At 41.7% G+C, this 143706-nt stretch overlaps 11 protein-coding genes, 2 long non-coding RNA genes and 1 pseudogene across 16 annotated transcripts in view; 10 read left to right on the top strand and 4 right to left on the bottom strand.

Moving 5' to 3' along the window:
• Positions 1 to 18111, top strand: part of LOC109480529 (splicing factor 3B subunit 3) — a 49209-nt gene extending 31098 nt beyond the window's left edge. Inside the window, exons 26-28 of the mRNA XM_019782739.1 lie at positions 604 to 708; positions 11774 to 11869; positions 16929 to 18111. Coding sequence (XP_019638298.1) covers positions 604 to 708; positions 11774 to 11869; positions 16929 to 16973 — 246 coding nt within the window. The 3' untranslated portion in view covers positions 16974 to 18111. The remainder of the gene's footprint in view (positions 1 to 603; positions 709 to 11773; positions 11870 to 16928) is intronic.
• Positions 18112 to 24791: 6680 nt separating this feature from the next.
• Positions 24792 to 54285, top strand: LOC109480532 (SNF-related serine/threonine-protein kinase-like). Its single transcript, XM_019782743.1, has 5 exons — positions 24792 to 25778; positions 44548 to 44689; positions 46909 to 47115; positions 51906 to 52070; positions 52374 to 54285. The coding sequence occupies exons 1-5, from the start codon at positions 25181 to 25183 to the stop codon at positions 53755 to 53757; spliced, it is 2496 nt and encodes an 831-aa protein (XP_019638302.1). The 5' UTR covers positions 24792 to 25180; the 3' UTR covers positions 53758 to 54285.
• A 3383-nt stretch (positions 54286 to 57668) lies between these two features.
• LOC109480533 lies at positions 57669 to 59893 on the top strand. Its single transcript, XR_002140839.1, has 6 exons — positions 57669 to 57830; positions 58207 to 58294; positions 58728 to 58787; positions 59068 to 59151; positions 59425 to 59460; positions 59830 to 59893. It is a non-coding gene; the product is annotated as an uncharacterized LOC109480533 (long non-coding RNA).
• Positions 59894 to 60174: 281 nt separating this feature from the next.
• Positions 60175 to 61048, top strand: LOC109480534. Its single transcript, XR_002140840.1, has 3 exons — positions 60175 to 60229; positions 60475 to 60533; positions 61009 to 61048. It is a non-coding gene; the product is annotated as an uncharacterized LOC109480534 (long non-coding RNA).
• A 1607-nt stretch (positions 61049 to 62655) lies between these two features.
• LOC109480566 (deoxynucleoside triphosphate triphosphohydrolase SAMHD1-like) lies at positions 62656 to 70012 on the bottom strand. Its single transcript, XM_019782796.1, has 17 exons — positions 69803 to 70012; positions 69359 to 69425; positions 69150 to 69228; positions 68611 to 68771; positions 67944 to 68059; positions 67498 to 67568; positions 67056 to 67202; positions 66726 to 66773; positions 66377 to 66541; positions 66023 to 66114; positions 65856 to 65912; positions 65191 to 65389; positions 64658 to 64753; positions 64036 to 64140; positions 63660 to 63751; positions 63234 to 63285; positions 62656 to 62795 (listed from the first exon to the last, which is right to left on the bottom strand). Exons 1-17 carry the CDS (start codon positions 69981 to 69983, stop codon positions 62667 to 62669), a joined length of 1857 nt encoding a protein of 618 aa, XP_019638355.1. The 5' UTR covers positions 69984 to 70012; the 3' UTR covers positions 62656 to 62666.
• Positions 70013 to 70248: 236 nt separating this feature from the next.
• On the top strand, positions 70249 to 74398 carry LOC109480585 (solute carrier family 52, riboflavin transporter, member 3-B-like). The gene is made up of 3 exons (XM_019782818.1): positions 70249 to 70352; positions 72219 to 73495; positions 73976 to 74398. The coding sequence occupies exons 2-3, from the start codon at positions 72266 to 72268 to the stop codon at positions 74174 to 74176; spliced, it is 1431 nt and encodes a 476-aa protein (XP_019638377.1). The 5' UTR covers positions 70249 to 70352; positions 72219 to 72265; the 3' UTR covers positions 74177 to 74398.
• Positions 74399 to 76428: 2030 nt separating this feature from the next.
• LOC109480431 (C-type lectin domain family 4 member G-like) lies at positions 76429 to 78780 on the top strand. Its single transcript, XM_019782621.1, has 5 exons — positions 76429 to 76642; positions 77259 to 77404; positions 77554 to 77749; positions 78078 to 78464; positions 78770 to 78780. The coding sequence occupies exons 1-5, from the start codon at positions 76429 to 76431 to the stop codon at positions 78778 to 78780; spliced, it is 954 nt and encodes a 317-aa protein (XP_019638180.1).
• Positions 78781 to 80552: 1772 nt separating this feature from the next.
• On the top strand, positions 80553 to 103570 carry LOC109480484 (protein Spindly-A-like). Of its 4 annotated transcripts, XM_019782685.1 has the most exons (12): positions 80553 to 80651; positions 81510 to 81712; positions 82290 to 82460; positions 82792 to 82986; positions 83382 to 83531; positions 83739 to 83837; positions 84220 to 84330; positions 85470 to 85616; positions 86137 to 86246; positions 86387 to 86571; positions 86972 to 87634; positions 103515 to 103570. In XM_019782685.1, exons 2-11 carry the CDS (start codon positions 81539 to 81541, stop codon positions 87589 to 87591), a joined length of 1962 nt encoding a protein of 653 aa, XP_019638244.1. In that variant the 5' UTR covers positions 80553 to 80651; positions 81510 to 81538; the 3' UTR covers positions 87592 to 87634; positions 103515 to 103570. The 4 variants fall into 4 exon arrangements, with proteins under 4 accessions (XP_019638244.1, XP_019638242.1, XP_019638241.1 ...); XM_019782683.1 differs by lacking the exons at positions 83739 to 83837; positions 84220 to 84330; positions 85470 to 85616; ... (2 more) ...; positions 86972 to 87634; positions 103515 to 103570 and adding exons at positions 100068 to 100166; positions 100760 to 100870; positions 101194 to 101340; ... (1 more) ...; positions 102215 to 102399; positions 102844 to 103467; XM_019782682.1 differs by lacking the exons at positions 86387 to 86571; positions 86972 to 87634; positions 103515 to 103570 and adding exons at positions 102215 to 102399; positions 102844 to 103467.
• On the bottom strand, positions 92861 to 93730 carry LOC109480501 (delta-type opioid receptor-like). Its single transcript, XM_019782707.1, has one exon. The coding sequence runs from the start codon at positions 93728 to 93730 to the stop codon at positions 92861 to 92863; it is 870 nt and encodes a 289-aa protein (XP_019638266.1).
• A 1502-nt stretch (positions 103571 to 105072) lies between the features above and the next one.
• On the top strand, positions 105073 to 106224 carry LOC109480430 (adenosine receptor A2b-like). Its single transcript, XM_019782619.1, has one exon. It carries the CDS (start codon positions 105073 to 105075, stop codon positions 106222 to 106224), a length of 1152 nt encoding a protein of 383 aa, XP_019638178.1.
• A 2210-nt stretch (positions 106225 to 108434) lies between these two features.
• On the bottom strand, positions 108435 to 109316 carry LOC109480512 (delta-type opioid receptor-like). Its single transcript, XM_019782717.1, has one exon. It carries the CDS (start codon positions 109302 to 109304, stop codon positions 108435 to 108437), a length of 870 nt encoding a protein of 289 aa, XP_019638276.1. The 5' UTR covers positions 109305 to 109316.
• An 18869-nt stretch (positions 109317 to 128185) lies between these two features.
• LOC109480429 (Williams-Beuren syndrome chromosomal region 27 protein-like) lies at positions 128186 to 131204 on the top strand. The gene is made up of 5 exons (XM_019782618.1): positions 128186 to 128194; positions 128427 to 128561; positions 129926 to 130061; positions 130449 to 130541; positions 131011 to 131204. The coding sequence occupies exons 1-5, from the start codon at positions 128186 to 128188 to the stop codon at positions 131193 to 131195; spliced, it is 558 nt and encodes a 185-aa protein (XP_019638177.1). The 3' UTR covers positions 131196 to 131204.
• Positions 131205 to 133393: 2189 nt separating this feature from the next.
• Positions 133394 to 136789, top strand: LOC109480428 (transmembrane protein 91-like). Its single transcript, XM_019782617.1, has 5 exons — positions 133394 to 133417; positions 133521 to 133572; positions 134150 to 134187; positions 135396 to 135521; positions 136610 to 136789. Exons 1-5 carry the CDS (start codon positions 133394 to 133396, stop codon positions 136787 to 136789), a joined length of 420 nt encoding a protein of 139 aa, XP_019638176.1.
• A 4147-nt stretch (positions 136790 to 140936) lies between these two features.
• LOC109480427 overlaps positions 140937 to 143706 on the bottom strand; it is a 9727-nt pseudogene continuing 6957 nt past the window's right edge.

Here is a 143706-nt window from a genome sequence, read left to right as displayed (position 1 = left end):
ATGATATTACAATTATGCGAATATTGATGTAATTTGCATAATTAATGAGGAAATTCTATAAATCAGCTGCATTCCATGATAGGAAGTTCAAGCTTGTAACATATGTTATTAAGAACGAGAGAAACACAGGCAAATATTGATTATGCAAATGAAGACTTAATTTGCATAATTAATGAGAAAATGTTATAATTGCGTAGTGGTAACTGCCTGGAATTTCATACTTGGGGTGTTTGAGAATTAAGTAAAGGTGAACATATATAAACATAACTTATTCAAATAAGGACCACATTTGCATAATTTATGAGAAAATGGCATTCTTTAAGATTAGACTGTCTTTTGATGGAGAATATGATCAACAGACTGATATAATTCATGCAATTGAGGATCCTATTTGCATAATCAGGGTGATTAGTATATTTCTTATTCATAAAGGCTAACATCATTTGGCGAAGGTATGAGATCGTGGAACTCTAGTTTGAGGTATCCAAATATTTTACTCAGGTAATGTAAATGCTAAAGTCTTGTTTGGATGTAATAATGACTGCTTCGATGTTGTGGAGTTTCTGTGGTACGAGTTGCTTGTTTGTCTGTGTCTCACCTCAGGACCACGACTTCTTCCAACATCTGGAGATGCACATCCGCTCAGAACACCCTCCCCTGTGTGGGAGGGACCACCTGTCCTTCAGGTCATACTACTATCCTGTCAAGGTAAGGAAAATCATAAAATTGAAAAAATTCATAAAATTGATTGTGAAGTTGGCTGTGCGGTCAAATATTTTGTTGCTCATCGGTTGCAGCCTTATACAGCCTTAAGAGTTCCCTTGCAGGAGACTCAAATTGCTTCTGGCAAAATATATACATGAAGACTATTGATTTGAATGCTTCTTGGATTGCTTCTAACCTTTCACACACTGTTTCCTCTAGACGGATCAAAATTGGATTTCTTTGACCCTTAATTTTATAATTGGAATATGATACAAATGTAGGACAACAAGGCACATAAAACATCAGGAAATTTCCTGGTTGTGGAATTGGTTGAGCGGCCTGCTTTGCCACAGCCTTAAGAGAGTTCTCTTACCGAGAGACTCAAATTGCTTCTGGCAGAATATGAAAGACTTTGAGATAGTCTGGAGACAGGTAATACGTCAGCGTGTGTATCAGATGCAGGCATGGGGCTGCCCTCTTCATTCTCCCTGCCGGTTAGTCTCCGGTCTCCTGCAGTCTTCCCCATTTATCATCCCCCTCTCATCCATCTCACCGGACATGGGCTCTAATTGATTCATAATCCACCATCTGTCATACAATAGGCCGGAAATCACTGCATCCACCATATAAGTTATAACAAGAAATGGCAGCTCACAACAGCAATGTTTACGTACATGTATAACCAAGGCAGGGCTTGAAATTAAAGGTGGTCCAGTGGCCACTGACCACTAAAATTTAGGCTGGGACAACTAAAAAGACACTTTGGGACATTCTTGGGACAATAGACAAATCAACATCAGAATTCCAGCACACGTCCCTGCTTTTGGATAGGGAAAAATCCCCCTGAATTTCGATGTATTGTGCTGCCATATTGTTTTAACTGTTGCCCACGCCCACCACTGATCAAGTCCCGGGGACTTGATTAGTTGAGCAAAACTAAAATATTAGATTTTACCTGTCAGCACATATTTTGTAAATCAAAAATTCATTGCATATGACAAAAGAGAGTAAGGGACAGCACGGTTATATACTGCACTGATTTCACATTGGAATTCCACGGCACAGTGTTTTATACTGGCTGTGTGCCAAACTGAGAATGTCATCTGAGGGCATGCAAAATCCAGCCTCCAGGCAAATCACAGAACTGACTTTGTTTTAGTTCCAAACCTCCAAATGTCAGAAGATTATATGCATGGGCATGTCACAAGACATGAGTGGAATATGTTTAGAAGCTTCGAAGAGGAGGGTGTCCTTAGGCTATTACGAATGATACAGAGTCTCTCAACAGTGAAATTTTGTCACATGCAGTAAGTTAGTTGTTAGAATTTTATTTTAACATATTAATATAATGATAATTGTGAGGGACCAAAGCAACCTATCGGGATAGAACAGAAGAAGGGTCTTGACCCATATAAGATGCAGGGATTTGAAAATGTAAGGAAGAGACCACATACAATTTTTTTCTACACTAAATGTTTTAATTTATTACCAAGACCAAATTTTTTCTAGGCTACATGTACACGTTTTTGTCACTTTGGAGGGTCATACCAACATTTTTGGCCTGACCTCATTACACAAGTAAATACTATCAAAGTACCATTTCACTAGTTGCAAATAGCCATAATGCTCCCCAATTTGGCATGGCGGTCACAAATAATAGGGTGATGGCTCGATGTGCTAAACCTAAAGTGCATTAGATACATGACTTTGTGGAACCCTGCTTCTGGAAAAGTAAGAGGTGCACTGGAGTTCTTTTCAGTACGAGATGAATTCAGACTTCAGAGTAGAGAACATATTCCTAGTACCAGGCCTATGATCTAGAGCTTCTATAGGTACATGTAGATATGGCTGTGTTATACAGGTTTGCAGAGACGTTATCAAGTACTAAGTGCTGATAACGCAAGCATCACACACTGCAATCCATCCTACTTTATTACTACCAATCACAACATTTACCACGGGACCTGTGCACAAAACGGCGATAAAGACGTCAAACGGCCAGCTCCGAGGGCTGTGATTGGCCCAGGAGAACCGTATAAGGCAGCGCTGTACGTCAGGTTACCTATAAAACTGCGGCCAGGATTTCTGAGAACAGCTCGGACCCATTCATGTTGTTACAGGCACGAGAGGCAGGGAGAAGATTGAAATGATGTCAAATGTTTGACCCTGACGGTCAGATGGTTTGACATTGCTGTGTATAATCTCCAAGCAGATGTTGGAGTGTTTAAAGTTTTAAATTGAAACATGTAACTACCAAGTTACAGAATGATGAACTTTCATGATAGATGTTGGGTGGAGGATCTTAGCATTTTCTGACTTGCTGTTCTTCTCTACTCTAGTACAAGAAGTTTTCTGTCAGTGGCATTACATTTTTGCCTCACAGATATCAGTATGCTATGGGATTATAAGAGTTGATTCAACTTACATGTACTACTGCAACATTAAAAATTGGCCTGAAAACTGAGTTTGAAAATCCAGCTTTGAGTTTACTGCCCTGAAAGCTTTGGGTGTCTTTAAAATATCCTGGAAAATATGATACGGTCATAAATTTACCTGTAAGTAACGAGAACCTGTGTCTACGCAGTCTGGGAGTAGGAACACCAACTGGTATTTTATCACCCTACATGGAACAATGCACACTTCCCATATTGGCTTCTAGCAGGAGTGTAATATGGCTGAAGATAAATGGCCATGTTTATCTGATAGTGCTGGCAGCTGGGTGGAAGGCAGCAGGAGTTGTTTGGAAGCTTAGTGAGGAAACATCTCACAGCTGTACTCATTCTGAACCCATTATTGTGTTAACCTTCGCAGAAGGAAAACATATTGTTTTTGCTCAGTTTCTTCCTTCTCTTCTTCTTCTCCTGAAACACAAAAGGTCAACGACCTAGATCAAACGGCTGTCACCATGGTAACTGGTGCTGTAGCAGACAGCTTGTATGTGTTGGATTACATTTTGTAGCAGGACAGAAAAAATGGTGCCTTAGTTATGATCTAAGTGGTTGGGAAGGTTGAACAGATGACTTAACATACAGCATGTGATATGGCATTCAACAATACATTCTTTATTTTCGTTCTGTCACAACATCTTTGACTTTGGAAGACTCAGTGTTGCAAGTCAGTAATAACTACTGTAGCCCTCAGCAGCTTCCCTTATTCTGGCATCTTCTATTTCCCTTCGACCTCTGTCATCCTTCAAGTACCAAAAGAAACAGTCTGATCGCAAACTTTGCTTTCAGAAACGGAGGAAAATTGATGCATGCATAGATGTCATCTGTATAATCAAGTCTGTGGCCTCACTTGAAACAAAATGCTGGCATACTCAGCTGAGTGCATGCATGTATAATCACAGGTATTATCACAACCAGAGTGCCTACAAGTGGTACATATAGGTCTGAGGGGGTAGATCAAATCACAGTCTTTACATTGACTGCCCAATCATGTGTGCATACAGTTGTAAGTGCCACTGCTAATTCATATACATACAAAGCCCTCTCAGCAATACTAGAGGGTCTGCATGGGGGATTCTGGCCACGCTTTATGGTAGATTAAAGAAGTTTGGCAACTCTTATAATGGTAAATGCATCAAGGCTTAACGGTAAATCAAGTTTTCGTACCATATTTTCGTGGGCATACATGTAAAGCTACTACACTGAGTCTCATAGTATTCATTTACGATGAAGCACCTTTAAGTTAATAAACTGTCAACACTTGCCATCAAATACAAGCAATGGACCATTATGCCTCAAGCTTCATGGATCCCTCTGATGGTCTCTGAACCGATATGTGTTAGAGACATTTTAATACCTGGTCCATGTTCAATTTTGGCATGGTGACCACTGTCAGAGGCCACCAAATTTTTTTTTATCTGGCGAAAAAATAATGCCCGTGCTAATGTCATCCGTAAAAAGTACTCGCTAAAATGTTTATGAATTCGGGATACGGTAAATACGGCAAATACGGTAAGGTGCTATTTGGAAGTAAAATACTTCACGAAAAATTTTCCGGCAACAAATGTCAGTGAATTGAAGCAGCCGGCTATGGTTAAATAACAGTGAATTAAAAAAGCTTGCTACTGTAACACTTCACAGAAAAATGACACACAGACCCTCAAACTAGCCTGCGATATTTGTATGCAAGTCTTGGAGTGGAACAAAACGACATACTAACGCAAAGGATTTCAAAGATACAATGTACAGTAAGTGATGATTACACAGTCCAACTGTTGAGACGTAAAGTCTTGCACTTAACCCAAAACTGTGTAGGCAGACACTTAAACTTAAACACCCACACGCAACTTGTACATGAAAGCCAACTCCGCCGCTAGACAGCAGCCAAAGTATTGGTTTTGAAGACATCTGCCAAATCCCACCATTTTCCTGCATTTGTCCTGTCTCTCCAGAGCCTTTCATCCCTAAAACCTTACTGACTACAGCGTACACTCATGTTCTCAGTAAAGCTGCAGGGCTTTGATACAACTTCAGAGAGCTGCCAGTACACTTGTCAGTTAGAGACATCTAGGCATTTGTTTTTTAACCCAAGCCATGGACACGAAGCCATTAGGAGGATGAATAGCATTAATATCGTTAATTTGAGGAAAGGATGTTACTATGTTAATGCCTTAAATTTATTAGGCAGTAGAAGGTGTAAGTAACATAGAGACACTGTTAATGATTTGCATTACAAGTTGTAGATGATTTCAAGGGTTTACGTTGTATTCAGGTTATAACAGAAGTTAATCCTTCTCCCAGGTGCCTTTAGTAAGGCCATGTTATGATAATATGGATGACATCCTATGGGAACCACAAAACTGATATGAGTGCAAATGAAAAAAAGGTTGGCAAAAAACAATTGCCTTCCTTATTAAATCTACATGGTCATGAGGATTGCACAAATGACTAAACACACAGTGTATGGCATGGCAAATAATAGACTCTTCATTTTTCATTTTGTCACATTTTCCTCTTTTCCTTTCAAATTTATGTGGCATTCTACAGCATAAGTATTACCATTTTCTAATACATGTATTTTGTATTGCAATTCACGGTGTCTATTTGCTCGCAGGTGCTTTGTATGATTTACAGTATGTTCGAAAAACCGACCACTTTGACCTGAGTGTAAAAATACATTTTCAGATCATCTACATGTAAAGTGGAGTCAAGTGAAAGATCTGCGGTGGGCTTAAAAGGTCAATTTCAGATGGGATGCACAGATAGCAGTAACATACAGCCAGCCGTAGGGTTACGTTAGGCAACATTCCTCCCAGTGGAACCTGAATGGCTCGAGGCAGGAAGTCTTGGCACGGAGTCGTGCGTTGAAAACTGTCAGATAAGCGATTTGGCTCTGATAGAGGCTAAGTGTCTGTCCTCCTCGTGTTATTGTCAAAATAGAGGGGAGACGCTCGCGTAAACGGTGTGTCGCACTTGGTAGGAAGTGCGTCAGCCTGTGTGGGTTGACGTGCTTGAAAAAAGGTCACGGTGCCATCTGAGTGCGTTATTGCCCTGTCTAACTACATTTTGTACTTGTCTTACATCATGTCCCGCTGGCCATACCTCCCACCTTACAGCTGTGTTCACCCATTTCTCTCTATAGGTCATTTACCTTGCATGTACTGTACGTGTACGTCTACTGAATAGAATCTTTCAGCATTACTCGTTCAGAATCTTTTACCGTGCCATGTGCAGGGCTTGGAAATGCCACCTGCATAATGGTAATAGCGCAGGTAGAATTGGAGCTGTGCAGGTATTTCTGATGTCTACCTGCACTGGTCCATGTACTGGGTTATGAAGGTAAAGTTAGTGCAGGTAAAATTGGAACTGAGCAAGTATTTCTGATGTCTACCTGCACATGTTCAGAGTATGCAGGTGTCTTTGGATTTTTTGCCAGCTACATGTTTGTGTGACAGTGCTTTAATTAAGACCTGTGACAATCCATCTAGATGTACATGTATGCTACCCGTAAACCCTTTACGTTGAGCATCTTTCAACTAATTCTCACGTGGACCTCCATGCAACGATCAAGACTATTCACCGAATCATGCACACTTGTTACAGGGTCCATTCTTTAGTTACCACTATTCAAGCCTACTGGTAACTAGTGAAGCTCGATGATTTGAAGAAGAGCTGTGTATCACACGTGGCAGGATGTGTGGTTCGTGCGTTCCTTTGTACGCCCGGCTCAAAAATATGTCTCATACAAAATCCCACACAGAATCATGCCCACTTGTTAGGGTCTATTCTTCAGTCACCACCCTCTAAGCCTAATTAGTGAAGTCTGATGACTTGATTTTTAACCTCCTGGATTTGAAGAAGAGCTGGGTACTACACGTGACAGGATGTGCTGCTCATGCGTTCTTTTGTACCCAGTGCAAGTACCTGCTTGAGAGATGCTTACAGCTCATAAACTCAAAAGTAATCCCAGATTGAGTCTAAGATCGTGTACATGTACGTCACAGGTATCACTAAGTCTTGATTAAAATATCACAATATGGATGGATGACATGCACACGTGCATGAATTTTTGTCCGTTCCCAAGAAAAATGTTTTCAACCATGCTGTTGATCTTACAAAGCAGCTGCAAAATGAGCAAATATATGCCATCAATTGCAAAAAAATATAGTTATGGAAATGATACTACAAGTATAAATGTCAACTTTAAAAAAATCAAAAACGGAGAAGAAGAAAATGTAATGAAATGAAAATGAAAGAGAGTCTGTTATTACCGTACCATACTCTGTATGTTACGGTAGTCATTTTCTCAACCTTCATGCCCACGTAGATTTCAAAATGGAGCCAACCTTTTTTGGCAAACTTTTTTTTATTCGCTTGAATGTTCGCATCAGGTTTAGGGTTCCCAGAGGATGTCATCCATATACATTGTAATTACTGGTAGCTCAACATGGCCTTACTCGGACCCTATGTGACCGGACACTGGCAAAAAGAAAATACGACTAGGTTAATTCCTAGTGGGCGTAGTGTGAGCAGCCTGAAAGATTGAAAGAGGCACGTTTTCCATCTGGGTTGCGTCAGTCGGCGAGCTAATGTACCAGAAACGCGCCCAAAAGGACGCACGTGTACAGGCTGGAGGTGAGAGTGCGGGGAAATGAAGGGGCAGATTTAGCGGAAGAGGTTCTGTCAGTGTCAGTGAATCTTGTTCAAACCATTCTTTATCGGCCTGCAGAGAAATTCAAATCAGCCTGCAGGCCACTTTTCATTGAGGTCATTGCACTCACTGTCCAGTTAAGCTGTTGTTCCATGTCTTCCAAGGTTTAGATGTGCTTGCACACCTTTGCAGAGGAGGGAATTGTATGATTTAATTTAATAAGGTATTAGTAACCACTTTCTGAATACCTCCAGGTACTGTCCGCTTACTCCCACTTGGCATATGCCAGGTCACCTTCAGACTTGACTGTCCTACTGTATAATCTGCCAAAACCACCTGTCCTATCATCTGCCAAAATCACCTCCCACCCAATCAAAGCAATGAAAAACAGACACACACCTCAGCCACCCAAAATAATACTCCCGCACCCAGAAGTAATGAGCATTGAAGGGTAATGTGACAGCGTTACTCCCTCTTTCGCTGACAGAAACAAAAGAGGCTGAAGAGTAAGGAAGGAAGTGCCTTGTCAGTTGTCAGGCACATGTACCAACTGTGATTGAAGTTCTCCAGACCCTAACAATGTAACACTGTCTACACTGTTTAAAGTAGACCTAACCTAGCAGCATCACTGCCTATGTTTACACTTCATGAACCTAGATGTGAGAGACATTGCTTGTCTGTTACTGTAACCTAACAGGATGTGGCTTGTGAACTAAGTAACCAGTTTCAACAAGCCAGCTTTGGGGTGTTAACTGGCCCCAGTCCCAGACAGTTTTTTTATTACATGAACTGCCAAAGAAATTGAAACCGACACTGTCAAAATTCTCTGAAACACATTACATTAAATTTTAATTGACAGGGCATGGAATGGCAACCCTCAACCCAGTTCACCCTACCAGTATTTCCTATGTCTGACCTGTGTCATTCTGCCTGTCAATCTTCCTCCTCCCATGTGCTGTCAACCAGCTCTGCCCATACACAAACCCGCCCAAAACAATTTAAACATCTGTGACATGTCATGATTTTTTTTCTCTTTCTAACATGTAGTTATGTTTACCTTCTCGGAAGGAAAACAATTGTTTTTGCTAAGTTCCATCTTCTGCTCCAAACACGGTGATATACGTCACTGTATGGTCAATGACATAGAATACAATACCTCCATACTCGGACGTAATCATCTGATGACACGTAGCCCTTGCCAGGACAATACGATCTCTCGTTCCTCACGAGGCATTAGCGCTAGATTTGGGCGGCCATTAAAGGGCACGACTTCCTGTTAGGGTTTTATAGGGGAAGTATTCCCATCTATTATCACTGGTGCTCCGGGTGTTAGCAGGAAACCCCTGTCAGATCAGATATACAAAGATGGAATACTGATTGCCAGGAAAAGTGCAAAGGGGAGTGGTTTGTGGATGAATGGAAAGCTTTACTCTGACCAAGGAGCTTTTGTGATGAAAGCTCCTTGCTCTGACCAAAAGTGCTGCCTGATTGAAGGGACATGGCAGGAAATTACTGTAGATCTTATTTGCAGTGAGAGCTTGATGGCATCTTTAATGGTTCAGTTCTAGGCAGGCCTTGCACTGAGGCTAATTAAAATATCGGTGACACTTAACGATTTTTTTCACAGTGTAAGTTATGTTTAGCTGCAGTACCTTCGCAGAAAGAAAAGATACAGTAACTGTTTTTGCTAAGTTTCTTCTTCTTCTCCAAACACAATAAGGTCAGTGATATTACTTGGACCAGATGGCATTCACCGCACTCACACAGCAACAGTGAGGCTCTTTCCAATAAATAATTATGAAACTCTTTCTCTGATAGGTTTTCCCCCTCTTGTTCAGGTACAGGTTCAAATCTGTACCTAAACCTCTGTGCCTGACGGTAAATTTATGTATGCAGCCCTACAAATCAGTAACCCCTTTCATTGATCAGCCATAAATTGCCCATTCCCACAAGAATATTTCAACCTCTCCGAAACCTTTCACTGTCTTAGGGTATACATTTATACATGTGTAATAAAAGGTGGTGCGAGTTACCATTTAGAATGCTTTTACTGGCCTGAGTACTGAAAAGCCCTGGATTAGAGGCAGTCAATGATGGATAACCAGTTTGCCCTTTGCAATGACCTTCTGCTCTACAGCACTAAATCGTCCATTCTTCACACGAGCTTGCGTCAACTTTAAGATTCCGCCACCGTCTTAGAGCATAGGAGTGAAGATTGACAGTCCACGGCATAAATTTGTACTCTGAAACCTTAGCCTAAGGCCATACCTGGTCCAGTTTAATTTGTTGGTTCTCAGATTTTCGCAGAAAAAAGTGACAAGGTGAAAAAACTGGCATACAATCCACCTCATCCAATACTATTGTACAGTAGATACACCGATTTGTTGAAAATTATCACGCACAATTTTTTTAAGAAAGCAAAACTAGATTTTGAGCCCTGACAGTGGTAACATAATATTACCAAACATGCACAGTAAGGTGGACGCTGGACGGTTGCATGCCGCCATGTTTGAGGCAGAATTGATTCTGATGGGGTACGTCATTTAGGTCCAATGGGCCTCGTAAAACAGTGATCAGGGTGGACATACTGATTTAGATTGCCATTCCTTATAGATGAGACGCTGCATGTCCGTAGTAAAGAGTGAATCAGTGCTGAAGCTGAGGCACTCCGGTAGCAGAGATTGGTCGTCACACGCAGCAAGATGTTTTAGGTCACAGTGATTTTTTTTCCTTGCAAGGGACAACAGCAGCAGAATACTTAAATTTTTGTAGTAATCAAATCCTGGATAGTGAAGTACCTACATGTACATGTAGGCCTCGGAAAAAAATGTTGTGTGTACGATTTCAGTCCTGAGAAAAGTAGGGTCACTAGGTAGGGATTCTTTTTTTGGGGGGGCTTCTTCCTGTTTTTCGATTTAAGCTGAAGTGATCCAACAAATACTGTTTTGTAACAAATAAATATACATGTAAAACTGAATTGCCTGACAGGACCAGGGCTGTTTCCAGGACCTAGGCTAGGGTTGGTGAGTGTTTGCTAGCTATAGGGTCGGTCAATCACAACCTGACTCTTCCCCACACACACAGACACACACACACACGTACACACACAGACACACACACACACACGTACACACACACACACACACACACACACACACATACATGTACACACACTCATACACATGTGTACACCCACACATGGGTTCAGTAAAACTACGGGTTCAGTAAACCTACTCAATTCAAACGCTTCAAATGAAATTTGCTTGTACTTTGTGCCATAATCTTGACACAGCGTCCCGACGCACGTACATGACATTTTGCACAGCGGTCTTTTGTCCGTACCACTGGTTGCTCCGTGGCGCTAAGTTGTGAAGCAGACAGCGCGGCACCACGCCACAGATTACATTACCGCCGTGTCAGGCCCCGTGTCTCAGCAGGCTTGCACGCCACACTCCAGCGGTCAGCTTTATCGGCCAGGCTGTATAGCCCTAAGCACGTCGGTATTGATCGAGTGCAGTTTGGTTACATACGGGAGGCCACACTGACTTGATTGTGTGGAAGACATCAGCGCGCGCATCAAATCTTGCATACAGCTGTGGATTTGTCTGTCCAGATGAAGTAGGTTGATGGTGCATGGGTGGAGGGATTGACAGGCAATTAGTGACAGGCGGTCAAAGAGTCAGGAAGTTGGATGTACTGCAGAGTGGGTTGACAGCACATGGGTGGGGGAAGAAAGACAGATAAACTGACAGGAAGTCAAAAAGTCAGACACAGAAAATGGGGTGAACGTGAATGTCCCAAAAGTCCAGTGTCTCAGATTTCTTCCACAAGGACCTCATCCACTACCGGGTCTGGTAGCAGATCGTGGGGAGCAAATGAAACTGGCCGAAACTCTGGCTAAGTGTTTTATAATGAGTTGTGAAGAAGTGCCTCCCATATTGACCTGCATGTCTTCTCTGTGTTGCTGCAGAACGTGATAGATGGGGACCTGTGTGAACAGTTTAACTCCATGGAACCCAGCAAACAGAAAAGTGTGGCCGAGGAGCTGGACAGAACACCTGCAGAGGTAAGTTATTTATCTGTTAATTATTTGTTTATCAATGTTTATCTGTTTATTATTTGTTTATCAATGTAGGGGATACAAACAGAATAAGACTGATTTCCCAGCCATGACCCATAAACAATTTACCTTTATTTAATCATGTCAGCCATCACTTAAAATACCAAAAGTCATGACAACCTGCCAACACCTTTCAGGAATTACAGTATTCTGCCTGCAGTGGACACTAACCCGGTAACATAAAGGGTAGAGGTTGATCGGGTGGTATTGGGGATGAATCTGAGCACAAATTACATTTTCCTGGGTCATGCCGTTCAAAGGATGCCACGATGCACTCCTCACTGTAACCCACAAAAATCAATATGACCCAAATCTGCACTCTGGCTTCTGACGGATGCTGAAAAATGCTCCCAACTTTTCAATGTGACCTACAACAGTACAAGACAGTCGACGGTTGCTTGCACATCGCTCCAGCTTCATGCGCAGTTGCATCCGGAAAATACCAGAACGCTGCTTTCGCAGTGTTAATTTGGGCACTGCAAGTGCGTCAGAAAAGTGCAAGTCTGGCATCGCCTCAGAATGCGAATGAGAATTGGGACGACTTGTGAGCACTACTGGTAATGGGCTGCAAATTGGCAAAGGCAGCGAGGCCAAATTCCCAGTGCATTTACTTCTCTAACTTAATTAAGACTTCTTGAACACGTTCCCAGTTATTATTTTTACATTTTGCAAAGCTTTCAGACTTCTTGGAAGCATCAACTTGGGTTTCCATGAAGTTATGGAAACAACGTAAGAGATTGCATAACACACTTAAAATGCCATCTAAAGTTTTCAAATATTGTCTTGAACTATCGTCTGCGCATCATTCTAATGCAACTTTGACCAAACATCCGAGGAACACTGAAATAAAAATCTGGGTTTTTGCAGAACGCAGGCACAGTACGTTCTGCCAACGTGCTGTGCATGTAATCAAGAAACAACAGTTAACCTGTATCTAATGTGTGGTCAGGTATAGACCCAAAAGGCAATATATAAGAGGAAGTACATGTGACATGTTGTTCCCTGTGGACAGTGAACATTATTGACAGGGCAGACGGTTAACCAATGGCTCGGAACAAACCCCAAATTCAATTTGTGTGGAACTCAGTCAGCAGCTATACATCCAGGCACTTCATTGTTGAGAATTCTCCAGGTTTGCGCTTCCAGAGAGTCGGTAATGAAGAATGATGGTCCGCAAAATATCTCAGGAAGAAAGTTCTGGACATCAGAAAAAATGTGAATGATGCATGTACAGTAACTGAACACTATATCAGATTCTGTATCTGTATCTGTATAGCCGGTATAACCGCCCTTCAGTGTAACACACCAACTACTAGTATATAATACTTAGGTCATTAAGATCTATATCTACATGTACTATCGTATATGTATCTGATGTTAAATGGTTGGTACTTGCAACATAATAGGCAATATTAGCTTTTGAGTCTATTATGTAACAGGCTCTGGGAAATAAATGATCATTCAACCAAATTGCTTAGATGTAATGTGTTAGATTGATGTAATATTATAGTGTAAAATGAATTAAGCCTATAATTTGTGGATCTTCACTGAAAGTAATTTTTGTCTCCTACTTGTTGTGAAAAGGATAATGTCACACTTCAATTCTAGTCTCCTTCATGAGAAAATCTAACATCCTAATAAAATTTATAGATATTTATGAACCTTGAATCACACCCTTCGAAAAAGATAGATGGACATTGTTCCAGTGTGTGATGATCCAAATACATTGTACTACAGTACAGAGTTAGTGACTCACTTCAAATCACCAGTGTAGCAGATTCCTACCAAACAAATTGTTCTTCTTCTTCCTTTAAAAGCCCACATTCATTATGCTGAAAAGTGAATATTCTGGCTGTAAATTTCTGTTCCACATTTGCCCAGTATTGGCATAATAATAAAGTGGTTTATTGTCAACTTGACTGAAATTGTCCACAGTTTGCAGCCACATGAGTGGCTGAATTGATATAAGGACATTACAATGATATACAAGTAGTAGACGTTCAGAATTACAACTCACACAGATACACTTTAAAATGCACACTAAAATAACGCATTAAAATAACAGTATTGATGATGTAAAATAACATAGTATTAGATCTTGTTTAAAATTGAAAAGTGCTTAAAATTTGGGTCGATTAAAAGTCAATATCAAATTCAATATTGCACGTAATACATTCATGTGGAGCGAGTAGTTTAGCAATCTACCGTCGGTTTGAAGAATACAAAAATGACAAAAGCGGTACTACAGTCCAGAGTTAGTGACTCATTTCAAATCACCAGTGTAGCAGATTCCTAGCAAACAAATTGTTCTTCTTCTTCCTTTAAAAGCCGACATTCGTTATGCTAAAAAGTGAATATTCTAGTTTGAAATTTCTGTTCCACATTTGCCCATCAAGTAATGTATTGGCAAAACACCGTCGGTTTGAAGAATACAAAAATGACAAAACGGGTATGTATGTTTAGTCGGAGGCGTGTTGACAGGAAAATGGATGAGAACCTTTGCCGCGACACTCTGGTTAATGTAAGCATAATAATGCCCGGGATGTAGCCGTCGTGCAGGGGGAAATGTCAGCTAATGCCAGCGAGATGATTTGCCAACGAAGGAAGACCTGGTGTCGTGCCGGCTTTCTTCATCCGACTGAATAGTAACGGATGTAAGAGCCTGGCCACAAATGCATCCAAATTAAAGCCCTATTGTTATTAGCAATTCCCCTACGTGAGGACCGACTCGTGGCATGGCTAAAAAAAGGAGAAAACGCGAAACCGGTTTTCAGTTACCACAGTGACTGTCGTTAGTGTGCCTTTTGTCCAGACCAATTTAGGATACGATGTAATTCGTCTGGCTACTTTGCGGGTTACAGCATAAAATCGTCAATTTCCCTTTGAAAGCCTACCTTTACCAAAAAAAAACACATGAAATTAAACAAAAGGTAACGTCCTTCATGAAGGTAATAGATTCTATTTCAGGGCTTGAAATCCAACCTGCATATGCAGGTTAGTGCGGGTAAACTTAGTATTTCTGGTCCATGTACTTGGTTTATTATACAAACGTGTAGGTGTATGACAACGCTTTTATTTGCTGCATTGACTGTTACCTAGCATTAAGTATGAAAGAAATAATGGCCATGCTTGCTGAACAGTTTTTAGTATGATCCATGCCTCCTAAATTCTGAGTGGTGCTGGTAAAATTTGTCTGGTGCAGGTAATTTTAGTGTTATTTGCACCAGTGCAGGTACATGTACATGTACATGTATGCAGAAAAAAAAGGATTTGGAGTCCTGTTAACTTCATTACAGTAGATAGATAGATAGATAGATAGATAATGGTTTATTTGTTCATACATACATACATGTACATAAACTAACATGTCAAACACATCTCACAGCCCATAGGCTGAATTGGGGTATTAACATTTACAAAACGAGGCTCAGGTTTTAAAAAGCTAGAATATCGCAATTTAAGACATAAAGGTAACAAGTCGTCATATCATTATATTAAAATAGAACTTAGAAATAAATCTCACATATTAAAAACAACTCTCAATACAAATGTAAAATGAAGGTAACTATAAAGGACATGTAAACTCTAGCAAAAACGGTAAAATAACAATGATGGAGTGAGGAAGGCATCGTCAGTCATGTAGAAGCGTCAGGCCACATCAGACCTGATACATTGCTGACAGCCTCATGCCAGCAGGTTATTGATGACACAGAGACTTCAGACTCCGTTTGTATCGATTATTTCATTCCGCACGATTAGAGCCAAAATTATTCCACAAACGAAGATGAATTATTGGATTTTATATACAGCACAATATTGTTTTTTATAGATGCGACTTAACATGTTAAGTATACAGATATGAAATGTACAAGAATTTTACATTCAAGTTGCCCAATGTACAAGTTATGGCATCACGTGGCCAGACCTTAGCGAAAATTGTAGACAGAAAATGGTTACTGGTACATGTATGATACTTGGCTGGTGTATGGGATACCACCCAAAGAATAAAGGATTCATCTTGGAGCTTGTTTCTGTACGGTTTAAGTTTGAAATAATGATGCAAATGTTGTGGGAATGTATATGTCAATATCACACATGTTGCCTTAATAAAATTTGATATTCAGAATAATTCCAGTAGTGTGTGACAGCTTGATAATTTCGGGTGCCTTTGAGCACATTTCATAAAAAGAGACTATCCTGGAGCAGTAATACCCACAGTACAATTGGCAATCATAAAGCTCAATAATCTTGCTCCAAATATGGTCAAGAAGCTTCTTAAGCACATTAAGTACCAGATAATCTGTGAGGAAGCCCATCAAAAAGAGGATGAACGCTCGTGAGGCACACCCCTGAGCGTTACAGTCCTGGTTTGAATGGAGAGTTATTTATACTCACCACATGAAACAGACCAGCGGAGCTTAGCGCAGGAGACAGGAAATTAAAACCATTCTATTTATTGTGGCAGGGATTTGGATGCAGAGGATGGGAACCAATTGCCGGATAAGGAATGGTCGTCATGGGAGGAATGACATGAAAGCAAGGCTCTAGCCTGCACCCGCTTTTTTCAGCTCCTGTCAATTGCAGGAACTTTGTGACATGTAATGCCAGTGAAGGAAAAGTTTTTAAACCAATCCTTGATGGACAAAATTGACAAAAAACCTAGGGTAAAAAAACATCCAAAAGACCACCAACAATCACTCTCAACCCCATGATTTGCACGAAACATAGTCAATTTTAATCTGTACCTTTGAAGAGCATGTCCACACAATGTCACTAATTCACACTCACTGTCCAGTTTAGCGTCTGTTGTTCCCCGTCTTGAGGCTTGATGGCAGCCCGCCAGTTGCCTAAGAGTCTATCCTGTGGGTTGGCATTATACAATGTACATGTACATGTAGCAACGAATCATTTTACCGTTAAACATTTTCTTATTTGGTAAGAATAGCAATGTTTCAGTGTTTGCTTGACAGCAATCTGACCTTAACATGTCTGCTTTGTGTTTCAGGTGTCCAAGAAGCTGGAAGACATCAGGACAAGATACGCCTTCTGATTCATCTGTATTCTGAGGGACCCACATGTTAGAGATGCTGTGACTTTGTACATTCTTTGTTAGAGGAATCTGAAGTTGAGATTGAGGGAATTTTTTACAACTCTTAAGTTATAGTGAAAACTAAGAGAAACACATGAATGTACCATACTACATGTAGTACTAGCTTGTTTACATCTCATAATTAAAATTGAACTTTAGCCCTCCTTTCTGCTAATAGTGAACTTGTCTTGACTTTGTTGAAAGGTAGTAAGCAACTTAAGTTGGTATTGTTTGAATTCTTAAACAGACTATGTTTTGTATATGGGAACAGTCTCTGCTGAGAAATAGGCATAACAGATAGAAATGTATATGAATATTGTGGTGTTAATGCATACCCAATATTTCATTTCTATGACATACCAAGACCATTATAGACATAACTAACTGTTATTTTGACTACATATATGTATTCCAACCAGGCTGCAACAGCCATCCAACCCAAAAAATTATCCACTTTGGTAATTTGTAATTTCAAACCACTTCAATGCAACAATCATTTTGACAAATTTGTGTACAATTTATGTTCATAAATCTATTAGTAATCTGTTAGTTTTATCTTAAAAGGGATAAAAGTCAGCTTATAAACATTTGGTATGTTAAAGTAATGCTACAGACTTCAACATGTAAGTAGAGATTGCAGTGTTTTGAAGAGTTGCTGTGGACAGTGACTATGAACATGAATTTTTTATCTATCCATAATCTCCATTAGAGAATAAGGGAGAAAGGGAGAAAATGTCTTAACATTCCTTTTGAATACACCTACCTGACTGCCTGCATAATACCTGTTGTTTTGTCGTAGCAAGTAGAATTTACTCTCTAGATGTAGATGTTAAAAACTGTACAAAGTGTTGTAAGGTGTTATAAAGAAGCTTGATATTATACATTACTAATAAGAAGCAAAAGTAAAGTACAAAAAAAGTTGAAGGTCTTAAACCTGATGTAGTGATATGTATTTTTTTTCATGCTATAGTGAATTTTTAAGACTCGGAAGCTAGACTGGTAACCAGACCCTCAAAATTCACCCCTCAAAATTCAACCTTTCTCAGGGGGTGCTGGACATGATGATGTTACATGGATGTCAAACAAAATTGAGATGACAGAAAAAAAACATCACCAGTGAATAAAGAGACTCTTTTTCCACAACCAAGTGTCTTATTCAGCCAATGTTTCGGTGACGGTCTGTCTCATTCCTCATGGCAAATCTGACTGCATCTATACCAGTGACACCTGTGCTGCAGTGCAATGTGAACCAGTCAGAATTGCCCGGAGGATGGTGACAGACGATCACCGAAACGTCGGCTGAATAAAAGACTTGGTTGTGTAAAAAGAGTCTCTTTACTCACTGACTTACCAACCTGATGAAACTATTTACGGATATACATCACCAGGTTAGTGACATTTAATACAGATTCTGAAGCCCAAGAAGATGGTTCCTAGGCTACATGATTGTTACCAGAATCGTGACAACTGTTCATTCACTGATGGGAAGCCATACATGTACTTACGCAGAGCTTTTGTGGCAATGACATTTTTCTACTGCTTTGTGTTTGTGATAGAAGTGTACATTTCAAGTTAGATTTTGTAAAAGGAGTATATACATGCAATATACCAGGTACGTGACCTGAATCTAATGTGTCCTTGTGTGAATTTTACTCTTCTCTAGCTGGGTAGATACATATTACATGGTACATATTTATCTATACATCTTTCACTTCAGTGTGAAATATTGATATGCTTATTAAGATATTAAAATTAAAATGGCATATTAAAATGCTGGGAGATGAGCACACCATGGTGGCCAATATTTGAAAAGATATTGTATCAAAGAAAACATGACGACATCCACGACCGTAAATTCATTTTGCATACATTATTCAGTCATAGGCACTGTGCAATCTGGCAGTATTTGAAAAGTTTTCAACAATACTGATGCCTTTTATTGCGTGCAACTGGGTGATATTTTATTTCGTTTTGTACCTGAATCTATTATCTGTCAGAAAGTAACACCGTCCTCCCGACGCTTCTTTAAAACGTGGAGACACAATCACACATAAAATCTGCTAGAGGCCCCAAACTTCTGTCACTTCTTTGTGAGAGCATTAGAGCTACATGTATCTACCACTCATAAATCATGATCATACCATCTCTTCCAAACCAGACAAAACATGAACTTCTTTCAAGCAACAGTACAAATGTAGTTTATGTCTTTCTCTGACACTCAAAAACGACTTGAGAGAAAGTTGGACGGCACCTACACAAAGCTGCTAGGTGCTACATGAAAATCGTCTGCAAGGAAGATCCCACAAAGGATCTGCTGTATGGGTAATCTCCAAGCATATCTTTTGTGGCTCGGCAAAGGCACTGAATCAAATTGGCCAGGCTGTAACCATTTGCCAAATGGTAACTGTCTGGCAAATGGATACAGCCTGGCCAATTTGATACTGTCTTTGCAGCCACTAAAAGATTTGCTTGGAGATTACTGTATGGGGACTTACTCCCCAAATCGCAAGTCACTCACGGAAGGAAGTTTTGATGGCAATTCATGCAGGAACAAGGGGGATACAAGTACACATGTATTATCAGTGATGTTCTCTGCTGGGCTCCAAAACATTGGCATGCAAGTGTAGGCAGACCTTGCACAACCTACTGTACATGAACCAACTGTGTGAGGACGCATGTACACCAGAAGATCTAGACCTGCCGATCGCCATGGATAATAGAGAGGGCTGGAGGAACAGGGTCATGAACATCCGTGAAACTCTCATGTCTAGATGATGATGATACACATGTATCATGTCCAGAACACCAGATGGAAGTGGCAGTACCTAGGAAAGCTGCCAGAGGGCCCAAAATAATTTCCAATTTTTGTAACAACCAACCAACACACTACAATGTAAATATGAAACCAATCCTTCCAGCCAGTTATGATCTTGATGACAGACACATACTTACACACACATACAACATACACACACTCTATTGTACACACACACACACACACACACACACATACAATGTACACACATACATACACACACATACATTTGTACAATGTACACACAGACTGATAAAAATATATCCTCCATTTTTCACGGAGGTAATCACACCTCCTAAGAACAATCAGTCTTAACCAAATCTACCTCTATCCTGCATCTTAGGAACGTGACACTTCTTAAACCCTTTTGGGAAATAAGACTCTAAAAATAGTCATCCCAGGGATGATACTGCCAAAGACACCCATACATTATCTGTTGTTATATTAGCTTAGTGTTCCTGGGAGGCATGTGTTACATCAGCATGACAATTTCATAACTACGTTTATTAGTAGTCCCTATATATCAGAGAATATTTCATGTACTACAGAGATATAAGATAACGAAGTCATGCATCAATATTTGTCATACTCAAAATGATGAACTGTCAAATTGGAGTTCCACGACCTCATACCTTTGCCAACTAATGTAGGACTGACGATAGACACTGCTTGGATACTGCCTTGCTACCGTAGGATCTGTTCGGAGATTATATATAGTCGGGAGATGTCTGTTATTTACTAACAGATATAGTAATCTCAGCAAGCCAAAAAAACGGCATCTCTAGATCTCGTCGATATATTTGTGCATTCATGACCTGTAGGCTGTACTTATAGCGCAGTGTTGGAGCATAACTTGATGTACAATAATATGAATTCATTCATACGTTTATTCATTCATACATTCATTCAGCCGCATTTATACATTCAATAATCTGCAACCCAGCCGGTAACGCACCATGCACATCACAACATCGTAGTTTTGCTCCATGAATGTTGATATACAGTGAAATCGTAACGGTGTTGTTTAAACGTATTATGTAATATGTGACTAGAATACTGACTTTGAAAATCCTGAGGGTTTCAAGTCCTACGATCGCTTTGGGCGCCTTTAACGAAAAGGCTGTCTCTTTCTTTGATCCCTGTCGGCGGTTAGTTCCGTCAGACCCTGCTTGCTTGAAAGGGCGACCTGTACGACCTACGAGCTGGCGAATACACGAAGCCCTGATTTCCACCGTTTTGAACCGTACAATGTCGCCCACGACTGCTACCAAATCATGAGCAGTCAGTCTGAGTTACTCACGTTTCATTCATTTTTACCAAGAACTCATGACTATGGAGTATTCGCACAACGTACCAAGGACGTCATGCTACAGAATAATTATAGGGAGAACATGGAAAGGATTCCTGATCCCTGAAACATTAGCTGTTGCAAAATTTATTAATGAATGAAATAAAGGGTAATATTGCATTCTTGACATCTTCCATACAGCCCGCAGTGTAAAATACTGATCAAGAAACATGAATGGGCCGGGTGGTGAGTTACGATCAGTCGTACGATTATAGAGGCGTACACAGAGCTGTACGTAAACGTATTACATCGTCGTATGTCGCGGTCTACGGACAGAGTGTACTACAATATTTAGTGACATCGGAAATGCTTGCCGATGCTTCTGTTGGCTAAGAAACATGTTTCTAACATGTATTCGACCTAATACAAGCATAAGCAAATCTGACGCCTTGCCCGATCCGGAGTCTGCAATGGCCTCCTGTAACCACTGGCTGCCACATGGTGGCGTAGTGGATACTGCCTTGCCAATTTGATACTGTCTTTAATACAGCCACCCAAAGATCTGCTTGGACATTACATTCGAAACTGAAATGCATGCCAGCCAAGCTGTCTCCAGGACCCGCCTACCTATGTTTATTTGTGACGAAGGGACAAATATTTCAGTTTCGATCGTCAATAAAAGAAAAGATTCTGAAAATGTTTGACGTAACGTTTTAGATGTTTTTGCAGGTAGATGTCAGAATAAAAATGTTATGGCCTTCCCAGGCTAGGATCGGTGGGTTTTCCCTGAGGGTGGGTCGAGTAACCAAAAATTTGACAATTTCAACATAAAATTTTGTTTCCTACGCCCGGTTTATGCCTAATGTCAAACGTCTAGGTATGGACACGTGCGGGTGTATTCACGTGTACGTGAGGTCCTTGGTCACAGGAGTCACGCACTAGGAGATGACACAACTTCATGTACGTCAATGAAACGCTAGAATACCATCAGCAGGTTAGGCACTACTAGGTACCGGTCTTCAGTCGTGTTTATTCAGTGCAGATTTGGAAACTGATTTGAAGGCATACCATGCAATTTCAGATTCGATTTTCTGGCCATTCTTTTATTGTAGTAAATTTGATCAGCCCTATCCCATAGCATACTGATATCTGTGAGGCAAATATGCTGTGTCGCTGAATGTCACGTACAGGCTGCACCATTTTGATGAACTGCGTTTTCCTTACCACAAAACGCACCAGGTGTTGCCTCCATCGCCTCCATCGCCCATTCCATGCCATTGAATTTCCCCAGGCCTGTTTCCCCGTGCCTTAGAATTCCCTTGCGACAATACTCCCGTGTGGAAACAGATAACAGAGTGAATGGGAACAGGTGTCGCCAGACGAGAATAGCTCCAGTACAATCATTTGACTCATTTACTCGGCCAAGGCCTTTTTCATGAATGGAACTGAGAATTATTATTGTGAGCGTTTCAGTTCTGGGTACAAATCGGTTTTGAAAAGCTGTAGCACACTTGGATTGTTTTTGATAGCAGCTGTTGTTGCGTCTGTCTAGCCTTGCTGAAATTCCGAGAAGTCAGATGAAAGAAAGTATGGGGTGAAATGTATGTTGTATCCATGCTCAGACACGGTTCTGGATATTCCACGCGTATCCAGAACCGTCCCTGGGGTAACTACGGTTCTTGGATACGCGAAGACTATCCTGAGCCTAACCTGGTTTATCCATTAAACGTTCATGCAGCTAGACACGTTCTGGATACGATAGCACATGATATTTCACTAGCTCGAAGTTTGTAAGCTTTTTGCAAGTATTAGTGTTTGGATGTTTCGTATCAATAGGGTTACCAACCTGTCGACGTTAAAATCACTATACAAATGTATATGAAAGATCAGGTTTTAGACAATAGCTTCAGCGCACGAGGTACATATACAAGAGACTGTTCGTGTCTTTTCCTTTTACTAGATGTTGAGACAGTGGCCGCTTTACCTCTGCACAGGTTGTCGGAGAGGATACAAAATCAAGTAGAGGACTATCAGCAACCCTAAGGATGGTCTGAAATGTGCGCAGTGTGACTCATCTCGCCTTGTGGACAAAGAAGGCAAAGATTCAACTAGCCGGGATGCCGATGATCTGGGCTTCCCTAACATTGATCCACTGCTTTTATTGATCAGAGCTAGCGAGCAGCTGTCAATATTTCCCGCACACACCCTCCTTTAGGGGATTGGAGAACTCGATATATAGATAAGCGTTTGACAAAGGCACGCCATTACGGACTTATGCCTACAAAACTCCAAACAGATATCTTCCCTTTGCAAAGTCGTGCCGGCCGGCCAAGACTACATGTACAGAGGTCTGTTGCATGGCATTACAAAGCGTGTTCCATTCTAAAACGTGACTCGGAATATTAAATGTTAGAACAAGGGCATCCTCCACCAGTAGATAGATTCAAACAGTTAGATGTGCAAAGGTTAGGTGTGACATTCAGTGTAATATAAGCAGCTCCTGTCGCGCTGTGTGCCAGCTACGAAACTGGAGTGTTGTGCTGAAGGGCGGTGTGTCTACCGGCGTAAGATACATGTTGTACCACAGATTGGCAGCGATGGTTTTGTTTCACACGGGAATATCTACTTCAGGCTCGGAGATAACCGAACATGATCGGCTGCCACGTGAAGTCCCAGCGGTATCTAATCTCCAGTTCAGCCATGGCAGAAATTGACCTCTTGCAAATAACCTGTCAACCTAGGCGTGATTTTTCTGACATGCAAGTGAGAAGGTTATGGCCTGATTCTGTCGTGTTGTCAAGTGGGTCTGCATGCATTTTTCGCCAGGCGATCAGTCACAAATTCGAATCAGGAAGACACCACACTCCTCTGACTGAGCAAAGAATCTGTATCTGTATAGCCGGTATAACCGCCTTTCGGCGTAACACGCCAGCTTTGCAGGCACGCGGCGCGGCGGCAGCTGGCTACATTACACCGATCGACTTGTTACACCTAACCCTTGAACATCTAACTCTAGACATATTTATAGTTTGGTAAAGTAGAAGACGAGGTACATTTTCTGTAGATTGTCCTTGTATGATAGAGTAACTTTTTCTTGATTTTGTGTCAAGTAAAGTTTCCCATTTTTGGTGCATCCATAGAGAAATTTATATTCCTTGCAGCTTTCGATAAACCAACTCTACTATTCATACAACCACCTACATTTATACAATTACTACTAGTATACTAAGAGGCGAAAGTCGACAGCACGCGTACATACTATGCGTTTATGCATTGTATATGATTGTGAACATGCAACCTATATGGTTATAAGCCCAGTGGTGCAACAACTTGTGTAGAATTAAGGGCTTCATTCATTCATTTGTCACCGTTAGTTGTTATCTAAAAATTATTTGCGACACTAGCTCAATTCCACATAGTACGTTATGTGTTGTTCTGAATTCATAGCCAGTGGAACTGCGCACTGCTAGTTTTTCCACCCAAAGGAGCAGTTCCATCCGGCTTTATTCCATTGATATTCTTCCGCACATTGACATATTTATTGGGACCGCCCCCTTTTACAGGTGTATTGCCTTTGTGACATTTAAATCATTGGCCAATCAGCGACGATCTCTTTGATGTCGTCAACCAATCAGATGACTCATTACATTCCCCAACATTCAAAATAGGTGCGCAGATCGAGTTGCGCAATAGTTGACCCAGAAAAATGTTGCAAATGGCGGCGTTGTGGCAACTCAGGGAAGACGTCCATCTCCGAGGGAGGACCGCTCCTCTATTTCTGCTAGTTACGGTTCAGAACTGACGCAGAATTCTTCACCATGTACCGCGGTACGCTTGTACCGAAGAAAATGGCACCTATCGGGACTTGACTTGTGAGAGTTTGCCAGAAAGCGAGCCGTCTTTTTTCGAGCGGCTGCGAGGATTCGTTTACGCTGGTGACGAGCTGCCAACACCGCTTCAACCTGACCACAGCTCCACTGTTTACTTTGACGTTTCTGGCAGATAAAGACGACATTTAGGGACGTTCCATCCAGGGTAAACTACAGAACTGGACACTACAGCACCATGTCTTCATACCGTTCAAATTTCAGGGCTGTGGACAGCCAGATAGCCGGGCTGTACGACCTGCAGGAAACGCTGGGCCGGGGCCACTTTGCGGTGGTGAAACTAGCTCGTCACGTCTTCACCGGCGAGAAAGTCGCTGTCAAAGTCATCGACAAGACCAAGATCGACGAGGTTTCCCGGGCCCACTTGTTCCAGGAGGTTCGCTGCATGAAGCTGGTGCAGCACCCGAACGTAGTGCGGCTGTACGAAGTCATCGACACCCAAACCAAACTGTACCTGATCCTGGAGCTGGGTGACGGAGGCGACATGTACGACTACATCATGAAACACGACAACGGACTTGACGAAGAGCAAGCCAAGCTGTACTTCTCTCAGATTCTCAGCGCCATCTCCTACTGCCACCGCCGCCACGTCGTCCACAGGGACCTCAAGCCCGAGAACGTCGTGTTTTTCCAGAAACAGGGCCTGGTGAAGGTGACAGACTTCGGCTTCAGCAACTGTTTCCGTCCGGGGGAGATGTTGGATACTTCTTGCGGGTCCCTGGCTTACTCCGCCCCCGAGATCTTGCTTGGAGACGCCTACGACGCACCCGCTGTTGGTAAGTTGTCATAATAAGGACCCTGGCCATGACATAATTTCGTCGTACGTTTGTCGTACAACACGAAGGGATTCTAGGACTAGTTGTGCGTTTGTCGTAAAAAAAAATCATCAGTTGTCCTGTCACCAAAAAATATCCCCATCCTTTTAATTCTGCCACATCCTGCATCGAACTAAATGTCTTAAAATAAAAATAATACAATGGCCTTCGACGGAGTTAATTTAATAATTGCACATTGTATTATTGTTCTAACAAACTGTCATCAGCCTTTTGGTGATTTTTACTTCCCGTGGGGACATGAATCCCCAGTGAAATCAATGACGCATCATGACAACAGGAAAATTGTAAAAAAATCCTTTTAACTAAAGTTGTAGACTCATTCCAAGGGTTAGGTATAGTAGAGGTACAAGTTTGCCTTTTCAACAGAGCAGACCGCATATGTTTTCACGGACAAACATCATTTATTTGTTGGTTCAAAAATAAAAGCAAAGGCATAATTATTATATAGCCAAAGTGTATCACAAAATCCCTAGATTTTACATTTTACAAATACATTTTTACAAGGCGTATAGTATGACTCTACATTATTCTACATTTGTTAATTCCTAAAAATAGTACAGTACTTAGTATCCTTCTTCTTCTTGAGTACTCTCTAACCACCCCTACTGGGGTATCACTGAGTATCCATACTTACAGAGCATATACTGGAACTGTAAGGAACTTCCAATCCACTGGCTGTATGTGGAAATTTATGCATGCAGAACAAATGTTAATCGATACAACACTACCAGGTACATGGATTTTCTAAAGCACTGCTCAGTCAATTGTACAGACCGCAATATTTTATTGATATAGCCCATCTGGTAAATTCATACATATATATTACACACACATATATACATGCCTGCAAGGTTTAAGTTCAAGGCTGTGACGGTGTTCCTTTCAGTGGCCGGTTTCTTTGCAAATGAAGGTGTAATTTATTACACCTTTTGTGTATTGTGGTTTGCTGAAGTACACCTTGCTGACTATAGTAATTGTCCCCAGCATTGTGTACAATATTTGCACACCTTGCTTTTGTGGCAGCCGAGCTTTAATTGCAGGACCGGTCCTGTCAAGCCTCTCTGTACAATTCAAAAGCATCCACGGTAAGGCACCATATCTCACTAGACTGTGATCGCTAAGTGGCTACATAGCAACCAGAATTGGATTTTTGGCAACCCCTGATTTTACAATTGGAATATAATATAATAAATATGCAAGATGGAAAGCTCTCAGTATCTCTAAAGCACCACCAACTCAGTTGGATGGTTCTCGGAATCGGATTCTTTGGGAAAAAATCTGAAGCAACAGGGCAGACAAAAAACAGGCCTAGGCATCCTACTAAAACTATATATATATATATATATATATATATAGAACATATCCGTTGAGTGGTCTGTCAAATATTTGGTTCCTCGGTTTCTAGTGGATACATGTGTGGGGCATAAAACTAGTGAAAAGCATCTACTTACTAGTTACTTGTTAATGAATCACAACGCGGAATTCCAGAAGTGGCAGCACTCCAAGCCATTCAGTGCAGAGGCACTGTCATACATACATGTGTAATTCATCACTTGTAGCAGTTGGCACACTCTCTCAATACATAAAATCAGCACAAGGCAAAGAACAAATGGCTAGAATATAGATGCCGTTACGATCTCCTTGGGTTTATGGGTGCGAAGTCAACTGGCAACCTGCCCTATTCAAGAAGAGAAGATTCAATATTAAAGTAAAATACAAAATTATGGACCATTACATCAAATTCATGTATCTGAAATGGTAAAAAAAGGAATTTCATAATAATTGTTTTGTCAGGATATACCGGCAGTACTAGTATGCAACACTGTTTCTGAAAACATTAAAATAAAATTCTTAGCAGACTTCAATTTCGTATATCCCGATGTATACTTATACATGTAAGGTTATAATGTATAATAATATACCAACACTTAAGTAACAGCTTGGTCAGGGTTGGACAAGTCCCATTGCCCACTTGCCCAGGGCAAGTAAAAGTACTGTTCGGGAAAGTAAATATCCCCCTGTACTTGCCCGATTGGGCAAGTAATTTTTTTGGATGCAAAGTATAGCCCCTGCAGTATTTCGACCAAGTTTCAAACAATTTTGATAAATCAAGCATCCAACAATATAATTATAAACTCTATTATAATAAAATAATTTCCTTTCTGCTAGTAAAATACATAGAAATGCTTCATATTTTGGGCAAGTGAAAAGTTGGTTCGGGCAAGTGGAAATGACCAGGCACTTGCCCGATACGGCAAGTGGATTTTTGAAAACTTGTCCAACCCTGTTGGTAGAACCACGTTCTACTAGTAGTACTGTGCCCCCCACCCCCAACCCCCACTCCGGAAAACTGTTGGACTGTTCCAAAATCATATCCCACCAGAGAGCACTTTCATATGTCAATTGGATAATAGTTGAAAAACATGACTCTCAAATCTTATCCCATACATATTTCATGAGGTTTTGTGGGACATTGATTGTATTATAGCCAGGAAGCCGAGCCAATCTCTGTCTGACAAAACCACTGACTTTGTTCTTGTCATTTTGAGCCTCTATTCATATTAAATATCATTGGACGTATATGAATCAAATTATTTAGCTGCTGGAGTTCGTGATACACCATTCATGCATTTTCCTTTCATGTCGTAGTAAGTAGTCATGTAACTGTTATAATTGGCAATCTCTTCATGAAGCACCCAAAGCGATTTCAGGGCTGTAAAACTGGATTTTCAAAGTCAATATTCCAGTTATATTTGTGATGAAAGTTGATTTGACACTCCTGTAGCATATTGATATCTATGAGGCAAAAATGTGATGTCACTGATGGCAAATGATTGCTTGCAAATAGGCTGGTGTAATTTAAGGACTCTTCACATAGCTTGTTGTGGGGCTATTTCAAATGCCTCAAGTATGAAATGATGATAAAAATATGGTAAAGAAATGGCTTTAAATTTCGATATCAGACAGATTTCTTCATCCAGGATATTTTTTTTTCTAATTTTGCCTCCCTGAATTTGCATTGGGTACCTTTAAAGGAAGATCCAAAGTGAAATAAAAACAGAAATTGTCAGTAATATTTTAGTCTTTTGATGTGACAGTTCTATGCTTGAATCGGTGGCATTTAAATTTCAACCATTACGTAATACCTGGAACAAATCCAATGTGTTCTGCACAAGTGGATGGAAAAATATGTCAGGTGAACAAGCAATTACAAAATAGAGGCAAAGCAATTGAAATAGACAGTCTGGACGTGCATGATTGATACATGTGTAGATCTAGACATGGCGACTGTCTGGCCCAGGATTGTAGGAGTGTATAACATAATCTTCAAGCAGATTTTTTGATGGCTGCAACATACTTTACAGTATCAAAATTCAAATTGGCAAGACATTATCAAATACATGTAGGACAAGGAAGTATCCATTTGCTAGCAGAGAGTGACATCGGGTCAAAAAAAAGAAAGCAGGAAATGTAAAAAATAAGCCAAAGCCTAAGTCTCTGATTGTAGAGTATGTATAATAGGCCATTATCCCGAGGGATAGGACTGGTGGAGTATTGTTATTATATTCATTCACTGGTAAGAAATACTGTACTGACTGAGAACATGCCCTCAAGATAGGGAAGCTTAGGCTTGTAATTAAATTACATGTAGATCCCAAATCCTTTTTCTTATTCACCATATTCCATCTATGTGTATACTATACATGGATGGCATATGTATCTTAAATTACAACGATGTGAATTATGATCATATTTGGCCATCATAAAATAATGGCAGGTTGGTATTTCTTTCAATCATATGGGAAAATTAATATCCTGAACTGTTCCCAAGAGACTGTCTACTGTTCTAGAATAATCAGTTGGCCTAGGAAAAGAAATGTTGTGTTTCTGGTTACCCACCTGACCCTTGCCAAAAAAAATATTGATAAGGTATCATGAAAATTACCATTCTATAAAATGATGATAGTGCAATGTACATGTGTTATACATGTATGTCCAACCCTACTGAAAAATGCCTACATGTATATAGATCGTAACCTTACATATTGGATGTGCATGTACAGATGTGTACATGGTAACCTGTGTAAGTATTGGCATCAGGTGGAGAGTTGGTTTTAATGGGTTTGATCTTTGCAACTTTGAGAAGTCCGGAAGTTAGGAAGGTCTGAAAACATGTCATGCATGTCACGATTATTCCCCCCAGGCAATTGCCATGCCCTACCCAGAAATATAGATAACGATCTGCAAGCTTTGGTAGCCTAAACTCAAGTTACTAATTTTCCACAAGAGGTACCTACCACCCAAAATTTGTGACCCCAGATCACGAGAGTATCAAGATCCACTGCAGTACCATAACAAGCCGCCAGGGCTGGAAAATCTAATTATTTCCAGAACTCAAGACCTACCTACATGTACCTACCAAATATGAACACAATTCCAAAACAGCAAGTAAGCTTTTTCGAGTTATCATGTTTACAGACATACAAACACACTGACAGACAGATACACACACAAATGCCACTGAAAACATAACCTTTTTGGTGGAGGTAGTGAGGGTTATCTGGTAAAGGTTAGACTTAGAGTACTTATCTAGTAACTAAATAAACAGTGTACATACAACAATGAGCTTTACCTGAAAATGTGTACTCTTACTAGTATTAGGCATAGCCAAGCCATTTTGATTTACCATAATTCATAGGGAAAGGTTTATTCCCTAATTATCACAAGATGGCCTCATTTCGGATAATTTGACTTCCTGAATTTAGTGTAAAAACTGTAATGCATAGCTGGTTATACTGAATTTCGTAAAAAAAGCGTTGTCATGTAGGCGCGCGTAAAATTATTTATTATTATTCTGGTAGCTCTGTGCACTGATTGTCAAATGTCTATCACACGCCTGGAGTTTGTAGCTGTGCTGATTAATTATAGTGTCTATGTTCATTAAACACATCCGTGTCCCCAGGGCAGAATCATCAAGCTTCCGGTATGTTTATAATTATAGCACCTCTGGCAGATAACAGGTAGATGGTATAGGTAGATGGAGCACTTTTACTAGTTTTAGTGCTGGAAATCCCATACCTACCTACCTACCTAGTCCCATGACCGACACTGGTCTTCGGGGGGACAAGGCAGACTTTGCAGCAGGAAATCCCATGGCCACCTGCATATGCAAGTGAAATTGGAGCTGTGCAAATGGTCCATGTATATATACAAATGTAGGTGTATGTGGAGTTTTATTTGCTGCATTGACTGTTACGTAGTATGAAGTGTGAAAGAAATAATGGCAATGGTTTCTGAACAGTTTTTAGTGTGATCCATACTTCCTTGAGAGGTACAGGTAAAATTTGCCTGGTGCCAGTAATTACCTCCATGAAGAATGGAGGTATTGTTTTTGGTCTGACTGTCTGCGTGTCTGTGTTTCAGCGTACTTGGACTTAACATACATAGTAAGGTTGTAATTGTAATTATGCTAATTGCAACCTTTTTTTCCATTATCAATGAGACAAATAAAAACCAACATTTACAAAAGCTGTGAACATTTCTGTCAACACATATTATGATTCAATATAAAAGCTATGTCTCAAACTTCTTGTTTTCAATGTTACCTGCACCAATGTATGTATTATTATGAGTCCTACAGTTATGACTTAGTCCTGTGACATTAATTGAAACATGCATGTTCTATACCCACTTAAGCTAAGGTTGTTAGCATAATCCAGGTGTTTGACTGTGAGAACTGAGGCCAGGGGGCAGAGTAAAAATAGAAACAAGCCGTGTGTCTGTTTACACTTCTGCATTGACGTCAGTAAGCAGAAGGCAAATTCCTCTAACCAGTCTAAGTAGTTACGGGTGTTCCTGTTCTGGAACCTGCCATGTTTTTTTTTGGGGGGGGGGGCACAATGAATTTTCCTGTGTAGATTTAAGTTAAAACTTTTATAAAAGTCCTTCTTGCACCAGTTGGTACATAGGGCATCACTCATTGCCAGTTTGATAGCCCTTTATTTTTTAGCCACATATGTTGTGCCATCACTACAGCAGGGGACTTGTCCACTGGTACTTGTTAGCAGTGTGTGTTTAACTTAATAACTAGCATATTCTTTCCCAAATGGCATTATGCTGAAGGCCAATTAAGCAAGTATCTAGCCTGAGTGTCAACCTTTTTAGCTTTCGTCAGTACCCCACGATCCGCTACTGGCCAGTTACCAAGGCTACCAAGCATTTAGAAAGCAACTACATGTATGTATTATAATACCATTTTTAAAGTATTTGGTATGACTCGGCCTGGGACCTCACAAATTTTTGCAGGTGGGTCTCAGTGGAGTGTGGTTTTTGGTATGCCCTGTATTTACCCTGTATAATATATATTATATCTGGACTGTCACTTACTGTTGACAGTACTGGGTCAGGAAAGGTCCACACCCCACAGAGATCACAGAAAAACAACATTCCATCAAATCTAGCAACACAACACCTTGCTTGCTCCTTACTACGTCAGGCTACCTCTAACTGCTACCCAAGGGAACAAATTTCCATATAGAGTCATAACATGCATCTGCAAGATTACAATGTAATATACCAATCATGACTGTCAGTCACAATTAACGATTCAACCAATGAGAGAACGGCAATTAGCTGTTTGACGAACGAGAGGGTTGCGGCAGTCCGATCATTTTTATGTTTTTCATTTTGCAGTTCTGCATTTCTGTGGTACAAATCTATATGTGGACAGTCACTGCACTAGTTATACTATTACAATTAAATGCAGGTCTCCACAAAAACAATGAAATAAAACTGCAGCAAATGTTTCAACATTTACAGTAACTAAACAGTAAATTAAAGTAAATTAAATTGACTGAGCATGCACGTACTGTAACCCTGGTTTACAGATTGGAAACTTGGAAGTTGGAAGGAATTCGAAATACTAACTAAGTATACATAAATTGTCATAAAACTGACAGCAACATTAATTCATGTCCAGAAAGTGGCTCTTATCCTACATGACTTGCTGGCATCGACACAGGAAAAAAAGCAGTCTTGTCTTATCTGTTGATATCCTGCAGTGTGTCTGGCTACAGTTGGCCCTGGGCCTAGATTCTACCAAGTCTAGATCTGTAATGTTTGTGCCAGTGTTACAAATTTGAACAGTGTTTGCCTACACTTGGCCAAGTATGCATAGATATGTCTGCACAATCTTATATACCAGGGTTAAGTGTATATGTTTGCATGTGTGCAGTTAAGTATATGTATGTCTGCATGCGTATAGTGTGTTTATTCCTGTGTGTATGTCATATGTGTATCTATTGGAGACACATATGACATACACACAGGAATAAACACACTATACGCATGCAGACATACATACACTTAACTGCACACATGACTGTCTGTGTGTATTTGTATTCCTGTGTGTGTGTGTGTATGTGTATTCCTATGTGTTTGTGTATGTGTATTGCTGTGTGTGTGTGTATGTGTGTCATAGTATTTGTATGTGGTTGTGTGTAATGTATGTGTGCCTCTATGTCTATACATATCGTGTGTATTCTGTAAAAAAATTGACATAACCAATTTTTTCAGTTCTTCTGTCCCAATTACATGTACATGTGTGGATCTTTAACAAAAACTAGATTATGAATCATGTATGATGTATGATACATATTTTCATGTTCTCAGACTCATAGAGATAGCCACCGATCGATACTTAACGTAATCCTTGTTAGAGTATCGGGTCCCCAACAAGTAATTGATTTGGGTTATTTTTAGACTTTAGTGTATCGGTCGCTGCAGGAAATTTCTTTGGAAAATATATACTCTAAGTGCGTCGTGACCCAAATGCATAAATGTTTTGAATCGACCCAGAAGAGATGACTCAGGTTTATAGGAAGATGTCCCATGGTTCACACATATGATATTGATAACAAGAAATATGAGATTTCAAACCTCTAGATAGGAGGTATGTAATGCGTAATGTTCATATTATTAACAACTGCTTCAGACAATTTCAGATATCACAAAGACGGGTGATATTCCCAGAGATAATAACAATGGCCCGAAGCCTTGAGTAAAGCTCTCTATTGTATCTCTAGTGCACAGAATGGAGGTTATCTTCTTTATCAGAAATATGCAGTACAAAAATCCAGTCATTAAGCTTGTCAAGATAATCTAGCCATAGTGGGGAGAGCGTTATTGGGCCGTAGAAAATCGTTAAGAGAGGACGGTTGGCTTTGCAGGATTGGAAGTTGATGAAAAGGCAACTGCTTGAAGAGTAATGGAGCAGAGAGGGTGATTTTGCTGGAGCTGCAGTTTCAGGAGTAGAGACTGTAGCACTAATTTATTAGATCAGCCTGAAGTTCAATAACTACATTTTTGTAGCTCAGGCTGAGGGGGAGGGGGTCAGATGTGTGTTTGGAAATTTCAGAATATTCTTCAACACATATTCTCCAATATCCTGTACATTTTTAAGACGAGTTGAGAATAGAATGGAATGACATCTTGGAGGTTGTTTCTGCACTGTTTTAAATACCCAAAGTATGAAATACCAATAATATGAAATTGTGCTAATGTCTGTCAGTATGTGTCAATATTATACAGATTGCCTTATTGCCAGTTGTGCTTTCCTGAAATTGCATTGGATGCCTTTAATACTAGTAAGTTTTCAGAAAATGTACATGTAGTCAGGACCCCAACTTTAACAATGATCGGCCTGTCTTCACGATACAGAGGTTAGAAAAATGTTGTGGCCTATGGCTAGATGTCACTGAGATTATCACTACATCAGAGAATTTCTTCCAACAAACAATCCAAGTCAGAGATTGTGTCATCCTGCTTGTCAATCCCTCCTACACCCACTTGCTGTCAACCTACTCTGTCTGGACAAACAGACGGACAAACAGACACACAAACTCACAGCTCAGCCTGCAAAACAATATCTATGTATGCATAAGAAAGGAAAACAATATTGATATGATATTAGTACTTGGTACTAATGCAAAATCAATATTTAGAGAAAGATTGTGTGCTGGACCAAAGCCAGCCATAACTACACTTGATGGCAGCACATTGTGGAGTAGCTTATATCTGAGATGATCGGATTTAGATGGAAACATGCCCGGCAAAGCTGCCAATAAAGCGAGCCGTAAGTGATTGAAGGGAGAGTGGGATTATGGGAAGGGCGAAGGTTAAGGCCGTCAAGAAAGACCATCCCACAGCAGCTTCTATGTACCAGATTACAAATTTGTAAATGCAGTTTAATTGTTAATGTTAGCACACTGAAGTAGAATTGGCTACCAAATCTTGACTGGTTACAGGGTTAGGCTCAGACAGTACTACATGTAGTACTAATAGTAGGAGAGGGTTAAAGTGAATGAGTCCCAAATGAAATAGTGTTCTTAATTCAGCTGTAATAAAAGTGTTTGATGCTTAAAGCTTAAATCAGTTTCAGGAGCCATTTTAATTAAAGTATTACTAGACATTGTATATTTAAATCCTTTGTTGTCTGATCAACAATGTACATTGTACCTATATAAGTTATACACTTAACCAATCTACAATTGTAATGTAGATAGTGTAGAGTTATTGTGATTCCAAATCAGCCCAGTCTCTGCTGATTTTCCGCTGTCACGTTCACTGCCACATGCATCTTTAAGCCTGATTTTTATGACGGATGGCTGCTGCTATTTTTAGCAGAAAATGCGCGTCTGGCGAATCCTGATACGGGGAGGGTTTAGCACAGGTTCAAAGCTGTCATGCTGTGGACCATAGTGGATTAACATCCTGCTGGATTCTGTGAGGGTCTGCAGGGGGGATCCTTTTAACTGTAACTAAGGCCATGTTCATTTGATTATATGTGACATCTACGCACACATGAATTTTCATCCGATTCCAAAAAAATAAAGTTTTCAACTGCAGTTGCTTCAAGGGATGTAATTTTTACCATGCTGCAAGCATTGAATTACTCATGCTGACGTCGTAACGGTCGTATACCAGCTCAGCCGAAGACAGATTAGACATTTGTCAAGTGTGACATTCGCAGGCACGTGTGGGTACAGTGTTGGGTGCATCGCTGACGCACATTAGGCCATGTCTGACTGTCAGGGTCAGGCGTTAGCACCCAGCTCCCATACTCACCAGTGCTTTAATGTTGCCTCGGCTCGAGTGTTGTTGCGTTTTTGGACTCAATTTGGGGGAAATCGATTAAATGTATGCATATCTCTCCCCGTGAAGGGCGCGTAATGATGATGAAGACTGTATAAAAGCTACCGTAAGTTCACTTAATTTTGAAGGGGTTGCATTTTCGTGGTAAATCCCAAGGGAAAAGGAGGGTTTTGCAGTATTCTAAACTTGTGGTTGAAACATGAGTCTAGTTTATTTTCCTCCAAATTTTCTCCTAAAACGCAAACCATTTCAGTGCTTGATGGACATGTTATCATCATTTATTCGTCAAAGACCCTGCTTACTAAACAGAAAGAAAGTCAAGTGGCGATTGTTGCCTTTGCATCCTGCACTAGCCGACTTTGTCACCGATATCGGCGTTGATTTACGTCCGGAATGTTTGTGTTTTAACCCTTTGTTGACCGAGGACCACATGCGCAGCCGGACAAAATGTAACAAAGCACCTGTTACTTCAGAACTATAAATGGCCGGGGTTCAAAGGCCGCTGGGTCCCAGCTTGCCCTTTGTGGTCATTTACACGGCATGGGCTTACGTTACCCCACGCTTAGAGGGAAAAGAAACAGCGAACAATCATTCCAACACCCGTTTGATAACGCCATACTCTGGCATTGTGGCAGAACATTGTTGGGTGTTTGATAGTTGAGTTCAGTCACGAAGGTGCCTTGGGCGCATGCCTAACAAGTGATCCTTGGATGTGCTTAAAAGCTTAGTGGTCCTTGAAGTTATACATGTATATACACTGGGTTTGGTTGTACAGTAGTTGGACCTAGGAAAAAAATGTTGTGTTTCCTGTTTCCCGACCGACCCTAGAAAACTCTGCTGACTCTAGTCTTAGACTTTTTTTGCGAGTGGAAAGTTTTTTTTGTTGAAAGTTTAGCTAATGAAGAAAGGCAGTAAGGTTTGGAATTAGATTTTGCTGATATGACTATTTTATGTTGTGCATAAATTATAATGACTATTCACCTTCAAATTTATGTGCACCAAAATACATGTACCTATTCCCAATAAGTTGATAACAAATTTCAAGTCCTGTATTAATAACACGGTACAGTTACTACAGTCAATGTTTTCCATAATGATTATCATCAATATGCAAGAAAGTAGGAAGTTGGCTGACTTTTTCACTTGGATGACCCAGTTAGGGTGTTTGGATAGTGTAAGTGACCCCTGGGGGGCCTAAATTGGGAGGGAGTGGCTAGACATTAGACCTAAAGTAGGCCTGCCACTGTCACACAATAACCTAGTAGGGGAGTATCAATATATTTAGGGCTCGAAATTTATTTTTGGAAATAGGTGAAATGGCACACCCAATCATTCTTGATGGAATTGGCCAGTTTGCCCAAACTAATGTATCTACATATTTTCATCATTTTTTCAAGCTGGAATTAGAATTGGACAAAGATGAAATTGTTGCCACTATGGAATATTTGATGTGGGCGAGGCTTTGCCAGCAGTGATTAGATTGATAAGAGCTAGGAGAAGTGCAAAGGTCAAGGATATAAACTCTTATCTCTGAGTCCTTTCAAGGCAAGGTTTTTGAACTGGCTACAATGTACATGTATGTATATAATATATTAGACTAGAGATCTACACCAAGTGATCTGGAAAGTACCAAATGCTTTAGTTGTGCCAAAAGAAGCGAGAAATTGTCAAAGGCCTGTATCAGAAGAGTCAAAGATCTGGACAGGAAGTCACTGTGAGAAAACATGCCTCCTGGGGCAAAACATGACTGACAGGCGTGTGACAGCTCTGAATCAGTCTGATGTATTGGCTGACCCCACCTAAGGTAGCTGCATTCTCCACATTCTCTCCATGCCTAAAGAAGAGACTCTTCTTGTCATGAGTTTGATTCATGTTAAAATTGTACGTAATTCAAGGATACCAGGCCTAGGTTTTTCTTTGGATATAAATGTTTACATAACCCTACTTCAGTAGCTGGCAATCCCCTGGCATATACGTTTTTTTTCCTGACTTGATTATAGTAGCCAAGACAAACACTACAGTGTGACTACACAATAATTTGCGGTTACAAGCAAAAGTTCGTGGTCTGAGAAATTGGACATGTTTGCGGACCTATATGTTTATGGTGGCGGCAGGTGCAGGAAAAAGAAAGTTGAGAAAAAAATTTTGAATCACAGTACTCTTGGTGAGCCACGGATAATAGTTTGAACACGTAGGTAAGAGAATTTCATTTAGGAAAGTAGCAGAACTACTGAAACGTTGGCGGGTGAATAAATGACACACATCTAACTTGCACTTAGTGAGGATGACTCCATGTAACCTGCAGAACTCTGCACGTGAGCCTAATACCCATGAATATTTGTTATACGGAACTTACAGGAGATAACTGGAGAATATTCATGTGCACTGTATAATGTAGTCTAGTTATCTTGGAGGGCCCCTCTTATTATTCAGTTAGCAGCTAATGCATTCGAGAGAAATATGGACTGTCTGGCCAAGTGTAAACTGTAAGATAAAATTGTTAAAGTCCTTCCTGCACTGTGTGGTGCATAGGGGAATCCTCGTAGTTGAATTTGACATCAACGTTGTACCTAATGAAAGTACGCATCATTAGAAATATCAGCCGCCAACTTTGTACCTAATGCTAGTGTGCATTGTCAGAAATACTTCACCCCCCAAAAAATCACAGTAGCTAACATTGTACGGAATGCTAGTGTGCATTGCTAGAAGGCTCCCCCCAAAAAATATCACAGCTACCAAAGCCTGTATGGGATAACAGTTTAATTACTCAATTATCTACACCAAGTTTTGCAGCAGTCAACCTTTCAGAGATAACCCAACGACGGGAAGAGTTATCGGCGGAGTTTTAAGGTTAATGTGAATGTGATGAGTTGCAGGAGGGAGGTATGACGTCAAGCGCCTTAACAGCGCGTCTCTGCATACAGTCTGTCATCTATAACACGGCACTAGCGGGGGTAGAATCTGTAACCAAACGATGAGCTCACTTTTCTCTGGTGGAATATCAATGAGCACTGACACTATACCAGGCTGTTGCTATAAGATATAGGAATTGGAGATGGCAGACTTCACCCCCTTACAATGCAATCTTTTAATTGACAGAGACAAATTTAACAGCATTTAGGATGTACATGTAAAGCAATCCTGTCTTGTCACCTGAATTGTACATTATGTATAAACTGACATACATGTACATGTTTGTAAGGAAATTCACACTGACAGACAGACAGACATTGATGAGTCCACATTATCAGTCTATATGGAGACAGGGCAAATGAGATGGCAGACTTCACCCCCTTACTGAGCAATCCTTTCAGTGTTCAGATGCAGGAAAAAGAAAGTTGGCAAATTATTTGTTCACGGCAACAATAAGTTTGTGGTACAAAAGTGACAGAGAAAACTGTGAATGCAAAAGTACCACAAAAAATCATTTACACTAAATTTTATAGTATTGTAGTCAATAATAAGTCAACATTATTAGGCTATAGATATAAGGAAACAGCAATCTTTCAAGGAGCCGGTCTTGCTCAATAATAAAAATATTTTCCTGTTGCCATCTTCATACAAATGTTACTTTATTGTTAGCCTGCATAGTTGATGACTGAATATAATTGATTTTCAGCTATGAATTATTTAGCCTGTGGTACTGTTCATGTACATATCTATCCATGTGTATTATTGTGTAATGAATGTATGTACATTAAGACAGATATTATCCTATTTTGAAATGACAGTGATCATTACGATCCATCGATGATGATTTCTATAAAATATAACAGCTTGGAATATATTTCTAGCTTAGTACCCCTTTTTATTTATCTATTTTTAAAAACTAAAACACTTCACGTGAGACCTTCGGATGTCATAATGATTTAGCAGCCTTTCATATATTTTGTTTATAGTAATATTTCATCTTAGCTACCCACTGGCAGGTGTTTCTAAAATGAAATAAAAAAAGATAGAAAGAAATGAATAAAATGTATGATAATATAACGCATACAGTCACAGTGTACATGTTGATGTAATTTTGGCTCATTTGCATTTCTCACATGTCAGAGACACATTTTAGAGTGAACAAGGAAAATCGTAGATTTTGTACCTCCGGGTATTGAAATGTGTGTTGCAGAATGTTGGGTGCATGTTGGGACTGTTCTTTAAATTAGTGAATTCGCGCGAATACCATTTTTTCGGAAAGTTTCGAAATGTTTGTAATTGGCTAAATGATCTGTGAAATCACTAATCCCCCTAGCCGACTGGAGCCCAAAAATAGAAAGGACAGGGGGCATCCCGTGGCGAATCTGGCTGCCCGACCCTCAGCGACCAGCGATAATGTAAACAAACACCCGCTCCGGGCGCCAGCCGCCAATCGTCCGGTGCGCGTGTCCCCTTCTAACATGTAAGTAAGGCCATGTTGATTTGATTATATGGATGGCATCCTCTGGGAACCCCAAAACTGATGCGCGCGTGCGAATAGTAAAATCTGAGCTTTTTATTGTATACTTTTATATGTTGTTTGTTATATACATGTAGTTGATGGTGTTGAATTTTATGTGTTAGATTTAGCCTTCCTGGTTGTGTTAACACAGGTCAGTATTTTCATCTGCAGCCTATAACATGTACCCACGAACGGGCCGCCACGAGCTTATGCCACAAGGAACTCGTAATGAAACTCAGAATGACAACCGGAGCCGTTAAATGGAATCAGACGTTAAAAATAAGGGACTGTACGATATTTACCGGGCCGGTAAAAATTTTTTTCCATGGCCCTCCCCCCGGCTCAAAAAAAATTCCATGGCCCTCCCCCGGCTTAAAATTTTTTTCAATGGCCCTCCCCCCACCCCAAAAAATTTTTCGGTGGCCCTCCCCCCCATTTTTCCAGTCCATGTCTCTTTCTCCCTCCGTAAATTCCCGAATGAAGTACGCATCCCGATTAAAGTACGCACCCCCGATTTGGGGCTGGTGGGAGACAAATATTCCCGTCTGAAACGTAAAATGGAAAAACTCGAATAAGTACGCACCCCTTCTACGCACGGCCGGTACCACAGTGAACATGTAGTATGTATGTCTTAAAGACAGTTCGTCGTTCCAAACAAATTTAAAATTGTTAAAAACTAGATTTATTCCGTGTACTTCGTGATTGTATGGTAACGTAGCGGGAAACGTTCCATGTTCGGTCTTGTTTTCACCGCCGGCCGCAGCCGACTTGCAAGACGTCACCACCGCATCGAAAGGTAAGGCAAGTGCGGCGAAACGCACAGATTTGGATCCAGCTTTGGAGTGTTAATGATCAAGCAAGTAATGGTCAATAAAGATTTGTGAAAAAAAGACAATATTTCAATATTGATTTTATCGGTAACGGGGGGGTAAGTTGAATGTTGATGCACAAGTACGTAGTCTTAATTTTTTTTAATACGAAATGCGCCGAACACTTCTTTAATAGCGCCGCCCGATCGACCCATGGAGAGCAACAATCATACAGGCGGAGAACTGGGCGGAGTATTTGGGTGTAGAGGTGCTACCGAATTTAAAATTTGACACCGAAACCAATTAACACAACAACAAAAGGACTACTGGGATCAATGGGACTTGCGATTCCGAACAGGAGAAAGTGACAAGTTTGACTGCGTTTCAAGTAATCTCTCGTTATGTGATAGATGTTTTTGTCACAAAATCTAAGGAATAAACACGTAACAGTTATTAATTTGTACTCCGTAAAACTTATAAGTTCCTTCTCGGGGTCCATGTTCTGGAAAGCTGTCCTCAGCGCTGCGCATGCCACGGCCCTCTCTGTGATCTTCAGCTGTAGGTATACTTTGCCTGTCGGCGCGCCAAACACCCCACCCACCGGCCGGGCGGTAAGATTTCATCAAAGACTACACTTTAAGTTAACTCCGCCCCTATCATTGTAGCTTGCCGAACAGTCGAGTAGGAGTACATCTATATATCTAGCTGGAATTTTCACGTCGTACTGGCTAATGTAGCCCGCTACAAAGTAATTTCCTGTGGCATTCATCAAGATTTAAAATATTTGTGATACGAAGTGAAACATGGTTAACAATTTCTGAACCTTTGAAACGACATAGGCATAATCTTTGTTGAAGATTCCTGAGTTGAACTCAAGCCGGAAGTGTATTGGAAATGATGACCATCAGTCGAGGCACAACTGTTATGTTATCACATGTTACGTTACGACGATCAAGAACGTTCACGGCTTGCGGACCATTTCAAATATTACCACTCATAAACCCTACAATTGTATGTGTACTTACGGGAGATAATATTTTTGCCGGGGTTCCACCGCTAGTGACCAACATTTTCTTACCGTGGGTGACTTGACTTCTTCTTTTACCGCAACTTGGTGTCAATATCGACGATAGTCACAGGAAATATGTTTATTTATTGAAGTTTAACTTTATTTCCACAATATTCTCGTCAATATTCTTATCTAAACATGCTATAGACGATCGATGTTCCATGCTCCCCGTGCCGGTGTTCCGCTATATTCCTGGGTCGTCCACGGATTTGTCGGCGGAAAACTCAAATAAAGTACGCACGGCGACTTTGGCGACGGCCCGCGACACTTCTGGGATTTTGAAAAATGTAAAAAGTGCGTACTATATTCGGGAATTTACGGCGTATTTCTTGTAATTCGGTACTACGTGACGCCATATTTTAAAAAAGTTTTTCGGTGGCCCTCCCCCCCAGGCCGATTTTTTTTTCGATGGCCCTCCCCCCGGCTCAAAATTTTTTTCCATGGCCCTCCCCCCAGGCCAAAAAATTTTTCAATGGCCCTCCCCTCCAGTGCACCAGCCCTCCCCCCCCGGAAAATATCGTACAGTCCCTAACTGCTGAAGTACCTCCCCGCATGTGCAAGTCATCCTTATTGTCACTTCCTCCATTTTCCGCCGATTCTTCGTATAAATTGGGGAAGTAAAGGTCTGAATCCGCGGTATTTGTAAGTTAGAAGTCGTAATATACGCCGAAAACAACCAACACAAAGGTTGCGCAACAGTACGTTGACCCCTGACCCATTGGCTAACCAGGAAGTGCCGATTACGTGTCCTGTGAACGCGTACTAAAGTATCCCCCCAGCGGGTCCCACCAGGCACGATAATGAGACGTTGATTGACGGCACATGTGGTTCACATCTGAACAGTTTCAAAGAAAGAATTTATCGACAATGCTGACACCCCTCTGTGTGAAAGGTCAGATCAGTGGTCGCGACCTCAATCGTCCTTATACATGCAAAGGTCAAAAGCTGAGGCCCACTTTCACACTGAAAGGGGTGTCCATCGGCGGTCTAAACGCATCATTTTGACGCACTAAAACACACATACTAAAAAACCAAAACAACGTGCACCATCTACAGCCCAACAGCAAAACGTATACCAAGTCCCAGACATATCCGTCCACCCAAACGCGAGAAACGGGTGCGAACGCAATTTTCGTCTTCCCTCACAAAACCTCCGCGCTCGGGATATACATCCCTACCCGGAGGTAATAACAGTGTTTCCCAGCCATTCCCATCAAGAAAAAAATCACATTTTTACCATGTTGTTAATGTCCTTCATGTATATAGTTTCAGTGTACATTCATTGAGTGCTTGCTTCACTTTGATGTGTCCAGTAAATGGAAGCCAAGAAAAATGTCCTGAATATCAATGTTGCCTTTGAAGAAGCAGGGCCCTTCAGATGCCTGCCGAATGAGAAATTTCGGATTAAAGACCTAGGAACCTTTCAAAAAAGCTACTGGTATACGATGAGAATTTGAGAGTGTTTGCTGGCAGATGAAAATGATGACCTTGCAATGTGAAGTCTATCTTGTATATCTTACTTATTTCTTTTCCAGACTGTAAGTCATGTATTCATGGTTGTCATTTTCTTTGACAGCTTTAACAGTTGACTTGTCATTCCACAATCTTGAAGTACAGTGAAGTGTTATTTTTTCCAGACAATAAATTATCTATTCATGGGTATTAAAATAATATTTATCTCTCAGCTTTACAGGGATTGTCATTCCAAAATTTCACCATACAGTAGAGGTTTAGAATGGTTTTACTAGAATATTATTTCTTCCAGACAGTATATCAATGTCTATTCATCGGGATGTTTTGAATATGTTTTCTTTTGCAACTTTCATGTTATCTATTATTATTATAGCTAAAAATAATCAATTCATGGTTCGTCTGTGAAGGTTACTAGACATGCAGGTAATGAGATACACAAGGAATTGTTACTCATTTACTCACTGTATTTTTATGTTTGCAGTTTTTGTGGACTTCTGTACTGCGAATTTATCATTACCACAAACAAATAATATAATTAATTGGCCAACTTTCTTTTTGCTGCACCTGCTGCCACCGTGAACATATAGTTCTGTGAACATGTCCCATTTTTCTTAGTTTTCTTAGACTTTTGTTTTGGTACCGCAAACATAAAGTGAATTACAGCAGTGTCTCAGAGAGTTGTCATTCCACAATCTCAGCGTACAATATTATAAGTTAATGTTAATGGTTTGCCCGCCGGTTTGTTCATGATGTATTGGCTGTTCTTCCCTGCAGATGTTTGGAGCCTGGGCGTGATCCTGTACATGCTGGTTTGCGGGGAGGCGCCGTTTAACGAAGCCAACGACAGCGAGACTCTCACCATGATCATGGACTGCAAGTACACTGTGCGCGCTCATGTCTCCGAGGAGTGCAAAAAGTAAGCACTAGTAAGATTTCTACAGTGTGTTTGTTACATCTTTGGTAGTGCCCAAAACTCACCATTGGAGTAGTATCAACACACAACGGGGAAAAGTTTTAAGAAACAAGTCATTTGGATAAACATCAACGTAGATATACTTTCCCCGTTGTTGTACTCAAAGGCATCCAATGCAATGTCAGGACTGCAAAACAAAATATTCTTGATAAGGAAAAGCTGTCTGAACTGTGCTAGAAAATGGCATGCCATATCCTAGCACAGTTTCGTCACCATTTTATATCAGAGTAAAGCGTTTGAAATAGCCTGGACCAAACACGCTACATGAGGTGTCTCTCTATTTTCTGGGTACCACCTGTACACAGCTAAAACCAGTCTATAATACAAAACAAGGAACCGTTTGCTGTCAGGGACATCACATTTTTGCCTCACAGATATCAGTATGCTACATCTTGTACGGAATAGGGTTGATTCAACTAGCTACATTGCATTAGCATTGGCAATGGCAATGGCAATGGTTTCTGAACAGTTTTTAGTATGATCCATTTTTCTTCGGAGTGGTGCAGGTAAAATTTGTCTGGCACAGGTAATTTTCAATATTACCTGCAACAGTGCAGGTATGCAGAAAAAAGGATTTCGAGCTCTGTATATAAATCTTCCACTGGTCTTGTTCAATATATATGGAACGACCTATTATCCCTCTCTTTGAAGTGACATTTCAAGCTTTTACCCCGTAGCAGTTATTCAGAACCTGATTGAGGCTCTTCCGTAGTCTCAAGAATTGATATTAGTGGTCACGTTGTGAAAAACAAGGCAGGAGATTGCCCTGAATAGATACACGGGGAAATCAACTCTGAAATTAGGACACAGCTCTATTCAATAAGCGTCAGGAAATTGCCCTCAATTATTTTCTAGGAATCACGTCTTTGCGTCTAACTCCATGTATAATACTCAGGAGGTGTTAGGGCCTAGAAAAAAAATGTTGTGTTTCTCATTTCCCGACTGATCCTAGGAAAAAACCTCCCGACTGTACTAGTAGCCTTTGTTGTATGTGGGAGTTGACTGCAGGCAAGTCACTAAAATTTTTTATCTGATGCCGTTCCAAACCCTCTAAAATGTCAACAAGCGTTTTTAGAAGCAAAATTTTATTGAGTGAATCGGGTGAAATATTTGTCCATTCCCAACAAGCAAATGGAGGGACGGGTCCTGGAGACAGCCCTGGTCCTGACGCAATTCAGTTGTACATTCAGTTTGCTTTCAAATGTATTTAGTTATATCGTTTTAGCCAAAATCTAGAAAAAAAGAAAATAAGTAAGTAATTTAAAACAGAGAAAGTAGAGCTCTAGAGAATCCCTAGTAGTAGTAGTACCCATCTTTTCAGGACAACACAACATTTTTTCCAAGGCCTCGAGGCCATATACAGAAGAGCATTAGTGGGTGAACTTAAGGGCTCAGTCTTGTTCAAGGGTTGCATGTAGATATGCATGGTGATGTGACTTTGAGTTGGAAGAGTGATGAAAGGACTTCTTCCCTGGGGCACTCCTGGCACTGGAGCGGAATGATTTAGAATAACTTCCACACCAATTGTGCATTGTGTAACTGAAAACGTCAATGACCTCCAACTCTCAGAGAAAGGATATTGACACTGAAGCCAGGCTTTCGCATCAAGCTTAAGGGTATTCACTTTTTTTACGCTCTTGCACTTTCTGAAAGGGTATGACAGTAAGTGATAGCAATGAACGTGGTTTGTGAATTTCAATTCCAGATGTTGGCATAAATCTGAATTTTTGTGATCACTTCTTATCTATAGGAATACCACAAGACAAGGACATTCTATATCAAATTTCATTAATGCTATATTTCACCCGAATTACTGAAGAAAATTTGCTCATAAAAATGTGTGAAGTGACGTCTCAGACTTGAGAGGGTAAATTCAAATTGAAAATTTTTGCATTTTTATATACTATATAGCCTTACCAGGAATTGATTAAAACAAGGCTTGCGTCAGCGGGGTTTTGCTAGGGTCGGTTGGGAAACCAGAATTTCAACAGCCTGGCTAAACCGCGTTCCTGGTGGCCGCTGGTCCCGAAGGTGGGGGTCATTACCCTCAACCCGAGAGAGCTTATGTAACACAGGCTACACCTTAGTGCAGCTAACAAAAAAAGTCTTGTTTGTCCTCAGCCTGAAGTCACCTGCTATATCTTTTTTGTTTCCCTGTCCAGCCTGATCGCCCGGATGCTGATCCGTGACCCTGCGCGGCGCGCCACGCTGGAGCAGATCGAGAACCACCCGTGGCTGCAGAACGGAAACCTGCCCCCCTTCATGGTCCCTCCCATGATCCACCGCAGGGACATCCCCGAGGAGGACAGCAGACAGATCATGCAGAGTATGGCCAGCGGCAAGATCGCGGAACTGGACGCCATTAAAGAGTGAGTCCACACTTTTTGTTTGCCATTTAGACTTGACCATACCAGTGTTTTAGCTAGCCTAGATTTTGTCATTAAGTTCTGGCAAGTGACGGAAAGAGGGACACTGGCTGCTGGCCCATACTGAGTATGGCCAGCGGCAAGATTGCAGAGCTCGACGCCATCAAAGAGTGAGTTCACGCTTTTCTTTTGCCATTAGGCTAGGCCATACCAGTGTTGTAGCCAGCCTAGATTTTGTCAAATGACAGAAAAACCGACACAGGCTAGAATAATGCTGGGTCATACTGAGTATGGCCAGCGGCAAGATCGCAGAACTGGATGCCATCAAAGAGTGAGTCCACACTTTTCTTTCAATGCCATTAGGCCATACAAGACATGTTTTAGCCAGTCTAGATTTTGTCAAATGACAGAAAGACGGACACAGGCTAGAATAATGCTGGGCCATACAACGGCAAGATAGCAGAACTGGACACCATCAAAGAGTGAGTAACTGTTGATACTTTCTTTTGCCATTAGCCTAGGCCATACCAGTGTTTTAGCCAACCTAGATTTTGTCATTAAATTCTGTCAAATGGCAGAAAGATGGATGCTGGCTGGACAAAAACTGATGTGGATCTTATCAAGGGTGTCAAATTTATGCAGTTTTATACTTTTCTATATTTGAAATTTAGAATACAGTTCAGTTTTATTGGAATACTTAGCAGTTTTAGTCATATAACAAGGAAAGTTGTTTAATGGCCCCATAAACATGAAGTTGTTAAGCATACGGTATACACATAAAATTGCTAATTATATGAATGGATAATCTTTATGGTGCTTCAATTTTCAGCTCAAGTTTGAACTGTACTTTATTTAGCGCATGTGCTTTGGGTACTGTATACCACAAGCGGAATCATTCGTCAAACACTTTGTGCATGCATAAGAAATATTATTAGCATTAGAAGTGTCTTGGTAACAAAGTTGATGTCTGATGCATCTTCGTCCACTTAAGTGGAATCAAAATGAGATTAGTATTGGGATCTAGCATCGTACTGTGCTGGTACAAAGTCAGATCCATGCAAAATTGGCTGAAAAACGAATATCAGAAAGCTTACAAATGAGTTACCAAAGAAAATTTCCATGCCACAAGGACACAGTCTGTATTCAGGCCCTATCTTCCCCCACACTGACACACATATCTTACGGGCGATCGAAGCACAGTGCGTGGTATCATTATCGCACATACGGCAGGATAGGAGCAACATTAGACCTCGTCCCTGGTAACTAACTGCCCCCTGCGTCCCACTAATGTTTGACAATGACATCTCCGATACATCAGGGACTGACCTCTGCCGCTATATTTATGTCTGATTGACGGGACTGTCACATGTAGTATGATAGGTTAGGGGAGGGCGGCACGAATCAAAGCCGTCCGTCCGCATTATGGCATGTTCCTCAGATGTAGGTGACTGACTTCCGCACCTTTGAAGCCGACGTACATTTTGTACATTCCTCGAAAGCCACGTCTGTGAATTCTTCTAGAAGATTGTCTGTTCAGAGCTCTATGATGCATTCCATAATGCTAAGTTTCCATTAAGTATATTTTGAAATACATTTTGGAAGAAAAAAGATGTGCTGCAGCATTAAACTGAAAAGCTTGAAGAAATGGTTACTGTAAAATTCCAATGGAAACAGAGATGTAGAGAGGAGCATTCATGTCGATGATCATCAAGCTGCCATTAAATGTCTTTCTGCTTATCAGGTTTACTATCATTTCTGACAATTCAGGGCTCAAAATAATGGGTACATAATATTATACATTTTAGTGCAGGTAAACTTGGAGCTGTGCACCAGGTATTTCTGGTGTTTACCTTAGCGTAGATATACAGAAAAAAAAAGTATTTTGAGCCCTGTTTATGCAGGGTTCCTATGCCAAGCCCCTCCCCTGCCATCAAGCCATCAAAAAGTACCATGTTAGTGGAACTTCTTGGGTACAGGACTATTAGGGGAGCCCTGGTATAAACTTAGATGGATGGGATGGCATCCACCCATCCAGACTGATGTTAGGTAACTAGTTTTGGAGTGAAACTGAAATGACAGTCGTTATAAGACTCTGACAGAGTGAGGGGCCTGGTGTATTGATTGCTCCTGTTGCTGTGTAGATAAGGACCATCAATCATCCCCCGGGCTGTCTTACCCTGCTGTCCTTTTGCTGGGTGCTTTTGTCTTGGGAATAATTCTGCACAATTTAGTCTTGCCATCCACAGTCTTGGGATTGGTGAAGAAATGGAAAAATGTTCTAGCCATGCAGCCTGACCTTTTTTTTCCATCATCTCAGACTAAATGTTTGACGTTATGTCAAATCGTATTGATTGCCACAATCCTTGGGGGTCCAGGGGGAACTACCCACCCTCCGGGAAATTTTGAAATCTTGACCCTACCCTCTGAAATGCTATTTCCTACATTTACTTTAGTTAGTTGAATGCTATCTCTTTCCATATCTTTACACGCCAGTTTTTGCCTGTCAAAGATGATGGATCGAAAATTATTTTACCTATTGCTGAGCATCAAAATTCTGTCAACTGATGGATGCTGGCTATAACCTTGCCATCTCAATACTCAAGACAACAGTTTCTCAAGCAAATGGATGTTGAAAACTGCCAGATGTAACATCCATAACAATCACATATATATATATAATTTTTGCCCCACAGATATCAGTATGCTATGGGATAGGATTCGTTTAACTTAGTATGTTTAAATTTGAAAGAATGACAAGAAAAATGACCCCAAAATTGCATTGGATGCCTTAAAAGATACACTGGTTGTTAAATTATATAAAAAAAAGAACCTTCTCATACAGTCTCTTTCCAACCCGATGAAATTATTCACAGCTGAACTGTGTCTGCTTTCACCTGTTTGGAAGCAGTTCAGAAATGCCAAGGGGCCAATTTGTGGTTTGGGGCTTGTTTGTGAGAAGTGGATTTCAAGTATTCTTGCGGAATGATTTTTGTTGGAGGGGGTTCGAGGGCAAATGAAGTGGTCTGAAGAGAGTCACGTTTTTTACAACGTGGCTGCTTGCTGCCTCCATTTTCTTCAACAGTGTGTAAAAGTAGCCAGGAATTCGAAGTCAACAACCCTAATGTTGGCCACCTAAAGCCCACCTTGCCACCTTTTTGATTGTGAAAACAGCAGTCCTAGTCACCCAACGTGATGGAAATGTACAATGTAGCATACTGGTATGTTAGTTACACAAAATGGCAGCTACACTGCTTGAACAATACAGGACAGGTTGGTGCTTTGCCTGAAGTGCCCCATTTTTAAGGACTTGAAACAATTTGAATGATGAAAGGCCCTCACGTTTTCTGCCATGTGTTCAGCCAACAGGCTTCTGAAGCCGAGTTGGTCAGCTGGTATAATCGGCATTCGGCATAATTACACACTGGTTTTGCAACAGTGGTTGGGTCAAGTGTCTTACGCAAGTCACGATCAATAGCAGGACAAAGAAAGTTTCTACTACTGAGCAAACCTGAGCTGCTTAATTGGATCAGCTTTCTCCACACACACACAGACAAAAAGAAACATACTGTATTCAAAGGCCAGCTGGTGCAAGTAAGGAACAACCTTGAATCATGCAGCCCATAGCCAGTGGTGAGTGGATGGTATTGGGGGTTTGGGTGTTGGCTCAGATTTTCTTTCCATCTACTACTGGAACATTAAGAACTGACGTCAGATATTATTATTATGATGTCATTGCCTTCTGATCTTACACTCCCTTCTGCTGCAGTAATACATTTTTGTACTAGGGGGCATTGCAGTTCATGTTTTCAGAGCTATTGGTAGGCTAAACATGCATTCTATTCAGTAAGTCAGTTACTGACAGTTTTTTTTCTTGTATCTTAAGTGTTGTTCTTAGACGTACGGTGCAACAGCCTTTACGCAATGATTGGAAAATTTAGCTTGCATCAGATACCTGCACCAGCCCCACTCAGTGCCTCAAAAGCAATTAGTGACGGGCTAAATATATCTACCGTATCATAAAGCGGCTCTGGTGACGGCAGTGTTCAATTTTCTCCCCATAGAGGGGGTTGACGGTCAATCCGCTGGGAGAGCCTTTGACGTCAGTGCACTACGCTGTCAAAAATGCCTTTGATACCCTGGGACCAGGGATAACAACTTGAAAGTCAATGGAAGTCGGATAAAAAGCTCCTAACTTAAAGGGATGGAAGGAACTTTTGCTGGAGGAAGAAGATAGAATTTCACAGCGCACTGCTATAGTGATGGGATATTGACGAGTAGGATTTCCTCCAGGCTAGTCCCTGTATGCCCTTTAGTGTGAGCTTTACAGGTATTGTAATTGTATGGCAGGACTTGAAATGCCTCTAGAATACAGGCTAGTGCAGGTGAAAAATTGGAGTTGTGTATATCCATAACCTGCACCAGTACTGGTATATGAAATCTGATTCAATATATGTTTTCTATGCTCAGGTTATTACCATGACCATGAATTATTAAAATATAATACAGAATTGAAGAGGTTTCTAAACAGTCTAAACATGCAATAGTTTGACTTTCTGAGAGACTCTCAAAAGATCTGACTGCAGGTAGTGTACAATGTATGAATTGCCCAGTGCAGGTAACATTACTACAACATCATCATGTTACATGTACCTGTACCTGAGTACAGAAAAAACAATTTCAAGCCCTGAGCATATGTCAATCCTATAATTCTGCATTGATCCTAGCCTGCTGGTATATTGCGTAGTTGTCATCCCTTTTCTTCCATCACTCAAAATTGCCTGTTTTGCCCCCAGGTCTGTGGATCATGATAAATACGACCACATCACGGCCACGTACTACCTGCTGGCGGAGCGGAAGCTGCGGAGAAACCTGGTGCCAGACAACCCCCGGGTCAGCCTGGTGCGGCAGAACTCAGCCCCCAGCGACAACCCCAGAAAACCTTTCATCGTGGCCAAAAGGTACTGCCACTTACCTGTCAGTTATTTGTCAGTTGTGGAAATGACACCATCGTGGAATAATAATTTCTTATGGCTTCTTGTCATCGATAATATGTGAGAATCCTTCTGGAGTATGTTACCCTGTTTGCTATGAATTAGGAAAAATGTTTCTGATTTTAGTCCCAAAACAAAAGAAGTCTGTTAGTTGGTATATTGATATACAATATCACACAGGTGTTAAGTCACTGAGAATCCTTGAAAAGTGATCATCTTAACACAATCTCTGACACATGTAATCTTGACCATATCTTTCCTTCCCTCCAGACCAATGCATGCTGATCCCGAGGACAGTGATCACGTGGCCAAGTCGGCCATGGTTCCCGGGCGCCAGTCCCCGAGCCGCAGCCGGTCTCCGTCCCCCTCCAGCAGCGCCACCAGAATAGCCAGCGAGGCCATCAACATCCCCAGCCGGCACAAGCCGCCGCTGCAGGGCCGGGACCACCTGACCATCTCCCCGCGCCGGGGCCGCAGCGTGGTGCTGGAGGGGGTGGAGGTCCTGCAGGAGGAGGAGGAGGAGCACAACCTCCGCTTCTCCGACGTGAACAGCGACGACGACGATTACGATGATGACGACGAAAGCAGCAAGCACAGCGGCAGTAACGATTCCGAGGAGGACTTCCGAAGGCACCTTGAGAAGATGTCGGGAGGTGGCACGCTGTCTACGGGCGTGAGGATGAGAAAGGTTCCGTTGAACCGACGTATTCAGAACAGACGCAGCACGCCCTTGACTCTGAACGAGATACACGAGGAGGGAGAGGAGATTGAGTCGGATGATGATTCTGTTCACCGGACATCTCCGCGGATCCTGCGTAACCGCATGTCCATAGCGACGCCAGAGTCCCTGAGAAAAAAGTTCTCGTCCTTACAGCATCGTAAGGCCCTGCGGAACAAGGCTTCGAACTGCAGCAGCACGGACACGAGCGATGATGACACAGACTCACGCCTAAGACGGGACAGCGGAGGCAGTCTGTCGCAACATTGGCGGCGAAGAGACAGTGATGATGATCCTCGCGGGGGAGGTGGCGGGAGTGGCGGTACCGGTCCCAGCCGGAACAACAACGGTGAGGGTTTCCATGGCGCCAACGGCACCAGTAGTAACGGGTGGAACAACCAGAACTATGGTTCGTCCAACGGTGGGGGTACGGACCCCAACTGTAACAGTACAGGTCTCAACAATGCCAACAATCTCCGTTCCAGTAACATTAGCATTGCCAGCAGCAAGAGCCAGCACAGAAAGAACAGTAACGAGCTACGGGACAGCCTGAAAAACAGTAACCTTAGCATAAGTAGCCACAGTTCATCCAATAGTAAGTACGCCATAGACCCGAGTAACCACACTCCCAGCGAGTCGGACACCCAGAGTGTGGACAGCCAAAAGGTGCAGTGGTCCAAGCCGGACGTTTTAGACACGCAGAACAACTTCGCCAACATCGTGGACACGTCGGACATGGTACTGACGGAGAACGAGATCAATGCGAAGATGAACCGCAGCGTGGTCCTGACCGCCGCTCGGCCGGGCGTGTTGAACTCTGTGCGCACGACGGCCATGAAACGAGCAATATCGCGGGGCAAGCTGGACCGGGCGGTGATGGTGAGAAACGACCCCAAGGCCAGCCATCTTCACAGCAGCTGTTGCCGTTTAGTTTGACAATTTCGTTCGTTTAAACACAAGGATGTGGCTATAAACTGGTCATAGTTCCCTACTGTTATGATTGTATCATAAAGCTTGTCGTACATAATTGTAGTCTGCGCCACTGAATACTTTTTATCCAAGTCGCGATTGCTCAAGATGGTATAACTCTATATAACAGGAAAATTGAATTAACTTTGCTATAACTTCAAAGATTGGCATAAAAGACTTCATCAACATGACACCAGTGCCAATAAGGGTACTGTGGTGTACACCAATACTGTATGTAATAAGTGTTTGTAAATGGATAATGTAGCATAACGAAGCTAAAAGACTGTAAAAAGAAAGATAATGATCACAATAGACTTTGTACAGCAAGAGCCGTAGTCCAGTCCTATCCTATGTGTCTAGGGAATAAAGCAGACAGTTAAATTTGTTTGCATAAAAAACTGACAGTTGCATAAAATTCAAATCCACTTTTCGTGTTAGGGGGAAATAGTCTCATTCACAAATTTCACATCAGAAAAGCTTTATTCTGTCCAGTTGCGAAATGACCCAAATTGTATCATAATGATGAAAAGGAAGACTCTTTTTAGCCATTCAGATGCGTCATGTACTTTGTAGCTCTGAGTTGCATAAACTGCACTTTAATCACAGCCCTTCCAGTACTTTACACATATCAAAACAACTATTGTTAATGAGTCGAGTTGTAGGAGATGTAAAATTGGCAATATACAATATAAAACTGAATATTACCTCCATCCTTGACAGCCATATGTATACCCAGTACCAGACAGTTTTGTCTAGAAAACGATTTGGTTAATAGTACGTAAACCACCACATCATTGATGGTGATACCAAATACGGTAGTTACGAACTTATGTACAGGTATATACTACACACTGGTCTTCATTAAGAACATTTAGTAGATTGTCTTTCTCCACGAATCGATGTAGATATTAGGATGTGGAGTGAAGACTTTTACCTGTGCCAACGTCCTCACTACTGTAAGTGTAGTGATCTAGTTACATGTACAGTCACAAAGAAAGATGCAGCTGTGCTGAAGTGATGTACATGTCATGTAAATAACCTGTGTTCCCCAGTGGTCTGCGCTGCATAGATATGGTCGTGTAGCATTCACCTTGATAGCGATGTAAACCAGTTTGTTAGTTTGCCATCTGGTAAGGCCCCTGTTTCACCGAGCGATCGTTGAGGGACTGAAATTGGATTTCTGTGACCCATAATTGGAATGTAAGAATTATTACACCGCACAATGCTTAGGACAACAAAAAACACAAAATGTGACAAAAACTGTTGTTCAGGTATGAAATTCATTGAGCGATCTGTCAAATTTTGGGTTACTCAGTGGTTGCACAACGGTCTCACAATGGTTGCACAACGGTCTCACTATGGTTGCACAGCTGTCGCAGACTCTATATATAAGGTGATGTAAGATAGTGTATAGATACAGTGTGAAATGCCCTATATCAAACTGAATATACATAAGTCAGATATATGTTGTAAATGTTTTTATTAACAGCAGGACCATTCTAAGAAAGTTTATAAGAAAAATCAGGGATGGCATCAAAACAAAGTGTTAGATACATTGTACTTTTAGAGTCAATTTTTTTGTTGTTGGTTGGTTTGATTGCTAATTGACTGCCAGCTATGTTGTGTAAGGAATAGAAAAAAAAGCTTTATCAAGTAGTAACGAAAGTAATAGAAACTGTATCCTTGAAGTTGGAAGATCTTTAAACCTGTCTTTACATACAGAGATGAAAAATTTTGGACCTATAAATCTGTTGATATTAATATGAAGCCAGTATATTTCTGAAAGACATCAAAACTTAACGTAGACATCCTTTTACTTAAAACACAGTACTGCAATGAATGCCTTTGACTACCTCGGTTACTTAGGGAGTTAGGTATTCATTTGTTAAAGTTTCATGTTTGGAAGTATCTAAATTTTATTTTCATTTTAACTTGACATGCAGTTTTAATGATAATAAGGGTAATGTCACTGATGTACGTGTCTACCTCAAAGTAAACAAAAACAAGCACGCATTTAGAGCTCGAAACGGGGGAAACAGCCCCCTTGCTTCGCAGTAAGGTATTCTAGGTTCGAGGGACGTCAGATTAAACTTGCCAAACTGTTGCCAGTGTTGAGTGTTGTGAAGTTGTAACTTGACGTGTGCAATTTGTAGTGGTTGTACAGGGTTCGTTGTGAAGAACAGTGCTGTTGTACATGAATTCTCGTGCCTGTGGTGTAAAATACGGGTGTGTAAGGAAGAGGATAGAACTGCCAGTGTAATTTTGCAGAAATTTTTGTCAAAATGTAGTACATAGTCAAAGAGGTATCAACATATGTCTCAGCTTACAATGTGCTTCGCTGTTTCAAGACGATACTGTATATTATAACACATTATAACAACATAACTTTCCTTATAATTCATCGTTTTAATTTCCAGAAAAATGCATTGAAATGCTTCAGTTTCACAATCATCTTATGAAATAGTAACGTAAGTTTGTTGATATAATTTTTTAAACGAGCTTTCAAACAGAGCACAATTCCAGTGGCCCTCTGTTGAGGTTTTAGAATAGTTAAGATGCACCAAACCACAATAAGTTGCTTCACATTTTGTCTCGAACCTGAAAAAACACACCTGTTTCTAACATTAGTCCATGAAACTAAGACTTCTTCAGTCTGTATCTACGGAAAGAAAAGCAACAAAAAGAGTCTTTTCTGTTTCAATAATTTTTTTGACACAGACTATCTTGTGACAATGTGTTGGTACAGTTATAACTGGAATTTTAGGTACAGCAACTGTATGGAATCCGATGTATTGGCAGCTGTATGGGTGGTACTATGACCTTGCTGTGTTTGTATTACTGGCAACCACGTAAATGACTCGAGCAATGTTTGTGCCATAGCATTTGTTAGTGTTAAGACAGAACCTGTAAATTTTTCACTGCATTTCCACGAGTATTGCTGCATTTGTACATAATAGCACCACACATGCTTGCATTGTTGTGTGTTTGCATCACATATACTTGTATTTTGGATATACATATCTTTGTACAGTCTGTATAGGGATCATCGACATATATGGGTATATGATAATTGTACAGTGAGATATTGTGTACTGCACTATCAGACACTTGTATTCAGTTTATTATTATGACATGTCTGTGAAGATGAATAAGATGCACATGTGCTGTGTCAGAAATTGGACTTGTTTGTGTTTTTTTTCTGGGTGTTTTTTCTTGTTTTTTAAGGTGACTCAGGGAAATGCATACATTTATACTAAATACCGTATGGTAGTTACCAACTGCAGTTGCAAACTTCAAATGCTGGTCCTACCAAGGGTTTAATTGCTTAGCTACTAAACAAAGCCGAGAAAGAGTTGTCCTAAACATATGAAAGTAAGTATATATTATGTAAATTAAGGATGACACAAAAAGCAAATTTTTGGTCATTCCATTACAAAGTAAGCTGAATAAACATTGCAAATAAGAGCCATTCAGGAAGTGGAGGTGCCAAAATATTGCCTTAGAAGAGTGTTAAAAAGCTAGAAACACAGCTGTCGGCCAAGTTTATTTATACATTCTCGTAGTGCCACCACAAATTCAGTGCACCTCCTGTCATAAATGAGGTAATAGCACAGACATGTTGAAAAGTGCAACCACATGAATATTTTTTCTACATAAAAATTTCAATTTTTTTGCTGAAAAAATTATTAACGTTACATTTGTATCATTTCACCAGGCCTTTCTTTATGTCCTGACATAACCTCCTTGGTATAACTATAAAGAAGTACATGTGTAAGTAAAATGTGGTTTGCAACTCGGTCACCCCCAGTTTGGGTACAACAATGGTACATCCCGTACATCAGGGTCAAAGGTGACCACTCACAGCCCGTCATGCACTTTGCTGGAGGACCAAGTTTGGAGAAGACACCGACACCTCCGTTCCTGCAAAGATGTCGCGTAAATCCACTGCCATCCTGTCTCCAGCCGACTTGTATCCCACCTAGGATGAAGAAATCACCAACTAGAATGTATATTGTGAACGCTGACGGGGTAATTTTCAGGTAATCTCCTTTTTTTCTTGCAGATAGCCCAAAAGTTTCGCGAAGCCACATGGCCTATAAGTCGACCATGCTTGGGCAAACTTATCCTTTCAAGTTTTAACCATATTTCTGGATCAACTTCGGCCCAGCAAGCCTCTATAATTTCTTACAGATCTGTATAAACTGGTTTGTGCATTTTTCGATGATGTACTTTCAACCAATTTTACATAAAATAATGTTGAAAAAGCGCCAAACGTTGTAGTCACCCCCCCCCCCACATCTTATTTTCCTCCGAAGAAAAGGCGTCCTTTTTTTATTTGTGACAGACACTCAACCCTTATTATGTAGCAAACATTTGTGCAGGTAAAGCTATATGTTTTTTTCATGACTGTTACAGGGAATACTTCACAAACTGCGCTGCGCTACTCTACCCACGTGGTATGTAGAGATGGGACCCCAAAGTGCAACGTGACTGATTTGAGCAGGTCAGTTGGACCACACAAGTTTATCTACTTTGAACCTTTAGGTCTTTCAAAGATTCAAAACCGCATGTTCTTTTCCTAGAGGCAAGCATATAGAAATTTGTAGGCAAAAGATCAATTCTGGTAATGATAGTAAGTGAAACAAATTAAAGAAACAAGTTGGGCAACAAGTTGAGAATGAAATAAGTGTCTGTAAGTGTAACTATGCATGAATCACAAGAGAAAAGTACAGATGTGCATTTCTGTATGTTCTCCTGACTCTTGGAACTGATGACAACACACAGACCTGTACTGACTTATCAGTGACAGACAAAAGGCGAAGCTGATCCAAGAGAAATGTCAACTTTCTGTATTGTAGAATGAAATGTAATCTGTTGGAAGGTATGAGCAAGAATATAAATTTTATTCAACGTATCATATTTTCATAATCACACAGACGAGGGCCATTCAGTCCATGCTGTTGCGGTAAAACTCCCTGTGCAGAAATTTTCATAAGGTTGGTACTTGTGTAGGTTTCACTTACAACAACTTCAGGGTTCGAAAAAAGTATTTCAGTAGTGTAAAACTGTTGGCTGGATACATGTGATATACAAATACAACTGTTGCCTATGATGAATTCCCATTGACAAGCATATGTCAGAATTTCTTTGCTGACACATACTGTCTGAGGTACACTGCTTAAAATAGTATACTACTAGTATACTACAGTAAAGATGCATTCCAATGTTGGCAAACACTTGAATGTGTTAATGCTTTTGTTTTTCTACCTTGACCAGGTCTGTGCAGGGAATGCCAGCTTCAGACAGCATGCAGACGACTAACTCTGCACCTCAAGAAAAAAATCACAACACGAACTACTGGTAAGTAAGGCACACATGGTAGGTCCCATAGTTTTCTGTATTCTACAGTTTAGGCGACACACTTTATCGGTGTGGCCTTGGTACAATTACTAGTATTACTCTTGTTGCGCAGTTTGAGTTAGTGGCTTGAGCGATGATGACAAAACGTGATGATTGTCCATGATTGATAAATTGCTATGTTTTAATTTCTGAGCTCAGCCAAGTGAAATATTCCAAATTCAAATGCAAGACTGTAAGGCATTTTCTCATTATTCAATCTTGCCCCTACCTTAGTGACCCATGATGTGTGGACCCACCAGAATGATCTTGGTAAGTTGCTTCTTTGTTCAGTACTGTGTATGTTCAAAGTTGGGAGCAAGAGCAAATGATGGAATGTTTCTAGCATCAGAATAACAGCTCCAATTTTGGGTGCAGCAGCTTTAAGGTGCACATGCACCCAGTATTACGAGCCCTTTACAGTAACTGAAATTAGTTTATTCACTGAGCAAATTTGTTGAAAGAGAATGTGGTGCTATTCTTGCCAAGTTTGAGCTATGATGAGGATATATAGTCTCGTTCGTATGACATTCTCTGATTACAACTTATCTCATCTCTGAGCTCATCTGGTGTCTTTATGCTGACCCTTACAATACCAAAACTAAGCACATGTTTAGACCTGTGTTTTCTTTCTTACTCCAGGGGAGGAGGCAGATCGGGCGTTGTGTGTGTGTGGACAGTTGTGGTGGTAGGTGGTTCTTTTCATTCTTCTCACATTTTATGTGTCACAAGTTTTTGTTAGGGTTGGTCGGGAAACTGGAAACACAGCATTTTTTTTCCGTTGTTTGAATTGTTTGTGTAGAATTGTTTGTGTACTTCCACAATGATGCCACACATAACCCCAGCTCGCTTAGAGTTCAACAAGAACGGTGAAGAAAACTTGTTCTCTCACGACTGTCTTCTGAGTGGAAGTCAAAGGATCTTAGAATTGTTCTTATCATCCTGTGAATGAAAATTAATTGAATTTCATTTTTTTTTTTACATGCAGACTTGCAACACAATGGAGAACCAACTATACAGAAGACCAACCTTCAGTGAACTGGTGAGTGTTGTTAAGTTTTCAGAACACAGTATTTTTTTTAAACCTGTACCCTGCTGCCTTAATGTCGTAAATATAGTCTCCACAATGATGCCACACATAACCCCAGCTCGCTTAGAGTTCAACACGAACGGTGAAGAAAACTTGTTCTCTCACGACTGTCTTCTGAGTGGAAGTTAAACCTCTGATGAAGGTCTTTGAGAATTTATTCAGTGAGAAAATTATTAATCTTATTTTTCAATTTACAGGCTTGATACTTGACGGAGTGATCCCAGTGATGAAGCCCAACAATCGACATACTCCAATGGTAAGTGTTGTATTTTCAGAAAGTTTCAGGGTTCGAAGTACCCAACTCTCACCCCCAGTGACACTTACTGGAGATGCCAATTTGCCTGACGCAAAAGTTACACTACAGCCTCTGAAATAAACTGTGTCCCGCCACAGCCAGCATATGTGAGTGATACCATATCGGGTGGCCTGTTGTCTAAAATAGGGAACCGGTGCTATAGGCAACCTGAATATTGATGGGTAACCTAGCTTTTGACTTGCCTCCCTGTTGCTGCCTATTGGGCAACCTGAGGAAAGAAAGTATTTCAAACCCAGAATTTTTCAGTTTTCCACGATGATGTAACTCATAACCCAGCTCGCTTCGAGTTCCAAAGGAACAGTGAAGAAACATTGTTCTCACGACTGTCATCTGAGTGGAATGAATGAATTTTAAAGTTTTTTTTTGTCAAAAATTGTGTTCCTATTTTGTTGACTGTTCTTCTGGACTTTTCCAGGTGGTGTCTCAGAGTCCAGCTCCATTGCTACTGCATAATGTAAGTATATTAGGCCATGTTGATTTGATTATATGGATGACATCCGCACGCGCATGAATTTTCGGCCGTTTCCAAAAAAAAAAATACAATCAACAGTTGCAAAATGAGCAAATATATACCGTAAGATACAAAAAAAATATTTGAAAATGATAACATTGTCGTAGAATGCCAAAATTAAATGAAAAAGACGAAAATGTGAAGAAATGGATTTGGAGTATAGATTATTCGCCATACCATACTGTGTCATTTGTTCAACCTTCATGACCACGTAGATTTCATAATGAAGACAACTTTTTTTTTTGCAAAACTTTTTTTTTATTCGCACGCGCGCATCAGTTTTTGGGGTCCCCAGAGGATGTCATCCATATAATCAAATCAACATGGCCTTATGTTAAGGCCATGATACCATATTTGGTCCGAAACATGACTTGAATGCAGTAAACCAATGTTTAAACTGTCCTGTTTGCAATGATGAGGTCCTTACCGCCCCAGTCTGATAAAACATGACTGATTGGTCACACTGAGCACACAGGACATTTACCATGAATAGTCAATGCAATGTTGTGTGCTTACCTACAAGTCAGTGGGAGGGGTGTCAACTGTTGTATTCTGATACAGCAAAATGTAGACAAAACTGGTGTATCTGGCATTGTTAATTTTTCTTGTTACTCTTTTCAGGAGAGTCACACTCAAGAAAACGTTCTGGACAAGTTGCAGAAAAGGAGTGATTTTAATGGAAGATCACAATGCAAGTGTGAAGACAGGAATGAAGCTAGATGATCATCAACAATAAAATGAATTGATATAAAATCAGATATGCTTCTGTGTGTTTATTTTCTGAATCATTGAGAAGGATTTCATTGGAGACATGTGATGGCTTCAGTACATGTAGAAACTACAGTATTCAGCTGGGTTATAAAATTGTCTTCTTAGCTTCATTGAACACAATAAGTGCTCTTTAATACTCTAACAATTGTAAAATCTGGAAACTATTTTGGCATTTTAATACTAGTACATATCCATAAATATCAGCACAGTGCAACATCCTTTGTTGCTTCAGCATTAGTATTACGTAGTTTTGCACATTTAGGACCTAGCTAATCAAGCAGGTTTGAAAATCAAATGATAGTGTATTTAATTCAAAGTTCATACAATTTCATTGCATGGTAGTACCACGACATAGTGTATGCCACCCACATAACTCAAATCGTCAAACATAAAAGGGAAGAATTGTAACATAAATCTTGCATATGGTCAAAACTTACGATCAGCCAAAATACATGTGCATGTAACAAGCGGCTTTTTTTGCCTTGTTAACGTTTCAGCAATCCTCAACTGTCCATGCTGATAAGTACATGTAATAGCAAAGCTTTGAAAGCAAGCTTTGGCACCATTAATGTCTAACACAGCATCTAATGTACTGTGCCTGGGTGAAACGCATAAAATACTTCATCAGAGCTTTACATGTATGGTTGAATACAGTTCTCAAAAGTTGAGTCGGAAAAGAAATTGAAACAGAAAAGATTCAATGTTAACGAAAGATCTAACAACAACCATAAGAAATCTCTGGGTTTTGCGCAGGTGCAGTACATTCAGCCAATATGCGGTCTGACACCAGACTACAGTGACAGTCTGCTCCTGACGGAGTCGTGTTGTCCCGGAGGCTGGACCAATCGCGAGGTGCCGGCCTCGTCTTCCTTCTCATCCTTCTTCAGTGGAGTCAGCTCTGGTGCTGATGCCTTTCCACCCTGTAACAATGAAGGGGACAAGTACATGTATAAGAAGTAGCAAGAAAGTTCCTACCCTTTGGCCAAAGCCATTACCAATAGTAAAAAAAAAGTCTCTAGGACATAAAAAAGTTTTATTGTTTCCTTACCTTACATTCCACCTGACAGCATTAATGAAATAGAGTAAATGTTAAAATTTGGCAACAAAGATAGTTCATTATAGCTCAAAGTTTCTAGTACTCTGGACATTTAACTTGATAGATCAGAAAGGGTGACAGGGAGCAAAGTATAATGAAATATTAAAATGATTGTCCAGAAAATAATCAGGCAGCAGCTTATTTGTGGTACAAGTTTTATTTTTCGCTGTGATGTCTTTCAGTATAATATAACAGCACTGCCAATATGTGTTAACACTAGTCTGTAATTCTATTACCAGGAAAATAAATACATGTACAGTACCTTGGGTTTCTTCAGTCTGTCCTGTCTGTCAGCACACCACTGTATGAAACACCTGTGAGAAACAGAACAAGCACACAACAATCATTCAATTCAAGCTGTGACATGGGAGACACCTACACTTGCAATTACAGCTATTGCTAGACAGGGCTCTTGCCAGCAACTGTTTTTCTATCAATTACAGGAACTTTATGACGTGTGACCGAAAGAAAAAGAAAATTTAAACCAATCTGTCAACCTTGATGGACAAAATTGACAAAAATCTGTCCCCGGACCCCCCTATATGGCAACCACTCTGCCCCCAGGTCCAATCATGAGCCTGGGCTGTTGGAAAAAAAATGAGCTGACTACAGCGCTGGCGTTTCAATGAAAAATCTTTGTACACAATAAACATTGAACAGAGTAACATTTTAGTACTAGACTAAGTACCTTTCCGCAATATCGATACTTCGCTGGTCTCTCTTCTTGCAGTACACTCGTATATGCTGCTCTGCAAAGGTTTCAGGCAGCATCTGGGAGACCTGGTAGTGGAGAAAAATAATAACAAATACATTGGTGAGTCCTAATTCTGATCGCCCAAGAACATTTTCAGGATGGTGCTGACGGGTGCTGAAAATAGTTTGCAAATTACATTATTCATGTGTATGTTAACGGAAATGATAAGCTTGCAGTACAGAAGTGGCCACAAAAACCTTGAACATAAAAGTACCGAGAAAAAAATAAGGAATTACGAAAGATAAATAAATAAACAAGTTGTCCCTCGAATCCCCCCTAAAGAAAGACTTGAAGTTAAAGTTTTGCTGACCTCTTCCTTCCTGACCCTGCAGGCGTTGTCCATCTTACTCTTGTCGTAGAACCTGACGTGGTCAATCGGGTTCTTATCACCCATTCCATAATCCATGTCTACTACCTGCAGGGGGAGGGGGGCAAAATGGGTTCACTGTACAGATATTCAAGCAATCAAATACAATAAGTGGGGTCATGGTTCCAATAGACCTGATTACCTTTCAGGGATTGCAAGAACTGCTTACAAATGTACATCACATCAAGATGGTTAAATACAATTTAAACCTTCTTGGTCACATGGGTAAGAACTGCTTAGGTCACATTTCTAATAAAATGCCATTCTAGAACCAAGAAGTTGAACACGGCTTTCGCTTGCAGTGTCCCTCCTGGCAGATCACTGTAATGGTCTGCATTCTGCTCTCAGATACCAGAATCGGCTATCTGGTGAGATTGGGTGGAAGGAAACGGGACAGCCATTCTTCAGTAAGTTTAAGCTTTACACTCATTGTATGGTCCCAGGTCAGGAACTTGCACAAATCACAGTTACAGAGATGAACCTGTAAATACTAACTGTACATAGCATCTGTCTTCTGTCACGACCAGAGGGAGAGAATGTAGCAGAGAACGGGTTGCCTACTCACACTGACAGCGATGTCCCCAGGACTGAGCTGAGGGGCTCCCAGCTCCTCCTCTGTCAGAGATGTCACTATCTCCTCTGACCAGGACGGAGCTTCATCCTACACACATCACAATTATGCCAAAATTAGGAAACAAGTTTGAAATGCAATTTCCAACACAAGAAATTGGACATACCCAAATTTAGTACATGTATCATGTGTATTACGTGACTGTAAACCCTGCATCAATTCAGTTCTAAAAAGGCTGCAATTGCACAGGTAATGTTTGACCAATAAACCATTTGTTATTATTGAATGAATGAAGACCTTTATTGTACACACATACCCGCTGGGTTAAGTACTGGTCACATGAAAAGGATGGTATACAGATAACGTTACATATATAGATCTACATCATCAAGTACCTACAATTAAGTAAATTTGGTTTCTTCTCATTTCTTAGTAATGGTAAAAAGTTAAGAACAGGCATGTTTCAATATTGAAGGTTACATGGCCTAATGGTATTGAAGGACTGAAAATCCCCTAGACTTGCTAACCTGTGAAATGAGGCAGCCTTGTTGCGGCCGTGTCTGCCCCACACAGCGGTACAGTCGGCGGCTCTCCACGTCCCTGAGAATACTCCTAGCCTCCTCCAGCTCAGGCTCCCGCGAGTACAGCACCTGCTGGAAGATGTGGTCAGTCAGCTGGGTGTAGGCGTGCATGTCATCCGGGGTCTCCGACAGCTTCACTTCAGCACTGGGAGGGTACAAAATAGACAAAACAAGAAAGCTGATTAATTGATTTAACTATACAATACACGTGGGACACAGGCAGCTGTTGCTGGTGTTGTGTCCCACAAATAGAAACAAATACAGGACAATTAATTCTCATTTTCACTTGAGTTAAGTGAGGAAAGTCATGTAAAGTGCTTTTCCCAAGGGCACAAGATTGATGACATGTCAGGACTCGAACCCGGGACCTCTTGGTTCTGAGTTGAGTACTCTGAGCAAGCTGAGGTCCCAAATCTCCAGGTAATGTTCTCAGCAACTGCTGACAATTTCAGTCAACACATAAACAACAGTAATGCTACAAAATTTTTAAATATGAGTGATATCACAATCATAATACACGATACAGGCTGCAACCCCTGGAAACATACAAACATGCACAAACAACTTAAAACTGTAAAATTTCATTTCAAAAAGAAAAAAAATCAACCTACCCCTCCTTGCCAGGTATTCTTATGTACTTGTCTGCTTTGAGTAGAGCTTCTACAATCCTGAAAAAAAAAAATACATACTGATATGTTTCAAATCATCCAGGGACATTGTGACAGGGACAGCAGCAGCAGAATAATCAAAACCTGGATAGTGAGTGAGTTTGACTTACATGATCTCCACACACTTGTTAGCCTTGTGCTGATAGGCTCTGCGATGGAGGCTGCTCCGAGTGTGGAACATGTCGTACAGGTTACTACATTCCTGCAACACATGGATTTCACATCAGGTACAAAAGAACAGAGATTTCAGACTGTGTACTTAACAGTCAGTGCAATTTTGCCTGCAATAGTCTACCTGGTAACTTGCATATATGATAGATGGTAGAATTTCAAGCCCTGTTTTGGATGGAAACAATAATTTAACAGTCCTATACAGGGCTCAAAATCTCCACATGCAGCAGGAGAATCTGAGAACCAACAATTTAAATTGTTACAGCCTAAGTCCTGCTGTATTTCCTACATACCTTGTCCCTGGTGCAGATCTGCCGGCGCCCTTCCACACTGATGACCCGGGCGAACTTCATGAAGCGCATGTGGTCAAACTTGTTGGAGATGCCCAGGTGGTGGCAGTCCCGCGCAAAGTAGTCCCACTTGTCCACGTCAATACCATTCCTCTTGTTGGCTACAACCTTTCAGGAAACATGACACATCCAGGTTAAGGAATACACTCAAATTTTAATGGCTTCTTTAACCTATCAACTTAAATCAGTGTTAACGTTAAATTAAGATAACCCTAAATTAGGATTAGCGTAACCCTAAATTAGGGTTATGGTAACCCTAAATTTCTCGTAAAGTATTAATCATTATCTTTACCTCATACAGGAAACTCTTTTCTTGGTCTCTGCCTTTGTATGGCCATGCCTGAAAAGAGAAACAAACAAACATGAAGAACCATCAGAAAAGCAAGAGGAAATCTAAGCTCATTCCTTAAGATATAATTTATAAAACAACAGATTGTAACAACTATGAGGCTCATTCACACCTGAGTCAAATATGTGTAAAGTGCCTTTGCCAAGAACACTACGATGGGGCCTGCCAGAGATTCGAACTCAGAACCTTTGGACTCTGAGTCAACAACCATGAGACCACCTTGCCACCTTTTAAATGTTACATTTTAAGGAACGCAGCACTATGTAGACTGACCTGGTCCCTGGCCACGGCCAGCGGCCCTGCGATCTGTTCCTTGATGAAGAGGAGGTCCCTCTCCCCGACGTTGTACTCCAGAAACACGTTCTTCAGGTCATTCTGCTCAATCATGTGGTCAAACATCTGCACAGACGCATGCTCGTGCTGGGGAAATATTATACATGTATTACAGATTAATTACAATTGATACAAACACTGAGTAAAGAGACTCTTTTTACACAGCCAGGTCTTTCATTCCGCCTGAGGAAGGTGACAGACGGTCACCGAAACGTTGGCTGAATAAAAGACTTGGTTGTGTAAAAAAAGTCTCTATACTCAGTCTCTTACCATCCTGATGAAACTATTCACGGATGTGATACAAACACTGTTATCAAACATGTACCTTCTTTAATGAAAAAACAAAAACAAACAAACAAACAAACAAACAAAACAAACAAACCTTCCATTTGAAGCCCGGTCTGGCCAAAGGGATGAACTGTCCGTCAAAGAAATGAGAAAATGGTCCATGCCCTGGTCAAACACAACATACAGTTTATTCAGAATGCTACCTTTTGCTACCGTGAACATAGAGTAAGTTACAGTGATACTATTACATGTACTAGTAACTAATGGCCACACAATTTGAGCACTGTGGGGTCGGTGGCGCAACGGTTAGAGGGTTGAACTCGGAACCAATAGGTCCCAGGTTCAATACTCACTGTGGCCTGAGCCGCCCGACGTGTGCCCTTGGGAAAGGTGTGACACCCACCGAGCCTCTAACTGTGTGCCAAAAACACACTACGGATTTGGTGTGCCAATGTGCCAACATCTGCACATTTGCCACCGAGAGCCATTAGATTTTTTTTTTCAAAGGCCACACAATACGGTTGAAGGTTTTTGCCTTACCCAAGTCATGACAGAGCCCTGCTATCTCCACACACAGCATGTCCACATCACTGATGCCCAGCTCAGGCTGCCGCTTCCTCAGGGTCTTCACCAGACATCCAGCCAAGTGACACACACTGCAGGGGGGAACACAAACATTCAGGCTCCTTCAACTTCTTATGTAAACTTAAGGAAATGTTGCAGCGGTCTACCCAGGATTTTATTCTAGTGTAATGGTAATGCAACGCAGTGTTCTAGCTTTTTTTTTTCAGTGTTCTAATTTATTTTTGCATACATGTATCAGGCCATTCACTCACTATACGGTCTAGTATCATTTAAGACCACCCGCTAATTTTAAAATTACGCTAAATTTGCGATTGAAACAATTCTGTATTGTAGCTCAAGTCACACAAGGAAAGCATATCTCCAGTGTCAAGAATTCATGGTTGGTAGGTTTCAAAATATATGGTATGTAGTGCAACTGTTAGCCTGGGTTCCAGACCCATAGCACACTGGACACAAAATACTAGTATCTCAGGCTCACTGAGATACTTTGTGTCCAGTGTGCTATGGGTTTGGAACCCAGGCTCAGTATGCAACTGTACAAAATAAAATAAAGGCGTAAACATATACTAGTACTGTATCACAGACAAACCACTAAACATCCACTTCGAATGACACTTCTTACCCCAGGCAGTGCTCAAATCTGTTATGAGAGGCACCAGGGAAGACCCAGTAACATGCTCCCAGCTGCTTGATGAATCTCAGTCTCTGGAACTGTGGCGTGTCAATGATCTTGATACAGAGCGGGTGCATCTCTATGTGGCCGTGGATTGGATCATTGAAAATCTGGAATAGAGAGATATGGAGACTTCAGTTTACATACATATGTGCAAATAGTTGGATATAGATACATAATAATCTAGTTACACTGGTGATTATCTCTGCAGTGTAGGTTTTGTTTTCACTGTGTCTGTTTGTTTGTTTCTGCATGTTAGAAATACTGAGCACACTGACAGCACAAGGTCAAAGGTCCCAGAAAAGGTTATTTCACTTCCTGTTTTCCTGCTATCTGTTGCCTTATGAGAGCCAGAGGGAAAATGCATGGCAGAACTAGCAAGAAATTCAAAACAGCTCTGAATATTTTAGGAGGTAGGTACAAGGTCTCAACTTCTTGTTTTATACAATTTTTTTTTCACTTTTTCTTTATTTTTCTTGTTTTAATACCTTGCAGTTCTCCAGTGAGACTGGAACGAGTTTGAACCGGTCTAGCAGCTTCATCAGCAGTAGTCTTTTTCCCATTGTTCTGAAACAACAACAATGATGGCAATTAACACACCTGTACAATAAGGATCACGAGTGATTGCCAATACATGGAAATTACCTGAATATCATTTGCATACAAAGTCTGAAAGAGGCTAAAGTACAGTGCTCACCTGAACCCCATTTTCTCCAGTCTCTCTTCGGTAAGTTCTGGCAATACAGCTCCACATATCTCCTCACCTGTACAAGTCACATGCATATGGTTGGTTGGAAAGAAGAAAATTAATGCATTCACCCATACATAACATGATAATAATAATCTTTCAAACTATGCCGGACTTTGGATCCCTCCCTTTAGAGTTTGAATTTTCTATGAGCTTTGTTCCTGTTGTTTGTGAACTTTGAACTTGTCTACTCTTTTTTTCTTGGCTCCTTGGTCTGATGCTCCTTGGTCAGTTACAATTTTACATCTGTAACCTCTATTCTATGAATAATAGACAAAGAAAAGATTAAATACAATACAGAAACATACTATTGAACTCTTCTATGGTTAGCTCATGGGGGTTAAAAAGCAAGATATATTTGACAAGTTTTACAAAGTCGCTGTCAGAACCTACGTTTGAAGACCTCGACTGTATCGCCACTCTGTCCGTTTTCGGTGAGAAAGTTGCAGACGTCGTTCACAGTCCACTCTCTGAAGTCCTCCGGAGACCATCTGGGATGTTTTGCGGCGCCGTTTGCGCCAGAAAACGCCTCATTTTTAACGGCGTCCGCAAACTTTCGCTTTCTGGCCGCCATTTTGGAGAGACTTGTGAAAAAAGACTATACCACTACCGAAATAGGGGTGTAGTAAAAGTTTTTTTACACATATACTAGAGTATTATAAGGAAGAAATAAACGTCAATACTTTTAACACTGAAACAATAGAACCATATAAGTTGAATACTTGGCAAAGTTGTATCCACTAAAGACATGTCATGCATTTTTATTTTATTAACAAATCTCCCTATATTTGAATGATGATGTAAGCCATTACGTCACATGTCAAAGGTTACACGCCCAAGGTGACGACCACACGTTGGTGTCTTTCCGGCAAAGAAGGAAGGAGATAAAACGTTTTTGCCGTTTTCTTCCGTATTTTCTGAGACAACACAGTCACGTTTCTCAGTAAGTATGATAGTTTTTTATATCAGAAATGCGCCACACTTGGTTTTTGAGGAACGCTCTTGCGAATTTTATGTAACGTCCTTTTGTGAAAAATAATACGTAGAGGCCGGGCGGCATGAAAATACTTGATCCGTGTATAGCACATGGTCGTTCGGTCACAGATTGCTTTCTGCTTGTTGCTCCTACGATCAGGCGAAAGTATGTGTTCAGACGAAAAGGACACTTAAAAAGGCACTTCATCTTTCATAGCCGTGACAGATATCCATGATTACATCAGATATCTTGACTGTGTGTACTATAAAACTAGATCGATCAAATTAAATTGGCAAACCTTAAGATCCGTACCGACCCCAGTTTGAGTACGAAACAAGTGTTTTTTTATAGCTCGACGATTTCCCAACTCGAAACAAAATGATGTTGCAAAGGTCACCTTGAGGTCTTTGTTTTTGGGTTTACTAAAGTTTAGGTAGGTAGACCGTAAAATTTGGATCATCAACTAACTAATTAATTACTACGCATAAAGTTTTACATTCATACATTCAAGTATAAGATTGTTTTCAGTTTTCCTTTTTTTTTTTTCTTCACATGACGTTATATATTAAAGCGAGTGGAATAAACTGTCAACCCCAAAGACCTTTTTAAGGCTGGGTTGACAGCCACCCTGCCTTAACCGCACACTACCCCTCCCCCCTTCAGTTATACCCCATTTAGGGGTTATTCAAGGGTAACTTAGCTTAGAAGAACTGAAGAATTGCAAAGCAAAGTGAAAATTATATAAATGCAATGAGAGCGGCAACAATGATGGAAAATATCACAGGTTGAAGTGTTTGTTTGTTGCAAAGTGTTTATTTTGCAAAGTGACCTACATCCATTCTGCCCTTTGATATTTAGTAATTACAGTACAAGATGTTTATCAGAAAGGTCCAGTAGATTTGGACCATTGACCAGAGGGTCAGCCGTGTGTTGTTTGATAAACGTGACTGCTGCCAGTAGCTACGCAAACTCAAGAGATGACCTTTAGTAGATATACAAATACTAGTATGTGAGTACTGGCACGTGCAACGTACTTGTATTTGGGTGGTATCAAAATGGTACAGCTTGAATTGAATTGTATCAGAATGGTCCAGTATGTGTGAAGAAAACTAATACACATGTAACTTAAAATATACATTTAAAAAAGCAAAGGCATTATGTACGTAGCAAGCAGTTTCTTCTTCTTCCAAATTTTTGTAGGAAAATGTACAATGCCATGGCACTCCTGGTTTGTTTGTCTTTTTACAGTTTTGCCCCCAGGCAAACCTATAGCTAAGTGTGTCACAAGACAGGTGTGGACCTACATGTGATCTCAGGTTGTCAGGTGGCAGGACATGTGTTCATCTGGGTCAACAAAGGGTCAGCCTTTGTTCATATGTACATATGTAATCCGCTTGTCTGGAGAAGCAAGTTAACTGTCCAGTATTCTGCATAGGAAGTGGAGGAACTAGGTCTAGGTAGGTAGGTATAGGGAGTATATATATATATACCTGTATATGCAGGTTAGTGCAGGTATTTCTGATATCTACCTTCCAACTAACCTGCACTGGTCCATGTACTGGGTATATGCGCAGTTTTATGCAAGTAAAATTGGAGCTGTGCAGGTATTTCCAATTTGCATGCACCTACACCTAAAAGTATTAGCCTACACTGGTCCATGGACTGGGTTTAAATTTTATCTGTATAGATATTGACTGTTAGGAACAATTTGTCTGGCCAATTGTAACTTCAATACATGTATCTAGAAAGAACTGATGACAAACAACTTCTTCAAATTAATTGGTTTTATGCGAATGTTTATTTTAATGGCATTTTCCTTGTATTTCCCAATAGGTGCCTGCCTTGTTCAAGCCCTGGAGGAAGATTGACAAACACCAAACATGCCCAAACAAGAAGAACCAACTGAAGACACCGCCATGGTAGAGAAAGCCAGGATCAGTGTTCCTGTGTACCTGATCGTGTGTCTGTTCGGTGTCGGGTCCTGGATCGCGATCAACGGCCTGTGGGTGGAGCTGCCAATCATAGTCCAGCACGCCCCCGAGGGGTGGAGCTTGCCGTCTTACCTGGCGGTCATCATCCAGTTGGCCAACGTCGGACCAATCGCGGTCACCCTGGCCAGCGTGTTCGCTCCCAGGAGAGTCAGCCCGAAGGCCGTCATCTACGCCATCGTCACCTTGGGAACGATATCATGCATGCTGCTACCGTTCTTCTGGAAGCACACAAGCTTCGTGGGCGGGGCGGACCACAGCACCGCGCTGCTGACCCTCACGTTCCTGCTGGCGTTCGTGGACTGCACGTCGTCCGTCACCTTCCTGCCCTTCATGGCGCTCTTCTCCGGTCCGTACCTCACCTCGTTCTTCATCGGGGAGGGAATGAGCGGCCTCCTCCCCAGCCTGGTCGCGCTGGGCCAGGGGGTGGGGGGCAACCCGGAGTGTCGCAACGTCTCCTACGTCAACTCCACCGTCGTGAACGGAACCGTGAGGAACGTCACCGAGTATCACAACGTCTACGTCACCAAGGACCCCAACTTCCCCGTGGAGGATTTCTTCTGGTTCCTCTTCACCATGATGCTGGTGTGCGGGATCGCGTTCGTCATGCTCAACTACCTTCCCGCGGCGAGGAGGGAGCACGTCCGGACGACCGAGGCCGCGGCGTACAAGGCCGTCCCCGACGGCGAGAACAGTTACAGCCCCTGTAGCGACTGTGTCGAGATGTCCGCCAAAACGGACAGCTCTTCCAACACTCCTACCTCGAGTGAGAGGGACGTAGACGTTCTGATAAGGAAGAAGAAAGGGCTGTCACGAGGAGGCTACATCTACCTGCTGTGTGTCCAGGCTTGGGTGAACGCCCTCAGTAACGGCGTCCTCCCCTCCATCCAGTCCTACTCCTGCCTCCCGTACGGAAACACCGCCTACCACCTGGCCGTGACCCTGGCCAACATGGCCAACCCGCTGGCCTGTTTCATCTCCTTCTTCCTCCCCACCACGTCCTTCCTGCTGGTGGGGGTGCTGTCGCTGGCCGGAACAGCCGTGGGGGCGTACATCCTGGCACTCGCGGCCATGAGCCCCTACCCTGTACTGCTGGGGACGGACGGAGGCGTGTTCTTGGTGGTAAGTTCTGTCAGCAGATTCTAATTAAACTTAACTTACTTATTAAAGTACTTTACTTTGATCAAGCTCCCATTCAAACCAAACTTGAAAGCATGCACCACATCCCACTCTGTCCTCCATCAGAGACCGGATTTCCCCTACTTCTGCTAGGCTGGTGTCTGTTCTGAGGTTGTCTATGTAGTTAATCTTGTAAGTAAGTTTGCATGGTGACTTAATACCAGATGTGTACTTTTGTGGGCCTCTGAATAAAACAAACAAACCACTACATGGGCCCCAAAACCTAATCATTTTGAGGTCAGATCCTTTAAGTCTTCTATGTATGTTAATTCTTTTATACCCACGTGACGTCGTCTGTCTGGTACGTAGTGTATGTTTAGTTATAGACCTTACGAAAGCTGCTGTACTTTTGTTGTGTTGACGAAATGAAGTTCTGTCTATATATTTGACGTTTTGTTTCCCTGTTTCCTCCCTTCTACTCAGGTCTTTGCGTGGATCTCCGTCGTGGGGCTGTTCTCCTACGTGAAGGTGACGATCGGGTCCATTTTCCGCGAGGAGGGACAGAGGGCGCTGCTGTACTGTGGGGCAGTCATGCAGGCCGGCTCGTGTGTCGGCGCCATCGTCACCTTCCTGTTCGTCAACGTGTTTCCCATGTTCCAACAGAACGACCCCTGTGACCTTTGACACACCCATGTTCCAACAGAACGACCCCTAGCGACCTTTGACACACTTCTTGTACTGCATTTAGTAGTTGCTAGGGCTAAGTGGCCTAAACCAAAATTTTTCACAATCTTTTTTAATTAGTCCTCTTCATTTTTTTTAAATAAAAGGCATATCATTTTTCCCATTCAAAATTTCTCACATGTTGTACTGATTCCTTCATCAAGCATTTTCCACACTGCTGCCCCCCCCCCGGGAAATATTTGGAATAGTCCCATATCTTTAACTAGAGAAACAACTATACTACACAAAATGTACATTGCTTGTAAGATACTTAATGTATATTTCTTTAAAAATATTTTTGTCCTCATATGAAAATGCAGGGATTGACTTGATGTTAAGACAACTTTTACAGAGAATGCAGTAAAACATTCAATCATTCATGTTCTGACAGTGGATTTGAAACAAATGCTTCAGCTTGCAAGAAATATTGTAAAAATATTGTCTTATTGTATTTAGAAAAGTCTATAGATGTGTTGTGTTTAGATTTATGCTGTTTTGGTATTGGTGCTGTCACAAAAGAATGTTTCTGTATCATTTATTTTATGATAGAAAGTGTGGGCTTTTGTATTGAACTCTTAGGAGCTGCTATGATATCAAACAGATTGTATATTTTCAAAACTAGAGTCATGGTAGTAATATATGACAAAAGTATTCTGTTTGAATAGCCTTAAACAAACAACACTGTTTAACTGTTCCCAGTCCAATGCGGTGTGGGCCTAAGTGCGTAGTATATTGCCAGAATTGCATTATTGTCACAGAAAGTTTTGCTCCCCATTGCCTAGTGATTTCAATTTACAGAAAAAACAGTATTTTCAGGCGTGGTGAAGTTGGTATTAGACTGTGAGCAAGGGTGATGCGGTTTTGTCGCCAGATGACCCACTTAGCGGTATTCTATATGCAGTTGTGTCATCGAAGATTGTATTGTGTATATTTTGTGAGGTAAGTTTGGACCAAGTAGAGCTTTAAACAATCATGCTTTGTACCTAGAGAGTCACTATATGGGTGAAGTCACAGTTGTGTTATATAGTTCAACATTAATGTGCATATTCTAAAAGAGCTGTACTGAAAGTAATTACGCACTGCAAAGACTGGTAGTATGTTTAACTGTTACGCACAAGTTTCATCATGTTGGCAAAGTTCCTTCAACCTGTTTGGGACTGCATTCTTCACGGTACAACAGCGCCACCTAGCTAAGTGAGAGGTACGACATGTACTACCAGACTGTACAAAGAACTTTGTTATCCAGTTCCTAATGTATTTATTAGCCTTACACTGATTTTCACTGTAACTGGTTGTGTGAAAAATGAAATCTTGGTACACCAAAAAGGCTCTAATTGACTATCTGTACCGCATAGCCAGTATAACCACCCTTTGGCGCAACACACCAGCTTCGCAGGCACGCAGCGTGGTGGCAGCTGGCTACATTACACCTAACAACTTGTTACACTCAACCCTTGAACATCCAAATATTGTTTAAAGCTATCCAGTGACAATGCCCCTACTGTACTTCCACTCTGCAATAGTTCTAGGAAAGAATGAATTTTTGAACACCTCAGTTCTTGGTTGATAACTCTGGTACTTGAAGGCATGGCTATTTCTTGTTCTCTTCTGGGCTGGTACTGGGACGTCCACCAGTTTATTAGTCATTTTGCTCATCATGCATAGTCTGTATACATTTTTCCTCAGTCTAACAGTGACACCCACTGTAGGTTTCTTTTCATTTCCGTGACATTAGCACCCCTTTATAGTTGTTCATGCAGCTCAAGAAGTTTGCAGGATATGCAGGTCAGTGAAACAGGTCTGTAGTTGCTGGGGACCGCTCTGTCTCCTTTTTTTAAAAAATGGCGCATATACATTGTATTTACTTTCCTCAAGGATATGTCCTTGCTTCCCTCCAGACTAGAATTGGAAAAGAACCTAAAAAAACAATACAATGGAAAATAATTATCCATAAAAAGATATATTTGTCATAATTTGAGCGGAAGAAAAGAAGGGAAAATATTACTCGTAGTAGAACATGTAACGCTAGTAGTGATAGGTTTATTTCTCACATTGAAAATTGCCGCCGCTACATTCACGCCATCTCACCAAACCCCTCATGCCACGTTATCCTTCCAAATATAAAAGGCATATGTGAGCTTACGCAGCCAGACTAATAAAGGTATTATTATGTATATGCAAGATTTTTGCCACAGTTAATACAGTACGGTAGAATGTACGAGCAGGCAGAGGCTGTCCGGCCTTCTTTCTCCGGCCCCACCAGCGGGCCACCACCCCGGTCCCGTCCCGTCCACCAAGGTGGCTCACGCGGGCATGTCCGCCAGGGCAACGACGCTCCGGACAAGCAGCCAGAAGACGAAGAAGCGTCTTCACACACGTACGAAGAAGCCGAGGCGGTGAGACGTCACGCGCCGCACACGTCAACAGGTAACCGACGCTTTAATAAGTCCGTCTTTTACACGGTGAATATTTGTACATGTACATGTATAGGTAGACAATATTCCTGTAGAGAAGGTAGGCCAGTATTTACAGTACTCGCTTACGTACCGGCTAATACATACTTCTGTATCAGGGTGCAGTATAGCCGGTATAACCTCCATTTGGCGTAACGCACCGGCTTCGCAGGCACGCGGCGCGGCGGCAGCTGGCTACATTACAGCGAGCGACATGTTACACCCAATTTCTGTCTGCACATTTCATTGCAGCAGTGGCTGTTTAAAGCTTTCTAGTGATGATGCCCCTACTGTCCTTGGTGGCAACGAGTTCCAATCTACGATAGTTCTTGGTTGATAACTCTGATATTTGAAGGCATGACTGTTTCGTAATCTGGGCTGGTATCAGATACTAGTAGTTAGTGGTTGGCACGTACACCTGTAGTCATTTATTACATAAATTATATGCATCATGCATAGTCTGGACATTTTTCGTCTGTGTTTCAGCGGCACCCACTGTAGGTTTCGTTTCATTTCGGTTACACGACAGTTAAGCCAGCCTGTATACTTCTGGTATTTCTGGTTTCTGGTAAGTGTTTTTTTTTTACTAGACCGCACGTATCCGGGTGGAGCGAGCGGCCGCCGTGGCGTCTGTAGCTTCCTCCGCGCCAACCGCAGCTGTCTGGCCGCCGGCATCGCCGTGCTGCTAAGCCTTGTCTGTGTGGGACTCGCCCCTCTGACGTTCATCAACAAACAGGTAACAGTATTGTACCGTAAAGCCTGTTGGCCAGCTATTTTGTAATTCCTCTGCTTTTAAAAGAGGATACAAAAAGGAATTTACTGCTGTTTTGCGTAAGTTTGTTTCTTACGTTTGGTATTCTGACGCACGTATGTACACGTTTGTAGGAAATATCTCAAATTTCGACGACTTTTGACGCCGTAAAACGCGACCAATACAACATGTCCACCACTGTTGACGCCTTGAAGCGCGACCAAGACGGCATGTCCACCACTGTTGACGCCTTGAAGCGCGACCTGGACAACGAACGCAGCCGAATCGCCGCATTGGAAAAGCGTATTCACGAAATTGGGAAGAATTCACGTAAATTGGCTTTCAGCTGTTATATTGGCGTTTTTATGTCAGTCATTTGCCACTATCATAATTTTAAAAGGGCAACTTGCAAAGGTGTTCATACACCTGTTTTGCACCCCCCTTCCACTTGTATATTTCTAGTGGTGAAGCCAAATAAATAAACAAATAAAAACAGTTCATGCGGATATCGTTACACATATTGAGTTATTAAGTTATATTAAGATATCGAATACAACCTAGTAGACTTATTGTGGATGAATATCACATATATATTGCATGCATATAATGATTTTCAACTTGACCCATCCTTGGCCTTGTTGATATAAAACTTTTCCAGCATCTTGTCCCGGAGGTTACACAATGTGGCGTGGAATCTGCTACAAGGCCTTCATCGCTGGGAGGAACTTCAGCGTAGCCGCCGCGACCTGTGGCAAAGACGGCGGCACCCTCGCCATGCCCCGAGACGCCGAGACCGACGCCTTCCTGATCTCCCTGTACAAGCCCGTGAGCGACGGTTATGCTTTTCGGTTCGGTCTTCAGCGCAAAGAGGGAAAGTTTGTGTGGGTGGACGGTTCTCCACGTGGGTCGTACAGCTCCTGGGGTCGGGGACAACCGAACAACCTTGGAGATTGCGTCCTTTACTCCGCACGCCCAGAGTGGAAAGACAAGTGGAGCGACGACAAATGCGACAAGCCATTTAACTTCATATGCCAGGTTGCGCCAGGTAACTATCGTACCCAAACTATTTCCTGAAACCTTTCATCTATAGCTAGTAAACACGGCACAGCTCAAGTATCTGTCAGACTTAGGTGGTAGACCATCATCACAAACCATGATACCAATATTGGCTTAATCAGTCCCAATGTCTGTTTGCTTTAGCAGTGATGTTGTTAACTGGCAAATTCATGTGACTATATTGTATGATACTTTCGATACACATCTGTATTTCACAGACTTGTTTTGGTGCCATAAGGTTTTTAACTAAATCATTCACTTCTTATCCCCGAATATTCTGTTCTTGTGTTTCAGGGCGTCTGTAGGCGACAGGCGTCGGAATTCTCAGCACCAATGTAAAACATCTCAAGCTTACCATCCACAGTAGAACCAACTAGAAAAAATTAACACAAGGAATTAATGCATTTTTTTTTTCAAATGTTCCTAAGTTTAATCATGGAGGTAATCTCTTTTTTACCTCCATGGTTTAATCTACATATGAGATGTAATGAATGGAATGTAAAGAACCAGTACTGTACAATGCTAGTCACAATTCGGCATAACACTGTTTCTCATCATTCCCCTGGAATTAAAGATGAGAAACATTTTGTAATAGAATGTAAATTATACAACAAAGAGAGTACAGATTTTTTTTACAGTCAGATACAGCCCATGTTTCCCTACTTCATACACTTCAAGTTCATACAACTAAGTAGTACAGACAAATTTATTTATCTAATGAAACATATCTGTTCTTATTTTATCAGTTCTAACATGGATAGATGCAGGTCAGAATATGTTGACCTTGTGGTCAATGTCACTTCTATCTTCGTACGTAATTGAATGTTAGTCAGTCCACTGAAAACAGAATGTGTTGGTTTTTATTATTTCGAGACCAATGTTAGATTTAACAAATTCCTTCTTTAATTTGTCAAGTATATGTTAGATCTCAAGTCTGTATGTACAGTTGAAAGTCTTATAAGACTAAAGCACTTAATACAGATGGAAAAACACACTTTGTGCCAATTCTTAATGCCTCGGGTGACTATCTGGAGACAATCTTGGAGGTAACACCTATATGGACGGTTCAAAAGTTGAGCCTGTATGTGTGAATAGAGTTTGCACGGTAAAGCTTCAGTCAGGAATTTTAACTGTACATCAATGATGTTAGCATGTAGATTTGTATGATATGGATATTTGATGGAGCTATTGAAGTACCCCCGTTACTTGTACTACATGTATGTTATCTTGAGATGAGAAAACCCATGTGTCATTCATAATCACACGATAGGCTTGAACAGGTGAGGAGCTGACTCATGCAGAAAAGGAAAGCATCTAAATAATATTAAACCTCATCTATAGCACAGTGCATTACTGCTTATCGTTATCATATCATGAACTACATGTACTTTGTGTTACATGCTAGAGAAAATTGCAAGCCAGTAGATCTGTACCCTCCCCTGATAAGTAATGGTTAAGCCCGGAATGGAATATCTAGGTCAGAGAAGGCATTCCAGAGGGGTAGGGGTGAGTCTGTCACAGGATTCCGGAGAGTGGATACGTGGAATAAAAACCTGGCAACTTGCACTGAGTCTCCCGTTTCTTCAATTGGAAAAGAACACTCTAACTTACTTTTGGCAGTTTGTTCCAGTCCGCAGAAGAATAACAAGATATATATGTTAATGAAAAACGTTGTAGCAACCAAGGCTGTAACAAAAAATATCTAATAATAATGTTACTAGTTATATCTGCTGCCTGTCATTGAGTCTGCCGGCGTTTTCGCGAGTTGCGCTTTTTTTGGTGACTTCTAAAAAAAGGGACAATTCAATTCAAATTTTAATTTTTGACTATATGGATGACATCCGCGCCTGCATGAATTTTCGTGTGTTTCCAAAAAAAAAAAAACATTTTTTTTGAGCATACTGTAAATCGCACAAAGCAGTTGCATGATATAGCAAATATTTGACGTAAATTGCAAAAAAAAAAAAAAAAGAAGGATAATGTTACTTATGGCTATGGTCCCTCCCCATCTGACCCACATTGACACACCTCCAGAAGAATGGACTCTTCCAATGACGTTTTAGTGTGTGATTGGCCACAGACCGTCGCGCCGCCATTTTGAAAAGTTATTTTGTGACGAAGAAAATTTCGGGCCAACTTGGGTTCATAAACGAGCGGTCTGGCTGACAGTTTCTTGGTAAGAAAGCAACTTTTCCTTAATACTGTATATGTAGTTATTGAAAAGAGGACTTAGGATAAGCAGAACTGCTGTCAGTGCGAACTATTAAAGACATGACGTGCCATGATGTCTGTTATATTTGATTATGGGAGGGGTAGCCGCGGCGACTGTTGCAGGGCTTCTCTTGCTTGCAGTCTTTTACATTAGCCTGTTGTTAGGGCTAATATGTAAAAGACTGCAAGCAAGAGAAGCCCTGCAACAGTCGCCGCGGCTATGGGTGCTCTAGCCGGGTGCCAGACTGTTTGCAAGGGTGTAAACTAAACAGCCCAGCTCTGTGGCTCCAGGGCCAACCATAGCCTGGATGCTCAACCCATAGCACAATACGTCACTAGGCCCAAAGTTAGCCCAGTAGAGGAGACCAGGCTAACCTTTATAGAATACTGCCTTTAGGCTTTACTCCCTCTAAATGTCACATTCTACACTTAAGTTAACCTGTAAAAGACACCCCATCATAACACAATTTTACATTCTTTCAGTTTGCAACGAAGTCCTAACCGGTGTCAAATCCCACGCACCCTTGTCTGTCCAGCGCATGCGCCCCGCCCGGGTAACCCTTAATGACTACAGGCGAACTAGCAGTGTGTCACAAATGCTCAATGACCTGCAGTGGCCTCTTCTCTCTGAAAGGAGGAGGAGCACTCGCTTTACAACATTCTCCAAAGTAGCCCACAGATCATAGAGCTAGAAAATGTCAATCAGCTCGAAAAATTTGCAGGGGTCCACCCCAAAAAAGTCTAGGGTCGGCAGGTTTTTCTAGGGTTGATCGGGAAACAGGAAACAACATTTTTTCCTAGGCCTATCTCTGTCTTGTGCCAGGTGCCATTGTTGACGTAAGGGTGACTGCCATGGATGAGGTTCCACAGCTGAAGGAGGATGTCCGTCGGTTACGGGAGAAACTCCGTAACAACGAGGCAGACCTGCACCTGGCTGCACAGGCAGGGAAACAGCTGCTGGAGGCCAACAGCGAGCTACAGCTGCAGCTGGAGGGAGTGCACAAGGACTACACCAAGAAGATTGAGGTTTCAAAATACAGTTGTAACTTGTACTAGTTATTACTTAAGTAGGAAGAAAAGTGTTGTTTTTTTGGGTAATACAGTCCTCATATGCACCCAGGTAAAATTGGGTCCATACACTTTTTAAGTGCAGGTATGCAGAAGAAAAAAAAAAGGATTTCAAGCCCTGACATGTTATAATATTAATTTTGCTATATAGCTGTTGCAGCACTGTACCAAAAGTTTTCTTCCATATTGTAAATCGTACAAAGCACTGCAAAATGAGCACAGAAGTGATTCTAATGTCATAGGAATGACAAAATTAATTCCAAAGAAAAGGAAGAAAATCGAAGAAAATCAAGAGCCTATTATTTGCCATACCATACCCTGTGTGTTTAAAAATTAAAGTCGCTTGTTCAACCGTTATGACCGCATATTTTTCATAACGAAGGCACCTTTTTTGCCAAATGTTATTTTTTACTAGTATTCGCACGCTCGCAACAGTTTGGGGGTTCCCAGTGGATGTCATCCATATAAATCATAATCAAATAAACATAGCCTAACCGAAAAAGAAGTATTTCTCTCCCATCACTGTGTTGTACAGTCCCTGGAACAGGAGAAGTACAGTCTGCAGCTGAAAGTGGACGCTGTACGGGGACAGCTGGAGGCTCAGATCGCTGACCTGGACATACAGCGGCGGGACGAGGTGGCCAAGGAGAGACAGCAAAGGGAACAGCTCATGACTGAGCATGCTCACAAAGTCAAGACTCTCACTGTAAGTGCTTCATGGAAGTCTCTAGTTAAAGTGGAAGCCCAGAAAGTCTTAAGTTAAAGTGTCTGAAAACCTCAAAAAGACGTAAATTTCAGACTTCTGAGAAGTGTTTTGGGTTTTTATATGTAAATATATATGTAGATGTACTTCTAGTCTAAATGTGATTGTATAATGTAAATGCATTTGTACATAATCTAATTGGTATTTACAACACTCACTGGTCATGAATTCTTGTACTATTTAATTACACACTGACATGCTCCAACCTTGCACATGCTACTGGTCACCTGAGCAAATCTATAAAAAAAGCCCTGTCCCTGTTTCGTGACTCTAGGACCAGATTCGTGACTTGAAAAACTCCCAGGAGGAAGCTGCCATGCTGGAACAGCAGCTGCGAGACAAGGTGGAACAGCAGGAACAGCTGCTGTCTGAGGCCCAGAGCCAGCGAAGGGACCCTAACATGTCCATCAGCCTGGGAGAGGACACCATGGCACTACAACTGGAGCTGGATCAACTAAGAACTGACAAGGTGAACAGGACACAGCAGTTATCTTCTTGCTTCTCATGATCAGATTTTCCCATTTTTTTTAAAAAGTAGAGTTCTTTTGGTTGTACAAAAGTACTAGTAAGTATAGTAAAATAACAATAATAATTGTTTGATTGCATATTCATGCCTGACGGCTAATTGCAAGACATACAGAAGAAACATTGATATAAGAACAGGCAATTAATACACAGAGAACTATTGATAACTCCTAAAAACTACTGGGTTTGACTTCTTTTTTTAAGACAGAGGAAGACAAAAGATCCCACTTTTTCTGTAATTTGTGGGTTTTTGGAAGTTAAGAAGAGAGTAGTTTTCATTTGTATATGCGTGAAAGTTAGGTTAGAATTAATAATATAACTCCACGACCACTTGTGCAGACAAACCTAGGTCTGCAGCTGCGGGACTCGGAGGACACAGTGCAGCAGCTGCGCTTCAGCCTGGACAAGCTGCAGCAAAACTCCGCAGCACTCCAGCACGAGCTGCAGGAGACAGAGAGGAAGGCAACAGGCTTCTACAATGCACTGGAGGTAAGGCCTAGGAAAAAAAAATCAGTCTTATGATGGAGTCTATGCTGCAGTTGTAAGTCAATCGTGGAGTTTTCTTACCAGTTTCAAACCCACTTGAGAAGGCAGTATAAGAATTGATTGCACTGTTTTCTATTTATAGTATCAGTCAGTCTGACATACATCTACGCTTACAGTATGACGTTTCTAACTGTGGTTCTTCCTCTACAGAAAAGTCGTGAGGACATCCTGGGACTAGAGGCACAGATAGAAGCCCTGAAGCTCCAGTCTGTAGACCCCAACAGTCGGGGCAACTCACTCTTCGCTGAGGTAAACAGAGTAGTTTTTTTGTTTGTTACTACAGGACAGAAGTATTGTTTTTAGTGGTGCTGACTTAGGGGGTTTCTGTGTTTGGATACCAGAGTTAGACCTGATGGTCTAGTTAGACTGGTAGTCGAGTTAGTTTAAGTCATGCAATTATGGAAGTGAATAGGCAAAGATTGGGTTTTAGTTGATTGACACTGTTGTATGGCCTGTGTGGTCACCAGAAATGTACCATGGTTAACAGCAAAGTATTACTATTAGTTTATCATACAATCCTAAAGTATAATATGCATGTAATAATCCATTCTATGATGAATTTATGAACACAAACCATATCTTAGACTTCTGGAAAGTCTGAAATCCCTGATGTCTTGTTGTACCTGTGCAGGTGGAGGACCGTCGTGTGGCTGTGGAGAAGAAGATGATCAGCCTACAGGTACAGCACGAGTCTCTGAAGAAACAGCACATGGCAACAAAGCAGCAGCTTCAGAAGTTGAAGGTATATATATTAGACTGTACCTCCATTCATCTGTTTATTATTTTATTTACCGAAGGAAAATATCATTTGTTTTTGCTCTGTTTCTTCTTCTGACCTGGTCAGTGACCTGAACTAGACCATCTGTCACCATGGTAACTGGTAATGGGTGACATAATGTTGCAATTTTATACTATTACAGTAGGAGGGATTTAGACTCATGTCACCATATATGTGAATGTGTTTGACTTTGAGTAAGAACCTTTTCAGTCATCAAAAATATAATGGTAGGCAAAGATAGTCCCATAACCTTTTGAGGCTGTAAGGGTAGTGGACTGTTAACTGGGGTCGTGTGGCATGACAGCATTCTGCGCAGAACCAAGAGGTCCTGAGTTCGAATCCTGCCATGTAACCAATCTTGTGCCCTTCAGGAAGGCACTTTACCCGACTTTCCTCACTTCACTCAGGTGAAAATGAGTATCTACAATGTAGCTTTGGTTAGGGCCGTCCCTCGGATAGGACGTTAAATGGAGGTCCTGTGTTTGGGGAGAGCCATACCCCACACTTAAAAAAAACACAATTTAGCCCTTGGCTGTTACTAGTGTTAGGAAGGCATAATGTGTTGTGTCACTGTGTGTTATATGTTTTCTTAGGAAGTGTGTTGTCAATGTGTGTGTATGTTATCTTGGGGTCTATATGGCATTAAATGTTGAGGCTGTAAGGGTAGTGGACTGTTAACTGGGGTCGTGTGGCATGACAGCATTCTGCGCAGAACCAAGAGGTCCTGAGTTCGAATCCTGCCATGTAACCAATCTTGTGCCCTTCAGGAAGGCACTTTACCCGACTTTCCTCACTTCACTCAGGTGAAAATGAGTATCTACAATGTAGCTTTGGTTAGGGCCGTCCCTCGGATAGGACGTTAAATGGAGGTCCTGTGTTTGGGGAGAGCCATACCCCACACTTAAAAAAAACACAATTTAGCCCTTGGCTGTTACTAGTGTTAGGAAGGCATAATGTGTTGTGTCACTGTGTGTTATATGTTTTCTTAGGAAGTGTGTTGTCAATGTGTGTGTATGTTATCTTGGGGTCTATATGGCATTAAATGTTTTGTGTCACTGTGTTGTATGTTATTTTGAGATATACATGGTGTGTTGTTCCTCCAGGCCCAGTTTGCTGCCCTGCTACAGATGGGAGGGGGACGGGCGGATGCCTCTCAGGTCCAGCGGCTGGAACAGGCGCTGTCCCAGAGCCGTGCTGAAACACAAGTGCTGTCCAACAAGCTCAAGGCCACCGAGAAACAGCTGGAGCTGGTAAGGGCACAACTCCATGCGCAGAATAACCTAAAAAATAAATTCTGTAAATCACTACTTTATTTTATATTTGCGGTTTTCGGGGTCACTTCTGTACCGCGAACTTATCATTACCGTGAACAAATAATTTGCCGACTTGCTTTTTCGCTGCACCTGCTGCCATTTTTTTTCAGACCGTAAACTTTTGCTACCGCAAACATAAAGTGATTTACAGTATACTGTTAGGTGGCACCAATTTATTACTTCTGGGACAGAAGTATTGTTTTGGGTGGGGCTAATTCATGCTAGGTTTGTATGTTTGGGTTCCAAAGTGAGTGGGCTGAGATTGGGTTTCACTTGATTGACAGGGATTTGACCTGGTATGCCCTGGGTTCAAAGATGTGGTCACCAGGAATGTTTGAAACATAAACCATGGTGTAATAGTAATAATGTATCTACTTAATTCTTAAGTTTGAAATCTCAGATTTCTTGGTCTTTGTTTAAGATTAAAGATGCATCTCTCCTGGTTGACCTGTTTTAGGTGGACAACAACCCCAGGAAGACCTTTGAACAGTACCAGAGTAACTTCACCGAGCTCGGAGGCCGCAAAGACTACGCTGCCTTCCTGGAGGATAGACTCAAGGAGTCAAAGTAACATTCTTTTCTTTTCTTCTCTCTCTTTTCTTTTATGTTTCTTTTTCTGTAGTTGGTCATATTATCACAGATATAACTTTCAGACAAAGAATGAGTTTTTTAACACTTCAATCCTTGGTTGATAACTCTGGTACTAGGGAGGAGACCAAAAAAGTGAAGGGCCAGTTGGAGCAGCAGAAGTTCCTGCAGATGGCAGACAGGGACAGGCTGCTGCACTGTGAGAGGAAACTGTACGAGGCCGAGAGCAAGGCTGAGTCCCTCCACGGGCAGAACATGAAGCTACTGGTGCAGCTGGAGGACATGAAGCTCAAATATCAACCAGGTGGGTGGGGAAATGGAGACAAGAAGATAACACATCCGTAATTATAAGGAGATTGTAAATTGGGATCACGGGGATCCGGATGTACATGTATCTGATGCCTTTTCGCCCAGTGTTTTTTAATGAGAGGACAGTGACAGGCTGGATAAATGTTAAATGGGAACTATGAGGCTCAAGATGTCTTGCTCAGGGAGGACTGGTGTGATAGACGTCGTTGAACCTGAGGAATGCATCCACTCTACTTTATAATTTATGAGGGGGAGGGCCATCTGTCAGAAGGGTACTTGTATGGAGGATGAGAGGTATTACATCATACAATCTTCTCCACTGCTCTAATACCTTCACGAAAACCCAAAACACTTTCTGAAAGTCTAAAATCTATGATTTCTTTGGTTTTTTTCAGAACTGCTTGACAGCACCAAGGTTCGAACTGGAAGGTTGGAGAAAATCCCCCTGGGGAAGACAAAGGACAAGACAGCATCGACTGCAGCTGCCGGCGCTGACAAGGGAATAGCAGGGAAGATAGCTGGGGACAGCGTAGTAGTGAGTGGTGCTGTCAAGAACAGCACTAACACAGCTGCAAAAACCACAGGGAATGATAGTACTACAGAAAGTCCTGCCAATAACAGTAAACCAACAAATGTTAGCAAAGAGAGTGATAGCGCAGTACCCAGTGAGGCAGTTAGGGGGAGCTGCAGTAATGAAGCAGCAAAGGAAAATGCCCCTACTGACCCTGACAATATCAGCACCAAAAATGTACAGAAGGGAAAGCAAACTGAAATGAAGGAAGAGTTGAACATGGAAACAGAGGAGTTTGTCAGTTCAAGGAAGGTTCGCTTTGATGCCCCCATACAGCCAGTCGGTAGGTTGTCTGTGATTGGTCGCAGGGATTATGACAGTGATGATGATGACGATGATGAAGATGATTCAAGAAGTGTGAGGCGACCTATTGGTAGAGGGCGGAAGTCACATAAAGTCGTACACGTGCCTTCAGATGGTAGACCAGAATGTAAGCAACAATAGCCAGGAATCTTTATTCATAGGTAGATACAGATCTTGTGTACACATTTATGTATTTGTAATGTATATGTAAGACTTAGTCATCAATTCTTTTTGAAAAAGAAATACTGGTAATATCATTGAGGAGAATTTTTGCTAGGCGGCCTATTTATCGAACTTGATCTTCCTCTTTGCAGTCCCTATCCACCCACTAAATACCATACCCTCCCATCCACAGCTTCTTGAGTTATATTGTACAGATACAAACTCACAGTAAACACAAAATTCGCTGCAGTACCGTAGGGAAATGCCAGGTGATTAGTTTTCAAACTTGACCTTTGTTTCCACAACTGCAATGTACAGTACCTACCAAATATTATTAGGACCCATCCACTGGGGCTCTTTTTGTAGATGTTTGAAGTAAGAACTACCATATGAATATTATGAAAACAGAGGACTAGGAGGAACATTTGAACAACTAGATCATGTGCGATTCTCTCTCTAAAATTGTATGCACCACTAAGGTATGAACCATGCTTTCAGGCCAATATTTATATAACTGTTTTTACTTTGCCCGTGGATATCCTACTTTTCCCAGGCTAGGTGAGGAAATTCAATAGTACTTTTTTGTGGTCAATGGTGAAAGTTTAATATTTGTGATATAATATAGGTTGAGGCAACATCGTAATACATTGTACATGACGCAAATAAAGAAACAATATCTACATATGTTTAAAGTTAAAACTTTTGATCCAACACGAAAATTCTCTCACCTAGAGCTTTCAACCAGTCACTCTGGTCTTCCTCAGTAGACTGACCCAGTGAAGCTTGTCACGTGGCTCCCGTCGCGGTTCAAGCTTCACTGGGTCAGTCTACTGAGGAAGACCAGAGTGACTGGTTGAAAGCTCTAGGTGAGAGAATTTTCGTGTTGGATCAAAAGTTTTAACTTTAAACATGTAACTACCAACACAGATGAACTTTCATGATAATATCTACATATTTTATGAGAATAAATGTTGATTATTTGAGATCGTAGAAGTCTAGTATTTATTCGGACTGTGTGTCTGTGTATGTATGTGACATTGTGTGTGCGTGTGTTTCTTTCTTTTTTTTTTCTATCATAGTTTGCAGCATAAACCTTCAACAGCTATCGCAAATTTTCTTGCCAAACCCAATAGGCATTAACTAAGTGTTTCATCAACATCTTGTAATTTCACAAGTCGGAGTGAACCGAAATTCTATCTTCATCCGAGCACTTCGCGCCTACACGTAAATGACCAGAGCGTGATATGATTTAATAACCACGAGGATGAAATATCAATTCGGACATTTCTAATCTCCAAGCAGATCTTTTGGTGACTACAGTATCAAATTGGCGATATCGTCAGCCGCATAGCCTTTTTTAAGACGTGGTTGTTAGTGACTTGGATACAGCGTCTAGTCAGGGTGCCAGGGATCGAACTCATGACCGCTCGTGTCCTGCCATTCAACGCCACAACATAATCATTGTGACAAGGTGCCTGTCTCCATAGCCCGGACAAAGATGAACGGCAGCTTGGTGAATTTTACCCAAGAGAACTTTACAGCACACGAGACATTCTGGCAGTGTGTCCAGTGGCGACTGGAAACTGAGGAGGACTACAATCTGGCGCTAGCCGCATGCTCGCATCTCCCCGACCCGTTTCAGGTCCAGAACAGGAAAATCGGGATCGCGTCCGCCGTGGTGGGGGCAGCCAGTATCCTCCTGAACGGGGCGGTATTGTCTGGAATTTTCAGAAACCACCAGCTGACTGAACCCATGTACATGTTCGTGGCAAACCTCGCCGTGGCGGACTGTGTAGCAGGTTTGTTCTCTTTTCTCTTCTGTGCCATCATGTACGGGAATGTCATGCAACCACTAACATCACTGGCCTTATTCTGTTTGTTCTTTTTCGTGTTGGTCTTATCAGCTGTCGGTGTGGTCCTCCTGTCAATGGACCGTTATCTGGCCATATTCCACCCGATATTCTACCAGACCCGCATGTCTGGGCGACACGTTGCCGTGAGTCTGGGGATCGCGTGGCCAGCCTGTGCGCTTGTCTGTCTATCTCCTCTCATGGGCTGGAACTGCATCGATAACGAAAAGGAAAACTGTATGAGGAACTCTCCCGATAACTACCTCATACTGATCAACATTATTCTGATCGTGGCTGTGGTAGCCGTGGTCTTCGTCAACGTTAGCATCTTCATCGTACTGAAGCAGCGCTTCTCTAGAATGGGACTAGTTCAGGAGCCTCAAGACAACCTGCCCGCCGCACGTCGCAGGGAACAGCGAGTCACCGCGAGAGAACGGCACCAGCTCAGACTCAAACTGAAGACGGCGGTGACTGTGGTGATGATTGCGGCGTTGTTCATCGTCGTTTGGCTGCCGGTCTGCGTCGGCTTCGTCAGAGGTGTCACCTGTCACGCGAGCGACCAGTGCACGACAGAACCGCGACCTTACTGGGGGCTGCTGATCGCATTCTGCGGTTCCGTGGTTAACCCGTTCATCTACGCGCTCAGGATCAAGAAGATTAGACAGGCTCTGCTGCGGAGAGCGAGAAGACTGGCGAACGTCGTTCACGAAAGACTGTGGTGGACATCGACCCGAGTACTGGACATTCAGATCGTTGGAAATATACAACGGATTGATGCTGGTAATTGAAAATTGGAGGTACAGATAAACACATGTACACTTTGTATTCGCCATAGGTTTTACTTCATTACGGAACAAAGGAAATGTTACATGTACTGATTTGCACTGAGAACAATCAGACATCCTGAGACAACCTGAAGAATAACGATTACGATGCCGAATTCGCGATTTTCTGACTCCAACCTGGTTTAAATTGCTGCAACTTTTGACCCCCGTAGTAACACGAACCCAGCAAAATTACAAGCACTTCACGTAATTACAAAATACACGCCAGATGGGGTCCACAACAGAATCTTACGCCATATGTGATCCAGGATGGAGTTTCTTATATCGAGTTGCACCGTTGACTAACCGACGTATAGATACTGAATAAATCTTTGGCCCATGAAGAGGAATTTCACTCATAGTGTCCCTTTCAGATGTACATAAACTAAAGATATTCTTCCGTGTAATGGTTGAACAACCGCTGGGTGCTTTGCTGTTTTGATTAGAGTAATAAAATGTTACACTGGACGTTCTGTTAGTGCTCACTGGTTTCAACACTATTATACCTACCTTGTATGTCGCACAAAAGCTCATATTTTTCCTTTCACAAGGCTTAAACATTTATTAGATCACGCCGTCTATGTTTGGGATACATACAGTAAACTCAACAAGCGTTTGTCTAGGGTTCTTCTTTTCATCAGCATGAAAGTTCATCTGAGTTGGTAAATTACATTATTAAAAACTTAAACTATTCTCCAACTCAAAATTTGAGTCACCAGAAATTTTCGACTGAATCACTCAGTCTTCCTCAGCTATCTGACCCAAATGCTGTGGACACGTTCTTTTCATGTTTTGAAGTGTATGATGTATACAAGTGTATGATGAAACTTGGAGTCAACATTTAAATATTTGACAATCACAACCAACGTCCAGTACTACTCGCGTACACAAACAAACAGACAGACAAACAGACAAACGCACACAAATATGTACACATCATGTCATATAACGTTATATACATCATCCACTGTATCCTGCATCTGCAGTCAGTCTTTCTTCATCTCTTTCCACTGTGTCCTCTGTCTCGCGAGCTCTCTTAGCTCCTTGATTTTCTTTTAATTTCTGTTGTGGGAGGGCCTAGCCCTCTGCGCTTACATATATACATATGGCAGAGTAGGAACTCCGATCTGGTACAGTGGTAGAGTCGGCGATCACAATTGGAGTCTCTGTTAACAGAAACTCCGATCGGAATCCACAAATTCTACCGTTCAACTGAACACCATGCATGCGCCACTGTCCGAAGTGCTGAAACGTCAGTTGTAGTGTTGCTTTCCACTGCATCAACAGTCAAAATAGTGATGATAACTGCCCCTGTTTTAGATGGTTTCAGTACACTGACATGTTAGCTATAGCTACTATGCACACGTGGCAGGCTTTTGAGCCACTCTAATGTACGTACTTTAAATTGTCAATGCGACAAATCTTTATCAGACCATTTCTAACCTTTCCACATATTGTTGGAAATGGGGCGCTTGGAAATGGGTTTAGAACGGTTGGAAATGTGAAACGGTCGGATATGGATGTGGAACGGTTGCAAATGATTGTTAAACGGCTGTTAATGGGTGTGGAATGGCTGAAACCAAAACGGAGGATTCCAACCGTTCCACACCCCTTCCGTTTCCAACCGCTCCTAAGTAAGGCCATGTTGATTTGATTATATGGATGACATCCGCGCGCGCATGAATGTTTGGCCGTTTCAAAAAAAAAAAGTTTTCAACCATACTGTAAATCGTACAAAACAGTTGCAAAATGAGCAAAAATATACCGTAAGTTACAAAAAAATAAGTAAAAACTATACCAATGTCGTAGAATGCCAAAATCAAACGAAAAAAGACGAAATTGTAAGGAAATGAACTTGAAGATTAGATTATTCGCCAAACCATATTCTGTCCCATTTGTTCAACCCTCATGACCACGTAGATTTCATAATGAAAACAACTTTTTTTTTTGCAAAACTTTTTTTTATTCGCACGCACGCATCAGTTTTGGGGCTCCCGGAGGATGTCATCCATATAATCAAATCAACATGGCCTAATATTCTAACCGCGGCGAGTGGGTTTACGGAAAAGGTTGGGCGGGCAACAATCAGACCGGAGTGTCCTCCACTTGGACATGTCTGCACATGTCTGCCTCTTTCTCCCATGATGAGACGCTGCGGTCTTCGTTATCCCCCACGCGAGCCTCAACTTCGTCCGGACACCGGTGATTTGGGGCGCTGTCGTGCCGTCGCCGATCGCCAGTGGGCGTATTGACCCTGCTTCTCATGACGATCGTGTTAGCATTACGAGTTCTCAAGCTTTGCCGATGTCTGAAACAGGATGAGGAAACAATAGTTTGCTTGGCACAATTATTTGTTGAAAATATACGATATTGCAGTTACATCTGAATTTACATATACAGTGGATTCCGCATATTTGTATAGCCCATTTGTCGGCGCATTTTATAGTTAACATTACATGTCATTACAAGTACACACACACACACACACACACACACACACACACACACACACACACACGCACACACACACACACACACACACACACTTTTTCTTTTGGTGTACAAAATCCTTACTTACTTTGCCGGGAAGAATATTCCCATGAGCCTTCGCTGGAAGTGTTGCCCAAATATGGTGTAGAGGTACGGGTTAATGGCGCTGTTGGTGATCATCAGCATTTCTAACCCGATGTTCAATTTGGCCGGTGCTTTGAACCAATCAAATCGCTCGGCGAGGTACACCAGGTTCTTGGGCAGCCAACAGATGACGAAGACGACGACGATGGCGAACACCATCCTGGTGGCTTTCTCCTGGGACCGCTGCGTGCGGTCCAGCCCGGCGGCCGGGTTGCGCACGTGCCACAGGATGCCGACATGGGTCCCGGTGATCAGGACGATCGGAATCACAAACGACAGGAAAAGTACTCCTATCTCCGACAGTCTCTCCCAGAACCCCTCGTCCCCGTTGTGTGCCGGGAAATCGTAAATGCACATGGGAGTGCCACAGTAGTCCCGGGGGGTCCCGATCTCCGCCCAGATCACCCAGGGGAGGTCTATCACCGTGGCAACCACCCAGAGCAACACGCAGACGATTTTTGCCGTTCTGGTGGTTTTCCAATCGAGTGAACGCAAAGGGCGCGAGACACAGAAATATCTGTCCACGCTCATCGCCGTGAGGATGAAGACGGTGTTAAACATGTTCAGACCGGCTATAAGGTAGTACAGACGGCACAGGAAGTCACCGAAGACCCACCTGTAGTCCATGACGTTGCGGGTGACCAGTACCGGCACCATGGACAACATCAGCAGGTCCGTCGTCGCCATGTTCATCACGTAGATTTCGGCCGTCGTTCGGGCCTTTTCGTGTTCCCGAAGAACGGCGATGATCAGCGCGTTTCCGACGACTCCCGCCAAAGACAACAGGCTTAAGATAACGTTATACGGCATCAAGTCTTGTAGGACGATCATTGTACAGTTTGTACTGTTTGTCGGATTGTTTGATGAGTTTCCGAAGAAGGAATCAATAATATCATCTGTTACGTTGCCATTTTCCGTATTGTTGATGTCACCCATCGTTCGACTATATTTCTACATTCAATTGTATTTCAATATTCTTTTTTGCAGTGATATTAATCGAGAAGCAATGGAGAGCTTAGCAAGGCTTTATGTCGTCTCTCGCAAGCTGTTTTCTTGTTCCTCGGCACTTGCCCATGCAATGTTGTCGTATAATGATAGGCGGTGCTGCTGATCCTTCCAACTGACTTTATTATGGTATTCTGAACTTAGACCTGAAACAACAACAAAAACGTCTGTCGTGTCTGAAGCAACATCATTGAAAAAGTAAAAACAAAGGCAAACTGTATTAAAAAAGGAGTTGTCGACAAAAATCTTGCAAATATTAAAGAAGACCTCGAGGTATATCACCAAACAAGTAAAATCTGAGATTTTATACCTCCGGGCTTTTTATTGTATATTTTTATATAGAGTTTTAAACAAAGAATTTCTCGAGACCGGACACCCCTCTGTGTGAGGGGTCATATACGTGGACCGGACCGAGAATAGCTTAAACACGCCAAAGGTCAACGGTAGCAACCACTTTCACGCTCAAAGGGGTGTTTGTGGGCCACCAAAAGGCACCATTTTCACGCCCGAAAACACATATACAATAAAAACAAAAGAACGTGCATCATCTGCAGCCCAATAGCAAAACATATACCGAATCTCAAAAGAATCCGTCCACTCAAACGCGAGAAACAGCTGCGAACATGACAATCTAAATCTCTCACAAAACCCTTCCGCGGAAGGATGTCTCCTCCCCAGGAGGTAATTACATGCCTTTATCCCCGAAGATTTTGTTCTAATATGATTTATTTAGATAAGTTACACATGTGAATATGAATGATTTAACAAGAGCAATTCATGTTTGCACGAAGACACGTACTACAAATGTATCTGCAACTACAGCAAAGTGTAACTCATCCGAGGAAAGTCCCAACAATATAAGTCTAATTCAATTAAAACGATAATCTTGTTACTAACTTAATATTTTGAAAGGAAGTCTATTCCAACAATATATGTCTAATCCATTTAACAGGATCATATTGTTACAAATGTAATTTCTGAAAGGGAAGCACTAGAAAGGAAGTCATTAGAAAGGAAATAGTCCAATAAATGATACCCCCCTAGGAGCAGCTGGCGTCTGTAGATATAAGGCCATGTTGAGTTGATTTAATGGATGATATCCTCTGGGAAATTCAAAACTGTTGCGAGATTGTGAATAAAAAAGTTTGGCCAAAAAGGTTGCCTTCATTATTATGAAATCTACGTGGTCATGAAGGTTGAACAACTTGACTAAACACACCGAGTATGGTATCCAATGCAATCCCCAGAAATTGCACCGAATGCCTTTAAATGTATTTTCTTATATCAAAGAAGCATCCTCACTAGAGGCGTGCAAACGTTTTCTGTGATTTTCTATGCAACAGAACAAATTTACGTTGACTGTCTCAGAAGCTGATGTGTTAGACCGAAGGGCGGTTATACTGACTGCAAAGATACCGCTACAAACTTTGTTTCGTCTCCAATGTCAACGAGGATTATTGTGCGTCTGTGTCCCAGGCAAGTGCGTCTGTGTCCCAGACAAGAGTGGAGATGTGCCCCAGGCGCAGTTCTGGATACACGAGGACTATCTGTGCTGGGTACAACACGCACACACCACAGGTCTTGTCTGGTATATTGCTGTATATACATGCATGCAGTATTTGTGGTCGAAGCGAAATTTATGTTGACATAGTATCCGTATTTCCAAGGACAGTTGTCGTGAAATTTTGTATCAAAAGCAAAAGAGAGTGCTAAGTAAATGAACTAGCCAGCAGAGAGGGCAAATACCTTACCGTGTTCCTAATATATACTAGTATATAAACACAAAGCCGCTTTGCCACCTTTAACGCTGTCCTATGGCTGGTTAATTTAGCCGGTAGACTATTCAACATATTTGACCAATTTTAACTGGACAAATTTCACAGCTTGCAAGATTAAGAAAAGTACTCACCGACAAACCGCTGCCAGGTAACGGCTGCTGGTCTACAGCTGGAGCCCGTGAGATGTGCAGATCACGCTTGCCTGACGGTCAACTGTATAAACATCTAACTGCCTAGGCATCCTCTGTACGGTTACTGTCATAAGACCACAAGGAGAGGACAATCTCGAGAAAGTGTCCTGCAAAACTCAGCAGTCTTGTTACGGAAAAAGGCTGTTTTATATCTTTGTCGGCGGTTGGCTCTGTCACAGTCTGCCTGAAAGTGCATCGAAATCGGACGACGACTTTTGACCAATGTGACCGCACGCGGCCGTGACAATCTCACGATTCGGGGCCACACTCGTACTCACCCCGCAAAGCTGAATGCTTTGACCGGCCAATCTCACACAGAAAGGAAAGGTAATAAAGGACTTAGCTTCAGTGTGACCCTCCTCAACCAAGTGCCGGCTATATCTCTGTGCACGAGACGAGGTTTACAAAGCCCGTGTAAGATGCGTTAGCTAAGGAGGAAATAGTTTGAACCACGTGACTTGAGATGTGGGGGAAGTTCTGGGAAGCTCTCTGTACGGGCAGGATGTCATGTTAACCAATCATGGCTCATCTCCGTTACCATGGTAACCGCTGACGTACGCACCAATCCCAGAAGGGTTTACTAATTTGTTTGCCGGGTCTGCGGACTGTGTATATATATAACGTTATATATATACGATAGGGTTTTACTTTTGCTAAAAGTACTGAGAAGATTATTGATGGTTTTATTTAATTCAAATAAATAAATGAGTGGAGTTTTGAAATATTAGCCCTACTTTTGTGGTCATAATAACCATGGATTGGTAAATCCCTAAGCTGGAAGCCCAGTCCTACATTATACTGTCTGGAGAAGAAAGAAAAATGAGACTTACCATAATGCAGATTTCCATGGACACTTACCGGACGTGAGTGTGGATTTGGGGGGTTTATTAACCTATAAATCAACCGTCCGACTTCGATTTGCACGCGAAGATTCCAGGGGCCGATTGTAAATGCCATACCACTGAAATCGACCACCCTGGATAAAAAGATTTACAGAATTTTTATACTTTACTATATCCGTCTTGAATTTTTTTTTTTCAAATCTAGGCTTTTGGGAGTTGTATAGATTCAGTATTTGGACCAGATGATAATCATACATGTGTGTTTATGATGCATTGTAAAAAAAGTTTGCTATAAATCCTATATATAGGGTTAGCATTGCCTATATAATATATTTTTGCTTGACATTTGCCAACACACACGGATGTCTTTGATGATTTCTTTTCATCTTTCGCCCTTCGTTGTACCTAACATCTAAATTTTCATCTAGATTTTTAAATTAAAAAATCAGTACCTAGCAGACATGCCAGCAACACAAAGGAAAAGTAACAACGACAAATGTCAAAGATATCAATGTAGATACGGCAAGGTGCATTACAACTAAGCCTTAAGAGGGGACCAACACACTCGGGTGTTTTGATAATGTCTTTTTATCTTTTCAACCTTCTTTATTTCTAACATATATATTTTCATTTAAATTTGAAAATAGGTATCCAGCAGGAACGCCGGCACTTTAAAGGAAAAGTAACAGCGGCAAATGTCAAAGATATCTATCTAGATACGGCAAGGAGTCTTACAACTAAGCCTTAAGAGAGAACCAACACACTCGGGTGTTTTGATAATGTCTTTTTATCTTTTGCCCTTCTTTGTTTCTAACATATACATTTCATCTAGATTTAAATCAGTATCCAGCAGGCACGCTAGCACCGGAAAGGAAAAATAACAGCGGCAAATGTCAAAGATATCCATCTAGATATGGCAAGGAGTCTTACAACTAAGCCTTAAGTGGGTCTGAACTCCAGCGGAGGATCTTTAAGTGAAGCCCTCACAGATTCACGGAGACGTAGATAAATCTGTATCAGCCCCGCCAGGTTATACATGTATGAGTTGGCTTTGTTCCCAGGCATCTCGGCTTACTCTTCTCCTGCCAATCTCAACACTGAAAGTCTTACCTTACCTTAGACCTTAGATCCTCCCGCAACTACTGTTGCATCGGTCGACTAGTAGTTCTGAAAGTCTAGTCTCGATTATATTCAGAGTGTGCATGGATAACCTTCCACCCACACCCACCCACACACCCACACACGCGCTTTGTATTCCCACCAGAATTTGTTACCACATGCATCACTTGGAGACAAAATATGGTCGTGAAATATTTGAACGAACAATCTCTAATAAACTTTAAAAAAAGTTGCAAGCTTCCTAAAATACCCTGGCCATTCATCTAGTTTATAATGTGAAGAGAGTGGACAAGCGCATAACATGGTTTGCAGCCCGCTATCTTTCCAAGAAAAGCCCGTCGATTGCTCAGGAATCCTGATATCGACTGTGTAGAATGGCGATGTAATCTGGCCATCGATTAATTTGATGCGCGTTGATCATGACAAATAGCCTCGATATCAATGACAGTGACTCCGCGGATTTGCTCAGTACCGTGTAATAGTTGCTCGCGGATCCCCATTTTCTGGTCACGCGTGTTCCTCAGAATCCGCCAATGGTCATTTGAGCGGCAATGATGTCATTGACCACTGTATCCCCCGCTGAGTAAGCATGGCAAAACAGCGTTAGAGTTATCATGTTGTATCCAGATATCGATAGAGATTAGAAGAGAGAACGATGAAAACTTGACAGTCCGTCGAGGTGTAAAGATGCTTTAGAAAGATGCTCGTTCTGGTAATTGACGGACATTACAAACTAAAAATATCTTGAACGGGAAGGGGAATCTAGGGTCCCGAAGTAGAGAATCTTTCCTGTTCGGGTCAAAAATGTGTTGTCAAATTATATGAAAATCAAAACTCCGGATAAAACTGCAAACTACATTGTACTCCCTCTAAGAAACTGAGAAGAACACCAATGTTCAAAGGTGTCCACTAAAGTCTAGCCTTTCCGAAGTCTAATCACAGATATCCACGGACGCCTTCCAGTTCAATTCTGTCTATTTAAAAAAACCATTGCGTAGCTTAGATTAAGAAAGGAATCAATGAACAAATCCCTTAAAATGTATGAATTCCTATTTGCTGTGCATTGACACGGTTGTCACTGTATATTCCAGAATTACAATACCGAATGCTTTCTACTTCCCCTTGTTAGATACCGAAGGACGCTGTGAAGAGGAAAATTGACTTTCTTATCAGTCCATTTTCTTCCTAGAATCTCGGAAAAGTTTGGAAAGACATTGAAGGCCAAAGTCAGGAACTTGCATTTAAGAACTGCAAATGTCGCGGCCAGATTCATCGTAGTTAGGTACGTATGCAGGCGAGTAAATTTAATGAATGGATGACGACCTTTATTGCACATTTGTACAGTTTGTACAGGCTAAGTACAGGTTAAGTACAGGTCACAAGAAAACATAGTTCCTCATATTTTACCTACTTAGACATTTGTCTTCATTTCTTCTATCTGTATAATCTTCACTTTTTTTGCAGACCGACCTTTGTTGTCATTTATAATAGGTATTTCTTTATGAAACGTTTTGAAAATATATGTCATTTGCCTATTAGCCAATAGAGCAGACATTTTGAAACGCATTTGTACTGTGGGGAATTTGAAAATACCACAAGGAAGGAAACCCTAGATTGGACTAATTCTAACTGGCAGGAGTATGCGATTTGCAAAGTCTCAGCTGTAGTGGCAGGATTTTAGGCGGCACTGCATTGTATGCCCATTCTGGCGTGTAATCATACATATTCCACAGGGCGTATTCTGATTGATATCCTTATTAACACTGGGGCTATGTCCAAATTGAAAATGTCACATTATTCCAGTGAAAACTTGCCATGTCGAATAATGCCAATATACATTACAAGCGGCGAAGTAAATCGTTGGAACCGGAGACTACCATGCATTTTGTATACATATAACATACTAAAAAATGTAACTTTTGTACGGTCCTCTAAGTACAAAGTCATGAACCCATTTTTCTTACTATAGTCTATCCTAGCACGCCACTTAGAACAGGCGCTTGTTATAGTTAATGTAGCAGCTATATAAGTTACGATAGTTCGAAGAAACATTCGTGACTACAATACCAGGATCGGTCTCTCCCATAAAGTGAGGAGACGAAAGACACAGACACAGACAAAGCCAGAGGTGACAGTCGTACAGTCAGCAGACTGGCGTCTTAAGATATTAGACACTGTATGGTCTTTCTTTCTAACTGTTCTTAATCTACAGAAAAGTCGTGAGGACATCCTTGGACTAGAGGCACAGATAGAAGCCCTGAAACTGCAGTCTGTAGACCCCAACAGTCGGGGCAACTCACTCTTCGCAGAGGTAAACACACTCTCTTTCTCTTTCTATCCAGTTTATCTTCTGTTGTTCCCCGTAACCGAGGGTTAGACGTGCTTGCACACTGATGCTGGGGCTTTAGTTTGTTTTAGGAGGGGAAACATTTACCAGTGTGCTAGCTCTGTCCTGTGGTTCTTGGGCACAGCAAATGTCAATACCCCTGCGGGTTAGAGTCTCAGCAACTTCACCAGCCAACTGTGTCCCAACAGAGTATTTTTTTTTTACTACAGGACAGAAGTATTGTTTTTAGTGGTGCTGACTTAGGGGGTTTCTGTGTTTGGATACCAGAGTTAGACCTGATGGTCTAGTTAGACTGGTAGTCGAGTTAGTTTAAGTCATGCAATTATGGAAGTGAATAGGCAAAGATTGGGTTTTAGTTGATTGACACTGTTGTATGGCCTGTGTGGTCACCAGAAATGTACCATGGTTAACAGCAAAGTATTACTATTAGTTTATCATACAATCCTAAAGTATAATATGCATGTAATAATCCATTCTATGATGAATTTATGAACACAAACCATATCTTAGACTTCTGGAAAGTCTGAAATCCCTGATGTCTTGTTGTACCTGTGCAGGTGGAGGACCGTCGTGTGGCTGTGGAAAAGAAGATGATCTCCCTACAGGTACAGCACGAGTCTCTGAAGAAACAGCACATGGCAACAAAGCAGCAGCTCCAGAAGTTGAAGGTATTTCCTCCATTCATCTGTTAGTGCTGTGTACCAGTTTGCTGGACTGGTTCCAGACTTGTAGAAATGTTTAGCTTCAAGTCCCAAAAACCTAAAAGCCATTCCGGACTTATTCCCCCCAAAAAAAGTTACATACCCCTTTTCTTTACCCCTTTGCACAATCTGTGCTGCAAAATGAAGAATTTTAGTGTTTGGCGCAGAACCAAGAGTTGTATGTTATTTTGGGCTGTACACATTGTGTTGTCACTATGTGTCACTGTGTGTGTATGTTATTTTAAAAAGGAAATGTACATGGTATAAACTGTGTTTTGTTGTTTCTCCAGGCCCAGTTTGCTGCCCTGCTACAGATGGGAGGGGGGCGGGCGGATGCCTCTCAGGTCCAGCGGCTGGAACAGGCGCTGTCCCAGAGCCGTGCTGAAACACAGGTGCTGTCCAACAAGCTCAAGGCCACCGAGAAACAGCTGGAGCTGGTAAAGGCACAATTCCATGTGGGGAATAACCTAAAAAATAGATACTGTAAATCACAATTTTTTCGCGGTACCTTATTTTATATTTGCGGTTTTCGCAGTCACTTCTGTAGCGCGAACTTATCATTACCGTCCATTTTTCTCAGACTACGAAGTTTTGTTACTACCATTTACAGTATACTGTTGGTGTTACTAGTTGGTGGCACCAATTTATTACTTCTGGGACAGAAGTATTGTTCTGGGTGGTGGTGGTGCTAATTTATGCCAGGTCTGTATTTTTGGGTTCCATAGTGAGTGGGCAGAGATTGGCTTTCACTTGATTGACAGGGATTTGACCTGGTATGCCCTGGGTTCAAAGATGTTCTCACGAGGAATGTTTGAAACATAAACCATGGTGTAATAGTAATAGTGTATCTATTTCTCTTAAGTTTGAAATCTCAGATTTCTTGGTCTTTGTTTAAGATTAAACATACATCTCTCCTGGTTGGCCTGTTATAGGTGGACAACAACCCCAGGAAGACCTTTGAACAGTACCAGAGTAACTTCACCGAGCTCGGAGGCCGCAAAGACTACGCTGCTTTCCTGGAGGATCGACTTAAGGAGTCAAAGTAACATTCTTTTCTTTTTCTTCTCTCTCCTTTCTTTTTCTTTTCTTTTTCTGTTTCTGTACTTGGTCATATTATTACAGATACATGTATAACTTTCAGACAGATCTCCTTATCCAGGACATTTTTTGTTCTCCTACCCTGGACAGTGTTAGAAATACCCATCTGCAGTCTCCAGTTTGCAGAGAAATTTTTAATGTTGCAGAGGAATAAGGAAAGAATGAGTTTTTGCACATGTCTCAATCCTTGGTTGATAACTCTGGTACTTGTAGAGAGGAGACCAAAAAAGTGAAGTCCCAGTTGGATCAGCAGAAGTTCCTGCAGATGGCAGACAGGGACAGACTGCTGCACTGTGAGAGGAAACTGTACGAGGCCGAGAGCAAGGCAGAGTCCCTCCACGGGCAGAACATGAAGCTACTGGTGCAGCTGGAGGACATGAAGCTCAAATATCAACCAGGTGGGTCACCAGGGGACAGGGAGACAAGAAGCTACGGCATGGGCAGGGAGATACAGCATGGGCCTGCAGGGAATAACAATGTTGTGTTGGATGTAGTGGAGGGATGATTTTGTCAGCACATAGTAGCATTGTTTTAGGAGGGGAAACATTTACCAGTGGACTAGCCACCTGCTGTAGTGATTGCACTACTGTGTGGCCCAAGGGCTATTGAACTGGAGATTGGTGCCGCCCTATGCACCACTGTTGTGGGAAGGACTTTAACTTCCACAGTGGCAAAAAGGTCTTGGAATCAGTCATATAAGCACAGGGATATTTACGCAATTGTAACAGATGCAAGTGGGATCCGTAAAATATCCGACATTTGGATTCGCAGGGGTCCAGAATGATTGGAGGGTGAGAGGTGTTACATCATACTGCAATCTCTGATTTTTTTTTCTTTTTCAGAACTGCTTGACAGCACCAAGGTTCGCACTGGAAGGTTGGAGAAAATCCCCCTGGGGAAGACAAAGGACAAGACAGCAGCAACTGCAGCTACCAGCTCTGACAAGGGAACAGCAGGGAAGACAGCTGGGGACAGCATAGTAGTGGGTGGTGCTGTCAAGAACAGCACTAACACAGCTTCAAAGACCACAGGGAATGATAGTACTACAGAAGGTCTTGCCAATAACAGTAAAACAACAAATGTTAGCAAGGAGAGTGATAGTGCAGTACCCAGTGAGGCAGTTAGGGGGAGCTGCAGTAATGAAGCAGCAAAGGAAAATGCCCCTACTGACCCTGACAATATTAGCACCAAGAATGTACAGAGGGGAAAGCAAAGTGAAATGAAGGAAGAGTTGAACATGGAAACAGAGGAGTTTGTCAGTTCAAGGAAGGTTCGCTTTGATGCCCCCATAAAGCCAGTCGGTAGGCTGTCTGTGATTGGTCGTAGGGATTATGACAGTGATGATGATGATGACGATGATGAAGATGATTCAAGAAGTGTGAGGCGACCTATTGGTAGAGGGCGGAAGTCACATAAAGTTGTACATGTACCTTCTGACGGTAGACCAGAATGTAAGCAACAATAGCCAGGAATGGAATTTTTATTCATAGGTAAATATGGATTTTGTGTACACATGTATGTATTTGTAATGTATATGTAAGTCATAAAGTCTTTTTGAAATAGAAATACATGTACTGGTAATATCATTGAGGGGAATTTTTTTCTAGGCCTTAATTATCAAACTTAACCTTTCTCTTTGCAGCCCCTACCCACCCACTAAATACCACACCCTCCATCCATGTAGCTTATGAATTATATTGTATAGATACATACACTGTATGCTGCAGTACCGCAGGGAAATGCCAGGTGATTAGTTTGCAAACTTGACCTTTGTTTCCACAACTGCTACTTGTATATATACAGTACCTACCAGATATTATTAAGACCCATCCACTGAGGCTCTTAGTCATTTGAAGTAAGAACTACCATATGAGCAGTATGAAAACAGGGCTAGGAGGAACATTTGTACAACTACATCATGTGCGATTCTCTCTCTAAAATTGTATGCACCACTATGGTATAAACCAGGCTCTCAGGCTAATATTAATATAATTGTTTTTACTTTACCCGTGGATATCATACTTTTCCCAGGCTAGGTGAGGAAATTCAATAGTACTTTTTTTGTGGTCAATGGCGAAAGTTTGATTTTTGTGATATAATGTAGGTTGAGGCAACATCATAATACATTGTACATGACGCAATTAAAGACACAATATCTACATATTTTATGAGAATAAATGTTGATTATTTGAGATCATAGAAGTCTAGTATTTATTCGGACTGTGCGTCTGTGTATGTATGTGACATTGTGTGTGCGTGTGTTTCTTTCTTTTTTTTTTCTATCATAGTTTGCAGCATAAACCTTCAACAGCTACCGCAAATTTTCTTGGCAAACCCAATAGGCATTAACTAAGTGTTTCATCAACATCTTGTAATTTCACAAGTCGGAGTGAACCGAAATTCTATCTTCATCCGAGCACTTCGCACCTACACGTAAATGACCAGAGCGTGATATGATTTAATAAGGCCACACCAATTTAATTTGTTGGTTCTCGGACTCGCCTCTTCGTTTTTTTCTGATTTGCAAAAAAAAAAATTTGATTCTGGTCCTGAATCAACTGAAAAATGCTCATGTTTTGCCCCCCAACAGTTGAGGAAAGTCCTTTTCTTCCTAGTTGTTACAGTTTTCCCATCTATCATTGCAGTGGTTTGATTCAAAATTCAATGTTTAAATTTTAACCCAGCCTTTTGTGTTGACTTCATGGCTCATTTTCTAGTATTTAAGCCTATAATAGGATGCCTAGACCTGTTTTTATTTTTTTCGCCCTGTCGCTTCATATTTTTTTCTGAAAAAATCCGAGAACCAACAAATTAAATTATGTGGCCTAACCACGAGGATGAAATATCAATTCGGACATTTCTAATCTCAAAGTAGATTTTTTGGTGGCTGCAGTATCAAATTGGCGATATCGTCAGCCGCATAGCCTTTTTGAAGACGTGGCTGTTAGTGACTTGGATACAGCGTCTAGTCAGGGTGCCAGGGATCGAACTCATGACCGCTCGTGTCCTGCCATTCAACGCCACAACATAATCATTGTGACAAGGTGCCTGTCTCCATAGCCCGGACAAAGATGAACGGCAGCTTGGTGAATTTTACCCAAGGGAACTTTACAGCACACGAGACATTCTGGCCGTGTGTCCAGTGGCGACTGGAAACTGAGTTGGACTACGACCTGGCGATAGCAGCATGCTACCATCTTCCCGACCCGTTTCAGGTCCAGAACAGGAAAATCGGGATCGCATCCGCCACTGTGGGGGCAGCCAGTATCCTCCTGAACGGCGCGGTGTTGTCTGGAATTTTCAGAAACCACCAGCTGACTGAACCCATGTACATGTTCGTGGCAAACCTCTCCATGGCGGACTGTGTGGCAGGTTTGTTCTCTTTTCTCTTCTGTGCCATCATGCACGGGGATGTCATGCAACCACTAACATCACTGGCCTTATTCTGCTTGTTCTTTTTCGTGTTGGTTTTATCAGCTATCGGCGTGGTACTCCTGTCAATGGACCGTTATCTGGCCATCTTCCACCCGATATTCTACCAGACCCGCATGTCTGGGCGACACGTTGCCGTGAGTTTGGGGATCGCGTGGCCAGCCTGCGCGCTTGTCTGTCTGTCTCCTCTCATGGGCTGGAACTGCATCGATAACGAAAAGGAAAACTGTATGAGGAATTCCCCCGATAACTACCTCATACTGATAAACATCATTCTGATCGTGGCTGTGGTAGTCGTGGTCTTCGTCAACGTTAGAATCTTCATCGTACTGAAGCAGCGCTTCTCTAGAATGGGACTCGTTCAGAAGCCTCAAGACAACCTGCCCGCCGCACGTCGCAGGGAACAGCGAGTCACCGCGAGAGAGCGGCACCAGCTCAGACTCAAACTGAAGACGGCGGTGACTGTCGTGATGATCGCGGCGTTGTTCATCGTCGTTTGGCTGCCGATCTGTGTCGGCTTCGTCAGAGGCGTCACCTGTCACGCGAGCGACCAGTGCACGACAGAACCGCGACCTTACTGGGGGCTGCTGATCGCATTCTGCGGTTCCGTGGTTAACCCGTTCATCTACGCGCTCAGGATCAAGAAGATTAGACAGGCTCTGCTGCGGAGAGCGAGAAGACTGGCGAACGTCGTTCACGAAAGACTGTGGTGGCCATCGACCCGAGTACTGGACATTCAGATCGTTGGAAATGTATACGTACAACGGATTGAACACAATGCTGGTAATTGAAAATTGGAGATACAGATAAACACATGTACACTTTGTATTCGCGATAGGTTTTACTTCATTACGGAACAAAGGAACAGTTAGTAGAAATTCTTTGAAAGGAAATATTACATGTGCTGATTTGCATTGAGAACAATCAGACATCCTGAGACCACCTGAAGAATAACGATTACGGTGCCGAATACGCGATTTTCTGACTCCAACCTGGTTCTAATTGCTGCAACCCCTGTAGTAATACGAACTCAGCAAAATTACAAGCACTGCACGTAATTACAAAAGATACGCCAGATGGGGTCCACAACAGAATCTTGTGCCATCTCTGACCCAGGATGAAGTTTCTTATATCGAGTTGCACCGTTGACTAACCGACGTATAGATACTGAATAAATCGTTGGCCCATGAAGAGGAATTTCACTCATAATGCCCCTTTCAGATGTGCATAAACTAAAGATATTCTTCCGTGTAATGGTTGAACAACCGCTGGGTGCTTTGCTGTTTTGATTAGAGTAATAAAATGTTACACTGGACGTTCTGTTAGTGCTCACTGGTTTCAACACCATTATATCTACCTTGTATGTCGCACAAAAGCTCATATTTTTCCCTTTACTAGGCTAAAACATTGTTAAATCACGCCGTCTATGTTTGGGACACATACAGTAAACTTAACATGCGTTTGTCTATGGTTCTTCTTTTCATGTTTTGAAGTCTTTGATGTATACAGATGAAACTGGGAGTCGACATTTAAATACATGTATTTGATATTCACAATCAATATCCACTACTCGCGGACACAAACAAACAAACAAACAAACAAGTAGACAGACAAACGCTCACACATACGTACACATCATGTCATATAACGTTAATATATACATCATCCACTGTATCCTGCATCTGCAGTCAGTCTTTCTTCATCTCTTTCCACTGTGCCCTCTGTCTCGCGAGCTCTCTTAGCTCCTTGATTTTCTTTTAATTTCTGTTGTGAGAGGGCCTAGGCCTCTGCGCTTACAATGTACATGTATATACATATGGCAGAGTAGGAACTCCGATCTGGTAGAATCGGCGATCACAATTGGAGTCCCTTTTAACAGAAACTCCGATCGGAATCCAATTCTACCGTTCAACTAAACACCGTGCATGCGTCACTGTCCGAAGTGCTGAAACGTCAGTTGTAGTGACATGTTGCTTTCCACTGCATCAGCAGTCAAAATAGTCATGATAACTGCCCCTGTCGATGGTTTCAGTACAGTGACATGTTAGCTATAGCTACTATGTACACGTGGCGGGCCTTTGAGCCACTCTGGCGTACGTACTTGAAATTGTCAATGCGACAAATCTTCATCAGACCATTTCCAACCTTTCGACATATTGTTGGAAATGGGGCGCTTGGAAATGGGTTTAGAACGGTTGGAAATGTGAAACGGTCGGAAATGAATGTGGAAAGGTTGCAAATGAGTGTTAAACTGTTAATGGATGTGGAAGGGTTGAAGCCAAAAGGGAGGATTCCAACCGTTCCACACCCTTCCAATTCCAACCCCTCCGAAGCATGATTCCAACCGCGACGAGGGGGTTTACGGAAAAGGTTTGGCGGGCCGTGATTAACGCTACAGTCAGACCGGAGTGTCCTCCACGTGGACATGTCTGCACATGTCCGCCTCTTTCTCCCACGACGAGACGCTTCGGTCTTCGTTATCCCCCACGCGGGCCTCAACTTCGTCCGGACGGTGATTTGGGGCGCTGTCATGCCGACGTCGGTCGCCAGTGGGCGTATTAACCCTGCTTCTCATGACGATCGTGTTAGCATTACGAGTTCTCAAGCTTTGCCGATGTCTGAAACAGGATGAGTAAACAATAGTTTGCTTGGCACAATTATTTGTTGAAAATATACGGTACTGCAGTTATATCTGAATTTACATATACAGTGGATTCCGCATATTTGTATGGCCCATTTGTCGGCGCATTTTATAGTTGTCATTACATGTCATTATATTACTAGTACACACACACACACACACACACACGCGCAAGCACGCACACACACACACACACACACGCACGCACGCACGCACACACACACACGCACGCGCGCGCACACACACACTCTCTCTCTCACACACACACACACACACTCACACACTCACACACTCACACACACACACACACACACACACACACACACACACACTTTTTCTTTTGGTGTACAAAATCCTTACTTACTTTGCCGGGAAGAATATTCCCATGAGCCTTCGCTGGAAGTGTTGCCCAAATATGGTGTAGAGGTACGGGTTAATGGCGCTGTTGGTGATCATCAGCATTTCTAACCCGATGTTCAATTTGGACGGTGCTTTGAACCAATCAAATCGCTCGGCGAGGTACACCAGGTTCTTGGGCAGCCAACAGATGACGAAGACGACGACGATGGCGAACACCATCCTCGTGACTTTCTCCTGGGACCGCTGCGTGCGGTCCAGCCCGGCGGCCGGGTTGCGCACGTGCCACAGGATGCCGACATGGGTCCCGGTGATCAGGACGATCGGAATCACAAACGACAGGAAAAGTACTCCTATCTCCGACAGACGCTCCCAGAACCCTTCGTCCCCGTTGTGTGCCGGGAAATCGTAAATGCACATGGGAGTCCCACAGTAGTCCCGGGGGGTCCCGATCTCGGCCCAGATCACCCAGGGGAGGTCTATCACCGTGGCAACCACCCACAGCAACGCGCAGACGATTTTTGCCGTTCTGGTGGTTTTCCAATCGAGCGAACGCAAAGGGCGCGAGACACAGAAATATCTGTCCACGCTCATAGCCGTGAGGATGAAGACGGTGTTAAACATGTTCAGACCGGCTATAAGATAGTACAGACGGCACAGGAAGTCGCCGAAGACCCACCTGTAGTCCATGACGTTTCGGGTGACCAGTACCGGCACCATGGTCAACATCAGCAGGTCAGTCGTCGCCATGTTCATCACGTAGATCTCGGCCGTCGTTCGGGCCTTTTCGTGTTCCCGAAGAACGGCGATGATCAGCGCGTTTCCGACGACTCCCGCCAAAGACAACAGGCTGAAGATAACGTTATACGGCATCAAGTCTTGCAGGACGATCATTGTACAGTTTGTACTGTTTGTCGGATTGTTTGATGAGTTTCCGAAGAAGGAATCAATAATATCATCCGTTCCGTTGCCATTTTCCGTATTGTTGATGTCGCCCATCGTTCGACTATATTTCTATTGTATTTCTATACTCTTTTTTGCCGTGATATTTATCGAGAAGCAACTGAGAGCGTAGTATGGCTTTATGTCGTTGCTCACAATTTCTTTTGTTCCTCAGCACTTGTAATGTTGTCGTATAATGATAGGCGGTGCTGCTGATCCTGCCAACTGACTTTATTATGGTCTTCTGAAGTTAGACCTGAAACAACAACAACAAAAACGTCTGTCGTGTCTGAAGCAACATCATTGAAAAAGTAAAAACAAAGGAAAACTGTATTAAAAAAGGAGTTGTCGACAAAAATCTTGCAAATATTAAAGAAGACCTCGAGGTACATCACCAAACAAGTAAAATCTGAGATTTTATACCTCCGGGCTTTTTATTGTATATTTTTATATAGAGTTTTAAACAAAGAATTTCTCGAGACCGGACACCCCTCTGTGTGAGGGGTCATATACGTGGACCGGACCGAGAATAGCTTAAACACGCCAAAGGTCAACGGTCGCAACCACTTTCACGCTCAAAGGGGTGTTTGTGGGCCACCAAAAGGCACCATTTTCACGCCCGAAAACACATATACAATAAAAACAAAAAAACGTGCATCATCTGCAGCCCAATAGCAAAACATATACCGAATCTCAAAAGAATCCGTCCACTCAAACGCGAGAAACAGCCGCGAACATGAAAATCTAAATCTCTCACAAAACCCTTCCGCGGAAGGATGTCTCCTCCCCCGGAGGTAATTACATGCCTTTATCCCCGAAGATTTTGTTCTAATATGGTTTATTTAGATAAGTTACAGATGTGACTATGAATGGTTTGACAAGAGCAATTCACGAAGACACGTACTACAAATGTATCTGCAACTACAGCAAAGTGTAACTCATCCGAGGAAAGTCCCAACAATGTAAGTCTAATCCAATTAACATGATAATCTTGTTACTAACTTAATATTTTGAAAGGGAGTCAATCCCAACAATATATGCCTAATTCATTTAACAGGATCATATTGTTACAAATGTAATTTCTGAAAGGGAAGCACTAGAAAGGAAGTCATTAGAAAGGAAATAGTCCAATAAATGATACCCCCTAGGAGCAGTTGGCGTCTGTAGATATAATGTTATTTGGAGTTGTCCTTTCGTTCCAATCAGTGAAAGTACGTGGAGGCAAGTGAACGTGATCTCGAAGCAGGCAGATTTTCTGTGATTTTCTATGCAACAGAACAAATTTACGTTGTCTGTCTCATAACCTGATGTGTTAGACCAAAGGGCGGTTATACTCGTTGCCAAATACCGCTACAAACTTTGTTTGGTCTCCAATGTCAACTAGGATTGTGCGTCTGTGTCCCTGGCACGTGTGTCTGTGGCCCAGGCAAGAGTGAAGATGTGCCCTAGGCGCAGTTCTGGATACACGGGGACTATCTGTGCTGGGTACAACACGCGCACACTAGATCTTGTCTGGTATATTGCTGTATATATATGCATGCAGTATTTGTGGTCGAAGCGAAATTTATGTCGAAATAGAACCCGTATTTCATTTCCATGGACAGTTCTTGAAATATTGTATCAAAAGGGAGTGCTAAGTAAATGAACTAGCAAGCTAAGAGGGCAAATATCTGTATCTGTATCTGTATAGCCTTTCGGCGTAACACACCAGCTAAATACCTTACCGTGCCCTTAATATATACTAGTATATGAACATAAAAACGCTTTGCCACCTTTTAACGCTGTCCTATGGCTGGTTAATTTAGCCGGTAGACTATTCAACATATTTGACCAATATCAAACCCTATCAGTAGAAGCTATTAGAGACAAATTTCATAGCTTGCAAGAAAAGTACTCACCGATAAACCGCTGCCAAGTCACGGCGGCTGGTCTACAGCTGGGGCCAGATGTGCAGTCGACTGCCTGTCGACTACCTAGGGATCCTCCGTACGATTACTGTTTCAAGAACGCAGGCAGAGCATATTCTCGAGAAAGTGCCATGCAAAACTCAGCAGTCTTGTTAAGGCTGTTTTGTATCTTGGTCGGCGGTTGGCTCTGTCACAGCACAGTCTGCCTGAAAGTGCCACGGTATCGAAATCGGTCGACGACTTTTGACTTCGACCGCACCGTGACAATCTCACGGTTCGGGGCCACACTCGTACTCACCCCGCAAAGCTGAATGCTTTGACTGGCCAATCTCACAGAAAGGAAAGATAATAAAGGACTTAGCTTCAGGGTGACCCTTCTCAACCAAGTGCCGGCTATATCTCTGTGCACGAGACGGGGTTTACAAAGCCCGTGTAAGATGCGTTAGCTAAGGAGGAAATAGTTTGACTTGACATGTGGGGGAAGTTCTCTGTACGGGCAGAATGTCATGTTAACCAATCATGGCTCATCTTCGTTACTATGGTAACCGCTGACGTACGCACCAATCCCAGAAGGGTTTGCTAATTTGTTTGCCGGGTCTGCGGACTGTGTGTATAGGGTTTTACTTGTGCTAAAAGTACAGAGAAGTTTATTGATGGTTTTATTTAATTCAAATAAATAAATAAATGAGTGGATTTTTGAAATATTAGCCCTACTTTTGTGTTCATAATAACCATGGATTGGTAAATCCCCAAGCTGGAAGCCCAGTCCTACATTATACTGTCTGGAGAATAAAGAAAAATGAGACTTACCCTAATGCAGGTTTCCATGGACACTTATAGGACGTGAGTGCGGATTTGGGGGGGTTTATTAACCTATAAATCAACCGTCCTACTTCGATTTGCACGCGAAGGTTCCAGGTTCCGATTGTAAAGCATTGACATACCACTGGAATCGACCACCCTGGATAAATAAAACAGAATTATAGACCTTTTGTACTTAACATCGATCTTGAATGTTTTCCTTTGTTTTTCAAATTTCGGCTTTTCGGAGTTGTATAGATTCAGTGTTTGGACGAGATGTAATCATACATGTGTGTCTATGATGCTTGGTAAGCAAGTTTGCTATAAATTCTACATAGGGTTAGCATTGCCTAATATAATATATATATTTGCCTGACATTTGCCAACACACACGGATGTCTTTGATGATTTCTTTTCATCTTTCGCCCTTCGTTGTTTCTAACATCTAAATTTTCATCTAGATTTTTGAATTTAAAAATCAGTACCCAGCAGACATGCCAGCAACACAAAGGAAAAGTAACAACGACAAATGTCAAAGATATCAATCTAGATACGGCAAGGTGCATTACAACTAAGCCTTAAGTGGGGACCAACACACTCGGGTGTTTTGATAATGTCTTTTTTATCTTTTCACCCTTCTTTATTTCTAACATCTACATTTTCATTTAAATTTGAAAATAGGTATCCAGCAGGCACGCCAGCACTTTAAAGGAAAAATAACAACGGCAAATGTCAAAGATATCAATCTAGATACGGCAAGGAGCCTTACAACTAAGCCTTAAGTGGGGACCAACACACTCGGGTGCTTTGATAATGTCTTTTTATCTTTTGCCCTTCTTTGTTTCTAACATATACATTTCATCTAGATTTAAATCAGTATCCAGCAGGCACGCTAGCACCGCAAAGGAAAAATAACAGCGGCAAATGTCAAAGATATCCATCTAGATATGGCAAGGAGTCTTACAACTAATCCTTAAGTGGGTCTGAACTCTAGCGGAGGATCTTTAAGTGAAGCTCTCACAGATTCACGGAGACGTAGATAAATCTGTATCAGCCCCGCCAGCTTATGTATGTATGAGTTGGCTTTGTTCCCAGGCGTCTCGGCTTACTCTTCTCCTGCCAATCTCAACACTGAAAGTCTAGTCTATGATCTCCTCTATATTCAAAGTGTGAATAGATAACCTTCCACCCACACCCACACACGCGCTTTGTGTTCCCACCAGAATTTGTTACCACATGCATCACTTGGAGACAAAATTTCTTCAATTGGTGACAGTATCTAGTTTCGACGTGGAGAGAGTGGACAAGCGCATACGAAGTAACATGGTTTGCAGCCCGCTTTCTTTCCAAGAAAATCCCGGTCGATTGCTCAGCTCAGGAATCCTGATATTGACTGTGTAGAAGGGCGATGTACGTAATCTGGCAATCGATTCATTTGAATCAATGATGCACGTTTATCATGACAAATAGTCTCGATATCAATGACAGTGACTCCGCGGATTTGCTCAGTACCGTGTAATAGTTGCTTCCCCATTTTCTGGTCACGCGTGTTCCTCAGAATCCGCCAATGGTCATTTGAGCGGCAATGATTTCATTGACCACTCCATCCCCCGCTGAGTATGCATGGCAAAACAGCTCTTAGCCAGACTATTCGTCTACAAGAATGCGGGCTTAGACGGAAGAAAAAGCAGTAGATGGTATTATCTGTTGTATCCAGATATCGATAGAGATTAGAAGAGAGAAGGATGAAAACTTGTCCGTCGAGGTGTAAAGATGCTTTAGAAAGATGCTCGTTCTGTCAATTGACGCTGCGGCCGGATGATATGCTCAAGACAACATCGGACATTACAAACTAAAAATATCTTGAACGGGAAGGTAAATCTAGGGTCCCGAAGTAGAGAATCTTTCCTGTTCGGGTCAAAAATGTGTCGTAAAATTTTATGAAAATCAAAACTCTCGGACAAAACTGCAAACTACTCCCTCTAAGAATCTGAGGAGAACACCAATGTTCAAAGGTGTCCACAAAAGTCCAGCCTTTCCGACGTCTAATCACAGATATCCACGGACGCCTTCCAGTTCAATTCTGTCTATTTATAAACCATTGCGTAGCTTAGATTAAGAAAGGAATAAATGAACAAATCCCTTAAAATGTATGAATTCCTATTTGCTGTGCATTGACACGGTTGTCGCTGTATATTCGAGAATTACAATACCGGATGCTTTCTACTTCGCCTTGTTAGATACCGAAGGAAGCTGTGAAGAAGAAAATTGACTTTCTTATCAGTCCATTTTCTTTCTAGAATCTCGGAAAAGTTTGGAAAGGCATCGAAGGTCAAACTTAGCAGCTTGCTGCATTGTAAGAACTGCGAATGTCCCGACTAGATTCATCGTAGTTAATAGGTACGTATGCAGGCGAGTACATTTAATGAATGGATGACGACCTTTATTGCACATTTGTACAGTGTGTACAGGCTAAGTACAGGTCAGAAGAAAACGTAGTTCCTCATATTTTACCTACTTAGACATTTGTCTTCATTTCTTCTATCTGTATAATCTTCACTTTTTTTTGCAGACCGACCTTTGTTGCCATTTATAATAGGTATTTCTTTATGAAACGTTTTGAAAATATATGTCATTTGCCTATTAGCCAATAGAGCAGACATTTTGAAACGCATTTGTACTGTGGGGAATTTGAAAAAGGAAGCAAACCCTAGATTGGACTAATTCTAACTGGCAGGAGTATGCGATTTGCAAAGTCTCATCTGTAGTGGCAGGATTTTAGGCGGCACTGCATTATATGCCTATTCTGGCGTGTAATCATACATATTCCACAGGGCGTATTCTGATTGATATCCTTATTAACACTGGGGCTATGTCCAAATTGAAAATGTCACATTATTCCAGTGAAAACTTGCCATGTCGAATAATGCCAATATACATTACAAGCGGCGAAGTAAATCGTTGGAACCGGAGACTACCATGCATTCTGTATGCATATTATGTATTAAGGTGAACATACTGAAAAAATGTAACTTTTGTACGGTCCTCTAAGTACAAAGTCATGAACCCTTTTTTCTTATTATAGTCTATCCTAGCACGCCACTAAGAACAGGCGCTTGTTATAGTTAATGTAGCAGCTATATAAGTTACGATAGTTCGAAGAAACATTCGTGACTACAATACCAGGATCGGTCTCTCCCATAAAAGTGAGGAGACGAAAGACACAGACACAGACAAAGCCAGAGGTGACTGTCGTACACTGACGCCTTGCTCTTTTCATTTAGTTCCAGTCAGCAGACTGGCGTTTTAAGATATTAGACATGACGTCTCCAAGACTGTAATACGTCGTAAAAAGAAGGGATGTTCGGCACTATATATCCGTTAAAAGCATCTCAAGCTCCTCTACCAAGACACAATTCTACTGGAAGCCTTTTTTTTCAACAGTGTGTCTGGCAAAAAGCTATGCAGATCAGTAGTAAATTTCTAGAACTGTGAAACATGAATAAAGCAATATTTCGCTTTCTCTACCCGCGTTTCCTTACGATACAATTGCACTGACTAAATTTTTGTATGTTATGAAAGTTTTTTATGACCTGGTACCAATTCTAAGCACACGCTTTTGTCAGCCAAAATTAAAATTGTGTACAATGAAGTCAATTTTCCATAAAAGAAATTAAAAAAAACTCATTGGGACTTGTTTGCAAAAAATTGTAACTTTCTAAGCATAACGTACATGGTAACAGGCGAGTCCTCTGGGAAAAGACTTGCTTTTATTTCAAGGTGACGTCTGAGGATTAAAAGGAGCCGCATATCCGGCGTATCCTGTTTAGTGTTCTTTAAGAGTTAACCCGCTAAAGCCGGAATAATTACTCTGCACTCCTGTAATCCCCTCCTAGAAATTGTTTTTACGTGTTTAACTGTCAAGTTTGAATCACGAGGGAGGTGCAGCAAAAGAAAGAATCGTTCTTCCCAGTGTGAGTGGTTGAAACCATTCCGGCCAAAAATGGGGTAGGGAATGTGCGGATTTGCCCTCGCATATATATTTACAAACATTAACCATATTGTAATAGCAGAGTGAGTTTCATCATGCAGTTGTATAGTTATAATGCATTTTAAGGGGTTCAAAGGGCTCCTGTTAGAATTACATGGTATAATACATTATAGGTATAGGTATATATAGGTATATATATATAGAGAGACAGACAGACAGACAGAGAGACAGACAGACAGAGAGTGAGAGAGAGAGAGAGACAGACAGACAGAGAAAGAGAGATAGAGAGATAGACAAAGAGACAGGGAGACAGAGAGACAGAGAGAGAGACAGACAGAGAGAGAGACAGAGAGGAAAGGAGACGCCCAGCACCGAGTCACCGCCAGGCTACGTGCCCAGTTCGGACATGAAGACAAACTTTCCTTGCTGTCAAATTTGCTCCGCGTTAACTTTCATTACAGGGTTGATGAACGATATTCCCGGATGTACCCGTGCGCATCTGGAAACATCGAAACGGCAAATTGCCGTAAGGATTGCTTCCGGACTTCCCCCTATGAGATTTTCCCGGTGAATGTTAAATCTGCTAACGGTCGAAGGACTGATTACGTCTAACACTTCGTTATACATGTCACTCACGTAAAGGATCTTTGCTTCGTGGTCTGCTTCAACTTTTAGACAGGTTTAAGATAAGTGAAGTGAACAAAACAGTATTAATACTCAGGTCACATTTCCTAACCGGGGCCCGGCCGGGCTGTTTACATTAACGAATGATAAACAAATTTTATCAATAATATATGCAAATAATTTTATTATTAATCTTTAAAACCCTTTTTGTGCTTTGTTGTCTTTTATACCATATTTTTCGTTCCATAAGAATGCCCGGCCGGGCCCCGGTTTGGAAATGTGACCTTAGCATTAGTAAGACTTGACCGACTACTGAGAAAAAGGCTCTTCGTAAATTTTGATACTTTATACCAAATCACAAATAGTTTCAGATGGAGTCAACCGAAAATTTGGGTAAGTCCCAAATATTCTGTAATCTAACTGTTGGAAGTTAAAGCTTAGTCCTTATTTCATAGTTTCAGATTTCATTTACATTATGTACACGTCCATTGCTCATACGCTAGACCAACTAGAAGAAATAGAGTTTTTTTGGTATTCAAGTCTCAGGAAACAGTCCCAAGCTTCAATTACGGTACCATGAAGTTAGCCTTCCGGAAATGTACCGACAGAAATTCATCAATACCTTACAAATCAAATTTTCACCCAGTAATGACTGTAATCTACACCTACGCCACTAAGAGCTTCTTGATTCGATCTTGAACGCGGCGGCAATGTGCCCAGGATGCTGTCCCTCTGTCTGGTTGTCCTAATAGTGGATTTGCAAACTGACCAGAGAACGTGTTACTAGACACAGCATCACTTTTGCTATGTAGCACATTTACCGTGCAAAAAAACCCTGTCAGATTGCCACAGTCTGCAAGAAACGAACTTTAAAGATAAACTGTTTCCATTACACAGCTGACAAAACTAAGGCAAAGCCTTGATCCATTTAAGTCCCAGACGAACGGATTTGTCGCGAAAGTCTGGCACGTCAGGAGTTCTGAGAACTACTGTTAATAGAGTTACTGATATTGCACCCTCAGGTCATCGTGTATTGGGAAGGGTAAGAGCGTTAATATCCCCAGTGTATTGCGTACGTCCACATACTGTCTGTGTGTCTGTGTCAGGAAATCTAGTTATCTAGTTACATTCAGAGAAAGTCATCACTTGTACATCTGGTGGCGTTTGCTGGTTTACAAAGTGTGTTTTTCATTACATGACCTCGTTGACAGCTGGTGTTTTTTTCCATTGGGCGATAAAGACATGGATTTCAAAATGAGAATGCAAATGGAATACGTTGCAACAGTGGTTGTCTAGGTAAATGTAGATATTTTCATACGCTCCTTAAAGTCTTTACTTGTAAGTATCATGGTTTTGTGGAGGTCTGAGATCTCCGAATTCCTATTTTATTGATGAGCTATATTTCCGAAGCCCAGGATATATAGATGTTCCAATTACATTCGGGTTGTCCGACAATCTCCAAGTAATCTAACGGTCGCCACGGTGTCTCAGTTTTACTTTAAAATGTTAAAAACTTACAATGAGACCAGTACTAGTACATTACTTCCAGTGAAACATGTCTGTACGGATTATGCTAAAAGACGCCTTGTGTAGATATAGTACCAATGTGATGGCTCTATTTCCTTTTAGCTCGCTGAAAGTATGCATGATCCTCACGTTTTCTCTGTCTGCGGCTCTATGCTCTCTGAATTTGAATCAGCATTAGTACTTACGGAATGGATAACCAACCTGACCATTTCAATTTCAATTTTATTAAGAATAGTCAACATAGCAGGGGTACATAGCACTCCTGAATTGTGTGGACTTTACATATTATTAAGAATAAGAAACGCACAAGACAATTACATACAAAAGTGGGACATGAAACAAAAGAACACTACGTAGGTCTGCATTTGGCTATTGTACAGTCTGATTGTGCAGTGGAGGAATGAGTTATACAGTCTGTTTGTCCGTGCCTTCGGCACCGTGATTCCCCCAGAGTTCCTCAAACACCTCCCTGTGCTGTCCGACCTGCCTCCTGGTACCAAATCATGTAGTCTGTGGTCAGGGATGAGCATACGCTCATACATCAAACAAGATACCCGAGCATGAGTGGCGATAACTTGAAGAGATTTATGGGAAAGGATGACCATTTGTTAACGGGTTGGCATTTGTGGGATCCTTTTCAACTCGAAGTGGAATTTTGCCAGGTCTGATTCATTGAGTGTGGGCGAAGATGTGAGTACCGGGAGAGCTGCTGCTTAGTAAGAGAGCATGGCAAAACCGAGGCTGACAAGAAAGACACGAGGTTAATTGTTCATCACCAGGGCTAGTCCTTTATAATAGCCTCCCACAGTCCTGGCTGTACAACACTCTGTAAGGTCTAATAAATCAAAGACAAAGGTACACGATATATAATACAAACTTGAACTTGAACTTCATTGCTCTACAGTTGTGCATGGTACAATGTGTGCCAGCAATGCCATCGATATAATAATACTAGTGTATTCTACGAAACTGTTGTTCTATTATACTAGGATAATAGGTTATCGTCTTTGAGCTGTTTCACACACTTAAAAAAAGAATCAAGTCTCGTCTTGGAGCAGTGGAGTGTCTTGGAACATCTTGAAATAATGTTGTTTGGTCTCCCTGGTGTAAATAAAAGAAATGTATCAATAATTACGGCAATTGTAGTACATGCCATTTAGCCAATGGCCGCCCTTCAGACAACCTTGCAGGAAGGCATTACTAACTTGATTCCGTGTCTGTTATCTGTTTTGGGCTATCTTGTTGCCTCTTAAATTTTACGCCAACTGAATGTTAGAGACAGAGAAGACATTTTGCAGTCCACGTGCCCTTTACTGACACTTCACGCTGTTTGTTTCCAGTCTGCTGTCTCAATGTCATCAGAGGGCGACCAATGACGCGGATTCTTCAGGAATAGACCATTTCTGGCTGTCAATCAAAATCAGCATACAATTGGGCCAATAAGATATTAGGATTCCGTCGCGTGGCATCGGGAACGGACTATTGCTGAATGAAGTACTTTTGACGTGGCCTTTCACATTGTTTTGGTGTACCCGTCTATTGGATTGACACATCCGCCACATTTATGTTTGCCAACTGATCTTTAAAAAGCGTCAAAAGTTTACTGCATCTGGGTTAGTTGAGTCCCCCCTCCATTGAATAAAACATGGACAAGTTACTTTCCGGACGAAAGTACCAACTGTCACTTCTAGCGTGTTTTATAGCGTAGACTTGCCATAAGGTTACACAAATGAGAAGCGCATGTCGGGAACCATATGTGGCAGCACGTGGCAGCGTGATCCTTGTGGCGTTTGTCCTCGGAAGCCAGTTTAAGGTCCATGCAGTAGGCCATGTTGATTTAAATATATGGACATCATCTTGGCGCCATGGCCATGGAAGCCCCAAAACTGATGCGGGCATGCGAATAAAAAAACGTTTGAAAAAAAATTGCCTGCATTGTGAAATCTACGTGGTCACGAAGGTTGAAGAAATGGCTAAACGCACGGAGTATGGTATGGCGAATAGACTCTTCATTTCCATTTCTTCACATTTTTCTTTGGAATTGATTTTGGCATTCTACGACATTCATGCAACATATTTCCAACATTTCTTTATTTGCAATTTATGGCATATATTGACGCATTTTGCAGCTTATTTGTACGATTTACATTCTGATCGAAAACATGTTTTTTGGAAATGTTTTTTTCGAAAATTCATTCGCGTATGAATGTCATCCATGTAATCAAATCAACACGGCTTTACACAAACGACGCAAATACAAAGGATGGCTCCTGGGATGACAGAAAATTTGGCAAAAACAGGGTCAGTAATTGTCCAGGGCTGGGATAAGGGTGACATTGAGTAGGGAAATGAACTCTAGAGTGGCCAAACTCCCCTGGCAAATTATTCTCGTGGGGTCGTGTGGCGTAGCGGCAGAGTGCGCGACTCGGAACCTAGAGGTCCCGGGTTCGAGTCCTGACATGCCACCGACCTTGTGCCCTTGCGAAAGGCAACACGATTTGCCTCACTTCGCTCAGGTGAAAATGAGTATTGTCCTGTCATGTATTTGTCCCCTGTGTTGGTGGCGGCATTAATATAAGTTGAAAAAACTTGAGTGTGCCGTCACCACGACTGGTGATTACATGTTGGAATAAAAAAAAATTACTCTCCCTCAGACCTCGTGGTTAGTCTGGTGGAGACTACAAACCGGCACGGTTCCCAAACCCAATAGTTACTGCGGATATCGTACGAGAAGAAAAGTTAACTCACGCAACATTGAACAAACATTGTCATTGTCGGCTTGTTCTGATGGCAGTAGACTGTCAATAACCGACTTACTGGACCACAGGCGGGCACAGAAGCAAGTGTTTCTCCGAGATAGGAACTCAAGCTAGGTAATATTTTGAGCTTATTCAGACGTAGTGTTTTTATTGTAAAAGTACATTTCACTCTCCCTGAAGCGAGCTGTCCAAATCCACCAAAGACTGCAGACCGAATGTACTAAATCTACAGCATGCACTTTTGGTTGCAGGAGAAATATAAAACCCCTTTTCCTGGCTTGAACATTTCAAAAGTAATACATTCTGTCTCAAAAGCGTGGGATGACATTCATACTTTGACAAAAGATTCAGTCATGCAGTGGAAACTTTTCAGCGAGTCCAAAATTATCAGAAATGAATTTCTTTACGGAGAGATTGATTGCTTAAACCGATATTGCGGACCAAAAAGGCTGAAATAATGTTTCAATCTCTAATTCCAGACGGTTGACTGACTAAGAATGCCACATTGACCTTAACTTAGAGGGCGATTTATTTCTACAAATTACATCTTCACTTTTTCACGTAGATGCCACTGTTATAACGTTAACCCTGATATGTTGCACGCGTAAAGTGGACCTCGAACAATTAACTCGCGTAAATAGAAATCATTGCAAAATTGTCCACTCAGAATAAAAATTTAATTTCATGGCAAACGATTGTAATCAATTACTGCTCTTTGCAACGGGCACATTTGACCTCTACCTCAACAAAAAGAAACACTTAGCTATATCCTAGTGTCTATTCTGTTTCATAAATTGCCACAAATGGTTTGTTAATATGATATCATTTTACCTCTCGACATATAATGACTCTTTGATGCCCGAACAAAATTGCAGATCCTTGACAGATGGGTAATCACATAGAGCCTCTATGACCATTATAGATGATTCGTGGTGCCTTTAAGATGATGAGAGCAAAGCAATTTTTCATCAAGCGGGGTTAAACTTGAACGTTATTTCCATTAAACTTGATCCATGGCCCAATTTCCATTCCTTCACCAAATCAACGGGACCAAATTCTTTGTACTTGCGTTGATCGGAAAGGCAATGGAGGGTAATCCTTTGTCCGTAAACCATTAGTATGCACAGTGCTGGCTGCCTTTTTGCCATGCTGGCTCAGAAGAGGATTAGAGAAGCTAGTTGCCTTTGAGGTAGATATCAGACCAACAGTTACAATCATGTTGCAAGCATCTTATTCATGACCTGTGTGTCGAGACTGAACTGCCAAAGTAGAAGATGCATGAACTGTCAGAAGAATTTCGATGCAGTGTTGGGCGCTTCTAATCTGTTCTATTTCACAAGTTCAGTTCTTCCTGCATCGACAATTGATTTGCAACGCAGTTTTAAAGGCGTCCGATGTAATTTCAGGGCGGGAAAGCAAGAAATCAGGATTAGGAAATCTGTCTGACGTTGACATACATTGCCATTTTTAAGCATTCTCGACATCATTTCATAATTGATGCGTTTATATAGCTCCGAAAAAGCTTCCCGACGCATCTCTTTATTTTGTGGTACCGCCCATAAATAGCTAGAACCAGCCTACGATACAAAACAAACAATTGTTTTCTGTCAGTGACATCACATTTTTTAAGTTTGAGTAGTCATCTACTTGCCGCAAAGCGGCGTCGATGCGTCCTAGTGGTTAGGCTAGCGGACTCAGGACCGAGAAGTCACGGGTTCGACTCCTGACATTCCTTGCTAGACGTTGTACCCTTGGGACAACACAGGTAAAACGGATTTCCTCACTCCACCCAAATGCATACCTGATTTCGGTTGGGGAGGTAAAGGGCAGGTGAAGGACAAGGATGGTCTTCGCCTTCCAATACCGCGCCTAAACCATAGTTATAACATGCCACTTCCCCTACAGCCTCAAACCTCTATGGAACGGTTACCTTTCACCGTTTTGCCTATTTCTTATCCTACACCAGCAGGCTTCGGTTGGAAAGAGTAGAAATCGGTCAAGTAGTTCGGGTGCATGCGGCAAAATGTACTCTCTAGCGGACCAACTCCCTCGGCATGTTATCTCTTTATTTGACCGATTTCTACTCTTTCCGGCAGCCACCAATTTCTGACAAACGTCTCGGCACGTGTTGAGCTCCTCGTGGACTGTTTAGAGGTTCCTGAAGCCCGATGATAAGGAAGACAGGTGTTGTAGAGGCATGTATCTCCACACGCCAGGCACACGATCGTACCCTCCGGCTGATACCAACCTAATCCGCGGCACGAAACTCCAATCACCGTAACTTGTTGTACGGAGGTACGGTGACACCCGCACATTTGTCAGGGTGCTGAAGGTGTTAATTCTCCACAAGGACGTCGTATGATGTATAATGGTATGTTATCACAGAGTCTTGGCTCCATTGATTACTATATTACAAGCTGGATGAGGCAAATGCGCACGACTTATCGCCGTGAAAATACAGGGACTTCTGCATGTTACGATGGTGTGAATGTGTTTCACTGTGCTTTTTTTTACGGTAGCCCAAAGCTACAAACCTACTTCCCTACCCATACGCCTTGAAAATATGACGTCATGTGTGGGTCAAAGGTGTTCGGAAGTCGATACCGGCAGCCGTCCGGATTAAGTTATTATTATGGTGACCATGCAGCCCCTCATGAACTCAGTTCTGCATGGCACTTGCAACATTATGTTACCCAACACCAGTTACCATGGTGACAGACGACTGGTCCTGGTCATCGACCTTCTTTGTTTAGAGAAGAAGAGGAAGAAGAAGAAACAGTCAGAGCATGTTTTCCTTCTGCGTAGGTAAACTTACAAAGTACGAGCAGTGGGTAACAAGAAAATACATGTGGCTACTCCAGTCTAATAGTTATTTATTCACCGACTGGGAAATAATAAATTAGAACCACTGCAAATAAGTCAAACCACGCTCGCCTGGTTATAAACGATAAGCCCAGCGTAGACGTAGTTCTGCGTACGTCTCGACAGCTCACATATATCTTCAACAAAAGTGGTCTGTGCTGTTCAGGGACTGATTGGAGAATTAATTTTCTCTCTAACCTTTTGCGCGATGTTCTTGAGAGAGTTTGAATCGAGGTCGTGTAGTACATTTACTAAAATGCCGTTCATAAGACAGTCATATATCTATGCCTATCAGGCTGTAATGTGTGTCGTGAAATTCATCGTGGTTCGCTAGTGAAAAATGGTCTTCTCAAAAGTGGAGAAAGGTACATATTTCTCAAAAAGATATGGCCGGTAATATGCTATTAATTTTATGCCCTGTGTCGTCGTGTGTCATAACTTTGTTTCTAACAGTAGACAGGTTTGGACTCGTGCCATCTTTGACATTTGCCTGTCAAATGAAACTTTTTGCGAATCAATTTTTGGTCCCAAATGCAAAGTGGTTCCAATTTTCTATTTGAACCAACGAAAGACATTTTGTAATTTCTTTATTACCTCTGGGAGAGAAGTATTGTTTTTGGGGGGCGCTGTTGTAGGGAGGTTGTTTGAATTCCAGATCACGGCACGTAAACGTAGCGTAAAACCGACGGTTTATCCTCTTTTCGCAAATTTACGACCCCTATACGTGCACGTAAAGATCGCCTTGCCGTAATTGTGTAGTAAGATGTTTTTGCCGGGAATGTGTACTGTGTAGTCATGGTATGAAATATAAACCAAACTGTAATAGCACTATTAGCGAAGTAAGTTACGCCATTCAATGATATGATACATGAACGCAACCTAATTTGAAATTCCCGATTAGGCCACACCAAGTAAATTTTATGGATGACGTCCGCGAGCGCATTGATTTTGGCCTGGTCCTAGAAAAAAAACAAGAAATTCCGCTTCCTGTAACTATGACCAAAGAGTCACGACAGTGCCACAAATCGTTAGATTGACGTGAAACCCGTAACGCGAAATGGGTAAAGAGCACATGCTTTGTTTTGATGATGAATAAAAGACTTCTTGCTTGTTACACTGTGTCACCTCATTCAATTTGTGTCCAAACATTTGTCATCTCTTAATATATTTCTAATCTAGGCATCTTGTTTTTAGGGCCCTTCTTGTTTTTTTTCGCCCTCTCGCATTATATGTAGGGTCTCCAAAGGACGTCATCCATAAAATTTACTTGGTGTGGCCTTATGAATGTAAAGGTTTTAATTGTTCTCAGTTTTGATGAAACGCCAATAGATGGTTGAAAAAAAGTGATAATTGTGTACTATACTTTTAAAGAAAATATTGCTTGATTTTACAGCATATTTCAAAACTTTATTGTTTTCGTAACCACTAGAAGCTTTAAATTGTTACCATGACGCACAAGTGCGCATGTAGCAAGAAATGAAAAACGCAACAATTAACAACATCCTGGAAACGTAATCCACAAACTAGATGAACATATCAATATTAGTACGTCTGCCCTAGCGGGATTTGAGAGTACGTCAGCGGCTGCCATGGTAACGGAGAGTGTGATCAGTCTGAACCAGACTGGGTGAGGAGGTCATTCAGTTGACAGTTTTTTAATGAAATAAATATATTTATTATTCAACCAGCTAACATCACTCGGCCGACTCATGTGCCGGCTTGTCGAAAAATGTACTACCGCAAATTCACAACTCCAGCCTTGTACTCCTGTGGGTTTCATAATCTTTTGATTTTAGTTTTTAGTCGCCCGCGTGCATTACTTTTGGGGTCTTCAGATCGAGGATGTTGCGTTGCCTTAGTACATTTACAGTAAATGTTTTTCGCTATACCATACTTTGTGTGCTTAGTCATTTGTTCAACGTAGATTTCATAATGAAGGCAATTTGCTCTTACCAAACTTTTTATTCGCACGCTCGCATCAGTTTTGTGGTTCCAAGAGGATGTCATCCATATAATCAAATCAACATGGCCTTAGTTAGAACTTTTCCTTCGCCCGTACACTTGCCGAAAGCCCTTGGGTCTGATTTAGAGTTTCTCCCCGATATTGAAGGTGAGGCACGCAAGAGATGATTTCTCCGAGGGTTTAGAACATCAAACACCCAATAATGATGACCTCTTCTAAATCCGATGTTTCCTTCAGATGGTCCTGACAGAGTTAGATGGACTGTCTTCTGGAACCACAAGGAACGTGTCTGACTTTTAGATCAGGTTGCTGATCGCACGTAGCTCGCACGCGCTGAGAACCCCGGCCGCCAACTCAATTATGCCTAGGCCTTCCCTGCGCGATCAGAAAATGCTGCAACTTCCAAGTAACCCCCCCCCCCCCTACGATCAATAACCCGTTAACGCGTTACTAAGGACTGGTGGAGGCTAAGGGACCGAGGGGACATCTGCCTTATTAAGGACGAAAATGTCTCTGTCAAGGACTCAATGGTGCTAGATGTACTCTTGCCTTGTCACCGCGTTTTTCATTATTATTAAGCAATAACAACATCGTTAAATAATTAGGTTATACACACCTAAGTAGTTGTCTGTCTCAAGACAGGGACGTACCATAGCAAGATGTATCAAGTTTCAAAGTTTCATGGTGGAGGGGTGCAGGGAATATAGATGCTTTAGAACGACCAAAATTGACAAGAAATACTTGTAAGTTGTAGGCCAATAGATTGAAGCCTCCTTGAAGCAAGAGACAGGAAAGGACAGTTCCAACTACAAACCCGATGAAACCGGCCACCCCTATCTGCGAAAATGTAGCGATCCCAACAAAAAAAATCAGAACACTCCAAAAGTGAAGCAGCCGACTCCGAAGTTGTCGGACAGGTTACAGATATTCGCGCGCAGGTGTGGTCTGTCAACTAACCCAGATTATCTACACTCAACACGAGGACACTTGCCGTAAGTCCGCCATATCAGAATCTACATAAGGAATTATAAAATGTTAATCGTTTACCAGGGTCTTTACAATCAGAAATCATATCAGAATGACTCGTCTTCAACCCCATACTAGCCGTAGTGCTGTCCGGGATAGGTATACATGAGCGTAGCGTCAGCGAGATTACCACAAAATGTGGTCGCTTATAAAACTGTGCCTAATACTAGTATTAGTACGTCGTAAAAAGGGGCATGAACTGGCGGTTGATCCCATGGGAGATTATACAGAGTTCCTTAAAGCTTTAAAGCAACCAACAGATAATGCCATGCAACTGTAGGTCGTTTATTTTGACAACACGGTGAATTATCTAAATTGATATCCCATATACGCGTAGTTTTGGTGAGTTTATTTGTAGGTTTAGAAATGCCCCTTGTCGTATTCGCGTATGTAAGGATGATGTCCCGTCTATATGTATCAAATGTTGTGTCCAAAAATATATCGTCTGCAACGTTGACCAAATTTCGTTGAAAAATCCGAGTTCTGCACCTATCCTACCTAGTTCTGTCAATCATAATAAACTGATTAACAGTTCGGCCAATGAAAGGACAGCGATTGGTGGTTCGACCACGGTTCGACCAATGTTTTAAAGGCATGTCAATCAAAGGATTTCCATTCTTATGTCTTCGTTTTGTACTCTCCTAGCAGAGGTTGGATTTTGGGGTATTTTTGACGTGTTTTTAGGCTTTTTTACCGTTTTTTTTGCACTGGAATTGCTTTCATCATTTTGGGATGAGAAAAATTCCAGTGACAAAAAAGGAAACCCCGATAAAAAAAGCCTAAAGATACGCCAAAAATAACCCAAAACCCAAACCTCTGCTTGAAGAGTATTTCATTTTGCATGTGTACGTTTTGAGGGAGGTGGGCAGCGCTTTGGGATCAGTCTACTAGTATTGGGTGACTTGTCATTTCTTGCTCTCAATGGATTTAGGTTCACAGTTTCTTTTAAAAATTTGCCATACTGTGTTTGTTTGTTTATTTGTTGTTGCAGCAAACATGTCGGTAGAAAAGAGGACAACTCCGGAGATATTCGACCCTAACTCGACCCCCGAAATGACGGCGAAGTATTACGACAACTGGTCCGGGCACTACGAAGAGGTGCGTACATGTAGCTGCAGATTTTTTTTAACGGTGTCGCTCAATGCAAGGCCAATTATTTTTGGCCACCTCTAGGCATAGAGCTAGAGGTACTTAAGTGAGAATAATGTAGTTATGTCAGGAGATGGCGGTGGACATTTGTTTTGAAGCTTTGTAGATTGTAATCGGACGGAAAGCAGCTGTTTGGAAGAGAGTTCCATAATTTTGCAGTCCGGGAAAAGAAGCTGTTGTTGTAAAATGACTTGGAGATAGGTATGTTGACGGTGTACGTGTATTGATGAGAGCTGGAAGAGAACCTAGTGGCAGATGAAAGGTTCTGAGCGGTGGAACAAGAATACAAGGTGCTAGAAACAAGCAGATACGGGTCTAGTCTGTCTAGATATGTCAAATAGTTTTAGAAATAGTTTATACATTAAACACAACCAATAATTCGTCTGAGCAGTCTGAGCATGCGCACTCGATGACTGTGAGCCTCCATCTTGTTTCTTCCAACAGGAGATCATTACGCAGTTGAAGTGCATCGCTCCCCGAGTCTGCGCAGACGCAGTACAGAAAGCCCTGGCCGGCTCGGACCGGAAGGAGGTCCGTATTCTTGACGTGGCGGCCGGGACTGGACTGGTCGGGGAAGAGGTGAGGTGGTTAACAAGTGATTGAACCAACTTTAAGCTATATTTCTTTTCACCAAAAGTCGAAATGTTTAAGAGAAACTATTCGTGTGATTGTAATTTACTTTTCAACATATTTGCGCAATCTTATATCATCATATATTTCTGACATTTATGTTTGGCGATTAAACAGCCGATAGGCAGACTCAGTTTGTGGAGCCATCACAAACCACCAGAATGTAAACAAACATGGCTGACAGCTGTGTTTCAAGCTTTGATTACACACTCGTAAAGCATAGTGTTTCCTGTTTCAGCCCTGAAAAAAATAGCTGTGATTATCTTTTTTTTTCTTTTTCTAGGGTCTGTCGGGAAACAGGAAACACAACATTTTTTCCTAGGCCTAAGGCATATTTTGGCACATCGTAAATGACACTTACTTGCAATGGAGTCTTTATCGATTTGTCTCTTTACTTTTTATTGATTGATTGATTGGATATAGGAATTTTCTTCTTACACGTAACTCACCTGCTTATGTTTCGATGCCTGTCAGACACCTTCCTCAGAGCTTCTCATGAGTTCTACTTCTCGCTGCTATATGTAGCCAATGTAGGTTACGCTTTAATTTGCGGCGAGAACAATAACCACATCTAGTGGTGAGAGGCAGTACTGCAGTCAAACGCTCTGAGAAAGATGTCTGTCAGGCATCGAAACATAAGCAGATGAGAAATATAATCAGTTGTGTAAAAGGAAAATCCCTATATCCTATATCCTCCCAACCCGACATGCCTGATGGAATTATTTTTGGATGATTGATTCATCATCATCATCATCATCATCATCATCATCATCATCAAATGGTTTATTGTTCAATTGACTTTGCAGCACTACTTGCATGTAGGCTGAATTGTGCCCATTGTTACATATCATCAGCTGTAATTGATTAAAAAAGTTGCGAGAATATTTACAAATATTATAAAACCCACTGCAATAAAATCATATATAGCTTAAAAACGAGGCATTTAAAATTCGTGATCTTTGTACAACATTGAAAGTTTATTGCAAATTCATGCCCGAGGGCTAATTGCAAGAACATGATAACAACAGTGAACAGTAAAAATGATAATAAGTAATGCTAATGCTACTTTATATATACATTTGTAGTTATTGTTGGGTTTGATTTCTTTTCCGTGTGCAGTGGAGTATGAAATGGCCGACGTTTTGCGAGATATATGAATTGGGAGGTGTTAATTAAATCCAACTACATAGAACGATATGTGATGTCATTTTCTTTCGTTAAGTATTCTCAACAGTGACGGTACCGGACTATTGCTGAACCTTGTGCGAGTTATGGGAAGAGTCAGTGATTGATTGGTCATTCCTTATCATTAGCTGCAGAAGATGGGTTTCACGAACATGGACGCTGTGGACGGGAGTCGGGACATGCTGGACCTTGCCGAGAGGAAGCAGATCTACCAACGACTCATCTGTGACTTTGTCGGAGCGAAACCCATGGACATCGAAAACGGTATCACTCCATTACATTCTCAACCAGTCATCCCGAAGAGTTGTAGGATTGCGAGAATCTTACATTCGGCCAAATTAAAATAGGGCGCGTGTCTTTAGGGTTACTTAAAGTTGCATCATGTAACATATTATTACGATATAAAAAGTACATTTTCTGATCATTTCTTTACAAAGTAAGTTGAATCAACCCTACTCCATTGCAAATAAGTGACATTTAGGAAATGGAGGTGCCAACGATATAAGCCAAGATATAGCTGTCAGTAATGCTTGTTTACATACTGATAGTTTTTGGTGACACCACAAACTATCTGCATGGACATTAATCAATCCGTCCAAAATGTAAAGTTACCCGTATTTGTTTAATTGAGAAGACCTGTGCCCTACACAGACACGTATGACGCCATCGCCTGCTGCAGTGCCTTCGGCCCGGGTCACCTGAAGGAAGACTGTCTACCTGAGCTCATACGAGTCGTCAAACCAGGTGAGCTGAGGTTGAATTTAAAGATCTTGGATACCAACCAGCATGAAAGTGCAATCTTAGTTAGTAAATCAAACTGTTCTCCAACTGAAAAAACGAACTGACCCACCAGAATTTTCGACCGAATTTCTTGATCTTCATCAGCTATCTGATCCGCCACTGGTTCAAAGTTCACCGAAGTTGGTACCAACCCCCGTCTAGGCTGAAAGTGCCATTACGAAATCTGCCATATATGGGCTTTTAAAAGCCGGCTGCTCCGCCAGTCCATTGCTTCCCAGTAACTTGAGGTTAAGTAAAGCACCCTAACCTAGTCTCCACCAGACTCCTTTGCAGGCTGAATAAATAGTAGAAATCGGCCTAAAAGAGAATCAGGATATCATTGGCCAGAGGGGTTGGCCGGTCAGAGAGGGTCCATTTGCCTGCCCGGAGTCTGGTGGAGGCTAACCCTAACCGGTCTCCCATCTCCGTCCAGGCGGGTCTATCGTGATCACGTTCCGGGAGGAGTATCTGCACATCGTGGAGGACTACAAGGACAAACTGGAGCCCGCCATGGTCCGTCTGCAGGACTCAGGGCTCTGGGAACGAGTCAGTCGGGACGTCTTTCCCAAGTTCTACGAGGACAAGGACGGCATTACCTTCGTCTATAAGGTCCTGTAGCTGACAATCTTCAAGCTCAATCATTTGATTAAAAAAATCAAAAATTAAAAAAAATATATATATTGAGTCGTGTTGTTTTATTTTAGCTGTAAAAGATATGACATGATAAGCTGTATTTCTAGCCCCCCCCCCCCTCCGTCTACTGGTTTCTAGTATCTGTACTATGAAGTCGGTAAAACGCACCAGCATTACGACTACATAATGCATGCATATATGCGACATTCGAAGGTCTCGAATACATACAAACCCGCAAACTCAGCCACCCAAAACAATACTTCCATACGTACCTGGATGTTGTTACACTACAGTCGAGTATCAAATTACCGTTCCTTAGTACGATCGATAAATCAGTCTTACAAAACTGTCGGGAAGTGACCTTGTGTGTCTTCCATTATAATACATATGTCACTATTCACTATGTCAGTATGTGTGTTACTACTCATAATACATTCGTTTTGCGGTTTTTCTCACCGATTCAAACCTTTTAGATTCTTCACAGTTTTTTATCTATCCCAAACTTTCCCAGATAAATTACCCATGGTTGATATACCTATATAACAAACTTTGATCCTTCCTGACGTATTCCACCTGGGTTAGGAAAACAAATTTCATTTGGAGAAAATCACAACTTCTCGGACTGTCCCTATATTCAAAGGGATCGATCTATCCGTAGCTACGTGTCTCCTGGTTACCCCAGGTGTAAATACAATAACATTGTCAATGTCTACCCGTACGCGGTCGCCTCAACCCTAAACCTCTCGAGTGCCCGTTACCAGCGAGACCGAAACAGAGGATTCTCTGAGCGGTACATGCACCAGCTTCACCGCTTCTTCTGCATTTGTTAAGAAGGTGAGACTAACGTACTTGTATTCTCTCTTTTTTACTGTCAAATTTGTAACTAGGTTACGGGAAACGATGGAGTCTACTTGATGGTTCATGAAAAAATGATAAAAACATTTTTTTATATTGTAGGAAAGTTTTTTTTCATTTTAAATTCATCACACAGTAGTAGTAAAATTATACGTTTTTGACCATCGTACAACTCATCAAACCCATCTAACTTATTTACTCAACATCAGAATTCATGAAACGAGAAGAAGCTGAACCTATGTGTTAGTGTAGCTTCAGTTTTAGAAGGTTTAGATTGTTATTATATAGAAGTCCTGTCAATGTATTTTACTACTAGATTTCTACTTGTATGTCTGTACTCTTACTGATCTGATATAAAGGTTCTAGGTTTGGATCTAAGCAGGCCCCAATAACTAGTAAAGCACTTAACGCCCATTTCCTCTCACTCGATTCAAGTTAAAACGATCTGAGTACATAGCTTCAGTTAGGGACGTCCTCTCAGATGGGACGTAAAGCCGGAGGTCCCGTGTTTGAGTAGGACCCGTATTTGTGCCACACCTTAAAGAACCCACCACACTTATCGAAAAGAGCAGGGGTCCTTCCCTGAGTGAGTTGATCAAATCTCCACAGTCTCGTCTTACGTAGCTTGTACCTTCAGCACAAACATTGTGTGTTAAGACCTCCCACGTGCCTTCAGCATGCGGTTATTCCACAAAGAACAAACATGGCAGTGATCAATGGGGGGAACAATTCGTCTGAACAATAAAAACACGCCATGATGTCATAAATAATGCACCGTGAGAGAGTCCGCACGCAAGAAAAGTCATTGCTGAACGACCAGCCATGGAGATTTCTTCACAGCATGTCCTCTGTCCATACAGTTAAGACTGATGAATGGGTGCATGTTTATTTGATGAGACTTAAAGTTATATTAAACGTTGATTTTACATTGACACGCGTGAACTTTACATTGTAGAAAATTTGCATTATCTGTATCAAAATCATCCACTCACGCAAGCTGGCTACCTCCTACGGTAGGGCGCTGAGGTCTAAAGACAAAAATCTCAGATGAAGAACCTTTAGGTTTAGGAACGCCACGATCGCGATACCGTTTCTTATCTAGGTATTGAATGGCGTATCTCGTCTAACTATATGTATATATAACGGTGTAGATATCAAATCCTGTAATTGTGAATCATGCTTCAATTCAGCGACTTTGTTGCAGCTGCAATGGCATATCATCTAAAGTGTGATTTCATTATTGAAATAAACAAGCCATCCATTCATTCATTCATAAACGGAGAAAAAATTCACAGGAGCTGCACGGTGACATTTCCTTGGCCGATCGGATGCCGTCTCACCAGTCAGACCATGTTTGTGACGATGTTTGTGTATATCCAGCCACGGTACAACCGACCTTTCCTAACAATACCCTCTCCATTGTCCAGCCGTCAGGTCGTGTGTTGGTAACGGCAGCTGACCTTGTCCGTGTTTCCGCTGGTCGCCATGGAGATGCACCAACCAAACGGTAAGCTGCGTCACTGGGCACCGGGGTAAGGTCACACTGATGTAACGTCTAATTAGGGATGGCATCCGCATTGATTTTAGCCTGCTCTAAAGAAAAGTCACCTTCTCTGAGGCTCAGGCCTGGGTGCCATCCTCCGTAGACAGTGGTAGCCTAGCGACAGTAGGGAGCTTGTGGTATTGTAACCACGGAGGATGACACCCAGGCTGCCGAAGATCCACTGTACAGTGTCAATGCTGCAAAATGCCAGCACGTGCCGGCTTGTCGTAAAGGTCACTATGTACTACCGCACATTCACATTAACAATACCAGCTATGTATTCTTGTGGTTAAGCAGCATTTTTGGGCAAGAATTAATTTTTTATTCGCCCGCGCGCACTAGTTTGGGGGTCTTGAGAGGATGTCATCTATAAAATTAAGTCAGTGTGGCCTAACGTAACATTAGGGGTGTTACGTATTGTTTGGGGCACCAGGTGACGTTAAGTCAGTGGGCATCAGATTACATATTAGGTATCATCGCATTAGGTAAGGCGGAACACCTAACGGTTTTCATTGACACTTATAACCCTTTCCCGTTTCAGTGGTCCATCCAGCTCCTATGCAGCAGACGATAGTGCAGGTGAGTCGCACTGTCACACATAGGTTTCACATGTACAGTTTCCCGCACAGTGTTCACTATTATAATAGTGTTCACTTTGTCGTTCTCCCACAACATCTTTCTGTCACACGTTAGAAAAATTTTCACTTCGTACTTTACATTGGTGTTTTTTTCAACACGTTTCGTCAAACTTTGGAAACATTTTCACTTTGTTCACACAGTTCATACTACAGTTCTTCCCTCAACACGTTTATGTCTCATATTGCATTTTTGTCACCTCGTATTTCACACTATAGTTAACCCCAGGACTTTTTTTCATATTTTGAATACATTTTCTCTTCGTAGTTGACGCTATACTTTTCTGTCTCACCATTCAAACATTTTCACTTCCTAGTTCGCGCTATAGTTTTTCTCCGACGATTTGTCACAGGTTGGAATACTTCGTATAACATATAGGTGGCGTAGTTTACAAGTATAGTTTTTCTCTAACTGTCAGACGCTGGTAACGTTCTTACTTCGTACTTCACACTAAATATAAATCAGATGATACGGAAGTGGCGTCGTGGTAAAGCGTTTGACTATGGAACGGGGAGACCCGGGTTTGATCCCGGGTACAACCCGACGCCCTTGGGAAAGGCACTTTACTCGACTTTCCTCACTCCACCCAGGTGTGAACGGGTACCTAACTAAAGTCGTATTGAGGCACCTGGTGGCGTCGAATGGCAGCCGCACAGACCCTTGTGACTGTTCCACCAAAGTGTGTGGAGCAAATATGTTATATGTATCATGTGTATTGTGTGATTGTAAACACTGCATCAATTCAGCGCTTTAATTAATAAAAGGCTGCGATTGCACGGGTAATGTTTGACTTTTGTATACCTGTTACTTAATGGATCACCTTTACTTTCATCTAAACTCAACTCTCAATTACTAATTATTTCACAGTTATATCTCTCCGAAACCAAGCGATTTAACAGTTGATTTATACTATAATTGTTTTCATTTATAATATCTTAAAACATAACTCTGTTCACTCGTTACCTGGACGATTCCCATGTCTTGTGTTTTGTGATGTAATTTTTATTTCATGTCCAGTGGTGACGTGAATATAAGCATATAGCTTGAGTGCGTCACCACTATGTATTGTATATTTGCATGTTGGAATAAAAAAAAATGAAAGGTTTGACCAATAAACCATTTATGTCTCCGTTTCGCCCCCCCTGCCGCAGACCGTCCCGGCCACGCAGGTGGTGATCGCGGAGAGCCGCCCGCCGGACCACTTCGGCTGCGCGCTCTTCACCTGCCTCTGCTGCTTCTGGCCGACCGGAATCGTGGCCCTGGTCTTCTCCTGCCAGGTAGGGTTTTTAAAAGTCTTCACAGGGTGTCTTAGAACGTCATCACTGCACGGAAAGTTGGGTTTACCAATGGTGATGAATGCAGATAAGTTTGGCTGCTTTAAGCAGATAAGTTTGGTTGCTTTAAGCCCCTGTCATGCTGAGGTTCCAAACCGGGGCCCGGACGGGTAGTCTTATGGAAGAAAAATCATGATACAAAAGACAACAAAGCACAAAGAAGTTGAAACAAAATTAATAATGGTCACTATCTGCATATATTAGTGATATAAGTTTTTGATTTTTCGAAACGGCCGGGCCCAGACAAACCCACGAACTCAGCCACCCAAAACAATGCTACCCGGAAGTAATAAGCTGAACGGTTTTCTTGTTTTCCTCTGAGTGATTATCTTATTTTCCCGAACAGTCTTTTGTACCTCGTGCACTATTGTCTAAAACCTGATCTTCGTATATATAGTAGCTTTGTGATGTTATTCATCTCTGATAATACCAATTTTAGAATGTTTTAGCTGTTAGGCCACACCAAGTAAATTTTATGGATGACGTCCGCGCGCGCATTGATTTTGGCCTGTTCCTAGAAAAAAAAACAGGAAATTCCGCTTCCTGTAACTATGACCAAAGAGTCACGACAGTGACGCAAATCGTCAGATTGACGTGAAACCCGTAACGCGAAAACAGGACAGGACGACAACTGCTGTTCCACCTGTTTTGATGATGAATAAAAGACTTCTTGCTTGTTACACTGTGTCACCTCATTAAATTTGTGTCCTAACATTTGTTGTCTCCTAGTATATTTCTAATCTAGGCATCTTGTTTTTTAGGGCCCTTCTTGTTTTTTTTTCGCCCTCTCGCATTAGATTTAGGGTCTCCAAAGGACGCCATCCATAAAATTTACTTGGTGTGGCCTTATATCCATTGATGTGATTGTGCTGTATTTTACCGCTAATGATGCAGATATATGTAGGATTTATGCCAACTTTATCTATTTGTATAATGGGTGCATGTTGTAAATACTTCATGCATATTTCATGCATTTCATCGTGACATGCCAGTCGATATTCAATAAATCTGAACCTGAATCTTCCCGTCAGGTTGGGCAGAAGCTGCACGACGGTGACATCCAGGGGGCCAATGACTCGTCCAACTCCGCTAACCTGTGGTGGAAGATCACGCTGGGGATCGGGATCGCGCTCTGGATCATCGGGATCGTCATGATCCCTGTCTACTACCTCGTCATCCTCCCGACGCTGTGGGTTAGCTTTCTGGGATAGGGACAGCTTGTTCTAGTGTATGAACATCCTCGCATAATATTTCATCCCCGTCTCTTTTATGCTGGAGTCACAAAGCTAAGCCGGGGCTTTGTGGGGCTGTTTGAATGGAAGAAAAAAAAATAGACATCGAGAATATGTACAGATTATGTTTACGATTATGTTATTAACGTTTTGTGTGTTGTGCCACTAGTTTAATTAAAGACATTAGTCTGAAACTCTTTGAATTAACCATTCACACCACGTTACTTGCGCAAGGGATGCCCAGCTAGATGGCGCATCGAAAGGGTATCTCTGAATGGTGAATAAATACACGGAACTTTATACATCACGTAGGCGTCCCGAAACTGACACAGTAACCACGCACAAAGTCACGAGAGTATGCAACTTATGGTGTGATACTAGTAATGCCTTGTCAGTTGCTAATAACCACCGAATAAGACCACCGAGTGAGCGTAGCGAACGACGTGATTTAATGAGCACAATAGTACGTACGGTCAAGTGGTCCTTTATTCTAACAAGGATCACTTATGGTGATTTTTCACCTCTTGTATCATGTTTCTATGAGTTTCTATGACATTACGGCGCCATAGCTAATATGAAATGGGGACGTCTGATTGGTCAATGTCACCTGGCTATATGATAATCAACTTAAATACGTGCAGACATATTCAGGTTTAAGAACTTGTTCTTTAATTATTCAATAAAAGGTTTATGATAGTAAATAAATGTCATTACTGGACCAATGCATTCATGTCTTCATTACTTCTGGGTACGGGCGTATTGTTTAAGTGCGGCTGTCGTTGGTTTGTGTGTATGTTTGTCTGAACAGAGTAGGTTGACAAGGATGACAGAAACTGTAATACTTAAATAATCCCCAAATCTTAAATCTAAAGTACTATCCTGACATGTCGTATTACACTGTGGCGATAAAATGAATATGCAAACACTTTATAATTACTTGTTACCCTCATTAAGGAGGCACTGTTTTGTGTGTTTTATGTGTTATGATTAGTGATAAAAAATGGAAAATTCATATCTGTGACTTGTAAGTTAGTTGAAACTGAAGATCATTATGCATACACTACCTAAGGATAAAATGTTAAAATGGAAGGACTTCACGCATAAAATATGTGTAATTTAAGTAGAGCTGATAAATGAGACAAAGTAAAACAGCAAGATTTACAAAAGCTATCAATCTTTTAATGAGATCTCCAAATTCACATTTGATGGAAACAGTACAATTATAAGGGATAAATGTCAGGCAACGGTAATAAATGAATGAAAGAACGAATCAATTGATTACATGCCAAAGAATTTTGTAGACCACAAGGGTTCATATGACACCAAACTTACGTTTGAAAATTACAAGGAATGGAAGTCAAAATAAGTCAGATAATGAACAAAAATATGAGGTAAGTTGATTGTATAGAACCTCAAAAAATACAAAAACATGAGTAAGTAAGTATGCAAATATGTCCTGTAAGTAAATTTCTTTTAGATTTCATCTTGGCTCAGACTATCTTTGAGGATTTTGCAGTTTGAAATAATGAAATAACTTGAATAAACAATCAGGTCGTCACTTCAACCCATAATTTAGGTTACATTACTGAACAAAAAATGTTTGCCTTAGTCTGTCAGTGAATAGACGGAGTGTTTTCTATTTGACCATCATAACAAAATTCCAGCAATTTTTGAGCTTGATCGGTAAAGGCAAAAAAACCTACAATGTTGGCTTATTTCAGCTCTGAGTAAAAACATCAGGTAAATTAGGTAAAAAAGGTTCCCGAAGGTACACTTCTCGCATTGGGTTAAAGTTTTGTGAATATATACTTCCTCAAAGATAGTCAATACAAGAGTCAATACATAATAAATACAGGGCCAAAGAATAAACACATTCTTTCGATTCAATGTACGAAATTCAAATTAAACATTAAAAATAATAATATAAGTTAGCATTGGATGCCTTGATTAAACTTTTATGCAATATTGGTCTAATAGATAGCAACAGATTGGCCTCTTATCAACAAAGTATTATAACCTTATAGAAATATAGAAAGATACACAATACTAAAAAATCAATATTACTTCATATTACAATATGAACGTCTGATACAGTTTGGTAATAATGCAAACTAGCACACAAGTCATCATTGCTTACATACACACACTGACAACAATTGAAATTATTTTGTATATTTGTTCATTACTTTCACAAAAATAGATCACGGCCAGCGTGAATTAAATGTCACTTCTAGGTTTAAAAATAGACCAAAATTGCACAAAAATGTCACTAAAAATATCAGTTGTCACTTGACATCACGTGATTGTTAAAAATGATCAAATTTGTCCCATTGTCACATAAACTCAAGTTCCATATATCATGCTAATACAGAACATACAAAGTGTAATGTTCTACATGTAGTATACAGAACATGCAGTGATCTCCCTTTAAGTTTTAGAATAACTCCAATGTTATGGAAGTACTATAAAAATATAATACATATATCAAAGTGTAATGTCTAGTATACAGAACATGCAGTGATCTCCCTTTAAGTTTTAGAGTAACTCTAATGTTATGGAAGTACTATAAAAATATAATACATATATAAAAGTGTAATGTCTAGTATACAGAACATGCAGTGATCTCCCTTTAAGTTTTAGAATAACTCCAATGTTATGGAAGTACTATAAAAATATAATACATATATAAAAGTGTAATGTCTAGTATACAGAACATGCAGTGATCTCCCTTTAAGTTTTAGAATAACTCCAATGTTATGGAAGTACTATAAAAATTTAATACATAGATTTGGAAGGTACAACAGAGTTCTTAAGGAGTATGTTATTGCTGCAGAATGAAACTGGTCCAAAGTCAATGACAATTCGCCAATGCAAATCTCTTTTTTTAATCAATAAGATCTATTAAGAAACAGGGCTGTTTCTTGAATTCCCCTCAAAGGTTAAAACACAGACAACAATACAGTTCCCCATCTACATAAAACTTCAGTGAAGTTTTCCATATATGTGCACATTCTCACCACCATGCATTACTTTAGGAGGCTGAGCTGTTGGATTGTGTCCAGACAGGGTAGGTTGACGGCACGTGGGTGGGGCAAGACTGACAGGCAGAATGACAGGTCGAAAGGTCAGACACAGGAAGTTTGATGAGCTTGAGAGCAGCTTGACGGCAGGTGGGTGGGGAAGGTTGACAGGCAGAATGACAAGTCGAAAGGTCAGACACAGGAAGTTTGGTGAGCTTGAGAGCAGGTTGACGGCAGGTGGGTGGGGAAGGTTGACAGGCAGAATGACAGGTCGAAAGGTCAGACACAGGAAGTTTGGTGAGATTGAGAGCAGGTTGACAGCAGGTGGGTGGGCAAGACTGACAGGCAGAATGAAAGGTCGAAAGGTCAGACACAGGAAGTTTGGTGAGCTTGAGAGCAGCTTGACGGCAGGTGGGTGGGGAAGGTTGACAGGCAGAATGACAGGTAGAAAGGTCAGACACAGGAAGTTTGGTGAGCTTCAGAGCAGGTTGACGGTAGCCTGGTTACCAAACCTATTATGGCTCCCGAGTCCTACATCCTCTCCGCAAATAGTAGGACTCGGGAGCTATAATAGGTTTGGTAACCAGGCTAGGTTGACGGCAGGTGGGTGGGGAAGGTTGACAGGCAGAATGACAAATGGTCAAAAGGACAGGCGGTGGTAATGGAGTGGACGTGAAAGTTTCTACCCGTGTTTGTTGCTATGCTGTAGTTACTAAGTGCACAATACAAGATCAATCAAGTGTCAGTTAGGCCATGTTGATTTGATTATATGGATGACATCCGCGCGCTCATGAATTTTCGGCCGTTTCCCCCCCAAAAAAGTTTTCAACCATACTGTAAATCGTACAATACAGTTGCAAAATGAGCAAAAATATACCGTAAGTTACAAAAAAATAAGTAAAAAACTATACCAATGTCGTAGAATGCCAAAATCAAACGAGAAAAGACGAAATTGTAAGGAAATGAACTTGAAGATTAGATTATTCGCCAAACCATATTCTGTCCAATTTGTTCAGCCCTCATGACCACGTAGATTTCATAATGAAAACAACTTTTTTTTTGCAAAACTTTTTTTTTATTCGCACGCGCGCATCAGTTTTGGGGCTCTCGGAGGATGTCATCCATATAATCAAATCAACATGGCCTTATGGCCATTCCGAGGACCATCCTTAATGTGCATCATTATCAGTAGCGGGGGAAGACAGTGATTGTTTTGGTGTTGATCACAACCAACTGTCCTCCCGGCCCCACTGCAACCCCTACAGGGTGTTCAGCACGGCGGGGGACAGCGATGAGGCGGACATATCTACCCCGGTCTGTGTACACCACCACGCGCTGGTTGTCTTTGTCCGCCACCAAGATGTGACCGGAACTGTCCGCACAGATGCCGCGAGGACGATTCAGGTCGCCACCACTCAGCCCCGGTCCTCCGAACCTCGACATGTACTGCCCGTTCTCATCGAACCTGTAGATGAAGTGGGTGTCGAAGTCGGAGACGAAGATGCTGTCTTCCCCGGTAACGGCGACGTGCATCGGCGTCTTCATCCGCTGCTGAGGACCGACTCCCCACACGACTTTCCCATTCGGCTGGAAGGCCTGCACACCACCACTGCGACCGTCAGACCAGGTGACGTAAATGTGGTTGTTGCGCAAGCCCGCAGCCATTCCGCGGTGCACTCCCCTGGGCACGTTGTCAGGGAGGTCAAACTTGGCTTTGAGCTGACCTTCCCTGTCCAACTGCACCAGGGAGTCAGGGCTGGCAGGGTACCCACTCATCAAGACCCACAGGTGACCATCTCTGTCGATGGACACATCAGATGGCTCTTTTGCCGGATACCCCAGCCCTGGTGCACCTTGCGGAAACTGGTACAGAAAGGCGCCTGCCATGCTGTACACCTGGAGTCGGGATTTGGTCTCGTCAGCCACCCAGATCTTGTTGTCGGGGGAAACCGCGACTCCGCGTGCGCGGCGCAGTTTTCCAGCCCCCGACTCATCGCCAAAGGTGATGACGGGTGCTCTGCTGGCATGATCTACGGGAACAACAGATTGACCTGATCATTGCCTACCACGTTAAATTTTTCTTTACTTCTCTGGCGTACAGTCGCCTTAATCAGGTCATATTTTACAGCCCCCACCCCTTATAACACAAACTGTTATGGGTTGGCATTGGATGTTTTCACGAACCTTCAGTGTCAGTTGAAACCGGCTTGTTGTTGGTTGTTGCAGGTCCTGCTGCAGTGATGCCGTGTGAGGGACCACGTCCGTGGACCGGACTCACCTAAACAGTTAGAATGGATTAAACTGTAAACAAACCACCATTTCTGCAACAAGCATGAGAAAAATTCTATAATTTCCATTTCGATTTCTTTCTACCACATATGTGATTTCCTGTAGTACAAAGACCTATCGAGCCTAAACATTGACAAAACTTCCTAGCGTCACCGTTACCCAATGTTGTAATTGGCAGATACCTAAAATTACAATGTGCATACAATGTGTATGAGAAACTGTAGTGCTTGACTTCTATATCTATGTCTAGTTTGTCTACCGTGTACAAGTATGCTAAATGAGCAGCCATCCCAAACCCAAGGAACACTGACAAGTACTGACCTTGATGACATCAGCCGATGCCCCTTGGTCAGTCTTCATCAGCGCAGTAGAACTTCGCCAGGCAGTTCTGTCAGCGGTGTTACGTCCTGATGTAGTTGTAGCCGGCTGTGAAGAGGTAAACAAACAAACAATACATTGGTTGTGCCCATTGATACAAAAGACAACGCGGTTTGAAGAAATCATATAGCTGACCTACCACAAACGCCATCTTATATCAATGTCAATGAATTTTTATTGCATATTCACGCTCTACATAAGTCAAATGCACTAAGTTAGATAAATTGGGTGCAAGTATAGAAGAAACAGGTGTTACATTTCTGTGCTACGTCTCTATCTACAGCATATATCTACAAGATATGTCTACAGGATCTCTTCTCTCCTTTTGAAACATGTACGAGGGTGGATCAAAAAGTTCTCGGCCTCACCTAGAAAACGTCGTGGCAGAAAAAAATTTCTTACACTATGTTTCAACATAGTCCCCTCTAACTGCAATGCACTTGGTCCAGTGATGTTCCGGGTTTGTTTTCCCCTTGTGGAAGAAGGTTGCATCTGGAGCCCCCAGATAGGGCTCACCCGCACTGATGACGTCATCATTACCATAAAAACGTTGACCACGTAAGTGGAACTTCAGTTTAGGAAATAGGTAGAAGTCCGAGGGTGCTAGGTCAGGTGAATTGGAAGGGTGGGGTTAGACTTCATAGCCAAATTCGTTTGCTGCTGTCACTGACCCCTGTGCTGTGTGGACAGGTGCATTGTCATCACGCCAGCTCGGTGCTTTCCTCTCCTTATCTCTTTGATCGTTGTCCTCAACTGTTGCTTTTCTGTTAAATAGTACTCCCCATTGATGTTTTAACCTATTCACAGGTATTCAGTCATGATTACTCCCTTGCTGTCCCAGAAAACAGAGACAAAACCCCTGTCAACGGATGAAACTCGATAAAACTTCTTGGGGGCCGGGAAACATTCTTCATTCATTGTTTGTTCTGTTGTTTTGATTTGGGGTGAAAGTGGTGAAACCATGTCTCATCTTGGGTGAAAAATGTTTTGAGGTAATTGCATGGATTGGACTGAATTCGTTCCTTGAAATGTCCAGCTTGTTTAACTTTTGATGTTCAGAAAACATTCTAGGCACCCACCTTACAGACAGGTTGCTCATCCCCAGGATGTCTGACAAAACATTGTGAACAGAGCCACAACACAGGCTAAAGACTCTGCTACATGTTGGACAGTCTCACATCTGTCATTTACTACCATGTGATGGATGGC

The sequence above is a fragment of the Branchiostoma belcheri genome, unplaced genomic scaffold (assembly GCF_001625305.1).
Source record: "Branchiostoma belcheri isolate BF01 breed outbred unplaced genomic scaffold, Haploidv18h27 scaffold51, whole genome shotgun sequence".
Lineage (NCBI taxonomy): Eukaryota > Metazoa > Chordata > Leptocardii > Amphioxiformes > Branchiostomatidae > Branchiostoma > Branchiostoma belcheri.
The sequence above is the reverse complement of the archived record's forward strand: the minus strand, read 5'-3'. Positions and strand labels throughout refer to the sequence as shown.

Bases quoted from the DNA above. Each gene is read 5' to 3' on its own strand.
- LOC109480532 (XM_019782743.1), top strand. From the start codon at position 25,181: ATGTCTTCATACCGTTCAAATTTCAGGGCTGTGGACAGCCAGATAGCC. The intron at 47,116-51,905 runs GTGAGTCCACAC...TTTTGCCCCCAG, and splicing joins GAACTGGACGCCATTAAAGA to GTCTGTGGATCATGATAAAT. The intron at 52,071-52,373 runs GTACTGCCACTT...CCTTCCCTCCAG, and splicing joins CCTTTCATCGTGGCCAAAAG to ACCAATGCATGCTGATCCCG.
- LOC109480512 (XM_019782717.1), bottom strand. From the start codon at position 109,304: ATGCCGTATAACGTTATCTTCAGCCTGTTGTCTTTGGCGGGAGTCGTC.
- LOC109480566 (XM_019782796.1), bottom strand. From the start codon at position 69,983: ATGGCGGCCAGAAAGCGAAAGTTTGCGGACGCCGTTAAAAATGAGGCG. The intron at 68,060-68,610 runs GTAAGAAGTGTC...TCCCCCCTGCAG, and splicing joins AGATTTGAGCACTGCCTGGG to TGTGTGTCACTTGGCTGGAT. The intron at 64,754-65,190 runs GTTAGCAAGTCT...TGATGTGTGTAG, and splicing joins AAGGCTGCCTCATTTCACAG to GATGAAGCTCCGTCCTGGTC.
- LOC109480431 (XM_019782621.1), top strand. From the start codon at position 76,429: ATGTACGAGCAGGCAGAGGCTGTCCGGCCTTCTTTCTCCGGCCCCACC. The intron at 76,643-77,258 runs GTAACCGACGCT...TTTTTTTACTAG, and splicing joins CGCGCCGCACACGTCAACAG to ACCGCACGTATCCGGGTGGA. The intron at 77,405-77,553 runs GTAACAGTATTG...ACACGTTTGTAG, and splicing joins TGACGTTCATCAACAAACAG to GAAATATCTCAAATTTCGAC.
- LOC109480428 (XM_019782617.1), top strand. From the start codon at position 133,394: ATGCCGTCTCACCAGTCAGACCAT. The intron at 134,188-135,395 runs GTGAGTCGCACT...CCCCTGCCGCAG, and splicing joins TGCAGCAGACGATAGTGCAG to ACCGTCCCGGCCACGCAGGT. The intron at 135,522-136,609 runs GTAGGGTTTTTA...TCTTCCCGTCAG, and splicing joins CCCTGGTCTTCTCCTGCCAG to GTTGGGCAGAAGCTGCACGA.
- LOC109480429 (XM_019782618.1), top strand. The intron at 128,562-129,925 runs GTGAGGTGGTTA...CCTTATCATTAG, and splicing joins CTGGACTGGTCGGGGAAGAG to CTGCAGAAGATGGGTTTCAC. The intron at 130,542-131,010 runs GTGAGCTGAGGT...ATCTCCGTCCAG, and splicing joins CATACGAGTCGTCAAACCAG to GCGGGTCTATCGTGATCACG.
- LOC109480501 (XM_019782707.1), bottom strand. From the start codon at position 93,730: ATGCCGTATAACGTTATCTTAAGCCTGTTGTCTTTGGCGGGAGTCGTC.
- LOC109480430 (XM_019782619.1), top strand. From the start codon at position 105,073: ATGAACGGCAGCTTGGTGAATTTTACCCAAGGGAACTTTACAGCACAC.
- LOC109480484 (XM_019782683.1), top strand. From the start codon at position 81,539: ATGGATGAGGTTCCACAGCTGAAGGAGGATGTCCGTCGGTTACGGGAG. The intron at 83,532-100,067 runs GTAAGGCCTAGG...CTTAATCTACAG, and splicing joins GCTTCTACAATGCACTGGAG to AAAAGTCGTGAGGACATCCT. The intron at 100,871-101,193 runs GTATTTCCTCCA...TTGTTTCTCCAG, and splicing joins AGCAGCTCCAGAAGTTGAAG to GCCCAGTTTGCTGCCCTGCT.
- LOC109480585 (XM_019782818.1), top strand. From the start codon at position 72,266: ATGCCCAAACAAGAAGAACCAACTGAAGACACCGCCATGGTAGAGAAA. The intron at 73,496-73,975 runs GTAAGTTCTGTC...CCTTCTACTCAG, and splicing joins ACGGAGGCGTGTTCTTGGTG to GTCTTTGCGTGGATCTCCGT.